The sequence below is a fragment of the Cyanistes caeruleus genome, chromosome 5, assembly GCF_971803275.1.
Source record: "Cyanistes caeruleus chromosome 5, bCyaCae1.hap1.1, whole genome shotgun sequence".
Classification (NCBI taxonomy): Eukaryota; Metazoa; Chordata; class Aves; order Passeriformes; family Paridae; genus Cyanistes; species Cyanistes caeruleus.
In genome coordinates, this window is record NC_141705.1 from 14,647,147 (window position 1) to 14,791,325 (window position 144,179).

The 144,179-nt window shown below is 38.2% G+C and overlaps 1 protein-coding gene across 1 annotated transcript; it reads right to left on the reverse strand.

Annotated features, from left to right (window-relative positions):
- Positions 1–16,174: 16,174 nt before the first annotated feature.
- On the reverse strand, positions 16,175–65,942 carry LOC147652938 (uncharacterized). Its single transcript, XM_086887847.1, has 3 exons — positions 65,840–65,942; positions 60,303–60,360; positions 16,175–16,478 (listed from the first exon to the last, which is right to left on the reverse strand). The coding sequence occupies exons 1-3, from the start codon at positions 65,886–65,888 to the stop codon at positions 16,280–16,282; spliced, it is 306 nt and encodes a 101-aa protein (XP_086743973.1). The 5' UTR covers positions 65,889–65,942; the 3' UTR covers positions 16,175–16,279.
- Between the last annotated feature and the right edge of the window lie 78,237 nt (positions 65,943–144,179).

The following is a 144,179-nucleotide window of genomic DNA, read 5'->3' on the forward strand; positions in this document are numbered from 1 at the left end:
GAAGCTGTTCTGACTTCTTACTGCTCCTCATTGAAACTATTTCCATGAGTTTCCAACTATGTCCATGGTTTATTAGATGGCATGAGACTGTATGATAGCTGTGAAAGAATAAATCAAGGCAAACTTTGTGTAAATTTAGCATTGCTAGCTTGCTCATTGGTGCTAAGTGTGAATCTTGGTGGCCTTGGGGCATTTGGCACATAAGGTGGCCTTTTTCATTGCCAGAAGGGAATTCAGGTGGGATTGGAAGAGTTCAGACCCTATGCAGTAATACTGATGAGTTGGAGGTGTGAAGATGTCATCTTAAAACTACCAGGAGCTTTCTTTGTACCCTTCATCTCTGCTGCTTCCTTACGGGCCTTGTACAAAAGAACCAGAAACCAACATGACCACTAGTCAGAAAAAAAAAACAAAAAATCACTAAAAGTTATGTGGAAAATAAATCTCAAAACATATTCTTTCTTCTCACATTCTGTAATTTTCAGCTTAGAAAATTAAGCATAGGGCAAAAATGTAAAAAATATAAGATGCAGACATTGCAAGGAGAGGAAGATTGCATACAATTTGAATGGAATGTGGAAAAGTTCACACAGAAGAAATTTAGGAAGAAAATTCCTTCACAATATCCTAAGAAAACCTGACAGAGAAGTATATTTAATGGTGCACATCACAACAGCCTTTTGCCTCAGGCTAGAGAAAAGTAAGACAAATAAATGAGAGAAATTTGTGTCCTAGAAGGGAAGGATACTTGTATCCTCTCTGCAATCTGGTGCTGGAAAGTTTCATTGAAGGGCTGTTGATAGAATAACAAGCAGAGAAAAGGGGCTGTTGAGGGACAGAAGCCTAAAACAAACATGCACAAACCAAGAAACTGAAATACCAAAGATGGAGCATCCCAACCCTGCTCCACTCCAGGAGCAGGAGCAAGCATGGGATTAAACTGGAGGTTTCATGAAAATGTCTCCACACAAGGAGACTTTCTATTACTCTTGATTTTGCCTGGCAGACACGTGGGCCCTACAGCAACAAGTAACAGCATACAGTTCGGCTTACTAAACTACCTGGTAAGAGCCTGTTTGCAGGTAGCTGCACTGGGAAATGCTGAGCCTGAACAGATTTACCCTGTCAAAGGGCAGGAATAGTGTTTAGCCAGCCTAGAGCAGGATCATCAAAGTGTGGACAGAGAGTCTCTCCATACTCCCTCAGATTTGATGATCCTAAGAAAAATTGACTGAATGCTTCCATGGAGAAAAACCTGGAAATGTGTGTGAAGCCAGAATAAATTGATTTTAAAAAAGGAAATTAATTCTACCTCCCTCAATCCTAAAAATTAATTCTTCTACACCAAAATAAATGCAATAGCTTAAAAACATGGCATACATTAATGGACTAATGCAAACTGTTCTATCTAATGAGTATGTACCAATTCAGCTGAAAAGTAAAGGATGCCAGATTCACCCCTGGGTTAGCTCCATTGCTTGCAGTTATGTTGAATTACGTTGGCAGTGAATTTAGCCCTTTTACAAACACTTCAGCTGCACCATAGTCAGCATTTTCTCATCACACTCACTTTCTTTCCTGCAGTAAGCCCTAAAACAAACAATAAAAAATAGTGGTAGACAAAAAAAAAAAATACCTTTTCTCATACACAGCTTGGCAGGCACAAATAGCGAGGCATCAGCTAGTAGTTCTCTTGGCTTCCATCTGCCAATTTCCTTCCTTGTAACATCAACCTTTTCTTTGTTCACTCCAAGATTTTTGATGTCTGAGCAAGTGTTTCATGGTCCAGACTCCAATCTAACCAGACTTTCTCTGACTAGCATGGGAATCAGTATGTTATTTTTTTTGTTTTCCTAAAAACAAGTCTGTAGGGTGTTGCAGCAGCTTATTTTATACCACCAGGTAAGAAGTGTCTGTACCATAACTTGCTTACACATTATTCTCAGGAAAAGAAAAAAAAAAAAAACCAAAAACAAAACCAGCAAATAAAACAACTATCCCAAAAGGACTGTCATTTCTGTTGCTTGCTGAGACTCCTGCAGCCTTGCTAGCAATGATTGAGTGACTGCTCCTGTCTTGGTGTAGATTAACCTTCATTTTGATGGGCTTCAGCTCTTGCTAAGCACATCAGCTTACCTAAGATACTGACTGGAATACTGTCAAGCATAAATACCATTTCATCTATAGGAGGCCACACAGCATGAGAGGGTGAATAAAATGTTGTTTTTTTTCAGCTGCTAAGCAAATATTTCAAGACAATAATAAGACAACTATTAAATGTCAGTATGACTGCACTGTATAATTCTGGATCACAAATTAAAAAAACCCACCACAGAGCAGATTCAGCACGTTGCCCATCGGAAACAGCAGCAGTACACAACAGCTGAAAATGGTCTATTTTTACATCCCTATCAATAGAAATCTCAGTAGCTGCTAACAGTGTTCCATCCACGGATTTACAGCTGCAGTTATTAAAACAAAATTGCACCTATCGCTATTATTTGTAACTCTAAAAGATCTGTCAGTGTAATATCTTGAAGATTAGATCCTTTCAGTTTACTCACATGATGAACATACATTTCCACCCAGTTTTTCCCAGGCGGGAAACACATCTAATTCATTTATTGTGGTGCATTTGGCAGAAACCTCTGTATTTAAGTTACTCAGCATTACTGACTATAATGGGGTTGTTGCAGCCTTTCCATTCCTCCACTATTTGCATCCAGCTTTCTGCTGAGAAGAATACCTCTGGGCTACAGCTGCATCTTTTCCACATTCTGCAACATTTCCTCAATTCCCTTTTTTTTGTTTGTTTTTGTTTAATATATTAAAGTTGTTAAAATAGTCATTTCCACTCTGTGTGTTGCTGACTTGGGACAACTGAGTCAACAGCAGAAAAGAACAGACTAAATGTGTGAATATCCTGTAACTAGCTTTCAAGGCGACAGATACTGTAAAACTGTCTTGTGTTTTATGTCTAAGGCCACAGCACATGACACAGAACATTCATCCCTTGCAAGACAGGCTTCTCATCACCACTTTGTAAGGATACTTGTTGCATATTCAGTTCTCCTGCCAATGTGTGTCCTCTGACAAAAGAGCCTTTTCATACTAGATTGTAGAGATCCTTAGTCCAGAAGTCTAGATGTGATTTTCTTTCTGTTCAAAGTTTTTCTGTAATTTTTGGCTGCTGAAAAAAGAAAAATAAAAAGAAGAGAGAAGTTTCACTCTTTAAAAGTCTCAGTTTCACCCAAGGTGTGAGAAATTCTCTTTAACATATCCTCCTCTGGAAATGTGTCTTTTAGCCATAATCTCTGTTCAAATAAACATGATGGGGTCTCACTCACACACAGAAATAGAAGCAAAATAAATATTTATTAACCAGATGCTGAAGCATAGCATTTTCCAGCTCAGAAAGAGCTTAAAAATCCCTGCTGATTTTTATCCTTGTGGAGCTCTAAAAATCATTTGTATCCTTTCTCTGTCAGCGTGAGTGGAAGATCAAGATGATGTATGATAGAAAAGGAGAAAGTTTTCCCTAGGAAAAAAAAATAAAAATAATTTAAATTAAAAAGCTATTATTTCCAGCACAGCCAAGCATATTTTTTTTCAGTATCTAAGCCAACCTGTGCTTTGTTTACATGTTTCTCATAACAGGTCAATGTTTACAGATATTTGATCATGGCAACATTGTCATTATTATTCAGTAAAGCAGCAGGTGCAGCACCCATTGCAGGGACCTAATCCCACGCTGTAGAACTGCAGATCTATAAAAGGTAAAACCAATCCTGGTAAGGGATATAAAAAGGGTCTGGCAAATTACCCCAAGTTTCTGTTCTCAGACTGGATGTCAGTCTGAGAGATGGTCTCATCAACCAAAGTAACAACTGTGCTCTTTAAATAATCGATGCCCAATTACGATGATGACACCCTCACTGCAAGGCTTTACGCTGGTCTTTTCACAAAACCCACCAATCAATGAACATCGAGAGAAAGAAAGAGGGGTTTAAAATAGACAAGCTGGTGAGCGCAAAGAAGGAAGATGAAGGTTCCAGGGTCTCTGAAGAACAAAATATTTGTTGAAAAACTAATATTTTATTGTCTGTCATAGACATGCGAAGAGATACAGGTACTGGCACTGCTGTGCCACACTTTTAATTCTTTTTCTACATTGTTATCCAGAGGTTTGGTCAACCAGGAACAATGATTTAAAAGTGCAGTGGGGGAAAAGGGTTTTTTAGGACATGACCTATCATATTTATATTTTGTTTTCAGGCAAAAATGTACTTGAAAGTGCTAAGTGATTTCTATCAGATCATGAGGAAATCTTTATTGAATTCAGAAAAATACTTGATAACCATGAGTACAGTAATGTTCTGGACCACTGGGAGAAGAACCTAGTTGTTTCATGATTTTGGCTTAATAATTTTGTGAAAAAGGTGATGCAAATCAGTCCTCTGTGGGAGCAGTTACTGGAAAATTTGGTTTGTTTTGGATCACTCAATGGTCTTCAGGCTTCTGAATAGTTGTGCTTTATTTATTTAATTTAAATTTAATTTAATTTAATTTAATTTATTATTATACTAATTTTTGGACCTTTAGGGAAATGATGTTAGACTTCTAAAATAAGATGGGAAGCCTAAAGCCTCATATAAAGCCATTACATTCAAACCTGGGATAAGTAACCAGGATGTGTAAGCCAGAGCTCTTCCCAGACAGCTGATTGTTTTGAGGCCACATGAGGAAATCACAGGTAAATGTTAATTTTGCAAGCAGCTCTAGCAGCTGAAGATGGCCCCATCCTAGTGGGCTGCAATTGCTGCACTGCTCTCGTCCACACGGGTTTGCCAGCTGAAGGGATTTGTTAACCACATCTCATGTGGCAAAGTCAGCCAGCAACTTTGACCTGCCAGCACCGGTGAGGGAGGTGGCTTCACCTGTGGGAGGGTGTGAAACATCTGCAGTGTCCCCAGAGCTGTGGGGCAGTGCCTCCTGACAGGGGGTGCAGGGGCAGTACCACTCCCAGTCAGCAGAGCTAGACCTGGGAACCGATCATCTTCCTCTGGCCTTGGAAAAACATTTGAATGTTTTCATTTCAGACAAAGGGTGGCTCGCTGTGTGCCCCACAGAAAAGAACTGCAGAAAATGACTTGTATGAACATTCACAACCTATGCTTCCTTTCCTAGAAAGGCTATGAATTCAAAGCAAACATGCCTCTGGAACTACATTAGATACCCAAGTATTGCAAAGCCCCTGCTCAGTTGCCTCTACACAGCGTCACGTGTTTTTCCACATCACCATGACAAGGACTTGTCTTCCAAAGAGTTTTAAGGACTGAGTTCTGTTGATTTTAGCAGCACAACTGGCTGATAGTACAGTTTATAAAACTAAGACAGGACATGCCTAGACTTGCTCAAACACATTTCAGCAAACCTGGATCTATGCTCTTGTAGCAGATATCTTTTTTTGTCATGTTATTTAGTAAAACTTTTGTGGTAGGCTCAAAGACTTTTGCTGCTTACCTTTCACTGACATAGTGTTTCTTTATTCCAACAGTCTGGTTCAAAGATACTGTACAATGTAGTCAGAAAGAATAAATTTATCTTAACATAGTTTTATTTTCAATATTAAAAAAGAAACAAAAGTAAAAATTTTACATCTTATACCGAGTTAGAAAACTTTCTCTAGGTTTCAGATTTTAAAAGAGAAGACAGAACAAAACAAAAGTGATTCCAATCAGTCCAATATGTGTTTAAAGACTTTTCTGATGTTCCAAAAGTGCATTTATTTTTATATTTAGTTAAGATAGATCTTAGAGCATTTATACAAAACTTTCCTAGACTTTAGGTGTGAAAAGAGCTTAGATAATATTCTATCCCAAATATATCCCAAATAAAATCACAAACAACTCAGCTTTTATCTACAGAACCTCATCTAGCATTCTAATAAATGAATTTTAAATCAGCCCAATGTATTTAGCAGTAATTCAGCATTTGTGTCTCTTGTAATATTTATTCACACTTCCCAATACTTCCTGGACACAGAACTGCAGTTTCTTGACATTCCTAGAGTCTGACAGCTCTGTCTCTCCTGGTCTGCAAAGGCACATTGTTTTTTTTTTCTTTTGTGTGGATCATCCTGCCTCACATTCATCTGATATTTACAAAGCACAGGGGTAGGAATTTTGGCTTTTATGCATTCAGCTGAAGCTGTTCTTGTAGATTGTTTTGTTTCAGCATCCTGGAGGTGACAGTGTCTGTGCCTCTGGTATTTTCCTCTACAGGAGAGATGCCCTAATTACCCTGGCAGGTGGCTTGGTCCCAGCTAGGCTGAGTGTCCACTGTTCTCTATGCTCTCTTGCAGTCTGGTCAAAAACCCTCTAAGAAGGACAGAAAAAAATAAATGGTCCTGATAAATCCTGATATATGCCACAAAAGAGGTTTTATTTTTAAAAAGCCTTTTTTGTTGTTTTTTTGTTTATTTTTTTTTTTGTAGATTAATTTGGCTCTTTTATTTGGCTGCTTGCCTGGCATTGTGATCAAAGTAAGACACTGAGAGCTTTCTCCTAAGATACCAAGAGCTTTTTGTGGGTTGGTCACTACTTAAATCGCCAGGAGTCAAATGGCATGGGTACTTCAGGGCCTTGATACAGAGATGTTAAAGAGGCATATTCTCATCTCTCAGCCAAGCTGTGTTTTCAGGGACTCAGAAGCCTCCAACAAAGAAGTTCTTGCTTTTGATATTCCATTGTTGTTTTTTTCAAAGCCTCAACTCTTAGCTGGCCTGAAGGGAATAGCTCAGTTCTTAAGCCCTAAATGTCTCAGTTCTGCCACAGAAAAGCTATCTAGCTGGCTCATTGGTATCATCTTCAGAAGCTTCTGGAGAGAACTCAAGATTGACAGGTTCACTTGCTGATCAGGGTTGTGATCTCCACCTTGTTTCTAAGGATTTTTAAAAGCAAAATACCCACTGTGCTTAGCTTTTCTTTTTCCCCCTGGCCTGGCTATATACTTTCTGATCTAAGGATATGATACTCACACACAAATGACTAAGTCCCTTCTGAATTTCATCACTTTCACAAGCAGCATCCATCAAAGTCATCTACAATTAATCTCATTTCACACACTGAATGCAAACAATTGCCTTCCATAAAAAGCTACCAAAAAATGAAAAAAACCCCAAACATTCAAAAATGGCTCCTAAAGCCAAAATTACTGGTGTTTGAAATGCCTGATACCACATTTGCAGGCAGAAAGAATGCCAGGTTGATATTTTCTAACTTTATTTTCTCTGCAGAAAAAAGTTTCACATAGTTACTTAACATTCAGAAATGCCTGTGAAAATAATACATTTTGGAGAAGTTTTTTAACTTCTATTAGCAATCTTCTGTTCCTGATGTGGGCTGGCTGTTGGGTGATTTTGTCTCCACACTGATCCTGTGGAGGGTCTAAGTAACAGACTGGAGCTTTCACATTTTCAAAGGTAACAATTTCACTAGATCCTTTAGACAAAGGAGTGGGTTCAGTTTTCATGCAGGCCATTCAGCTTTCCTCCTTTTGCTCACCCTGGTGACATGGTGGTTCTGTTTGGACAGAATATAGCTACTCAAGCCCATTCCAAAAGGAGAGGCTCACAGACATCATGACTGCCATGTAAGGGTTCAGACTCTACTCCTGTAACAGCTGTAACAGATTACACGTCTGGACACATATGGATAATAAAAAAGCAGTTCTGAGAAAAATCCTTTCAAGAACTTTTTGCATTTACTTCCCAAATATCTTAAACCATTTTCAAGTAGTCTTGGAATGCAGCTAAAAAAAAAATAAATCCATATTTAAAAAAGTCATAGAAATAATGTTTAATGGCAGTATCAAGTATTTTTGCTCCTTATGTAAATTTTACCACTGAGGAATTCAGAAACAATTTGTCAGGAATTTTTTAAGACAATGCCATGATAACCTAATATGTTATATCTTACAGAAATAAATTATGCATCATGCTTGTTCACTAAACAAGAAGCCTTGACCTTTCCTGCTTTCATTGAGGATATACATTGATGCTCTTGCCCAGCAGCTGACTGGCTATATGAACAAAACTTCAGTCCTTGCAGACTGTTTCTCAGTTTTATAATCACATTTGGTTCCAAAGGTTATAATCACATTTGGTTTTCCAGAAGTTTGCACTAAACTTCTCCCAGCAGGTATATAACTTATGTTTGTGAGATGGAAGGCACAGTAAAAAGCTGCCCTCATGGCATCTAATAACTCTAGAAGTTGCACAGAGGGTCAGGAGAAAGTCAGGGGTCTCACAGCAGATTACAAGATGCCCACGATAGCTTAGTTTTATCTCCCGACATATTCAGACATGTAAAATCACAGCTAATTTTTTTTGCTGGCCTTGAGTTTGCTACACAGAGGTATCTTTCTCCCAACAGATCTTCATGATAACTGCCAGGTCAGGTCATACTCCAGCCTCCCAGTCATGCTCACAGAGATTTAATATTTTTAGTAAGGTTTCTCTTTCTTAGGTATCTCTTAAAAGTAATAAAACTAATAGCAGGAACTCTAACTGCTCTTTGATACAACTGATAATGCATCCAGGCTAGAATAAAACTGGTGATTAAATTCTACGAGTCTGACTACTGATGATGACCATTTGAAAGTAGGGGACCCTCTGATATTGCAGCAGCAAACACTAGCAAATGTACAGAAACTGTTTACAGCGTGTAAATAGCTGCCTCCAAATAGCCTGGGTAGAATCTCACTTTTACTGCTTGAGGTCATTATCTGGTAAGAGAAGTTTCCTGAGGCCAGCATGGAAAGCTTCTATGTCCAAAGAAAACCTTCAGCTTGTTTTCTAACTCCCACTGTCACAGCCACTTCTTTCACTGTTTTTTGTAGAGGATGTAGGCTTCTTTCAACAATTTTGCATCCTGTTGGTTGTGATGAGCCAGCTCCTTTTGGAGGTCAAATATGCTATTTTGAATAACTTAGCACCTCCCTAGAAAACCTGTCTTCTCTCCTTACATCACAGAATTAATAGCAGGCATGCTATTATATATATAAATATATATATAAATAATAGTCTATTTCAGGCATGCTCCCAATATACTTTTGGCTTTTCAAAGTGTTAAAAATGTGGAAAGTAGCTTTTGGGCCTCTCAAAATGCAAAATTCATATTTTTTAATATGTTCCTGAAATTAATGGGATTTAATTGACCCCCCCCCCCCCCCCCCAAAAAAAAAAAAAATCTCAATTTTATTATTTTACCTTTGGAAGCTCTGAAGTTTTGCATCCATGCCTTCATGATAAATTACCCACCATAGCCATTGGCATGGTGAAGCCTCAAACCCAAGCAAGGTTTGTTTCTAACATCTTCACAAACTTTGAAACACATTCTTCACTCCTAATTTTTCATGAAGTCTTACCTGCACCTACATGCTGGATCTGTGAGAGTTCATTCTAGCTTCCTACTTATGCTTGATTTCTGGGTAAAGAATATAAGTTTTAGTGATTTTTGGATGCCTTCTGCTTCTGTACTTTGTCTTTCTGCAGTGGCATATAAATGAGTAAAGATTCACATTCTTCCTCTACTCTTATTTTATGCTGATTTGGTTTTATTAACCTAAGAACATTGCAAGCAATGATCAAATGGTTATGTCTCAGAATATTATATTTTCCTGTGGTTTTTTACAGAGTTTGTCTGCCCTGCTTGAAACTTCAGGTTCTTTCATAATGATCCTATTTATCATTTTTACCAATTTATATCTGGTTTTGCTTCAAAATGGGCAAGCATCATATTTATTTCTATGATTTACAATAATATTTATCGATTTTAATAATTATCATTTGTGTGTCTTACAATTTTTTTAGTCACAGCTGAGCACTATAGGGTGATCACAAATGTAATAGTACAATAATTTTGCAATGGAAAAAAGTGAGGCATAAAGTAGTATCAGTGTACTATATTTTGAAATTATAATGTCATCTTAGGTGAAATTACAACTTCTTTATTCTGTGGAATGCATTTCCAGTTCACCTCAGAGAAGGAAAAGTTATATTATATGGATTTGCATGCTGAAAAATTAAAGACTATCCATTAAGATTAACTTCAAAACTTCAAAACAACATATGTTATAAAAAAATATGGAGAAATTTCCTTTTCTCTCTAAGATAAAAGTTGTACACAATATTCTGTGTTTCAGAAAATATTCATTACGTCCACAGTTAGATTTTTAACTTGCTGTATTAAATTTCTTCTTAAGGTTGTTTGTTTGTTGATAAAGTGAGCACAATGCTCACTTACAATAAAATATGCTCACTTACAAATACAATAGACATGTTGCACCACCAGAGATGAAGACTGCTCAACAGGAAAAAAAAAAAGGTGTATATTCATACTGGGAGTGGAAAATCAAAGCTGGAAGTTTCATATTCCCATAGCAGCAGCCACTCTTTCAGAAGCATTTTTGATGTAAAAGTCTCAAGAAATAACTAAGAAAACCTGTAAGCAAAAGAATAAAAAAACAGACAAAGGTCCTATCTGTTTGCCTTTTATTCCCCATAATCCAGCCATTGTCTGCAGCTTTCTTCCAAATACCTGTACTCTTAATGAGTTCCTGCACAAATTCCACCTTCACTCCAATTTAGGAACCAATGCAAGCAATGTGAACTTTGTCCAGAATCTTGACAGGAGGTCAGATCTCTGTTAATATTACATCCTACTTCAAAGATGAGAAGATATTTTATTATGATAAAATTGTGATAACTGAATCCCAGCCCTTCTGTTTACATGTATGTATGCACGTACGTAATCAACCACGTTTTCATAATAATTTTTATTCTATACTTCTGCACTACATGCATTTTTGCTTAAATCTTTCATCCTTGTTAGAATAGGCTTTTAAATAAGTTACATCCTGCAGACTGGGAAGTACCACTACTCCCTTGGTTTCTACTTGTTATACTTTTACCTGGACATTTAACACTGGCTATGCTCAATGACCTCTGTTCTGATCTGGAATATCTCTTGTGCTTTTGTGTTCACTGCCTCCTTTTCTGACTTCAAAAGACAGGTACTACATTTGCTCTTTTGCTGTCTGCAGGTGCCTCACCCATTTTATGAAGTCTCAGAAACAGCCAGTACAGGCTTTAAGATTTCTTTAGTCACTCTCACATAACATTTATCAAATCTAGCCAATGTGAGAGCATCCTTTTTAGCTATGCAGTATGCATTTCCCTTTATATATTCCAGCCTGAGATAGAATCCTTTTAGCTACCAGTATTAATTGTGCTAGTCCTGTACTTGCAGTTGACCTTTTTAGTGAGAACTGAGTAATAGAGCCACTAAACACTTCAGGCTTCTCCGTGTCCTTCAGTGTACCTCCCTGCTGAGCAATAGAGAATGTACCTTCCTGGTCTTACCTATTCACTACTGATAGGATGTTCTCCTGTGATTTCTGTGTTTCTTTCTCTTCACATCTCCCTTTGTGCCATGGGCACTGCCACTTGTTCTCATGGGCTAATAACTATCACATCTCTGAGCTTCTTGAAGTCAGTCTTCCTCAATTGCCAAATGATTTTGTTTGCTGCTCTCTTCCCTATGAATCACAGGCTCTTCAATTTTATGGTTGCCTCTCTCTAAGTTACTTCTCTGTCATTCTCTTAATCAATTCTGCCTTATTACTAGAAAAGGCTGCTCTCCTGGTCTTTAATACATAAAAAAAAATAAATGTTCACAATGCACTCAAAGCACCTGCTGGTCACTTCTTGTCCTCCTTTCTCATTAAATGACAGGGTAATTGAGTTGCCCTTGTATCAGTACATGTCTCTGGTGCTTTAGTTTGTTGTTTACAGAAAGCCTGGGATGGCTGGTTTTTCTGGCTAGGATGTTTACTTCCACTATTAATTCACTTCTGAATTATTTTATCTTCTAAAATATTTCCTGAATGGCAAACTTCTGAGATGTCATTAACATCATTGTGTCACAGCTGAATGTTAACCACCCTTTTTGCACACCTAAGTGGGCCTTCATTCTACCATGCTGAGTGAGATTTTTTATTTAGAAGAGCTAAACTGGAGTTTGACTCCAGATACCTCAGGTCATTGTGTCTGATGCCCATGGCTGTATCTTTTCACAGTACAAAAACTGTTGGTAACATCCAGAGCACAGGGTGATTGAGCAGCTGTTTTTCTCACAGAAACCATCTCTTCTTTGGGTAGTTCATTGCAGTCTCATTTATTTCAGCTGGGAAGGTTTTCTTTAAGAGCTCTGGTGGTGTTAACTATGTTGGTTTGCCCAGAATAACATTTCAGGATGAATCACAATGAAGGTTGCCAAATGTTTGCTTAAAACCTATGAAGTTTCTGCGTGTTTTTTTGACAGCTAGAGGCTATCTTTGAGCATTATTCCCAAGATGGAAACCTGGTCAGCATTTCACAGCTTGAAATACAGACCCCTCTGCACCAGGGTTCAGCTTAACTGCTTTCCTGCTTTCTTTGTTCTAGTTATAATTGTTCTGTGGAAGACTTTGTTGCTGAAAGCAATTTCACAATGTACAGTGTAAACTGAAAAATTGTTCTTGCTTAATGAAGTTTTTGCTTCAGTTGCTATGGTTCCGATCACCGTTAATTCATTTCCAGAGAACAGAAAAACAGATAAATTAGAATATTGTTGTCCTGGCAAAGGTAACAAGAATCTAATGAGAATATGAGACTGACAGAGAAGAAGAATAAATAAAGAGCTATCATTCTTGGTCTCAGGTTACTTGAATATTTAAGAATAACAAGGTATCAAAATTCTTATAAAAGAATTATAAAGGAATAGTCTAAGTAATGGCTCAGGTGAACTGTAGGAAAATTATCTGTATTAATTTATTGATTAATATGCTTAATTTTACTGAATAAATAATTGTCTGAGAAAAACAATCCTTTCTTTTTCCTCCAGAATGACTTTCAGACTTTTCTGTGTTTCTCTAGGGCCCCACACCATGTATTAATAACAAACAGAAGAGAAAAAAGTATATTGTGTTTTCCTACAAAGCTTTGTATATACAAGACTGACTTTAAGGCATGAATATGATAAAAGATTATAAATCAAAATAGCAAGGAGTCTTGTTGGTGGAATATTAATTAATCATGAAGGTGATACTGCCTCTGTGCTTTCAATCTACTTATTCTCTGCAGAACCTAGAAGCTGTAACTGAGCCTGGTCAAGAGTGTATGATGTATTCACACAGCATAAACCATATGATCATTTCCCTATGAGATTTTATTTACAGTTTAAAAGCAAAACAGGAAAAAGTTAAAAAAAAAAAAAAAAGCAAAAAAAAAAAAAGCTGAGCAATGAGATTGACTCAATATAATGTGGCTGCTGAGTGGTGGCAGATCGTAAAGCATTCTCCTGTGTCTGTGCAGTGGAAAACATCTGAAATGTGAAAGTTGAAATGAAGCTCCTCTTAAAACTTCATCTTTGATGGGATCCTCATTCTCATTGGCTTTTGTTTTAGTGAAAATTTTCTATTAAAAGTGTTTTTTCTTCCTTCCCCTTGATTATTTTCAATAAGTCAGAAGTACAAATTAATAGCCCTTAGATGAGCAACTGGTCTTTGTTTTTGTTTTTGTCCCCAACAAATGAACTCATATTTGATTCTTCCTATAAGCCTTCCATCAGTTTTTATGAAAATACCATTTAAAACCTCTGTCCATAGATGTTTTTTCTCCTCAGTTGATCCTGAGATACAGACAGACTTCATTCCCCTGTAACCTCTACAGCTTTTCTTTGGCTGGTGAGATATGCATTTACTCTGAGATAGTCACTTCTGATTCAAACCAGGCACTGCCTGTAGCCTGCTCATACCTGCTACTTGTTAGTCTTCATCTGGGCTGTGTGGCTCTCATGGAACCCAAGCAAATCTCTTCAGTCAGAGATGGTACAGATCAGAAGACAGTTCTTTAGTGCCTGGTAAACATCATTGGCTCAGAAACTGTAATACTTTTGTATTAAAATAAGCAACAGTCTTGCTTAAGGAGTATATTTAATGTATTGGGATGAAGTGAAGCAATCTGAAGCATTTCATTAATCCTTTGTGATATATGAAATTGTATTTATCACCAATCTATAAAGAAAATTATTATCACAATGATGGTCCTGTGCAAGAAGGAGATGAGAAATAATAATCCCTGACATGGAGACATAAGAACCCAGCTGGGAGAGCTGTGGAAGCCAGCTGTGGCCTCAAAACCTCATCAGAAGACATCAGATTTGCCTTATCAGAGACAGTGAATGATCATTTAGTTCATATTTTCTTCCCAACTTCCAGGATTTTATAGACTATCTATTTTTTTCCAGGATGAAGAATCCATGTGTATTTGAATTTTGCAAGAAGAAACTGGTTGAGGAATAAAGAAGAAATCATAGAAGCCGTATATATTACAATGTCTTTTGATACAAATTCACATAAAATTTTCATAAGCAAGTCAAGAAAACTAAGTGAAACTGCTACAGGGTGGATAGAAAGCTGTTTTTAATTTAATGTCAGAATAGAAGGATGTCTAAGTAGATTTCAGCCAGTTTGTCCTGAGCCTAGCCAATATTTTCACTTATGTCTTGGATGAAGGAATAGAATAAGAGTTTATTAAATCTGCAGGTGATCCAGAATCATCCAGGCTGTAAAGAGATTGAAGAACAGGATTAAAGTGTAAAATGATCTTGATAAATTGAAGAAATGTTCTGAAAAAATGGGACTCAATTCAATAAGGACAAGTACAAAGTTATATATTTTATCAAAGATTATGAACTGCACAAATACATAATGAGGAACAACTCTCCAGGAAGTAGTTTGGGAGAGGAGGACTTGGCAAGAACAGTGAGTCACAAACCCAAACCACCACATTACTGTTGAAAAGCAGTTTCATTGGGGTGTATAAGGTACTCAGGGAAACATCATATAGAAATGAATCTTCCTGTGCTAGTCAGATGAAACTGTCTTTCTTACGGTCCAAGAAAGACAGAGAAAGAGAAAAGCAGTGAGTTGGAACTGAGGTACGACCAATGAGGGAGGATTTTAAGAAAAAGAATTTTTAAATCTTGAGGAAAGTAGAGAGAAGTGCAGTAGTGTTTAAATATGTAAAATAACTGCAGGGAGACAATAATCCTTTCCTTATGTTACTTGTGAATGGGCTACCACTTTTCAGAGAGAAATGAAATCTCGGATGGAATCTCTGAAGCAAAAGAGTTCAGGTTAAACGTTCACAGATTATTCTGAGTTGGAAGGGACTCACAAGGATCATTGAGCCCAGCTGTTAAGTGTTAAGTGTCCCACAGAGGGAGTGAGCCCACAACCTCGGTGTTAGCACCATGCTCTGACCAACTGACTCTCAGTCAACGCCAGGGAAGATTTTATGACATAGAGGGTAGGTAACAACTGCAGCAACTTGAGAAACTGAAATCAATATCACTTGAGCTTTTTTTACAAAGAAGTTTAACAAATATATTTGTTAGACAGAGGTCTATCAGGGTACTTTAGATATTCTAGATCTTTTTTTAGATGGATGGATTCTGATGGCTACCCGATATATTTCTCATCCCTGTTTCCTTGCTTATCTATATACATAGGTAAAAACCTGCAAGGTAATAAGAAATGCAGAGCAGTGAAACAAGCTGGGAAGATGTTGACTGCATTTTTCTGCCTAGATACGATATGATAGGATATGATAATTTGCAGCTCTGAAGACTCAGCTCAAACAATATTTATTCCATCTTGAGCTGAAAATGATACAAAAGATGTCAGTCTACCCAGTAAACAAACAGGCACATTTGTCAGTACTATCTTCAATATCTTACACATTAAATGGATTTGATTAATAACAAATACTACAATTTATGTCATCAATGAGCTACAGGTAACAATGCCTCTTGCTGAACATCTACTTAGTACCATAGAGAAGTCATCTAGTTCCAAGAAGAAAGACTTCTGGATCTCCAACTGAATTTGGATAAGAACCTGAATTGATGTCACCAAAATAACCACTTCAATTTGATCACCCCTAAACTAAGCAGGTCTCAGAATCACAATTACATTTCATACATTCAATGGAAGAATGTTAGGCACAAGATTACAAGGGTTTTGAGGAGTATGCATGCACACAGCTAAGAAACCATCAGCAGTCCTCTTTGCTTTCTCCAAGATACATGCTTGCTCTGACAGTGCACCCCTCAGTTAGGTCTGGGGGATACTGCAGTGTGAGACTCTTTATTTTCTTTGAGTCAAATCACCATCACATGACCTCAAAACTTGCACACTTTCTTTGTTCTGAATTTCCTTGGGGCAGTTGCTTGTGCTGACAGAACTGCTGCCTCCTAAGCAGATGAGATGGACCAGTGGGATCAGTAGCACTGGGAGCCTTCAGTGTGTGCCACGATACAGTCACAAAGCGGGGTCCTGCTGATCCCAAAACAGCAGCTTTCTCAGTTAAGCTGAAAGAAAAGTATACATATAACTTTATTAGAACATTTAAAGGCTCTGAGAAAGAATTTCAATCACAAGTACACTTTGTACAAAAGCTACAGTTATCTTCATCAATCAAATCAACATACATAGTATACAGTCAATACTCGTACAAGGTACTACCTGCCTACAAACAAACAAATCATGCCTCTACCCTGCCACACAAGAATGCACTTAAAATTAATGAGTGAAGAAACCAAGGAAAAGACAAGAATTAATAGCAGGAGTTCTGTAAAAGAGAAGTGAAAATTGTGTTAGCCAAGAATTCTGTCACATCAATACAAAACCATACATTTGAAAGGATTTGTACATTAGTTGTACAAAATTGGAGAAAAAACCATTAGAATTAAACCAAAACTTTGAGACTTTGGACAGTAGTTTCCTAAAGCATGCAAGAAGTCTAGTGCTCCAGAGACACTGATATAATGAGGACTGAGTTGTAGTGACCCTGTTGGGTCTGATGATTTGCTTCCTAAATTTTAGAAAAATATTAGGATTTCAATATTGTAAACATTTACCCCAGCTCCCTGCCCAATGTAGTCCATAGGATTTGCCTGAATTAACTTCTCTTTCAGACCCACTAGCTACAGATAAAGTGAGGGATGTCTCTTGGAAAAAATCATCCAGTTACTCTGACACCACCGCACCACACGCTCCCACTGAGCTACCAAATATTGTATCTGGTAAATTGTTCCAATCATCTGTTTGTGCTTATACTTTGAAACTTTATTCTAGTCTGAATATGTCTATCTGACAGCTAGGAAGATTTTTGATATTTTTTCTGATACATTGATTTGCATTCTATTTTCAGAGTTTTCTTCCTTTCAGAGGTTCTTGCACGCTACGATGAAATCAAGCTGAGCCAGCTCATATTTCCCATATAGCAAATTGGTCCATTAAGATAGCAAATACACAGGGTTTGTTCTGTTTACACAGGACAAAGGCAACAAAGTCAGTCACTTGGCACTCAGTATGGCTCAGCTTTCAAATTTATAATTATTGCATTTTTATCTTGCTTTTTGTATTACAGAATGTTCATCTTTAAAATTAAAAATTTCCAAGGACACACCAGCAATGTCAAAGTTGACAATTTATCACACCTAAGTGAAATTGACCCTCCCAACATAGTGTGCATTTTGTAATTTTTTCTTATATTTTTTGTGCATATTTTATAATTTCTTTCTTATAGAAAGAATCTTAAAGATCCTCCTGTGTAGTACCATAGTGTGATCTAGTGATCTGTGTCAGACACTAGTACTCCACTTAATGATTTTTGAAGTTTATTCTACAGGTATTCATGATCATTACTGTATCAGGAAGTTATGGAGAGGTTATGATAAATTTCCTTCCCCTTTTTCCACAACACCCTTCCCACATAAAACAGAAGATAAACCAGAACTTCCAAAGTTTTAAAATTCCAGTCAAATCGTGCTGTTTTAGTATCAGTGATTAAATCAGGTATATGGTTCTAAACAAGCAATTCAAATTCTTCCTGATTATTACACAGAATCTTGATATTGATGTAGAGATATATTGATGTATAAAGGATGTCTTTTGTTCTGTCCCTTGAGAGTTTGCTTAATTTTGGTGCCTTTGTCTTGATTTGGCATGAAATGAATACTATTTGTCTTCTTCTTGTCTTCTCTGAACTTTCAGACTTTTGGAAGTTTTCCATTTTCAAAATCCAGCCTCTTCCTCTGCAAAAAGCTTCTTCCATAATGCAGTGGACACTGAACATTTTTCATGCTTCTTCCCCTATGGGCATCATTTCTTTATATCAAACATCATCATGCAGCTATTTGACTTGGGAGTCTCCAGGGACAGAGGATCACAGTGAATTGCCTCACTACCAGGCCCCTTCAGCCTCTTCACATTATCACATACACAAATGTCATTTGTTTGCTAATGTGCAATTTCACCAATGAAATTTTTCCTGCCAACCTCAAAATGCCTTCCCAGAATGATGTCATGAGATTTGGCTCCAAGAAGACAGCACAGTTTGTTATTGTCTAGTCTCCTTTACAGGCTGTTCCTTCCATTCCTTTTAGCATAGTAATCTTGGACTGAAGGGTCCTTCTTGGACCCAGCTTTAGCATCTTGCCAGTGGCCCTGAAAGACAAGCTCGTGTTTCTGTTGTGCAGTTCCCAGCTTCATTTGACCAGCTGAATTTGCAAAGAAATCCTGTGCAGTTTCTACTTGAAACTTGTTGTACTTGGATATTTCTAAATGTATATAATTCTTGGCTATCTCCTTCTTAGAGTCTGCAAGTATTCTACTTCCCTGGGTTTCCACCATATTCAGTGTCACCCATTTTACCTCCAATACTTATGAAATCCTCCTTTTCTGTTTTGGCATCCTCTCTTCAAATTTTTTGTTCACCTTGATTCCGTCTGACCACATACAATCTGACCTCTTTTGGAGTTCCTGATGCTGTCTGGTATGTCTGAGGTTTCATGGCCAAGTCAGCAACTTCTATTGCATATAGGAGGAGCAGCTTCTAGTCATAGCAAGCAAAGAAACCACAGCACCAAGTCCACCTCTTTTCACCATGGTAATAAATATTAACTGTGTACAGGGCAAAAACTGCTCTTAATACTCGTGTCTGCTGCCCTTGTCCATCCAATCACAAAGCCAATCAAAGCAGTTCACAAAGGAGTTGTGAACTTCACAAAGCAGTTGAGAAATACACCAAAGTTCACAACTTAGCTCAACCTGCTATTTGCTTCCAGTGATTAAGAATTTAAAAGTTTAAACCCTAGGATTGATGTTAAGCCTGTAGGATGCAGCAACATAATCCTTAGAGAGAAACCCACACAAACGGGTACGCTTTTTTTTCCATCCTGTTCAGGATCTATGTAACCTTCAAAGATGCCAAATAACTCTTGTCATTTCACTTGAGGGCTGAGAGTATTTCACTAGTGTGTAGATTAATTATTACCTATAAAAAGAACACTTTAACCCACTATTTTTCCCCCAAGGTGTGTGTTCATATTCTCACATACATCATTATATGCCATAAACACTGTGCATATATACATAGGCATAGCTATGGGAACCATGAATATATAAAAGAAATGCACATAACTGCAGTAGGTACAAATACTTGGCTGCTTTTTGAAGGTCTGTCTCATAAGTCATAGTGTTTAACGGAGTTTCTTTCCCCCCAGGTTGAAAAATAGGTATAATTATCATAAAAGGCACCACTATTTCCAATGCACCTCTGTGAATAAATATCAATTAATTCATGCATCACAGAATGATAATGAAATATTATAACTTCATCTGTGATAACAGTGTAACTTTTCATGCCCATTCACTTGCAATCATCTTCTCTAGATTGCTAATTATATGCCTGAAGCTGTATTTAGCGGAAAAGATTGAACCATTTGTTCTTTTGTATATTTTGTCAGAATCAGAATAAGTCTGTGTGAAATATCTTTGGACTTTTTCACCCAGAAAAAACCCCAGCACTCAAATCTACTGCATTGTTTACTTGGTATAAGAGTAAAATACCTCAATTCTGTGTGTAAAAGCACTCCTTGGAGAACATGGGTCCTCTAACCATACACCACACTCTTCTTGTATCTCCTTGGGCTATTATGTTGTTATTATGCCATGGCACGTGTGCCAACACACTATGGCAACACTACTAAAGGTACAGCAGCATGCCCAGATCTTACAATTGTGTCCACACAATTTTTCCTGGATCAGCATCATTGGCTCTGTGGTGTCCTACGCTTCACAGCACAGATTTATAAGAATATTTTTTCCTTAAAAAAAAAAAAAAAATTACAGAATCGAAATCCTTCCACCCCTTTACTTGTGCACAGGATAGAGCTTACTTGTGCTATCTCTTTAACATTGAGTAAAACCTTGTACCTCAGTAATCTTATTTCTGCTTAGCTCCAGGCTACTTTTGTCAATCCCCTCATTGTAGAAGTTAAAGCTTCCAGATTCGGTGTTCAGGTTTGATGTATCAAGGTTTGACTGCAGGGATGAGACTCTGGATTTAGTGGTGGATCTGTCTCTATGGTGACTCTCATAGAAATTGTGTTATTTGTGTTACCTGCAGTGATGGAAGAAAATCGAGGCCAGACATCGAAGGTCAATCTGTCAGGGGAAATGGAAGGAGCACTGACAAAATGCTGGGGCCTGGTTACACAAAGGGCAGAAGAGACCAGATGACTATAATTCTCCCCACTGACTTTAAATGCTGAGAAATTATACCATCATTAGTGATGTATTTAGCTGAGACCAGTTCCAGAGATATGCACGTTATTCAATTTTGTATTCTGAGGGATGGGCTTAATTGTAGAGGGAAGCATTTAAAGAATACTTTATGAGGTGTCTACATTTATGAGATATAAACAAAAATGTGAAATCGTGAACAGAACAGATATCTTTCAGATATTTTCTTTTGATAAATTGATCTTGTGCACTTAGCTGCTCCTGAAATCTCCAAAAATATCTGCTATTTTAATCTCAGTGGATATGTGTAAGGACAGCAAGTTTGCTGCACAGGAAACAATATTTAAAGGACGTTGAGTTTTCAAATCAGTCTTCTTACATTGGAAATTCATACTTTTATGTCTCATAACATAATTTTCTCTACACCTGAGGTGCTCTCAGCATGTATAAATGCATATTCAATATCTCCTGTTGATCGATATAAAACGACTTTGCAATATGACAATGGTGCATGTATAATTCCATAACAAAGGGCAGGGGGCTGGATGACTTATGTGCACAGTTTACAGGATTTGGTCCTCACTTCTCAGAAATGCATTTTAAAGCCAATCATGTCAGGAACATCTGAAAAGAGTTGTCATCTGTCATGAATCTGGAAGCCTGTAGGGAAGAAATCTGTGATCTTTGCCCAGTTTCTAATGATTTCACATCACAGCTGGCACTAAACAGAGCATCTGGTGATGTTGCTGCCCCTCGCCCTATGAATGGTGAAGCTCAGTAGGGATCCACACTGTATGTTCCTGCCCCTTTCTGCTGGGCTCACAGCATCAGGGTGAGAGGGTGTAAGTCTCCTTTTCCTCCTGATGTCTTAGCATTGCAAACAGACAATATCACCCTCCAGACTACTCTTCTGTGTGAGCCCTACTGGCTTTGCAGAGAGGGGCAAGAATATTAAACATAATCACCAAGATATGTGCAAAGGGAAAATGTGCAACCATGTAGTTTGCAGTTCTAAAGGAAAAGGAAAGAAAACCCAATTTTTTCACAAGAGTAGACCTTTTTGTAAGACTTTTTTTACTTTTACCTGCTGATTTTTAGAAAATAATTTTATTCCAGGCAGCCAGTTCCTGGAAATGGCCCTCATAATTGCTAACTTTATCTTCTGTTGCCAGTGTCTATTTAATCACCTCCTTGTTGCATTCACAGCCCACACACTGACGCAAAATCTCCTCCTGTTCTGATTCTTCACCTATTAGAGCCTTGGCCCAAATACCTCTCTAATGCTGAATGAGCAAACACCAAGTCAATGTGAAAGTCAACCAGGCATAACTCGCTGCAGAGAGTTTTTCTATGCACATTTCCCTTTGCATTTCAAATATAATAAAGCCTAACAATATGGCCTGAAAGATGCTGGAATTCAATAGCTACATTTAAGTACCTTTTAAAAGTAAATACTTTCCCTGTATATTAAAGTACCCTTGTTTAACTTCCTGCACTGATTAATTGGCAATGTAAATGAGAATATAAATTTAGTTACTTAGAAAAAGGAATCAGACCACAGTGTCAGAGTTCATGTCCTTCTCCCTCTGGGTGCTGGCCATCAGCAGATTTGGTCCTGCAAGCCACCAGCACCATTGATAATGGAACTGTTTTATTCAAATGTAAAATTGCAAAGTTAGGGTTTCTAAAACTTGAGTTAGGTACCATCATATCCACTTATGCCAGCTGTGGAACAACTACATTGGCACTGGAAACCCAGCTTTAGATGCTTTAGACTTTGAGAAAGTAAAGCATCTCGGGGCCTTGAGCTCCTATAAGTTTGGAAAATAGATGAAGAGCAGTGCTCCACAACTCTGTGACAATTTTGTATTCAGGTGCCTGAATTCCTTCTAAGGTCCACTCTGTGTACCCAAATCCTTGTTTATATATGGCCTTGAGGCTTAATTTTAGGTATCCAGGAATTTGGCATAATGCCAGTATTTTGAAGCAGAGGAGGAATTTCTGTCCCTAATCCAGGAGATAAGGTGTGATATATGTCCCTGGAATTTACAGAGCCATGCCCAGAGCCAGTGCTGGGCAGCCAGGCAGCTCCCAGCGAGGACACAGATCTTCCATGCACTGCAGCTGTGAGCACGGGGCCAGGCACCTTTCACAGACTCAGAAACCGTGCAGGAGGTAGCAGAACAGGAGTTAGATTTTTGTGGCTGCCAAAAAACCAGATGAGTAGGAATCATTTTGGTTTGCATCTGTGTGAAACTGAAGCAATGCAGAGAGAAATCAGGCTGTTGTGCTTACCGCGTGTGTACTTTAGCTGTGCACGAACGAGCTGCCTTCCATTGTCTTGCTGCAGAATATGTTATTTCCCCAGGAAAAGGGTAAATACCATATTTCCAGGTGGGGAAGCAGTAGTTTGCTGGATTGGAAGGGACAGCTGGCATGAGTCTGTTGTGGCACTTTTCCTCTGCAGTTGTCAGGATGCAGCACAATGCTGGCTGCTGGAGAAAAACAGCATTTTAATGAACAAGCTGCAGGGAGAGAAATAAAACAAATTTGTCTCTATCCAAGTAATCAGCCACCAAACATGCACATAAAATTCATATATGGCAGAATAACGAGTAAGTGGATGTGATCCATTTGAATTTTTCTTTTCACTGACTTTCTCATATAAAGTCTAACCTGGTACATCTATGTGAATGCAAATTTACTTTGAAAGTGAAATCCTAGCCTGTTAGTAGAGATCTTGTTATTGCTGTTAGTACTCTCTGTTGCTGTTTCACACCTTACATTTTTTTCTGTTACTTAAAAAAACTCATTTTATGTAAACAATCAATTTATGTGTCATTTTTGCCTCAAATCCAGGCTGCATTTTCAGAGGGTTTTTCACTTTGTGGTTCCACTGCTTACATGAAAAAACAATTCTCAGTGTTTGCTTGGAGAATGTGACAGAGCCCAAGATTTTTGTTTTATGTTCTACATAGTCCAGCTGTGCCAAGGGGCAACCCTGTAAGTGGGATATGAACAGGATGGCACGTTGGTGGGAGGTGGGCTCTTCAAGTCTAGGACTGGGGCACAATCTTGCTGCAAAACAGATAATTTCCACTTTTAAATCTTATAATATTAAATCAAATAATGAAATTTTACAATAAATTGAGCATCAGATAAATTATTTTTTATTATTAACATTTCTTGCAATGCAAAAGGAAGGGTCAGAGTGGGAAGCACAGCAGCTGTCAGCTCAAACATTGTTATTTAACAAGTACAGATAGTAGCTGAGAAGCCAAAGTAAAGGGTGGTGAAAGGGAATACATACTGCATCCTTCAGAGTTGAGAGTGGGACTCAGTTACTTTTCCTGACTTCAAAAATTTTATAGCACTCAGTTATTCAGGGGCAAGCCAGGCCTCAAACTTCTGTTCCTGCCTTTCAAAACTGCAAACGTAGCCATACAAAAATAAGCAAATAACTCTTATTTACCCTTCTTCTCAGGTTCCTGCTTCTAGCTTGGGCCTTTTCCTAGGAGCACCTATCTCAGCATTTTGGATCTCATGACTTTCATTTCCTGCAACCTGTATGTACTTTCCTAGGAACACTCAAAGGCAATGAGAAAGTATTGACATTTTGATAAGGAAAGTGCAGAGATATAACATGCCCTACAGAGCAATATGCTGTCAGCCAACTGCCTGGCAAAGGGGCCAAGCAGCCTCCTACAAGAGTGAGTCACTTTTCTTTCCACCACTTCTTACTCATTGTAGTGAGCAAAGGGGAAATGAAGGGCCTGATCCAGAGCTTACTGATGAAACACAGAATCTCCCTGCTGGATTTGGCTTCATCATGGGTTTTGGCAGCAGTTCAGCCTTTAACATTTTCCACTCTTGAAGACAAGCTAGCTGCTATTAGCCCTGCTGATAGGTTCTTCCCTTTCCTTTTTAACCTGTATTTCTTTTTCAATTGGTGTTGTCTGTAGGGTAACTAAGTTAGCATTTTGCTCTGGGGTGACATTTTCATTTCCAGTGTAAAATCTCATAATGAAAGCAGCCTACAGCAACTTCTTTCCTCTTTCTTATGCCTCTGACTCTTGTGGAGGCTCCATAACTACGCCATGAGGTGCTGTGCACCTGGACTCTACCCCATGACCTTTTGTGCTCTTTTGTCGTATTCCAGTGTGTGGAATTTAGTCTGTGTAGGTTGGTAGGCAGGGGCACTTCAAAGCCTCAGTCAGGAGTGAACCCCCCTACCCCAGCAGATAGTGTCTGCTCTGACAGACCTGCCTCTCAGAACAACAGCAGCTGCATTTTGTGATGCAGCAGGACATGTTGCACCAGCTGCTGTTGGCATGGGGGAATGGAGGCCTCTTAAAATGCTTCTATTCCTGTCAATCCTATGTGGGAGCCAGAGTCCCACCTGGGGCAAGTTCTAACAGGAGACGATAACAAACTACAGAAGGAAAAAGAGGAAATGTTCTTTTCAGATTACATAAGCTGAGAAAGAGACCTGGTCAAATGCCTGATAGGAATTTCTCTTCTAATGTTAACAGTCTTTATACCAGGACCTAAATTTACTCATTCTTCTTTTTATTGAGCAATGATTTGCATATCATAAGATGCCAACTCTGCCTCGGGATAAGACATTGCTGGAAGCCAGTGGGTCATTCCTATTCTTTGTGCAGCTGTCCACAAAGAAGGAGGTGAGCAGTTGCAGGTTTGATGAATAAGAGATCAAGATTTGTTTTCAAGAGGTGGCATTTATTCAGGGATGTACAAGGAGAATGGGATTTCTTGCATCATTCATCTCCCTCAAGACTTCCTATATTTCGTGGCCTTAACTTAGCAGCTAAGCATGTTCTGCCCAGTGTTTGCAGAATACAAAAGTTGCCTACACATCAGGGCTCCAAGAAAACAAGAAGAAAGTAAATGAGGAGAAAAGAGGAGTGAAAAGAAAAGTCTATTTCTTTGTACCTCTGTGAAAGGCACTGAATTCTAATGCTTCCTCTCTGTTCATGTCTTGCTGTGCTATCTCTAATGTAGTTTATAAACTCCTCAGTGCAGACACCTGCTTGTTTTATTTGCAATCATAAGATGTTCTTTGAATAAATTGCTAACAACTACAACTATAATAATATTGAGCAACACTGGTATTTACCATAGCTAAAGCAGACAATAGGGAGTTCCCTAACCCAGAGCAAAGAGGCAAGAAGGAGCTTACAAGTGCAGCACAATTAAAAGGTGCTAATATTGTTAATTATTATTAACAGTTGTATTTCTGCAGCAGAAGGAGCTACAAGCAGGTTCAGATCCCAGTGCTGCAGTGTTTTTCAAAAGCATAATAAGATCATTCCTTCCCTGTATAAGAATACATTCAAAGGCTTTTCTCTTGCAGAGCATTCACAGATGAGGGACTATTACAAGTCTGAAGAGCAGCTTGCAGGACTCCTAGGCAATGCAGACAGAGGAATAATAATGTTCCCATTATACAGATGGGGAACATGGATATTTGCATCAGCTTACAAAAAAGACCTGAGGCAGCGCAATGAATCCAAATCTCGTGATGTCTAGTTCTGCACCTTAACTACAAGGTTGTCCTTAAATTACTGATTATCACTGTTGAGAATTTCTAAAAATTTCTTCAGTATTCAATCTTTTAGCCATTCAAAACCAAGCAATCTAAATTTAATTCTCTTGAACTGATACTGGATTCAATTTCCTAAAAGCTTGAGATATAAAGCATAATTCTATGTGTGTAGGGAAAATAAAAGAACAGCCTTAAAGATAAAGTTAATAAAGACTCAGATAGAAAATTATAGTAAAAATTTTAACAGCCATCTTAATAAAGGATAATGTTACAGTGCACTGAAATTTGTGTCAGAAAAGTTTTATTGCATCAAATATTAAATGACTACAAGGCATACCTGACTCTTCAGGTGACAACAGTTATTAGTTTTTAGGAACTCGTTTCCAGATCTATTTTGCTTAACCTTCACATTTTTATTATTATATGTTTACAACTCTTCAAATCTATATTTTTTCCAATATAATTTTTATTTTTCCAGATCCTAATATTTGCCCTTGATATTATTTGATAATATTATCTAGAAAAGAATGAAGTGCAGTCTTTCAACAGTGTAAGATACACATATGTGAGAGACTTCATGTTTTGTACAAGCCAGGAGGAAAAGAATTAGCTCCACAATAATCTGCTCAATTTTAAATTCCTGTCAGGGCAACAATAAAATGAAAATCTAAAGAAGCCATATCTTTTTCTATACTTTGATATTGCTAAACCCACCAAAATTGTAATATGGCCCTTGCAGTCCAGACCCCCTCTTCTGTCTGATCTCTGAGGATGCAAATTTATTTCTTGGATGATTTTTTATTGCTAACTCTGCCTGTACCAGCTCAGGCTTTAATTCCAGAAGATTCCTGATTTAATCTCTGGTGGGTTAGTCAAGATGACCACCAATATATTAAAATCTGTTGTTAATATCACAAATTTTATCAAAATATTGCTTTCTTTGTAATGTAAAGCAAGCACTGCGTGGTAGCAAAGGCTAGTACTAACACAGATCTTGGAACTAGTAGTACTGCCTTCCAGAATGGGTGTTTTTAATCACTTGATCACTACTTACTTTTACCATAGTGTATTGAACTATGTTTTCTGTATCACTTGCTAAGTAACAACATAAAGGCTGAAGTTTGTAAAGCTAAATCATCTCATTGTGGGTTGAATAATTTCTTCATGAAGGAATACAACTGGAGTTGTTGATGATAGCAAGTAAATTGATTTCTGGATGCATTCACCAGTTTTATTCTCCTACCATTTATTCTGCTCCCTCAAACTCTATTCATGAAGCTATTTCCTGAAGGTATCCATGTCGGCGTACATCTGTACCATAACATCTCTGCAACTAGGAGGCCTTTCTCACTTTCAGGATATTTAATCCAGTCTGGTTTTTTTTTTTCTCCTGTTTTGTTCCTGTACCTTTTTTTTTCCCACTGGTTCCTCCTTGCTGCTGACTTTGTGGCAGGACATGGAGTTCAGTTCATTCTCTGTATTGTTAATTTATGTTGTTTTTTTATTTTTTCTGTGTAAGTTTTTAATCTCATTTTGGGAAAGAAGATAGATGAGATCAGAAATCACATCATTACCTCTTTATGGTATTGGCATTTGACTGCTGCTCTTCTGCAGTTTAATTTACTTCCTCTGTTTTCTGGCCCTTCCGTGTAGCTGCGGCCCTTAGTGAAATGGTTTAGTGTTGGGCTTAGCTGTTCTCTATGGCTGGACTCAGTGCTCTTAGGCCTTTTCCAACCTAAATGATTCCACCATTCTATGTTCCTCAACATCTTCCATAGTTGTCTTTTTCCTGCTTTTTGTGGTTAGGCCAGTGGCCATGGAGAAACTGGTTATCTCTGTGGTCTCTAGATTTCCTTGTGTGTTCCTAGGACCAGCAAGTGACTATGTCTTTAAAGATGCAGTGTGTCTAAGACATGTGAAGATATGGGTCCTGCTTAATAGCAGGGTTCTTTGCAAAGAGGTTCAACCACACAATGGGGAGTGCCTTCTGGGATCTCTCAGCTGTGTCATCTGGGCCTTGATTCTCTTAATGTTGACCTAATTGTTGAATTCAGCAGCAGTTCCTTCAGGAGATATGTCCTGTGTTTGCCTCTGCATTCGGTGTTGCTGTGGATTAGTACTAGAACACAGTGGGGAAGGTACGCTCCTGCATAATGTATTTGTAGCTTCTTGGCAACAAATCTTCTTAAGTAGGACAAAACGTTAAGTATTCTCCTACAGACAATACATCCCCACAGAAATAATGCAATTCTGTACTGCCAATATGACAAACTATAAAAGATGTCCCAGGCTTTTTCCAAAGTTGGGCTACAATTTTGAAAAATTCTTCTTGCTGGGGAAGGGAATAGCCTTTTTCTACTTCCCACTTTCTCTCCTAATTCAGACACTAAACTAGTTTTATTTCACTAGCCCTTGTACATTTACCCATCTCATGGTAACTCTGCTCACATTACTCTTACTTGGCACTGCAGTCATCCTACACCTCGTAGTGAATTTCATTTTACAGCACTGGGTCTTTGCAATCTAGTGAATTCTGGAGTGCAAACTCTTTTTTTTTTTGCTGTATTCTCTTTGGCATTGACTCCCTTTCCAGAAAGGTCTATGTACAGCACAAAAACAGACCATGAGTTTCAGCCAACTAATGCAGATGTCTGGTGTTCAGAGAGCTACTCTATGTCACAGTCCCTTTAAGCTTGTCTTATTTGAAAAAAACAGGACTTCTTACATCAAAGTACAATTCCTCTTAGACAGGTGAAATAGGTCAGATGAATCACTACTGCCTATTTCTAACCACAGAATATAAGTTGGGTCCTGGGTGACTTGCCTAGCTTCTGGTATCTGCATTGTAGGTGCATTTAAATGAGATGAAACCCTCTCCTTGAGCTTACTGACTCTCCTGATCACTTGTTCAGCTCTTACTGCACATTAGACATGGTGATGCCCACTAGCATGGTTTGAATGCAGCATGCAGTGGTTTCCTCATAAGGATTTCCAGTGACTCATCATCATCCTGCATATTGTCCTGAATCCCAAGTTAAACTGATGAAAATATTTTTTATTTAAAAAAAACACATCAAATAACTCCTTTTGTAAAACAGAAAATCTTCCACGTCTAAGAAATCCACCAGTAAACTGTTTAGTGTTCTGGTTACTGGACCAGTCCTGCTTCTGAAGCTGGGGACCCTTTGTAAGAGAAATGTGACTCTGGCCAGAGTGATTATAAGTGGTAAGACATAAGTTCTGTCCCCAGCAGGGTTACACAAGAGCAAGCTGCTATTACAGATGCAAGAGCATGTCTCTGTTCTGCCCTAGATGAGCTTTGTGACCCCCCTTTGGGTGCTGCCTGCCAAGTCAAATTTCAGCTTGAACAGTTGAAGCTTGGCAGAGAGTAAGCAACAGAAAGTGGGATCTCTTCAGGGCAATGGCTAGATAACATTAATAATAGACATTGCTACCAGCTCTTTCCTAGTTGCTCACTGGCAATACTTTGTGGTCATTCTTATGCTTAGTTTAAAATGAGAGATTCCTCATAATCCTTGGTGATTTTCTTGGATCAGTTAGATTGATGTGGTTACACTGAAATACCTTATTTAGAGGGAATAATTTCCTTCCTTAACTTGCAGAGTCATGCTCTGCAATGGAGAGACATGGGCAGGCTTCATCCTTGCAATCATAAAGGTGAAATTCCAAAGTTCTGCCTCTCCTACTAAGGTCCTGAGGTAAATCATTCTGAAGCACTGCAACAAGACCTAAATGGTGCAGAAAGTTTGGGACATATCTTCAAAGTACCCGGGTCCTTTTCTCCTTACAGACCTCGGATTAATAGTTTTTTTTTCTTTGAGGATGGAAAAAACCCAATTTAGTTCCCAGTTCTTCTGACTTTTAGCAAAGCAATACTTACAGCCTGCAAAAGTCTTTGAAAAACCCTTCTCTAATCCTGACTTATTTTGCCAGTTTGTAGCTATCTGACTGATTTATAACAGTTTCAAAGGGAATTGAGCACCCCATCTATTATCAATCAAACCTCACCTCTTGCTAAACTGAAGAAAGACTATTCCAGCTGTATGGCTGTTACTCACCAGGCACCTTGTACCAGGAGAGATTTAGAGGTCTTGAACTTTGCAGAGAGCATTCTCATAGCACTCCCTGAGTTATGTACTGTTACCTCAAATTCCCCATGCATCATGACGAGGGTATAGTACACTCATGCAGGACAGCCTTATTTTAAATCAAATTTACGTCAGGGATATGATAATATATTTTTATCCATTCTGTTACTTGCAACATCAGGTGAATCAAGGAGATGGAAGAAGCTTCAGAAACCTAGGACTCCCAAACTAGTTGGTTTTCTAAGTGTCTGACCATGGAAATCAGTTCATCAGACTTTAGTCTAAAAACACTTAAATTAATTCCTAGCATTCAGATAGTTGAAATCAGGTGAGATGAATCCCTTTCTAATTCTATTTTGGGACTCCTAAGTTCCTAACTTATGGAAGTCAAGAACTGCAGTGTTAAAGCAAACGAGCAGTTTCGCAATCCCATGTTTCCATCTCTGATAGCAGCTAATATCATATCAATGTGAAATTTTGGAAAAAATAGACCATCACATCTTGGTTATTTACCTAGTCTGAGTTTTCTTCCTGCAGTTTACTTTTTTTCTTGTGCTCTGCAAGTCTATGAAGGAAAACTTTCTTTCTGGGAACAAGGCAAGTAATGAACATGGCTTAAAATCCAGAATGGTTCTATCTCCAATAGATCATACTAAGCTTCTTTGTCCTCCCAGCAGCTGGTGTGCTACAGGCACTACATTTCAGCTGCACTGATACCATGGCTGCAGAAGAGTCCTGCACCTCCTGTAACTGAGCCAAAGTCAGAAACCTTACTGCATAAAGGATTTTTACTACACTGGAGAAAAACTCAAACTATTAGGTTAGTCTGATACTTGCAAATTCAGCGTCTTTTTCCATATAGAGTATTGAGTCATCAGAAAAAAAAGAAAAGATAATTTAATTTTGAATTTCACTTTGGAATAAATAATTATTTATTAAAATGCTAAAGGTTTTTTGGTGGGATTTTCTTGTTTTATTTGTTTGTGTGTTTTTTGTTTTGTTTTGTTTTGTTTTGTATTAAAATTTCTAACTAAACTTTCTAACCCCAGATGCTGACATTTCTGTTGCAGGATGGAAACATTAATTGCTCATGATTAACTTTTCAGCATTTTATTCATATGTTTGACCCTATGCAGACTCAAATTCTTCATCACTGTGCAAGGAGGGAGTGTCACAGTCCAGTTTCTGAGAAATGGCTGCAGAGAAGCTGGGCTCTGACTGGGCTTTGTGCCCACTCTCTGCACGTACCACATGGAACGTGGGTAAAAAAGCTTATAGTGAACTCGTGCGTTACATCCAAATGCAACATGGAATCTCATATTTGCTATTGGACAAATCCTGTTCACTCACCCCTCTGGTGAAATCTGCTGCCTTCAACGGGATTTGTCACCTGGAAAAAACCGCTGCAGAAAGACAGCACTGCCCCAAGAGCAAACTGTTGCTCTTCTCACTTCAAAAAGATGCAATTTTGAGTGCAATCAAAGTAGGTTTCAATGACGTTTGACTCTATGTTTGTGTATGGCAAAACAAACCTATAAAACTCCACTTATCCCCTCTACTTCCCTCTTGATTTACAAAGATGGAAACTATCAGGATGTCTTAGCTGTAGACCATAAAACACTTTTCAAAAACACATTTAGAGTGTCAAAAACCACCTTTGAGATGAGTAACACCTTTTAAAGTAATGGGCTAAATCAAACCAAAACCTTTGCTGACATTTTGATTGCGTTTGTGTTAGTCGGTATAATGAAAAATTAACTTTACACATAAAAAATTTATTGTAGCTTCTTTTATTGCCTTGGAAGAAAAGTTTAGTGTAGCCAACTGAACGATGCTTCTTCATGGGTTGTCACTTTATACACTTTATTATTGTAACTTATGGGGATGTTTGTAAGCAAAGAAGTGTTATTTATTCTGCTGTACTCTCATTTGCTCACTCGTTATGCTCATCATGGCTCTAAGTAATAAACTTCATAATATCACATATTAATGGGGTTATTTAAACTATAACTACTATAAGTTAATGTGCAAATGCCTTGCAGTTTTCCCATGTTTACTCACAATTTTTCAATAATGCTCAGGATGTACTCTGAGTCTGGGAATAATCACACACTTTAGTGCAATAATGCATGAGGAAATGTATAGTTATTTAATAAATACAGAGGAATTGACATTAATGTCTGTATATCATTGTGTGCCCATTCATGAAAATGATTACTTGATCCGTATTTGTGGGAGATAAAAGATATTTAGTGCCATTTCATGCAAATTGCAGATACTTGCCTGCACCAGAACAAACTTTGAAAAGAGAATATTGTTGATGTCTCCCTTGTTTTTCTAAGGGTTAGCAAAAATGAGAAGCAGCTAAACTGCAGTTACCCAAAGGCAAGAACTCTGGTGATTACCTTTATTATTGCTTGTTATGCATTTTTGTTTGCATGTTGCCCAGATCTATAGATCCATAATTGTCCTGCACGCTTTTTGCTTGAAGGCTCTTTTGAAGGAAAAGCATAAGAATTTAGGAATTCCTAATAATTTTTGTAAGAAGCTATTATTTTCTGGGTGCCTTAAATGTACACTGAATAATTTTTCCTTTGTTCTCAAAACCAGAATGTACACATGTGATCAATAATGTAGCAAGTATCTGAATACGGAAAACACAGATTTTTCTATTGCCTAGTAAAAGCAATCAAACTTCCCGTGATGCCATACTTTTGTGCTGAAATTCATAAACTTCAACCTGACTTTTCAAACGATAATTATTTTATGAGTTTCAGACACCGTCACTGTCCTTTAAATAAATTTTTAGCCATCAAGCAGATGCATTCAAATAGAGTACAAAACAGCATGCATCAAAAAGTTGATCTGGTGAAATTACATCGCTTTCAAAAGCAGATTTTCCTGTTTTTCAGAAGAAGACATTGATTTTTCAGAGTACTTCCTGATCCTCCTGAGAGTGACAGCTAGTGATGAGGAAACCTCTTTGTAGAAGTCAGTGATGTAAATTGGAAACACCATTTTACATGACAGATGATAGCTATTAATTTGTGAATAGATGTGTGTGCTGTAGGGCATATGCCTATAAGTGAGGAGTCCAGCACCATTACAGCTCAAGCTTAAGTAAAGAAATTACTGGGTGGAGGGGATATCTAGTGCACCTTGAAGGTCAGCTCCTCTCGGTTTTATGTGAGCTCTCCCTAGCTTGCTTGCCATGGCCCAGTTTGAGATCTGGATTCCACCTCCCACTGCCCCACCAACTTTCCTTATAACAGATAAGACAGGATCTTCTGTTTTGAAATGACCCCGAAAAGTTCAGACCAAAGCTCTTTTAAATTCCATTATCTGAAATGCAGAGATCCTGTACGAAATGCTGCCAAGCATTGCCATGGCAACATGGTATCACCTGGTGACAGAACAAGCGTTGTAACATTTAGCTGAGACCATGTTGCTTCCTCCATGAGTATAAAGGTGATTTTGAAAGCAGGGACCCATCTGAGCAAAGGAGCATCTGCAATCTAAACATTTCCACTCGTCTTCAGGGAGAGAAACCACTTTTGTTTCTTGTCTCTGAACAAGGGGCAGGGTATAAATCACAGTCAGGAGACTTGATAACTTGAATTGTCAAGAAGGGGAGTGCATGGAAGATAAACTTTTATCAGTCAGTACATGTCTTAAAGGCAAGTGAGCAAGAGCTGTGGGAGCCTGACTCTGCAGACTGGCTGGTCCTCAGGAGTAACAGGTAGGGCACTCAGCTGCTGGCCAGGGACTCAGCTTGGGCTCCCTCACTTGTCCCATTGCACACATTGACAATATTTCACTACTTTAGCCATTTGCATGCAATTCTGACATGTATTAAATTATCTGCTTTTCCTCTGAGTGCCTGGCAGATTTTAGACCGAGCTTTAAACTTGTGAGGGTGGATCCTGATTACGTGGGTGCACTGCTTCACGATTATGGGCCTCAGCCAAGAAAAACCTCCCAGTCAATATGCTTTTCCTTGGAGCTTTTAATAGCCTCCAGAGCAAGACAAGTACAGGAATTACCCATGAAATCTGCTACAGCATGAGGAAAATAAGATATTTTGGCATCAATTTGAGGTGAAGAAAACAGGAAAGAGGCTGCTGGAAATCTTGGCCATTAGAAGTCTCACACACCAGCAATTGCAGCATTCTCTGGAGAAGAGTAATGCACATACATTTGCCTCTTTCTCTCAAGTGTGTTTTTGGCTTCTTTACTGCCTCCAAATTCTGGAATACATGAGGGTCCTCAGAGGTGCAAGGCAGAGTCAAAACTGCGTTCCAATGCACTGAGGATTTTTTGCAAATGTGCATGTCAAAGTTCTCACTAATTTTAATCCGAGTTCACAGTCCTTGTGGCATCAGTGAAACTAACACCTCATAATGACACCCGGGCAAAACTGCAAGGCAAATGTAATTTCAATATTTATGGCAAATTTCAAGCACATTTCAAAGCTGTGAGCTAGTTCATCTTTGTTGGGTTTTATTTGGATTTACACCAAGAACACTTAGGAAAGTTATAACTGGGATATTAATTTCTCCCATTTTCTTCCAAAGAGGTTATATCACTGAACAGTTGTAGTATAAATAAGAACATGTTTGAGTGGAGAAGAACTCTAAAAATCACATTTAGGAGCCCTCAAAATTATAATTAATATAATTAAATTGTAAAGCATTCTTTCTTTTGCTGATATTAAAGATTTATTTTCTATATTTCTGTTCTATATATGAAAGTAAAATATGTTTATTCTGACCTTTCAAAATACTTGCTATTGTGATGTGTGCAGAATAATCTCTTCAACTTTCCCATTTCTCTTCCCTTGTTGATTTAAACCCAACTAAATTTAGATGTATATTTTCCCCTCACACTGGGTGAAAACCAGTCTCTGAGGTATCTGAGCCCAGCACTTCACCATATCTTTCTACATCATATCCCTCATTTTTAGATGTACTTAACTTTATTTTAGACTCTGCTAAAGTGATTTGAAGACCTTTCCAGAATCTGATTTTTCTAATAATTAAAAATTTTTTCCTAGTTTCCACTATTTTTATATTCACAGTTTTCTGCTAAGACCCATTGAGTTTTCTCATCAAAGCAGATGGGAGTCAAAACCTGCTCTATCCCTACAATTCATAATCTGTCTTGCCTGGCTATGTTTATAACTATTTTTTGATACATAATTTTGCTACTGTCTTTTTAACAAGGCAATAAATACCCCTAGCAGTCTAAGAAGTGTGGATTATTCTCTGCTACACTTCAGGGACAATTTTTTGCAGCAAAACTGAGCTGTTTTACAGGGTTTACTATAATTTGCTACCACAGTCATCTGGGATGAAGTCAGCGAAGAATAACCTGGGTTATCGCAGTTTTACACTTTAGAGGGCACTAATTTTCTTTGAAATCAATGATGATTACACCTTACTTCTTAAGGATTTATCTGAGATCAATTGCTGTTCAACATCTCTCAAGTGCAGGTTTTGTATAAAGGTGCTGAACCTTGGATTCAGGCACCCACTGCTAAAGACCCTTATTGGAAAGACTTGAAATGGGGAATTAGCCCAGAAGGAGTATAGTATCTCAGATGGTGTATATACTTCTGTGTTCAGTGACAGTGACAAATGTGAAGGCACTGGGCAGCCAAGATCAAGGATTTTACTCTGTCCAGCTCATGCTAATGGTCTGTTGCAAGTCCTGTTTCACTGGGCAGGAGTTAACTGTTGAGCTGCAGTCATATTTCACAAGATTGTTGAGTTAACATTACATGAATTATACACGGTTTATAAAATGATTATTTAATCAGTGGAAAATTAAGTTCATAGATGTTTTCAAAATCTGAACTAGGACATTCATCAGCAGAACTGCTAAATTTTTAATCAAGTCTGCTGTGCCTGATGTAGCTATCATTTTAAATTGCCCTCTCTCTGCTGGTCCTCTTACTGCAGTATATATTTTAGCATTATCCTTCCTCATTGCTAATTGAATTTTTTCAGCTCAGATTTAAGGCAGAGTGACATGCCATTCAGCATTTTCATCAAAGGATAGTCTTACTTACTTTTAACAGATGAAATGCTTTAAGTATTAGGAAGAGTGAACTGCATAGTTCTTTAGTTCCTTCTTACTTAGAGGCATCTTTCAAAAGGAAGCATGGCAGAGGTATAAAGAGTAAGGAGTTTTGCATGCCTTGAAAATGAGGAAAAAATTGAAATTCCCTTGTCTGGATTTGTTTAGGGATTAGATTCCTTCAGTCATTTCTGGAAAAGGTCTACATGAGAAGCAGAGCATAATATGGTTAAATACCTGGAGTACAGTTTCTCCAGGTATTTAACCATATCCCATCCCATTTAAGAATTCAGTTGCAATCAAAATTTTTCCTGTCCTGTAAAAAACTTTGGGAACAGTCTTTCAGTAAAACCATGAGAAAAAATATGTTCAAAGAGGAGAAAAGCTCCAGAGAACTTACCCCATGTATAACCTGGAAGCCTAGATACTATTCCAGTTAAGGGAAAGACTGTAATGTCTTCTCAGCCCTTGCTTCTCACATCCCAGTGAGCAAACTTTTGAGGAAGGCCAATACCTGAAGATGGGAAGCCCTCCCTATTAGAGATACCTTCACTCCATCTTCTCCCTGTACCTGAAACCCAGTCTGTTTCTACGGGAATTTGGGATGCATGTAGGAAGCCAAGAAATCTCATCTTTACTCACCTGAACAAACATTTACCTAAATCTCCTTGTAAGCACTAGCTGTCCGCACAAGCATATTATAAAGCTCACTGTGCATTTTTAAGCATCCTGGAGTGCCTCACCTGGAGTGTTGTGTGCTGGGCTGGGCTAGACAATTCAAGAAGAGTTTTCAGGAGGGAAACAAAGCTGTTGAAATGTCTGGAAGGAATGTCCTGTGAGGAACATCTGAGGACTCTGGACTAGTCTGGTTTGGAGAACAGGAAGCTGAGTGGTGACCTCATTGCTTTCTTCAGCTTCCTGAAGAGTGCAAGTGGAGAGGGAGGTGATGATCTCCTCTCCCTTGTATCCAGTGACAGGACACACTGGAACGGTTCAAACTGAACCAGGAGAGGTTTAGGCAGAACCTTTAGAAACATTTATTTGCTGAGGGGGTGGTCAAACACTGGAACAGGCTTTCCGGAGAAGTTGTTGATAACCCAGATATGTCAGTGTTAAAGAGGCATTTGGACAATGTCCCTAATAAATATGATTTAACTTTTGTTCAGCTCTGAGTTGGTCAGGCAGTTGGACAAGATGGTTGTTGTAGGAACCTCCCAGCTGTAGTATTCTATTCTATTCTATTCTATTCTATTCTATTCTATTCTATTCTATTCTATTCTATTCTATTCTATTCTATTCTATTCTATTCTAGGTGCAACATAAAGTGCTGTATTAGTTAAGAGTTTCTGAGCCACACAATATATTTTTGAAAAAACAAGTGTTTCAGTAAGTTAGAGATGTGATGTATGTAAATTTTTCTCTCAGTTGCCTTCCAGATGCAGTATACTCCTCAGGTTCTTCTATTTGTCCCCATTCTCTTTAATTTTTGTATGTCTAAGGTAAAAAGACCGAGAGAAGATTCAACAGGACAATCCAATCTGTTTTGAAACAATTCTCCAGCAATATATTTTGAATACCATGTTTATTTTATGAACATATTTCTTCACAGTTTTGTTATTAATTTGGATAGTATAAAACCAGTGAAAATAAGGACCAGATGCTCAGCTGGAATAAAATTTACACCATCTGAAGATCTATCCAGAGTTACAAAAACCTCCTATGGTGAAACACAGCTCAAAGTGTCAAACCACAAACTTATTTCATATCGTTCTGAAACCATGCAGAAAAATAAAGATCTGCATGGGTTCAATGGAGATTTATAAATAAACCTTCACTTGCTCAAGATATTTCATGAACCATTTTTCATACCTTGACAAATCTGAGAGGATTTTTAAGTTGCTAAAAAAAACATAATGGCTTGAGGTTTATAACAAAAGTTTTGCCTTTTTTTTTACAGATAATGGATTAAGATAAATTTTACTAATTCTTACCCACTTCCCTCCACTTTCAGTTTATTCAGCATGCTGTCCAAGATTATATATATCTATAATATTATATATACACATATATATATATGACAAATGATGCTTATTCCTACTGCACATCTAAGATCTGACGCACCCAATGTATGAAGAAGCTTTCTAATGAAATAGCTCAATCACTTTGATAGTCTGCAGGTCTATTTTTGGAGTAGTACTAGCCTCTGCTTTGCACATGTATTTATTTAATGATGTCTCCGTTCTTCAAATTGCCAATTGTATTGCTGATTTTCTCTTCATGACAATAATACATTTCTTTCAGACTCCTTGTATTAGCTCGTTCTTGGGGTTGTTATTTTGTGTTTGGTGATGGGGTGTCTTCTGGTTTTCCAGGAGGCAGCATTCATTAAAATGGAGAGCAGCCAATTATTATAGAGATTTTAAGTTTTCACCATTAAGTCCCACTTCTGCAAAGACTTTGCCATGTTTCTTCCTTTAAATATGTGATCTGTCCCACTGATCCCAGAGGATTAGCATTAAGCACGTGTGTATAACTTAGCACTTTCAGAAACCAAATAACATTTGTTTTTTTTAATATATATTTCTGAACCTACAGGAATTGATCTGGTGATAATTAGACTCTAAGCAGTTACTTTCAAAGTGCATTTCTGATTACAAGAGGATTCATCCTGGGGCAATGTACTGAGTAGGGACTTAGAAAGTCTGAGTCAAGACCTGGTTCTTTCACAGCCTCATGAAATAGGTTTGAATAAATCACTGCATTTCAGATAGACTCGAATTTGTTCATCTTCCTAATTCCCTGGTTTGAAATGTCTCAGGTTTAGGTGCCTTGATGTTCTTGCACATGTACAGATGAAAAAATCTTGCAGCTGATTGCAATACAGCAGGGTGCTACTCCTGTAAACAATGAACTTGCAACACCTGTCCATGGTGTCAGTGTGCATGTACTCATGCCTCAGTATCTTGTGTTTCCCAGAACAGGGCTCCCTGGTTTTACCTGTAAGGGTCCTTGCAGACATGGTCTTTTTACTGATGGCATTGATTACAGTTTAGCCTGGCCACCACATGCTGTGGTCATTCAAATTTGTAATAAAAATATAAAATAATAATGGTAAGAGCAGTATTTAGCTATATTCTTGTAAGTATGTGGAAGCTATGCTCTTCAGCTGCCTACATTCATATATATTCAGCAGTATTGGGGTAATTATACCATTTGTAGTCCAGAGAATTATGGGAGTCTACAGCAAAGTTTCCTGTGTTCTCCTCACATATCTCTTCAGCTGAACATGAGTCAGACCTGCACTGCTTATTAAAATATTATTAGCATAAGTAGTTTTACTAAAGTAGTAAATAATTCATAAGGAAATCTGCAAAAGCAAACATGTTTACCATTTTCCCCATTTTCATTGGGCTTGAAGAGAATTGTTCACTTTCTTCAAATATTTGGCTTAAAAAGGTGGTAACTGTACATTGTTTTCCACTCCAGATGGCCTGTGCATTTTTTTTTCTTTTCCCAGTAAAACATCTGAAAGTTGGTGCCATGGTGAAAGCAAGGAAAACATATAAAATTAAGGTTCTTAATCTGTTTTTAAAAGACAGCAGGGCATATGAGATAGCATGGATCTCAGCTTGCCAGTACCAGAGGCCAGGTGCAAGGTGTTTAAACATCTAATTTCCACTGAAGGTTTGTTATATGCCTGCACGCTGGTTTAAATAGGAGCAGCACAGTGACATCTATGCTGCAGCCACACAACGCAATGAAAGTCAGGAGCAAATCCACACTGGCACCATAGGAAATAAAGGGAGACACTCTTCAGAGCATTTACAGTCTTATCCTGCTTCTTTTAGTTTAATTTCTGTTGGTATTTAATATTCTAGGCAGGCACACAGCTATGGAATAAACACTATATTGACAGTATAGAAGAGATTTGGACCCTCTAACGGTATCATAGCCCTTTCTGTAGAGTTTCAAAAGGTTATAGTATTTCCAAAGAGAAGGGATACCTCCAGACCACTGAGTTTGACAGCCTAGCATATGCCCAGACCACCTTCAAGCCCCACACAGCGTGTTGTCCTTCTGGGAAGAAAGAGGCAAGCGGCACAAGCAAATCTTAAGCAGGCACAATGTGAGCAGATGGTGTTAATTCCAAAGTCAATGCATGCACCTAAATTTGGTTCCTCTCATGAGGCACAAACACACAAGATGGTAGTGTGAGTTTGAACTGTCATTTCCCAGAGCTAGTTTGCACAAACAGGGATGAACCTTTCAGCTGTTGTTTGAAATGTCAAGTTCAACTGCACCAGGGTTAAAGCCTGCCATAACTGAATTCAGGTCAAAGCTAGATGATGAATTTGTTCTACCAATGAAGCACCCACTTTCAGATTGACTTTTATGTACCAAACCCTCACAGACAACAGAAACATCAAGAATTTGAGGGGAGAAAGAAAAATAATGTCGATATTTGGAAAGACTTATGTTCATATTGCACCTGAGAGTAAACATCTAAATGTTATCAAAGAAAAAATAGCTATTTGGAAAACATTTAATAACCAAAGAGAATATTTCCATAATTTGAGGAGTTTAAAAGTAACCAAGGACTTCAGTAGTCAAGGGATGACTCATCTCTGCTTTTAGCAAGTGAGAAGGTAAGTCTGTCTTAGGCTGGCTGTCCAAGCTCCCATGATAATGAACAGATGCAAGAAGAGTCTACAGAGGCAATCCACTTCACCTGAGATATGGCTTTGGACCCATTCCTCCTGATAAAGTTTATTTCTCCTTCTGTTGACTCTGGAAGGGAACTGAATTAATGTCTTATTTGAGAACTTAGCTTTTACATGGCTAAAACCAAGTCATTTAACCCTCTGTAAAAAACTTATATCCTAATCAATAAACCAGGTTTTTTAAAATACTATTTCTTTTCTAGTGTGTTCTCAACTGAAGCCTCATGTGTCTGAGCCAAACTTCATGACATGAAATCTTTACAGCTTCTCTTCCGCTGTAAGTTTGTACAGCACACTGCAAGACACCAAACACGCTGCCATCGGACAAATAAAAAGAATAATAAAACTCAATCATGCTTGTATATATAGAAGGCCAATCAATGTAAACACAGGGTCTCTCTAAACAGAAGAAAAGCGGAAGCCAGATGGCATGAAATCATTGATAGCTGTTTCATAAACTTTTCCTGCAATCAAATCTAATTGAAATAACACTAGATTGTAGGCTTGAGCAGGTGGGCAGCACACACAGCTGTTTCTGCTAGATGATTTCCAAAGAATACATACATAAAACATTTCACAGGGACTGACATACGGCAAAAAAGGGTTACCCCAGATGGAATGCTCTCTTTCAGGCTTTATTTCACTGACAGATTTCTGAAGCCTGCCTCTTTAAAAATATGGGCAGGAGTGTTTTTCTGGAATAGTTAAACCGATTACAGCCATATACAGTGCTGTGGGGAGCTAAGGCCTGCTGATGAGGTGTCAACAATGCCAGTTTGTATTTTAAGGCAAGAAGAGCAGAGGGGAACCTCATAGTGTTCAGCTTATTGCTTTGCAGTAAGGTAAAGGTAACTAAATCACCTTTGGCAGATATTTCTGTTTCATAGAAATTTGCCAAGAAAAGATTTTATCAGTTTTCTTGGTAGTTTATTCCAGTTTTCCCTGCACTTATAGCTAGATTTTTCCTAATGTATAATCTACTTTTTAACACAATTAAGCTAATGGCCATACATGGTCAAGGAAAGCAAACAGTTAGTATCTTTTTCTGTTTTAATCTTTTGTATATAGACGTATTTTCTATGCCCTCTCTCCTCCTTCTGTCCTTTTCTGCAGACAAATATCCCATAAGCAGAATTCCTGAAGACTTACAATGAGCCAGATAACCAGTTAAGTCTTCCCAGAGAGGTCCAGAATCTGAAGTAGGCCTGACATTTTGGACTGAGTTTTACTTTGAACTTTCGTTTGCATTGGGGACTAATACTCAAAAAAAACCCAACACAACAACAAAAAAACAAAACCAAAAAACTGAGAAAGGAAGGAAAATGAAAAAGAGCACCTTACATAGACCAAATGAGAGCCCAAAATAAATGAATTGTATAGCTCTACCACCTAGTGCATTCTGGCTAGATGAAATAGTGAAGTTTTTACTCTTCATTATCTTTATATAAATATAATACAAAAAATATTTACATGGTCTTTTCTATTACTGTTTGTACCAGGGTCTGTGTATTCAAACTTCAGTGTAAAGGATTCAAATCTGCCACACTATCACTAAGAGCAATCCAGAAGTGGTGAGCTAAGTGACCTCTTCTGGTCCTATAAGTCTCTTGCCTTTCACTTAAGATCTCCATGAACAGGAATGATTTATTTATTACAGCCTTCAAGTACCTAAAGGGAGACTCCAGAAAAGATAGGGTGGCATTCTATCAGGAAACATAGTGATAAGATGAGGGGTAATGGTTTAAAAATTAAGGATAGTATATTTAGATTAGATATTAGGAATAAATATTTGAGGGTGGTGAGATACTGGCACAGGTTTCCCAGAGAAGCTGTGGATGCCCCATTCCTGGAAGCATTCAAGGGCAGGATTAAGGGGGCTTTGAACACACTGGTCTAGTGAAAGTCATCCCTGCTCTTGGCAGGGGGTTTGGAGCTAAATGATCTTTAAGGTCCCCTGCAACCCAAAACATTCTATGATTCTAAGAATATAATTACATGCAAACTGTGCTATTAAATAATGACAATGTCTTGGACTGCAGCAGTCTTTCTGGAGACTTACTTGAAAACGTGAATTCTGCGTTTAATGGAAAGCAGCCTTACTCCCCTGTTCCCTGTCATTTTATGTTAGAAATACAATATACATTGATAGTATATTAGTGAGTCCAGGAGTAGAGGAGGGAGAGGAAACATCATTATAGCACTACATAAAAACCTAGTCAGAAAGTCCTGACCTGCAGAGGTGTCCTAGGGAAGTGCCACCCTGTGGTCATCTTCCTTAGGGGTTTGGCTGTGCCTGTCAGACTGGGCATGTTGCTACACACCCCTTGCTCCTTCTCATGCAGCTGCAGTTACAACCTGTAGTTTCTTCAGAAATCAGGAACAGTTCTCAAGGGAAAACCCACACTCCTCAGAGAGAGAGAGAGAGAGCAGGAAGAAATCACCAGTAGCCTCAAGTAGTGGGAGCTACTGTTTGCAAAAGGCAGTGAGAAACTGTTTGCAAAAGCCCTGGGGTGGTATGACTCTGCAAGAAATAAATGAGTGTGAAGCAAATGCTTTCAAAAGAACCCATCTCAGCTCTGCAGCAGAGAAAACTGCAACACACAGAAAGAATCAGCAACAAAAGATCCAAAAGAGGCAGTTGATTCACTGCAGGGGAGAAAACAAAGTGTTTACAAAGATGCAGAACAGTAAATCATCAGTGTTCAGAAAATGTTTCAAATATAATGTTCATTCCTACATTTGTATGTAAGGCACAGAAAAGAGAAAAAGACACATCCCTTGCCTTTCAGACCACTTGGACTCGAGCAGGTGTAGGATGTCGAGTAGGAAAAATAGCAGAACAACAAAGATGGAAAGAGGAAGGACTGCAGGAGAAATGGGAGCACGAGGATCATATGTAAGTTTATACAATTGCTTTGGATTACTGGGGAAAATCATCAGCTTGTTTGCTGACTTGTTTTCTATCTCTTTACTTGCCTCGAACTGAAGTAGTTATTTCAGGGGTCTATTTTGAGTGCAGTCTATGAAGGTTGATTATGGGAAGGGGTTTGTGGGAGGCAAAGGAGTGAAGACAAAAGAACGATGAAGATAAGATGCAGAAACAGGGGGGAACTGGTGCAGATCCTAGCTCTGCTTTCAATAACAGCTAATGCTTATATAGAGCCTTTCAAGCACAGATTTTGAAGTGTTTTAAATTGAAGTCTGAATCATCTTATTCATGTTATAACAGGACAAATTATGTGTTCAAGGTCACTCAGCGGGAAATAAAAATGCACTATAGCCAGGCAGAGGATTCACAGCCTATAATGCTAGTGCCATGCTGCCCACAAAGCTACGCTGCCCCTCTGTCAGCTTGGGCTTTATCCTGCAATGCAGGGCTGATGGATTAGAAATTGATTTATGAGCTGCTTTCTCTCTAAATTACGTGCTGAAATACCTCATCAACCCATTTGTAGGGAGGACTGACCTCAGTGGGAAGATGCACACAATGAAGGGGTTTATTGGGGGATTAAAGAGGGTTTCAGCTCTCTATTACTCCTTATGAATGCCCAATGTAAAATGGCACCCAGGTATGTAACACAGACACAGCTAGACTGCAGACATATCAAGACAAGCCTGTGTGTTCAGGACCACAGACAGGCCCCTCTCAAGGATACAGTCTGTTTAAATAATGGTTTGCAAGACACCCTAAGCAGACAGGTGATGTCTGAAGTCCAGACATTTACCAGCGTAAGAGAGGTCAGAAAATGCCATGCTTGTGGATCCTCTGAAAAGTGCTCACTCGGTGTTATGGATATGCCAGCATGTCGATACACGTATGACCTTTTCTTGGCATTTGAAATGCGTAAATTCTGCTGACTCCCAAACCGTGCAGAAAGTCTTTTGACCTAGAACTGTTCATAGAATCACAGAATGATAGAATGTCTCAAGCTGGAAGGAAGCTGTAACTGTTGTTTGAATTATTCCAAGTTTTAATGCTCTAATCACATGTTGGTTTATACAATGAGCAGATGTGGTGGTGCCTTCCCCCCGCCCCTGCTCCCTCGGGCTGCACTGTGATCTGAGAAATGCTCATTAGGCCTCAGCCTTGACGAACAGCACCTGGGCTAAGCTCCTCTTGAGCTTATCAGAAACACTGTCTGCTTCCACAACTTATGCTAACAAGCTCCTGTTTTTAATGAACAGCTTTGGAAACTCATATTCCTTGCCTGAATAACAACCCAAGTGGAGTAACATTTTGGTACTGAACTTTCAAAAGAAGTTAACAACCTGAACTGCAGCCAGGATGAAAAATTATCATGACTAAAGCCAAACTTCTCGTGACCCTACGAACAATGGTCCTGAGACCCGCTGAGCTTTCCTGGAGCATAGTGGGAGGTGACCAACAATCTCTCTCTTTGTGGGACTCCTCTCAGAGGCAGGGAACCCTCAGGTTTGGCATGCTCACAGAATCACTGCCAAACAGGAGCGGTGGATCCTGGGCTGATGTCCCTCACTCTTCGAGGCTACGGCCATTTAGAAGATGCAAAGGCACCTGAAATGAGCACTGAATTCAAGGGGAATTATTCACAGGTATACCTTACTCCTGCTCATTAGGTCTGTGTGCATGCAAGTGTGAATATGTCTTAGCAAATAGAATGTTGCTCTCCTGGATTCTTAAGTATTTTAGTTTTGTTAGTTAGGCCTGTGAGTTACTGTTGTGCTATAGTAAATTCTACATGAAGCTTTTATTAAATTGTTTAGCTTGAGCTAAATTAAGTGCTGTTAAGTTCAAGTGCTTGCAAACCTTTAGGCTTAAACTGTTGGTCAAATCCAGGGCTCAGTTTAGCCTTGTGACTCAACAGGAGGGTCCTCCTTATTTCTTTTTTTTCCTCCACTTTCCTCTCCCTTTTATTTTATTCTATTACCCTTTTCCCCCATACCCCTAGCTTCCCTGTAGGTACCTATTGGGTTGGTTTTTGTTTTAGATACATTGATTTTAGATATTAGCTGGCTTTTTCTCTGTGTGCTTTAACAATCTAGTGAGTAGTAGAATGAACCTTGCCAATGAACTTTGTCATGGTTTGGTTTTATTATTAAAAAATAATGCTTTTCCTGATGACTCTTTAAGTAACTTTAAAACACTCATTTGCAACATTAGAGAAGTAGTTTAATTTCACAGAGCACACGGTAGTGTTCTTTTTTAAAATACAATTATCACAGGTCCAGTTCAAGAAATCTTTTCAAATGACAAAAAATATTTGATGACAACATTTAATTGTCATCACAAGCAGATGTTATCTATTTAACCAACCATTTAAAATTGCTGATCTTTTATTTGCCCTTCCTTCCAATTAATGCATTCATATTATATTTTAAAATGTAACATTTTCAAAGATTAAATGACATTTTTATGTGACTGGACCATGCACATTTACTGTAACAGTATTACCATAACTCATTGCCATACTACAGTGGAATTTCTGCTTGCTTGGTTCATTGCAAACCCCACTCAACAGCTGTGCTGCAGATGTAGTCACACGTTCATGTGCAATTGCTTTGTCTCAGCACTGTCTGGATTTCTATACCTAAGAAGATGTTCCCATTTGTTTTTTGGAGTGAAACCTTGCCTATATCATATCTACCAACTAAAAATTGGCCCAGTATCATCCACATGAATGGATCTACAACTAGTAGCAAGGTACTACAATACACTGGTTAGTCAAGGTACACTGCTTATTTAAAATATATATAGTATAAAGGTCACCATTTTAATGTTTATATCTTTTTTACTGTTGAAGCTAGTCTTATTATGAAGAAGATTAGAGGGGATCTTTTCATAAATGTGAAATTTCAATGGCTTGAAAGATTTTTGATTACATTTGCTTTGACCTCCTGAAGCAGTGGTAGGAATTTTTTCTGCTGAGCTAATTACCACTTGAAATTGTTCTGATCAACTGTAGATCATCATCATCATCATCATTATCCTGTTTCACTGCTGATCAGAAAGCATCTGCAACACCATATAGCAGACATGAAATGCACAAACTGTAGTACATCTATTTAATGGAGCAACAATTATTTTACTTTTTGTACTTATCAAAAAGTAACTCTAATGTTGTCTAATGACTTCTACCCCAGCTGGCCATGATCTTATAATTACGTGGTTCAGGCTCCACATTACTTACATTACTTAATCAAGTAATAAACTGATGGTTTCTTCAGCTCAGTTTTACGGTGATTCAGACTCTGACTCACTGAAGTATTTGCCTAAAATCAGGTTCACTCAGTGGCCTGTGGAACCAACTTCACTGGCTTAAATGGGTGACTGAACACATACAGGTTCTTCACACACTTACTTTTAGGCAGGCTGTGGCAGTAGTTTGATGAATAAAGATCATACTGCGGAACCAGCTGCTGTATCTGGAATTCACATATTGATTGCTGCTAGAAATTATTATTTAACGTATAGTGTCAGTAGCATAAAACTATATTTCAACAGATCCATTATATAATCTAAAAGCAAAGAAATCCAATGAATAAGCTCCCTAGAGCTAGTAGTCAGTAAAATATCCCTTATATACATATTTCCAATCAATAACCATTTTTTCTCTAAAATCTGTGGATTAGCATACTCTTCTAGTATCTTGTTTTAATGTTTTGTTCCAGCGGAAGATCTCTCTCTGCAAGAAAACACAGGAATAATGTGTATCCATGCATCAGCCATTTAGCTGTTAGCAAACAGAGATAATGGCCATTGGGAATGTAAAAGCTAGACTACTTGGCTGCTCTGACAAATGAAATCCAGGAGTAATGAGTCACACTAGATGTGATCCTTTAAAAAGAAACATTGGCAAACTCTCAGATTTTAAAATAACTTTGCTGAGATCAAGTGGAGCTGTCTTCAGCCATGATGAAAAAGCTAAAAATGAGTATCTGACTGTGCAGATAATTCCAGCAGCCTGGCAGCATTCATTTGTGAAGCAGCCCAGCCTGATAAGATGCTCGCACTGATGCTAATGCGGACTGGACGGTGCAGATACGTATTGCATAATCACTGCATATATGGCACATTCATTCATACACTGCTGTCCATGGTTATCAGCCTGGAGAGATGATAATGTGCATGTCTGTGAGCCAGCCTCTGCTCTGGGGGGTTTTGTTTTACTCTGTATTGAGAAGCAGACTGCAGAATGCTCCCTTTCCCGAGCAAGGAAGGCTGAGCACATTGTCCCCAGCAATGTCAGCAAATTTACTCAAAGGAAGGAGTTCAGCTACGTCACCCACCAGTACTGGCTGAAGGTGGATCCTCTTCAGAATATATAAAATACATGAGTCTTGAATTGGATTTGCCAGATGGATATCAATTCACAAATTGCCTGTGTGCTTTGGCTTTTTGTGGTAACATGTTTTTGCATCCCTTAGTCAGAAATAAAAGGCAAGATTTTCATTGAACTTAGCCTGTTTGCTCCACCTGAATGTGAACTAAGCCCACCCACAGCTCTGCAGTTTTGAAAACAATTTTTATTCTGGTGCTTGCTGAAGGAAGAGCTGTTTATTACTTCTTTTCAGCTCATGATTGCCCACATCTAGTTTGCGACTCAGGTACACCTACAAAAAATATTAGAATAATATAATAGCTCTCATCTGTCTGCAAAAATACTGCATGCAGAAGTTCACTGCTTAACTTTTTAGTGCAGCAAAGTTTAGCTCAAAGAATATTCGGGTCTATAGGAAAAAAAGTTTGCCTGTCAGCATATATCTTTTAGGCTTTGAGGAACCACACATTAATCAGTAGAAGCAAGGCAATGTGCAGGAACAAACAAGGTGAGAAATCCCAGACACACTCCAGTTTTGTCAAAGTGGATTTCTTACAGACATCTCTTCAGGCAGAATCTTAATTAACAGATCTTTGCTAGATGAAATCAAACCTTGCACTTCACTGCTCTGTTTTGACAGTGTGCTATGCAAACTACTGACTGAAATAATTTTATTAGGCAGCAGAGAAATTTTGAAATAGTTAAATTAGAATCACAGCTATTCATACTTTTTCAGCATTGTATGATTTTGTGTCTGTGTGAGTATCAGCAAAGACATTCTAGGCACACAGTAGCGTTGGGCAGTGTTCTGTAGAATATTGGTATTTTACAGATATGTCAGACTGCAGAAATGGATTTGAGAAATACATAAATGAATGATGTATAAAATGTAAAGCAGAAATGTCACTGATCACTGATATAACTATTACATTCAGAAGCAGGCAAAAATTCAGTTTGACTCTCAAGCAAGTTTGCAATACTTCCATTTTATCTAGGCTACTTGTGCTTTCCCAGCAGAAAATTCACATTAAATAACATTACACAGAGAAGAAGAGACTTTGCAATAGTGGAGTCTCTGTAAAGGTTTTATCACTGGGAAATTGGGTTGCCTGAGTTATTCATTACTTGGTATATGGCAGATATTTCAAAGAGAAGTAAAAGAAGGCGTAAGCAGCATTCTTAAATTGCCCTTGCATTGTTTCTTTGTATATATTTCTGTAGATACTTTTGTTAATATGAGACCAAATTAACAGATTACAAGGGAGGAAAAACTTCATAACCACTCATTAACATCTGGATGTTTTCTGTAAGGGATCTGATTCAACCCTTCTGAAATCAATAGGAGACTTTCTTTTGATTGCCTAGATTTCTATATTTTTAGTCTTCATCCTAATTTATTGAAGATGTTTTTCAAATGTAGTAGTTTAGGACTTCCCAACTAGAAGGAGTTCCTCTGGATGTTTTTGCAAAGGCAGGAAAGACCCCTGGCACGAGCAGAGGGATAACAGCATGATCACCAGCTGTCAGAGTGAACATTTTAATGGCAGAGTGGGAATGAATGAGTGTTGTGTATCCCTCCACTCGAGATACTACCTGTTGTCCTCAGGAGAGAAGGGAGAGAGGATATGTTTCCATATGGGAGTTCTTTTCTCTGCAGGGTCTTTGCCAGATGCAGATACGTTTTGGTAACTGTTTGAACTTGTTGGCATGAGAGAAATGTCCCTGGGGGAACACAAAACTGATGGCAGAGGCCAAAAGGGGAAAATTTATCAAAAGTACATGTAATTTTTCATATGGCTTTATAATTTATCATGAAAAAAAGTGGATAACATGATGCTGTGATAAGTCAGGCATATGGTGGGTAAGATAGTTCTTTTGTTTTCTTGACAGTTTGTCAGAAATAATGATTAATCTTTGTGTCTTAAGCACAGAAAAACTAAAAGTCAAGTATAGGACTGTCTCAGCCAAAAGAATGCATACATTGTCAGAAATGAAGACAAATTTGGAATTATATGAAATAAAACCAGACAATAACTGAAGGAATCATCCAGTCATTTTTCCACTCTGAGACTGGATAAGTTATGCTTATGCTATTTCTGATAGACATTTGTCCAAACATCTTTTAGAGATTTCTCAGGTGGGATTTCTAGTGCTCTCCCAGACACTCTGATTCAAGAATTTAATTTTTCTTCTTCCTGGAAAAATTTTACTTATGTTCAACTTGTATTTGCCTTGCCACAGTTTAAGATAATTTGTTTTTCTTCAGTGGGCAGACAAAGGGAAGAGTTCATTCCCCTCCTCATCTAAGTTTTCTGTTATTTAAACTTCCAGTCTTTGGATCAAAAAATATCCCACACTTTAATTTTTCCCCAAATGTCCCCTCTTAATCTTCATCATTCTCACTGCTGTCCTTTTGTCTCTCTCTAGCTAATCTACATCTTTCTTGTTCAAGGAAACTGCCTACAGAACACATACTGAAGATGTAACCTCACTCAGGAATCTTATTGTTGTAACACAGGTGACAATGAGTAAACACACAAGTCTTTCTCTCTTTTGCAGCCAATGGTGTTTCTATTGGTGATTCATTTAAAACCTTTCTGCAGATTTGCTGCATTACCCTTCAGCTTGTGTGGTTTACTATTTGTGCAAAAAGGCAGAGCATTGCACTTTTTTAGCTTATTGAATTACATTCTATTTTTTCCAGGCTATTTGTCCAATTTATCAACACTGCTGTAGTTCTAATCCTGTTTTGTCATACATGTATTGCCCAGCTGGTGCTCTCTGTGAACTAAATAAATGTGTTCTCCATCCTGTCTTGGAAAAGCTCTGCATACTGTTCAGGATAATTCCTGTAAACTCAACTCTAACCATCCCTCTAATTTGATCAGGAATTAGTGACACCTACTCCTTTAATACACATCTCTCAAATGAGTAATGCACTCAGCTAACCATTTTCTTTAATCCAGTCCATATTTCCAAGACTTGCATATGAGAGTCTAGAGGTGTGCAGAAGTCAAGGTAGATGGCATCTACCAATTTTCTTCCTGTCCAGAAGGCCTGCTATCCTGTCTTCATAGAATTCTTCCTTTAATTATCAAAGTTCATGTAACATAGCAGAAAATCTATGTGACTAAAATTAAGTTAGACTATTTTTCAAAAAGGCAAAAACATATGTCTAAGCTGGCATATCATGACAAATCAGAAGGCAAAGAACATATTTGGAAGTGCATGTTATTTTCACTTTAGCCAGTTTCAAAGGCTTTGTATTTCTTTCTAAGAATAGCTATCAAACTTTACTCTTCTTGTTTCTTTCCAAAATGATTCCTATGTGCAGGAATAGAAGATACATTTTTCAGTTTTGTTTTGGGCTGCCTTTGAATTCTTTCTCTCTTGACAACAACAAATCTCACAAACACTTCTCCCACACTCACCATTTTGCTGACCAGCCCTTGAGGAACAGAGAAGAAGAATCAAGAATACAAAGTGGTTTGGCAGCACAGCAGCAGCTGTTTCCATTTGATTCTGAGCACATTTAACAATGTGTTCCCTGTAGGGGTTACAACAGGCCCTTCAGTACCAGGGCAGTCTCTGTGGACCTCATATTCAATTTACACAGAGTGTCCAGTCTGAATGGACCTTGGAAAACAGATATCACAGAAAAGGAGACTTTGGGCTTCCTCTCCCTGAGGAAGAACAAAAGAAACGCGAATTCCAACTATGATCTGGAGAATCCTACTAAGAGGAAAAAGTGGAAAATAATTAAGTCCTCTTTTGCCTGGAGTTTCTTTTCATTCATATTTAAAGTGTTATTTATGGCTCCATCCTCTCAAATTCTGTATATGCTTGCACTGGATCTTTCAGCTGGCACTGTTTGCTAGCTTGCTTAAGGTTGTAGCAAGAGAAATGCAATGGTAAATGTCAATGCCCCTTCTTAGCAACATATTCAGGATTCCTTAGGATTAAGTTATCTCAGAAACTTTAGTTGGCATTACTTCAGGCAGAGTTTAAAGATATCTGCTAGTGCATTAGAAAAATTCTCTAACACAGAGCTAAATGACATTGCCAGAAATGTTGTTGAAAGCAGAAATAAAAGATTATTTAATTATTTACTTATTATTTAATTTATAATTTAATATATATAATATATATTTAATTATATATATAATATAATTTAATTATTATATAAACAAATATATCTGGGATATATATAAACAAGATATATCTGGGATATATCTTGTTAAAGATGGAGAATATCTGACGTGACAATTTTTATTTTGAAGAAAAAGGACCATGGGCCTTTTGGTTAAACATTTAGCAGGATTTACCATCTCAGCCTGCAGCCTGCTAAGAGTTCAGGGTAGTGTCCAAAGGGCCAATGCCGGGACTTTAGATCTTCTCACAGACACATTTGGAAACACAATTTACAGACAAAAAACTCCCATGAAGAGTGTGAAAAAAGAAGGTGCATCCTGCCAGCAGCTGTTGGGTATTACAGAAAACTCTGATAACTTGTACAAGTGAAAGTAGTACAAGACCCCATGTAGAATTCAACAGTTATAAAAATCCATTTAAGTTCCTTTTTTTTTGGTAACCAAGGACACGAACAAGGCTTCACATTGGGTATCTCTGAAAAAAATCACCAATACAGATAAATATTAATAAGTGAAACTTCAAAGACTAAAAGAGTTAAGAGAAACATACTTTCCTGACACCTGTTGATTCCCACATTAAAGAGATTTTTAAAGATCTGAATGGTTTTCATAGTGTCTTTTACAAGAAACAAGACAAACATTATTATGTAATCTCAGTTTAAATCATCTTCTTCCCAGGAAAATTCAGATTGCTCATGCACGTAAACCACAAAGCTCTGCAACAAAGATACTGTTACTCACTTTTGCAATGTTTGGTTCATGATGGGTCAGTGGCCTCAGAACTTTTAAGGTGTAAAAGAAATAGTTTAAAGAACGGTGGCTCTTGTCATTTTATATTAAATATCTGCAACAGGTTTAGCAGCTGAAAGTCATGGGATTATCCAGCTTTACGAACCCTGCTGAGTAAGATGAATTACAAGAAAGCTTTGTTTCTGATGGAAAAGGTGTCACCATGGCCCAGCAAATCAAACATATCAGGATTTACGTTCCTTCCTGTGAGTTATAATGGTCACTTGCAGAACTACATAAACAGCAATGAAAATACTCTTTTGGCAGATGCCCTAACCTGCATGAGTGAAAGCCTACATAAAAGCTTCAGAGAAAGGCCTGATTAAAACTGATCACATAGAAATTTTCCCCTGGAGACTGCTGGTGTCAGCAGTTTTGGATAATCTCTGTCATATTGGTGGCATTTGTATTGTATTTGTGATTTACATAGCTCAGTACAACATTAAAAATGCTAGCACAATGTGAGTGGTTAATGCCTTACATCTGGAATCTCTACCCTATAACAGATTTTAAAAATCTACTAATAAAAAAGGCTAATATTAAAAATTTTATTCAGAAAAGTATAAAAGGGTTAAAAATATTGAAAGTTTTGAAAAAGCACCAAAACCATGGAAGTCTCAGATATATTTAGAAAAAACAAAATAAACTTTTTGTATAGTTCAGTGGTACACAGGAGCACAGTCAGCTGCCAAATTGTCTGCTGATTTCTTTTAGTCTCCCTAAAGCTTATAAAAGTGTATGCAATATGACCTAAGTTATGGAATGGAATATACACTTATTAAATTTGCAGTTGATATGAAACTGGGAAAGACTGTGAATAAATTGGGGGCATAAGTCAAATTCAAAAATCTTCTTGACATGTTGGAAGAACGGGCTGAAAAAAACAAGACAAAATTCAATACAAACAAAGGTAAAAAATGCAACAAATGCATCAGGAGCATCCAGCTCTGGGGAACCCAGCCTAAGAAGGACATGGCCTAGAGCATGTGGATGTGGTCCAGAGGAGGGCCAGGGAGCTGATCAGAGGGATGGAACACCTCTCCTCTGAAGACAGGATGAGACATTTGGGGCTGTCCAGCCTGGAGAACAGAAGGTCCTGGGGAAACCTAACAGCAGCCTTCCAGTAGTGAAGAGAGCTTACAAAAAAACCAGAGAGGAACTTTTGGAGTCAGGTAGTGATAGGACAAGAGAGAATTACTTTAAATTGAAAGAGATTTGGATTAGATTTTGGGAAGAGGTTCTTTGCTCAGAAGGTGGTGAGGCCCTGAAACAAGCTACCTGAAGAATCTGTGGATGCTCCATGCCTGGAAGTGTTCGAGGCCAGGTTTGATAGGGCCCTGAGCAAGCTGGCCCAAGGGAAAACCTTCCTGCCTATGGGGGGAAGATTGGAACTAGATGATCTGTAAGATCCCTCCCAAACCTACCCACTCTATAACTACGATTCTGTGAAGTCTCAGGCAGACTCTCAGATAGAAATTGCTGGCTTCAGAGCAGCAATCAGAGATAAGGAACAACTAATGAGGCAGAAGTCCTGCAGCCAAACAGATGTTTTATTGTGAACTGCACATGGTGATCAGGTCTCCCTCAGGCATGCCTCAGGTTTGGTTACAGGCAATAACTTTCTAGAAATTTGGGGCAGCTAGAGAAGCATTGCAGAGACTCAATAACAGTCAGAAGTCAAGGAAATGTGACCCTGAGATCAAAAAGATGTAAAGAGTAGGCACAGGAGAAGGAAAACAGTTTTCAAGTGTGTGAAAAGTTGTTATGAAAGGATGAGGAGGAATGTCTGGTGCTTATTGACACAAAGCATAGAATAAGAAGAAACAGCTTTAAATTACAAAAAACTTTCAGACTTTATGAAAAGTACTGAAAAATTTAGGAGCAGAAAATCATGGAAAAGGTTTTACAGGTGGAGGCTCAGCAATCTCTTATATTAGAGGTCTTTAAGGACATCATACTGCTGAAAAACAGCCTGTCCTAACAGATATCTCTCAGGAATGACTAATCTGGAGGAATGGATCAAATGTCCTCCTGATGTCCTTCACAGTCATATCCTTTCATGGGCCTTAGAATCACAAGAGACAATACAACTATTGAGTGGGGAAGGCGGCATTACTTTAAGAAAAGGGCAGTGTGTCTCGGCATTCAGGAGGGCAAATATTTATCAGTGTCCTCTGAATGATGCACAGTGGTTTAGACGTACACAATGACAGAATTTCTGCCATCTTTTCATTGCTGGCTATGCAGTCATTCCCTCTGTGGAAATAACCCAGTTGCTTAACCTCTTGATATCAACTGATCTGTTAAACAGCTGTAACTCTGTGCTATCATGAGGCTGTGAGTTAGTGAGTGCTTGCCCTGCATCCAGAAAATTCAGGATGAAAGGGATATAAAGCTGCAAGTAGTGATCCCTTATTTATAATTGCCATGGTTCAATAAATGCTAGTTGGTTCCAGTTTACTAAGGAAGCACTGGCTCCTTCACAGTAAGAATCTGAGTTTTGAAGGAAGATTCAAACCAAATTAAACTCTTTTTGAAATTTAGATGACAAAATGTCGTCACCATTACAATTTCCAGGCTACTACATGAGACACTATGTTTGCAAGGATTAGCAGCATGTAGAGGAGAGAGCTGGAGATCCCTGACCTCTGCAGCAATAGAGCCATAACTCTTTGCTTGTCTGCTGCCTCCTCTCCCATAACAACCTTCCACCTACAGCAAACACAAGCCACAGTGCACATTTGATCAGCTGTGACCTGTGCACAAGGTCAGCTGCATTCCCAGGAGCTTCCAACCCATGGGAATTAAAAGGCAGTGTGTTCCACCCCAAAGAGTCGTCTTGTGAGCCCCAACAGCATCCCATCATTCTGCTATCCAGCAGATATCTGCATTGTACACCCATTATTGACACTAATATCTCGGCACTTGCAAGGGCTGCATTCACTCCATAGATACCAGGAGTCATGACCATGATGAAGATAAAACAGTTTCTTTTCCTCTGCTGTCACTCTAAGGCTATAAAGAACATGCAATATGTAATCTATATGGGGCACAGCTTTTAGTTACTTTCTTAGATACTTTTTAACTAAAAGCCTTGATCTTTAAAATAAAACCAGACAGGATCCACATTGACACCCATGTGCTTTGGCAGAGAAAAAGATGTTTTTGCCTTCCTGAGGCTGAAATCCAGAGCACTGAGGCAAGTTCCTCTGCTTTTTACACAGCTTTTAAGAGAAATAAGGTACATCATAGAGTCTTCAAAATAATCTGCACTTTCTCCAAGGGAAATTTCAAAGGCTGGACAGGGAATTGCCTGGAAAACTCCATGAATAGGGTAATCTCCTAAATAAAACCCATTTCATGTACCTATACCTATACAGAATTAATAAAAGCAAAGAGTCCATGACCTTTTCTAAAATATGCTGAATTGAAATGGCTTCTTTTTTTTCTTTTTTTTTTTTTTTTTGGTCTTCTTTTTGAATTCAGTTGAATAGTGACAATATTCCTCTTTTCATTTTCCTTAGGGCAGCCCAGTTCTGATGCACTGATATCAAGGTAATACAGAGTAACCTCCTCTCCCACCTTGCAACAAAGAATCAATCCCTCTTTCACCTGAACTTATTCCTGTGTTACCCTAACATCCTAAACTAATCCCCTGGCTGGGGACCCTGTGTAATGCAGTCCTGGCTCAACCTTCTAGGTTTCTAATGCAAACAATATGCAATATGGTCAGCAGGTTAGAAACATGATGGTTGTTTCTCAAGGGAGGGTGGAGGGCCTGGCACCACTCCTGTCCTAGCCAAAATGTAGCTCTTGAACCTACTGAGAGCAGGCAGAGGGTACATAGCCTAAATTTTGTCTCCGTGTCCTCTGCCTCCCCAAGTATCAGGTTAAAACATTGTCTAAGAAGGAAATGTCTATGCAATTTTTTGCACAAGCAGGAAGATAAATATTCAAAATTTGGTCAAAATATTTGGCCAAGTATTTTCAGTAATCCAATTTGAAATGCCTGTATCCAGGCCTCAGTAGAGAACTTGATAAATCTGATTTCTGAACCATGATGAATTTGAATATGATCAATATGCCCTGCCTTAAACCTGAGGTGCATCTGGGCATCAGCTCAAGAGAGTTATGGATGCCCAGCAGAAGGCAAGTGGGTGTCCATGATTTTCAATCTCCTTCAGGAATTTGTTGACACTGAAGGCAAGACTCAAGGTCACAGTTCTATAATGCAGACCCTTGTGTTAAACTTACACCTAATTTTATGCTGCCCAGCCTTTACTGAGTTTGCTCTTAGTTCCTTATTTTTAATTATTTGGCAGACTGAAGAATTAAGGCAAATGTGGGTAAGCAGCTTTCCCAAGCCAAACTATTCAGACCACCAACTCCACAAGCCAGCTGAAGGCAAGCAAGAGTCACAGGATGTAAGTTTTTTATTTAAGGATTTAATTCTAAGGAACTTGATGAACTAATTTCAGAATCATCAAGAAGCTCCCAATCCCTGTCCCAGCATCCTGCTATCCTTCCAGTGTCACTGTTCACATTGGTATGAGGGAGAAAGATAATAATTCCAGTGAACCATTTGTGGGAATTTGAGCTATTAGAACATTTTTGTTACTTAATTTTTTAATACTTAATTTTCAGCCACTGAAATTAAAGTAAAACCAAAAAACCCTCTATCCTGTCTCATGTGATTCCCATGAGAAAGCAATTGGTCCCCCATGGTCATCCTTACATGGATTGCATATGACAATACCAACACACACAAATTAAGTAGATGCTTGGTATTTCCTCTTTCAGGAAATGAATTTTTCATAAGTTATTATAAAGTATTTTATAGAATGAAATCTTAAATGTCTTCCTTGTCGTGCCCCAGACCTTGCCAATTTCTTTCGACTGAGCACTTTGTTCTTAGCCCATGAATAATGAAACTGAGCAATTACATACAAGCAATGCCTCCTGCTGCAAAGCCTAGAAACTAATCTGATGGGGCTTTTCTCTTCTACTTTTGAAAGTCTGGGCACCCCTGAGGGGAAGAAGGTGATATTTGCCCTCAGTAATCTGGTTAAAAGGCACAGTGGACATTTCACACTGTTCTAGTTGCTCACTTTGCTTAACCTTGTAAAAATTTTATAGTAGTCTAACCCCCTGAATTTCAAATTTTTTTACCCACTGCTACTGTAGTTACAAGTCAGGAAATGTCAGCATTTATTTATGGTACCACAACACTATATGGTTCCTTCATGAGCTGTATAATTCTGGTACTTTTCACCTCATTTGAGAACCTGTTTCAAAGAGACCTTGGATAAATTTTACAGCGCTGCAGTTGTGAACACAGAGGTGAATCTACTGACACAGCTTCAGCAGATGCTTTTACTACTGTTCATTAACTTTAGCTCTGCTGCCATCAGAATTATATAAGGAACATAAAGGAAATTAAAAAAAAATGACTCATGCAATTTGATTTCTGCTGTGTCATTTCCCACTGTTTTGCTCTTGGTACCTCAACAGGCTGGCAATCAAATAGACTATTGAGGTCACGGCACAGAAATGAATGGCAAGGGTTCAAAGTTGAAAATGCAATTATCTCTTCCATTTCCAAGCAGAATTGCAGAAGTAGCGTGACTGAGGCTGTAACAAAAAGCTCATTTCAGCTTTTATTTGGCTTTAACTAGGCAAAGATGTTCTGCCCCCCCTTTTCCTTGTTTCTTCCCCCTTCCCACCCCTGTTCCTCTTCCTTTTCCCTACTCTTTTTAGCTTTGTGGTGACAATTGCAAGCATTTATTTTAGAAAAGGAATATATTTCATGTGTTCAGTTTGAAAACAATTAATCCCTCATTCTATGTTCATGTCACATAGGGTACTTGATTTTTCAAATATTTGTTTCCTTTGTTTTTCTGCATACTTCCTTAACCTAAAGTCATAGTTAAACTTTCTGATTTTCTACAGATATGAGATCAAGCATAGGAAAGTCAGCAACTAAGAAAAGACTTTTTTTCCTCCCTTACTGATGCAGCCTTTGAGCTTGGGATTTCCCACACACATTTCCCATACATCTATTGGGTTGCAAACTGAAGTTTGCCATTGCTTCTCTAAATGAGCTTTTAGTGGAGGAAGCCTAAAATTGCTCAGGATGATCCAAATAACCAAATAGTACAAGACATAAGAAGAAAGTGGTTTTTTGGATATTCAGAAAAAAATAATGTTTTTGAATTTTAAATACACTTCTTCATTACTGTCTTTACATTGATTTTTAAAAATTATTATCATTTTTTCCTCCCTTGACTTATGTTTTCCCATTTGTTTTTGAGTGACTCTAGTGTATTTACATTCCTACATCATATCATATGAATATCCAATATTCATTAGTTATTAAATTTCTTTTCCCAGACCAATTGGGTACAGATTGCACTTGTTATGAAAGACCTGATCCAACACTAGCAAAAACAATATCATGCCACCGTAACTCCATTGAACTTAGTGAGATACTCCTTATTTACTCCAGAGAAATTGCAAGAACAAAAAGCCATAGAGCCTCTTTTGGACCAGGTTTGTTGAGGAGTGTGAGTGCTACAGGTCAGATGTTACAAAACAAAAATCTTAGGCAAAACATTCAGTTTGGAATTCTCATTTTAGGACATAAATGCTTTATGTGACTGTGTTGCTTAAGAGCAGCAATTGAAAAGAGAAAAAGTTCCTGGATTGGAAGCTGTTTTAACAGGAAACACTAAGCACAAAAGTATCTGAAACTTCAGCTTTTCTTTGAAGCTCAAACTCCTCAATTAAATTAGGATGCAGAACCTCATGTCGTCTCTTGGAAAAAAATCACTTTGAAATTATCTCAAAAGTCTTTAAAAAGTGGGTATTGGAGGAGAATTCTTTACATAACAGACCTTTTTGTAACAGCGAGGGTATGAGTCCCAGGAACACCTTCTTCAGTTCCCTTTTCCACTAGAAAATTAAAATCAAAATTCATATACAGAGAAATATGGGAACCAAAGACCAAAAGTTTATTTTTCAATAAGGGATATTCAGTACATTACAGATATTGTAAGCACATATTTCAACATATAGTGGAAAATGTTCACATTTAGTGCAATTATATTTAGCAACTTTATTGGCAGAGAGAAAATTCCTTGTGAATTTTGAACATCAAACGATGTGCCTCACCTCTGAGGATATAATTAACACAGTTCTATATTATTTACAGAATTACAGAATCTTCTGAGTTGGAAAGGACCCACAAGGAACATTGAGTCATTGTACTCATGTAAAAATTTGTATTTGTAACAAGTGTTATCTCCTTCACATTCGGTGCCACTGAATTTCAAAATTTTATGTTTATTTAAACCATCAGCCATCACCTTGCTTTTAACTGTATTGCTGTCTGTGTGGCAGAATAGAGACATAGCAAATAAATCACCTATCTTTCCTTTCAATCAATGCTCTCAGGTTCTTGGGGGACACACAGATGGAAAATGAACAAGTAAAAGGAAAGAAGGAGAAATAAAAAATTCAGGTCTGTTAACACTCATAAATCCCCAGGCTTTTCTACAGATTAAAGGCTCAAGCTAAGGGGATAAAGTTAATCTTAAATTTAAGACAAGTCACTTTTCTTTTTCACATCACAGTATTTTTGTAGCAAGAAATAAACATTCATTTGTTCTTCTAAAAATTTTCTATGTTGAATGATTTTTGTAGAGCATTTATCTAAAAACTTTTAAAGCCATATTTGTCCAACTCCTAGTGGAAATTTTTCAATAGGTAGAAGACAGATACAATTGATAAATAAATTATTAAAAAGAAACAAGCATTTACCAGTGTTGCTCAAATTTCAGCAAAGCCACACATGAAGTCACTACAAAGTAGGTTGAATGGTATATCAAGATTTTGGTAGCTAAGGAAGACTTAATAAAGAAAGCTAGTTATAACCTTGAAAGCATTTAGTATAAAAATCTTAAATTAATAAAATTAGGAATAACTGAGTTAATTTGTGGACAGGAAAGGTGCTTAGGAGAACATTTAATTTCTTGATACAGGTTTCCTTTTTTTCATTTCTGTGAATTTTAAAGTTATATTACCCATAATGCAATGCATTTTTACTCATTATATTTAAATTTACCTGATCTAAATCGGTTTTAAATTGGATATTAGTTTAGATTGAAAAACGCGTATCTAAGTTTTGAGCCACCGTACAGATCTAATTTTACATTTAAATAGCATTTCCCAAAAGCCTGAGAGTTAAATTCTGAGATATTAGTGTTAGCATGTCTGCAGCCTTTTCACAGGAGGGAATTTCAGGAAAAAATTCCCAGCTGTGTTAACATTGGTTCAGCTGTGTCAGCAGGAGTTGATGATTTGATCATCTTTCCACTTACAGAAGTAAACTGTGTGAATCCACCTTCATTATTTTTTCCAGTTCAAAAACTAAATGCCTTGATTAACAAACATTCATATGCCCTCTCAGAAATTACCTGAAACTCCCAAATATGTTCTCAGATAACTCAGACATTTTCATAAGGAAATACTGTCATTTTCTTCACAATACTTGAGTGAAGTTATTTTTATGACTTCACATTTTGTCACTAAGTTCCATCTTCCCCTATGATGCCTCATGATTTCTTCTTCAAAAAAGTCTTCCATCTAGGAGCTCTTGGGAAAACGGAATTATCATAGATAGTGAAATTGCAGAAATATGTACAATTTCCCAAGAACCCTAGATTATATCCAGGGGTTGGAACCAGATGATCTTTGTGGTCCTTTTCAACCCAAACAATTTTGTGATTCTATGCTGTTTGAAGTGAAAGTATTCAGAAGAGGATATTTATGACTTTCTGAAATCCTTTCCTCCATAAGTATATAAAAACGTGAAAATAACCTTCTTGAAAACAGTTTTGATAGCTAATTTTTTAGTCTCTCTTAAAGTTCCTACTCTGTATCCTAGCACAAGTTAAATGATGATGCATGGAGTGGATTTTTTTTATAATTTCCTCATATGTCCAAGGCCAGTGATATAAACTGTATCTGAAAACACTTTACAGTATTAAATAATAGAGGTTCACTGCTTTTTTAACTTTTGGGGTTTTTAGCCTGGCCTTACTGGATAGCTTTACAGAAATCAAACAAGTAAGAACAGTTACGCTCGGAAGCAATATTTCCCAAACTATATTGAATGGACTAAGTGGAGGAGTACAGAAAGGCAATCGAAGAGTTCAGGCACTGGAAGTGGAAAGGCCTTGTTCTGCTGCTGCTTTGCAGTCACTTGAAGACAAGAGGTCTCAACATGGGTCAATTTTATCCACTGATGGAAATGTCTTCATTCTGCATTGCATGTTGAGAATCTCAGCAAAACAAGTGCTGCTGGTGGGAGCCCAGTCAGGAGCCAGGGAGACTTCTGCTGGACAGCCAGAAGCCACTGCCTCTGTGTCCCATTTCACTCTCCACCTGGTGCCCATCCCCTGTGTGTGAATACACACAGAGACCTTGACTGAAAAATCTAAATTAAAGATCAAGTGAGAAAAATGTGCCACAGTTCAAGGGAATTTTCAGAAGAGGTCCCACGTGCTCATTGTCACTGACTGCGATAGAACACTGCAGGAAGGACAGACAATCCTAAACAGCATGGGTGCAGTTTCATCAAATTACAACTTCAAGCTGAGAGTCCCTGTTTATTTTCTTGCACTGAGAGTCTCTGTAAAAGATGTCTGAGGATTAACCCTTTTCTCTCTTCTCCTCCATTTTTTTTTAACATAGGGTGTCATGTATCAGACCAAAACCCATCAGTCAGGGGAGACAGCTGGATGAAAGGACAGCAGGTTAACAGGATATGCAAGGCAAAGTTGGTGCCTGTTGCTTTTGCTGGTACCATTCTCTGCAGCTTTGAGTAAGTTTCTCCTTATGTAATTCATTCCTTTTCCAAACATTTGCCCAAAGAAATGTTTTCTCTAAGTGTGAGTAGTTCCCTGAAAGGCAACTTAACCACCTGAAGTTAAACCTGTGTTTGCTGAAATGGGATGAGTCTTGGACTTCTACGTGATTGTGAAATGCATACATTACTGTTTATTTCTAAATGCTGTCAGTAGATTTTGATGTATTCTGAACAAAGAAAAAATAATAAACCAATAAAGAAAACCATGTCTAAGATTCAACAAAGTTGCAAATTTTTATGATCACCTCATTCCATGCCAGCAGAGTGACATTGGTAGAGGTTTCTTTATCTCTAATGGGCATATCCAGGCTCCTGCCAAGGATATTACATGCCAGATGAGTTGCTGCCAGGTTATAAACTTCGAAGGACTTGTTATTCAGAGGACTAAAAGAGTTTGTGCCCATGTTACATTTTGTGATTTTATTAACAGATTCATTGCTACCTTACACAGTAGCTTCATCAGTCAAAGAGCACCTTCAGTGCTGTCCAAGCATCAGAGATGGATCCAAATGCCCCTGATTATGTAAAGTTTCCATTTTCACCTCAGCTGGCTCGGGGCAACCTCAGCATTCTTTTTTGGATCCAATAAAACACCAGGGTTTCACTTGGAATATGCCACAGTTGTGAGCACAAGGAACAAGCCACAAGATCGAGAAAACAAGAGGGGAGAAATGCAATTTTCTGTAACTATGTGAATTAGAATTTAATCAGAGATACAAAATATAAAGCAAAAAGACAGTATGTTGCTTGGACTCAAATCAGTTCAGGAAAGCTTTCCAAAACATGCACTCTACTTGATACACATGCTTATATTCTCTCCTTACTAGAGATATCTTTATGAACCCAGACAGTAAAGTACTCAGACAACCATAAATATTCATTGAATGTGAGACACAGACAGTCTGCTTCAAAATGTGAGGAGTAATTCTGAAAATAATATCCTATGAAGTACAAGGAGGTCAAAGTGCAGTACAATTTGGGTAAGCAACAAATTATTTGCAGGAAAATAAAAATTTGAAAAAAAAGTCATTTTTTTTTAGCTCTGCATTTCAGTTAACGTAGAGAAAGAAAAGATGACCATTTTAAGTTTATAGAAATCATTCTTAAGAACAATTTTGAAAGGAAAATTGAGAAGTCTAATTTACAAATCGACCTGGTCAGATAATGCTGATTGTTTTCTAATGCATTTTCTGGCATGTGCCTTTTGGCAAAACACACATGAATTTATAAAACTGTTTGCTTTCATGGTATCTTCAATTCTCATGAAAAAGGTTTTATTTCATTCAGAAATACAGTGTATATAACCAATAAAAAAACTGCTTCATTGGTTTCATCTCAAATCAGCTTTCATGAAGTAGTCTTTAGGACATATTTAGAGGGTATTCATTGAAGTCTCATTGGTGTATCTGCTTTAAGTAATGTTTTTACCTATATATCCTTTGGAAAATTTTTCTCTAAGCCTTCTTCTCCGCGTTATCATAAATATTCTTTCATAAAGTAAACACTATTCTTTGGTATATTCTATTATTTATATATATAAAGGTTCCATCAACAGTGTTATTTTAGCAGTCAAAAAAATAGATGGGAGATACTTCTTTGATATTACTCCCCTGTGGCATCTGGAGAAAATCACTCTGCAATGCTGCTTTTCTGCTTACAATGTTAAGTCTTTGAAAAGAAATTGTGTTTCACGTTGTATTTGTATACTGCCTCTCAGCTGAGACCTCCAGATGCTACTATAATACAAAGATTAAATAGCAGCACTCTCTGTTAAATAATGATGCTGCGAGCATGCTGATGAGACAGTCATTTGGGATGGGACATTAAGTAACTTTCCCTGGGACGTGTGATTCATTATTGCCAGAGAAAGCATGGAGAGTGCAAGAGCCTGGTGTCCAGCCAAGGGGGGAATGAGGGCTCTGCTGGGGTAGGCAGCCCCAAAGATCATGGCACTGCTCAGCCAAGGGGAAACTGCTAGAATGTCTGAGAGGGAGACAAGAGGACTTGGAGCTCCACCACTCTTCAGATGAAAATCTGGGTGAGAAATACAGGGAAGGAACAGTACCATGGGCTGCTCCTGTGTTAACAAATTAGTCTCAGCAAGCATTCCTGGGCACTGGAGAGCAGTGACGTGTACAAACTGGACAGCCCTGCCTGTGCACCTGTCCAGGGCCAGCCAGGATTCATTAGACCAAGAGCCATTTGTGGCCCAGGAGCCATTCCCAGTTAACCATTTGCCTCCTGGCAAGCACACAGTTCTAGAGGATAGTGGAGGAACATATACAGACATATGGCATCTCCTGCCAGCCATGCCCAAAGGCAGCGATTTGCCCTAGGCATGCTTAATCTCCTCATACCTCCACTAGCATTCACAGAACCTCTGAGCTCAGTCCTACATTTAGGACACTTTGAAAGTCAGACCATGTTTGACTGCAAGGAGATTTCTTTTTCATGTTCATTGTGCTGGTCAGAGGATCACTACTCTGTTTCTCTCCAGTTTACCTTCACTGGTGGCCAAAGACATCTCATGACCAGAAGGAGCTCTGTGCATCCTCGGGACAGAACCAGCCACCTTGTTAATCACAATGGTGAATGGAGCCGACCTTTGCTGTGCAGTGCTCCTCTAACAGAGTCCTTGTGTGTGCTCTGACCGCTGTCATCCTCAGGCAGTTGCTTGGCAACACCAGCATCTTTGAAATTCACTTTCCAGGCGTTAGGTAATAAACTCACCAATGAGAATACAGCTGCCTAATTTCCTCTGCTGTTTGCAGCAGAGGGTAAAGTGAATCTGTGGATTCTTAGTGATATGTCTAAACAACTGCCTGAAGACATTCTTTTGTTACAAATTTAATTCATCTGTTTCAACTGACAGGTCCTTTACCCCTTGTTGTCTGCCTCATGTTTGGGAATAAAGAGAGAGACTGAGCACCTGAGGAGCTGCTGTTTCTCTCTGCATCAGCATACCAAACAGTGCACTATCTGGGAATCAGCACCTGCACGCCTGGCTCTCCTGCAGGATGAAAACTACAGCCATCACTGGCTGGACACAGACAAGCAGTACAAACTGAACTGGGAGAGACAATAAATAACCATCACATTTCCTGGCTGGGATGATGATACTGGTGGAAAAGGTGAAGTGCTGAGTTTTGACAGATGTCTCCATCTAATGAGCAAAATAAGGATCCAGGGTCCAGGCTAGCATACCCTCCCTTCCTCCTTTCTCATGGAAAACAGTGTGCTTTTGTAAAGAAAAAAAACCAAAAAAATCAAGAGGGAAAGAGAGTGGAGGAAATTAATGTAACCTATTATTAGCTCATCAGAAATAAGTCATCTAGCCTGAGTTACACTCTGGACTCCTTAATGAGTCAGTGGAGAAGATGGATGGTGTCCCTTAGAGAGGAGGAGAATGTCTATTCTTCCTGACCACAAAGAGGGTCTAAATGAGGACTTGAGACTGGATGCCTAACTTTAAATAATTAATGTTAGTTGAGCTGAATTCCACTCAAATTTCTATAGATAACATACCACTCTTTGGCTGGGCCAAGCAAACATCTCCTGAGAAAATTCAGAGGAGAAAAAGACTAGTTAGATAGCTGTAACATATCACAGCTTTCACAACGTCAGATGAGAAATCTGTTACTTGTTTCTGATTTTATAACTCCACTATAGACAGACATTTGCAAATTTGGGGGGGGGAACACATTTAAATGGGGTAAAATGTATCAATGCTAACTCCAGAGAAGAACTGTTCTACTGGATCAAATGAAATATTTATCACTGTTTTCCCCTTCAGCAGGGGCCAAGAGCTGATGCCTAGGAAAAAGATGTAGGAGGAGGACACAGTTTTAATACTTGGCAGCCAGAAATTCAAAGACTTGTTTGGTCAGAGGCTAGATCAATATGTTTTTGCTTAGGGATCCCATAGGGCATTTTCTTCCAGAGCAGATTTTCTTCATAAGAAAACCAAGTAGGTTTTGTCAAAAAAGCAGTTTGGGATTTCCCCATTTTCGACACTAAACAGAGGAATGAGAGAATGAGTGGCCATGGATTCTGATAGAAAAGGTGGTGAATTCCTGCTGGGAATTGTGTCCATACTACAGGGTGGAGCCAAGGTGAGTTCCACTCTGCTGGGTGTCTGTCTTAGTGTAGCAAGGTTTTGTTTCATAGTCTGAGTTTGTGAGAGAAGCCCGTTCCTCCCTGTAATATAATTCTAAGAAAATATTTAAGGTTGCAGGTTGCTGTGTAAATGTCAGATATTACATTTGCTAACATCAACATATCACTGAGACAGCTGTTTGATATTCAGACTAATCACAAGGAAAACATACTGCCTGGGATTCCACTAAGTGTGCTTAGCAGGGATTCCCCATTGCATGAATGAGAGTATGAAGGGAGGCATGAAAAGCTGAGGTGATGAAAAGAAAGATATCACCTTCAAATACTGATGCTGGGGCACGTGTTGCTAGCACAGCATTTCTCCCTGACATTCAAGGAGCACATTTCAAGTCCCGAGAGGTGCTGAGCATGAAAGTTGCAGGTACTTCTGACTGAAGAGTGCTTCAGAGCTCTAAGATTGTTGATGCTCTCTCTTTGCAAGCCAGAGCAGAAAGAAAATCTGCCCCTCCCAACACAGTGTATATCCAGAGAGACTTGTAAAAGAAACAAGCTTCACAGATAACCCCAGCAGTGAATGACTGAGCATCTTACCTTGTATCAAATGAAGGGAAATGTCAAGCCTGTGCAGCCCAGCAGAAATGAAGTGCCATTTAAATCTCTTATATAAAGGAATGAGCAATTCTGCCAGAAGCTACGTCTTACCTTTCAAGTAGTCTACCACTTTTGGAAACCAAGAACCAGATTTGACAATGGATTTAATACCATAGTTTATAATTGCTTGCCAAGCACCCACAGTTTCGCTCAAATTTGTCTCCCATAAAACCTACCCTGGTGAGACTATGGGCTCGTATGGGTGCAATGAGATTTATTGAGATGACAAAATACAACTTTTAATTTATTAAACTCAAATTCTGACAGAAAAAAAAAAATCTTGCTTGACAAGATTTGAATCTAGAAGAGCAGAAATTAAAATTATTTTTTACAGATCAAAAAGAAGGCAGAAGGATGAGGAGAAGGAGACATTTAGGATTTTCTTTTTTGGTGGAACAACATGACCACAAGGGACACAAGATTTGAGACCAGGCTGGAAATGAAGACAAAAACAGTCTTTCAAGATCTCAGAGGCAGGGACAGAAATACGAAACTAGATGAAAGGCAGTGACAATAGTGAAATTTTATGCCCTAATTGATGAGGAAGGGACATCATTTTACTATTTGCAGTTTGAATGGAAGGGAGTGGCTAAATTTACTCATGGAAGAGTTTTTTCTATCACTGTTTCTACAATTGCCATGCTTTCCTCTCACTTCAAATTGACTCTGTGCTTTTTTTGTAATAACACCACGAATGACATTTTTTATGCAGTGAGATAAATAATAGGCAATACTAAGTGACACAAGCCAAAACCCTTTCTTAGAAAGCCACAAACAAGTGAAAATCTAGTTTAATTTATGTTTTACTCTTTGATAACATATCTATCTTGTCCTTTTATCAATAATAGGAAGACACATAGCATGTGACAGAGGAATGAGAAGCCCATATTGTAAAGTCAGTTTTTGAAGGCAGCATAGTCTCCATTCTAGAGGCAATACTGTGACTCTTAATCTTGGGTTTGAGATGTGACCAGGGCAGCAAAGACAATCCTATGGTCCCCCTTTTATTGTTGCTCAAACAAGGCATAGATATGAGTTGCTCTCCACTTTAAGCTATAGTAAGAAAAATGGACAAAATTTTCCATCTCTGCCACCTTCTCTCATGGGAAGGTGAATCACTTTAATGGCTGTAAAAGGTGCTTGACTTTTAGAAGTTGCTGGGCATGTCTACTTGAAGTCACAGTCTCCTGACATTCTCTCAGCCAACTAAAGCTGCACTGGCAAAGACCACCTACCTTGTCACAGTCCTTTCAACTTTAGATCTTATACAAGGAGCCAAGTGTCACAGTTTGGCCAGCAATTCTGTAGTCCCTCTGTAGTAATTCTGTAGCCCTCCATCACCCTCAGACCTTCCTGAGTTAACAAACAGGGGGTAGAGTGCATTGCTAACACTGCAGTAGGACTGTTGGGTCAGAGCATGGGAATTTGCTGTGCTGCTCTTCCAGGGTTTTTCATTTTGAGTCCCATTTTGTTTTCATACTCTAGGAAGTGCCATCTTCCACAGACTGTGCCTCACTGTTTGATATCATGAGCTGAAATTATGATTTGAGGCTGGATATCACCAAGGATTTTATTATCATGCTGTCCTGGGATTTCTGTAGCCACCAGAATTGCCACAGACCTTAAATGCTATCTCAAATATATCTAAAAAATGCACTTATCATGCGGAAAATCATTAATACATGAGTTCAAGCAGAGTGTGAAACATGGAACGATGATGATTAGATAATGACTCCATTATCTGTACAAATGCAATGCTACTGCAGTAGTTCATCATAAAATAACAAATCTGATATCTGCAGCTGAGATTTTCAAAAACTGTCTGGGGGACTGAGGTGTACAGTCACCATTAATGTTAATGTGTCTATGTCCCCTCCATAATTTAAAAAAAAATTCAACCTATTTTTTGAGAGAAAATAATATGCTAAGTACAAGATAATTTCAAGTCTGAAGGTCACAGAAGTCACAAGGGATTCATGGTGGCCTTTACCTCAGTAAAATATCAAGCACAGAAGCTTGCGTGGGAAACTTATTCCACCTCAAATGAAAAATTAAATCAGTATTTTCAAAATTCCTTATGTTAGGAACTGTGGGAAAAAATAACCTATTAACAGTTTCACTGCAGAATTTTCATTTATTTTTCTAAGACTTTTTCTTTTTTTTAAAGAGAAGCCTCTTTTTACAATATTTCTTAGCACAACAATCTCAGAATGGGATAGCATTATTATTGATGTGGGATAAGAAGATGCAAAGCTGAAGTATTTTCTTCTGGAAAATTTTTACATTAATCAGCTAACATTGATAGAAAAGTATTTTCTGAATTTAGATCTCCCCTACTTCCAGTGCAATTAAATGATAGAGACTTTTGAGATAAAAAATAATCTAAACATGCAACAAAAATGAATAAATGTAACTTTTAAAAAACAAAATAAAAAAAATAAGATAGAAATTATTTTTTTTTCTCAAGGGATTTTCTTTCCCCCAAACGAAATGATTTAATTAAAAAAAAGAGTCCTGGAATGAATATTTTGTTGCAGACAAAACATTCCTGAGGTGGACTTGTAACTGGGGATATGATTTAATATTAAAATAAAACATCAGATTAAAACATGGCATAAATGTGTATTCAAATATGATTTAAAATTAAAATATTGCATAAATGAAAGTGAATCATTAACTTATTTTTACAAATTTACATATATACATTCACACATGCTATGTTTAAAAGAAAGTTAAATCCAGTCTACCACTGAAATCAAGGGGGACCTGATTTAGATATAGCATGGTATCCTATCAGAATGGCTGCTGTGTATTCAGCTGTCCTGTCCTCTACCAAAGACTTGCACATAGAGGAGCACTTTTGTGTCAGTCACTACCAAAGAAATCTCCTTATATTCTTATGATGGGAAATTCTTTTACTGCAGACATATTACAGGTGAACATATCCATTGAGTAATGGGAAACAGAAAAACTACAAGAAAAAAAACAACAAGATGTGTTTTCCAGGTGTGCTGAGATAGTATTTTTGAATGTCAAATTTTGTAAAGTCACTGCAAGTCTAGAAAGCTACATATAACTTCATGGCTTCTGCTTCTATTCTTTAGCTTGTTAATTGAATGCCATGGTAAATTCAAGTTAATTTAATATCTGATGAAGGATGGGTCATTGACTATATTCCTGTGCCAGAAAAATGATATTGATGAGCTGCAGATGAAGTTCACAGGTGCCAAAGTAAAAAAAAAACTAAAATAAAAATAGTTTGTCAGCCTTGTAAGTTACTTTGGAGACCTAGAGCACACTTGTATGCACAAACAGTAAAATGTTCCTTGATGATACTCTGCCTCAGAGTTCATTTGCCTGAAAATCTCTTGGCAGCCATCTGGATCAGGTTTAAATAAAATGTAATACTAAGCCCCTAATCTGACAGTGATAAGCTGGTGACAATGATTATTCATGAGTTTACAGGGAGAGTAGACCTTGAGAGGCAGATGCGAGTCCTTTCTTTCAGACCCAATTTCAGTGCTTTGAATACATTGGAACCACTTCAGAACATAAGGTTTGTTTTATATATATATATATAAAAGCTGCCCTAATTAGCTTGACATCTAATTGTTTCCTATTGTCAGAAGTTGCCCCAAAGAAAAAGAAACAAATTTATTCCACAAGGCTTGCTGCATATGCACTCTCACACAAAAAAAAAAATAAAAAAAATTGGTTTTAACTTCATGATCCAAAGTTAATGAAATGGTTTGACCTTGTTTCAGAGAGCAACTGTTCTCACGTAGGGGGATACCATTTTACTGTTTTATTGAAATAGAAAACTTTGGGGGGAATGTTTCAAAACCACTTAACTTTGACTGAACTTTGTTCTCATGAATTAATCTTAAAGGATCATCCAATGTAGAAGGCCCTTTAATCATCCTGGGCCTAATTCAATGTCTTTTTAAGTCAATGGACAGTTTTCCATTGGATCTTCCATTGTACTTTGGATCAACCTTTAAATTTACTCAAGTTAAGTTGGGAATTTAAGAAAAGAGTTTTGTAGGAATTTCTCTGCTTCAATTTCAGGAAAGCTAAGGAAGCTTCCAAAGTACAGTCTTATGTTGTTAGTCTTTGCCTTTCTTTCTGTGTGCAAATCTTAATAAGGAAATGAGGTATAAGAAGGACTATATCCAGAAGAAATGTTTGATTGCACCCTCAGATAACACCAAGTTGCGTGGGAGTGTTGATCTGCTGAAGGGTAGGAAGGTTCTATGGGGCTGTGCCACAGGCTGGGGGCAGTGCTGGAAAGCTGCCCCATGGAAAAGGACCTGGGGGTGCTGGAGGCAGTGACTGAACATGAGCCAGCAGTGCCCAGGTGGCCAAGAAGGCCAAAGGCACCTGGCCTGTACCAGCAATAGTGTGGCCAGCAGGAGCAGGGCAGGGATTGTCCCCTGTACTGGGCACTGGTGAGGCCACACCTCAAACCCTGTGTTCAGCTCTGGAACCCCACTTCAAGAAAGACACTGATGAGCTGGAGAGAGTCCAGAGAAGGGCAACAGAGCTGGAGAAGGGTCTGGAGCACAGGTTCTGTGAGGAGCAGCTGAGGGAGCTGGGGGTGTTTAGTCTGGAGAAAAGGAGTCTCATGGGGGACCTTTACACTCTTTACAAATTCCTGGAAGGTTGTAGGAAGGTGGTTGTGTTGGTCTCTTTGCCCAAGGAACAAAATACAGAACAAGAGGAAAGGGCCTCAGGTTGTTCCAGAGAAAGTTTCAATTGGATGTTAGGAAAAATGTCATTGCTGAAAGGCTGGTCAAGCACTGGAACAGGCTGCCCAGGCAAGTGGTGGATTTGCCACTGCTGGAGGTATTTAAATGATGCATAAATGATGTATGTGGCACACAGGGACAAGGTTTAGTGGTGGACATAGCAGTGGTGGGTTAACAGTTGGATTTCCCAATCTTAAAGGTCCTTTCCAACATAAATGCTTCTATGATTCTTTTAGAAGCTCGTGCTTGATGTAGTAACACATTTTTCTGCCTGCTCCCAATGGACAACTTAACTTGCTTCTGAAAATTGAGAGGTTTGGAAATGCTCCAGCCCAAGAGTAGCTGCTGCATTTTGCAGACACCCCTGCTTAACCCCATTGCATTCTAATGCACAGATTATATTCCCTACAGCACAACCTACACAACAGTTAGGCCCTTCCTGAGTGGTTCAAGTGCCAGCAGTCCATGGGAGCAATTTGGAATAAACTAGAAGAAAGGACATTTGTATTGGTTAGAGAAATCATCAGAGGCAAAACTGTTTTCTCAGAATAGAGGCCACACACACCATTATCTAAGTGCTGGCCCCAGTAATAACTGTTTGTTTGTTTGTTTGTTTGTTTGTTGTACAGTGACATCTAGGTATTCCAGCTAAGAGTCAGATCTTGTAGAAAGAAAGTCATTGTCCCAAGATCTGGACCAAGAGACTCCAAGCCTAAACTGATGTAAGCTGTAAAGGTGAGGTGATCAATTTGCTGTCATCTAGTTGGGCTGGGAAAGCCTCTGAGAGAAACAAAATGACTCATTTCCATCTGCTGCTCCACCCACAGTCCTACACTGCTTTTCATTTTCACTGACCTTTTCTTCACTCTCTTAAGCTTCCTTTCTCCCTTCCTTCTCCTTTTCTTTGCACACAGGGGTAACAGGCAAGAACTAAGCTAAAAGTTCAGTCATTGAACATACATCCAAAATTATTCTCTCAGCTGTTTGCAGATGTGAGGATCAGGAGTTACAGAGCCGCAGAAAATAAATGTTCTCCTGGGCTCCAGGAAAATATAGGAACATAGCTGGATTCAGGCTGGATATTTTCCTTGGTCAGAGGAAATAATTGTCACACCATGAGGCTAGAATTACCCACTGGAACTAACAAGAGACAACAACCCTCTTGGCTTCCCTACCAAGCACACATATAATGGAGAACTGCTCCTTCCTCTCTGTCACCACAGGATGTGGCTGGAGATATTCAGTTTTAATCTCACTCTGATGCATGAGGTTGGTACAAATTCTGCCCTCAGCCCTCTCAAGTATTAACAATACTAATGAAATTACTCAGGGGCTGTCATTTTTCATCTTGATATTCTTATGCTGCTGATCTGCATTGCAGCACTTTTCTTTGCTCCCAAGGACTCAAACTATGCTTTGTAGTTCTAAGAGTATTCAGGAATGACTTCAAGGCTCAGTCAAACCAGAATCAGCAGGGGACTGACCTTTAATACCCTGGGAAAAGGAGAAGCTGAAATTAATCTTCAAACAAAGTTTTTTTTCTTTAACATGGAAAACCGGTGGGGAAAATATTTGTGGTTGTTAGGGGAGCTTAGTTAAGTCTAACCAGAGTTCTCATCCGAACACATCCTTGGCATAGCTGGCCATAAACTTGGAAGTCAGTTTGAGAGAACTTCAGCTGGGATCAGTGCTCACAGAAAGCTGGTTTCAAGACTACTGACAGACACATAAGACCACAGTAATCAATTAAAATAGTATAAAACAAGACCGATAAAAATCACTCAGGGGTGGGAAATGGTTATTCTGGATGGGTCATGGAGACATTCCTACTCCTAAATGATATCTTCCAGTTTCATAAGCCTCCCATTTCCAAGACTGCAAGAGTGATGATTGAGTTGTGCTGTTCCTATTTTCTGGACAAAGAAGCAGTGGTTGCTGCAGCTGGCAAAAGAATGTAATTTTTGACTTCACAACCACTTCAGTCATGTATCTTCATTCTCATATCTACTCCTAATAATTTTGCAAGCATCTATGATACAGGCAGCCCTAGAAAAGCTAGTAGCTGAGGCAGAATTTTCCCATTAGACCTCAGAATTTTTGTAGCACACTTTTTGTATGCAGCACATCAATTGCAGAATAGAAAATAAATTAAGAACATGCTCCAGAATGGGATGACAGTGAGGATAGACTACAGGGGGATAGAAAAAGGAAAAAGAATAAAATTATCAGAGACTAAGAGAAAAATTACAAGTAAATCCATGACAAGAGGTCACGTACCTGAACATTGGAGCTTTCTCAGAATTTTTATGCAAATAATTAGAAAAACTCTCCAAAGCAGAGAGAGAGAAACTTCTCAGTAAAGAAGTGACTGTTTCTGCAGTACATGCCACAGTGCACACAGCCCTGCCATTGTTTAGCACATTGTGTGCCCTTCTGTGCATTATGCCTCATCTACCTGCCAAAATGCTGGGAAGAAAATATTTCTCTCTCTTCCAGAAACACTCATCCACTGTTTGGCACTAACTTATTCTGCCTTGATTTTATCACAAGTCCTCTATACAGGAGATTTTGGCTCTGCTCAGACACCTGCTATCACATCTCTGAAGGCTGAAATCACTCTGCAGACATCCTGGAGTACTCATGGTCAAAAGACAGCAGAAATCATACTGCAGGTAAGAAAACAACTATAAGATACTCTTTTTAGATAGATCCACAGATGGATCCAAATGCTTTGGAACTGGTTTTATAGGATTTTATAGGACAGAAGTTTGTAAACCAACTTTGGCCCTGTTTTCAACAAAGTACAAGGAGCATGGTGGCAGCAGGCATCTGTCTTTGCAGGAACAGCCAGCTCAGGTAGTTACTGGGAATGGGATAACAGAACTCACAAAGTTGGTGCAGACAGAAACAATTGTTTCATTGGGCTTTCCTTAAAACAACAGATAACTACTAATCCTTTCTCTATAAAAATATATACATAGAATGGATTTGGTTGCAGGCTTTTGATTCTTTTGAACCAACCCCTAATGGCTGTGGTGATGGGCTTGCACCATCCAAGAAGGGTCCTGATTTGTAAAAAAAAATTCTTGGGGGAAAAAAAGAAAGTCTGATTTTCCTGTCCTCTCTCTACTTCTACACTGGCACACTTCCAAGCATCACTTGGAACCAACGGAGCTGGCTATAATTCAAGAGCCCATACACACACACAAACAAAAAACGGATTACACAGCAGAGCAACAAGACCAAAGACCATTTGAATTGGATTGCTCACTCAAAAGGAGCTGCTTTTTGGAAGGGACACGGCTGTGCTAGTTAATCAGTACTGTCAAAATAGATGTCTTCATCACACACTGTTATTTATTTTGTACCAAGAAAGCAACAGTACCTGGTGAAGTCTGGGACGAAAGCACAACATTGCAAATTGCTTTTCTAGAACTGAAGAGAGCAGATTTATGGAGGAGATTGCTCCAAAAATGTACTGCAATATAACATTGGGAGTGAAGGAAAAACAAAATGTATGTATAATATTGCTGACTACACTGCTGACAGGGAAGCTGTTCTGGAGGAAATAATGTTTACAGTGCAACTGAAAAAAACCCACAACCATCTCCTGTTACCAGATAGGTTAGAATACAATATTTTTAACTTATAAATACAAGAAACTTTCCTCTGGTGACAAAGAAATAAACAGAGAAAAAAACTCTGATTCAAAATTAAATAATACACTTCCAGTACTGAGCCTCAGGTCACGTATGTGACACTGCATCATTTATTAAAAGCACTAGGCTCCTTGCAGCTATGGGTCTTCCAAAAGAGTTGTCTATGGACCAGAGGTTCATTTCTGTGGCAGAAATAGGTGTTTAAACTTGCTCTTCCTTACTGGGATGTGAAACACAAAGGAGTAGGTCAGACCTGACCTGGGAGTGGTAACTGGCTGTGCTCAAACTCCATCACACATGCTGCAAACATGACTAGGGAGTAATTCTTGGGTTTGGATACTGAGGTTAATATGGTTCTGGAAAAGCTACATAAAATACTTGTCTATAAAAATGCATATAAACAGAAGTCTAACCTTGATACATATCTATAGTTTACACATTTATGGCATGAATGTCCTGGATATTTCACATCCTTTTCTAGTTGCTCCTTGTGCAGCTCCAGATTCAGTAACTCAGCAGCCAGATCTTTAACTAATGAAATATCTAGGCTTGAACATATGTGTTTTTTTCCCAACAAAATTTGCTCATTGGTGAAAAATTGCTGTCTCAGAATGAAAGAAGTACTGCTAAATGTAATGTTAACAGATATGACAAACAGATTAATTTTCTGATTTATTTCCACTCTCTAATTTTAATATTTATATTTAAAAAAATCCCAAAAAACAAAACCCAAACCAATCATACAAGATGTTGCTTTCTCATTTAGATGTGATTTTTTCTTGAAAACATCTGAGGTTTAACCCCAGCTGACAACTCAGCCCCACACAGTGGCTCGCTTGGAGTGAGAGAATCAAAGGAGTGAAAAGGAGAAAAACTGTGGTTTGAGATGAAGACAGTTTAACAGGTAAAGCAAAAGCCATTCACACACGCAGATAAAAAGTCGTCTCTTGCCATTGACAGGTGCTGAGCTGTTCTCAGGAAGGATGGGCTCCATCACACCCCATGGTGAAAAGCACCATCACTCCAAACATACCTCACTTCCTTCTTCTTCCTCAGCTTTATATGCTCAGCACAAAGCCATATGGTCTGGAACATCCCTGTGGTCAGCTGGGGTCAGCTGTCCTGCATCTGCCCCTCCCAACCTCCTCACTGGTGGGGTGGGGTGAGGAGCAGAAAAGGCCTTGGCTCTGTGTAAACACCGTTCAGCAAGCAGTAGCTAAAATATCCCTGAGTTCTCAGCACTGTCTTCAGTGCAAATCCAAAACATATTCCCAATACTATAAAAAAAACTAAATCTATCCCTGCCCAAACCATCACAAGTATAAATATTAATTTATATTTATAAATTAAAGGCACTCCTGTGCCCCTCCTCCCCCCATTTTCAGTTCTGCAAGCACAGTAAGACAGTAAATTACTGTATGTGTGTTTCAATGAGGACATCAACTAGCCATCTTTCCTGTAATTCACAACTTCCATATTTCTCTTTGCTGTACTTAGAAAACTGAGAATTAGTCCTGGTAATACCAAAACAAATACTCTGTGTTCATATTTTAGTGAAAAGAAGCAGAAATTCCTTATTCAGTATAAGTTTCAGTTTCAATAAAAGAAAAAGAAGCAGAAAATTACTCAGATAATTTTTTGTGTTTCACTTTTCTTCTGCCTTTCAACAAGGACCATGACCTTGAACATGTACTACCTGCATGTAAGAGAATAGCTCAAGGAATATTGTTACCTAGAGATCTAGCATTGTGGAGTGAGAATAAAAACCAAGGTTAAACACTCAAATATTAACCGAATAAGCAGTGAAAAAAAGGAGAAGCAACAAAGAAGAAAAACATTTGTCAAACAAAAACTGGAAAGCACCCTTTAATTTCTCATTTAGAGGACACAACCAAATTCTCAATTAAATTCCTGGCACGACTGAAATTTGGTTGGAAAGCTGTATTTCACAAGTTTCCTAAATTCCTTATAGGAATTTAAGAATTCCTGATAGGTAGAAATAAAGACCACAGTTTAAACGTTCTCAAACTCAGTTTAACACTTTCATTGTTTTGAACATTTTGTCATTTCTTAACTCTTTCCTTTGTTTTCTAAACTCACAAAGCTGTGGTTTGCCTGGAATTCACACGCTGGATCACCAGTACAAACTTCAGCCAGCCATGGCAGAGGGAGAAGGCAGTGGCAGCACAGGATGGAAAACAACCATGACACTCCTGATTCCAGGTCTTCCAAATATTTTGCTGCACTCCAGCACCTGTGTGTATTCATGATGGCTCCATCAAAGCATGGCCTTGCTGAGGAGTTTGGGTGCTTTGGGCAAAAAGGTCTGGCCTGAGTGGTTTTTTTTTGGGAAAGAGGATGAGAAAACATAGAAGGTGATATATAAGAAAACCTTATATATCTTGAAAAGGGCATCCTACAGTTCTTCTGAAAAAATGGTTTTGAGAAAGAAATTGAGAAGGTGTTATTTGAAAGAGATTTACTGCTTTTAGCTGGAAAACTGCCCTGGGTTGTTTGAATCTTCATGTTTTTAGGCATGGAGCTTTTTTTTTAAATTTCTGACCGTGGGAAATACTATGAACTTTACTTTTTATAGTCTATTCTTTCTCCAATAGAGAGACTATTCCATCTCTCCTTGCCATCACTAGATCCCAGAACTGACAAGTATCTTGTCTGTATCCCACTTGTTCCCCCAGATTTCTCCTCCTCCAGGGATTCTTCTCACCCTTCCTGGGGGGAACCTGGGGAACCCCCACCTGTCCATCCCCCAGCCTCTCATGGCAGGGCTCCCAGCTGATATTTTGGCCCCTTTCAAATGGGGTTAAAAACCCCATCAAAGTCCAATGAAAAGCCAGAGAGTGAAGGAGCACAGTTTTCTAGACCCAGTGATTTTCTTTTGTTGGATACCTGTAAATGATATTTTAGGGGTTTTTTTTGTTTGTTTTTGTTTGTTTGTTTTGTCTGGTTATGTTTTCCTTTGTTTTTGTTTTGCTTTCTTTTGTTTTGGTCTTTTTTTTTTTTTTAGTTTTACAATCTGGTTCTATAAGAACATCTATGTCTTCTGCTACTGTGAAAAACAGATTCATGGATTAACTTAGACTAAATTTCTGTGAAAGTTTTTGGCTAAAGTTTCTTTGGAAGAAATTATTCAATGAACAGCAAAATATAACTACTTACATTGAATTTACTGAGTAGTTAGATACACAAGAGGCTTCAAATAGCCCTCCTTCCCCCCGCAAATAAGTTTGATATTTAAAGAAAATTGTGTGTTTGTATTTTTTTCTTTCAAAATTGTTTTATTTTAAAAAAAATAACCCAGATAAACAAAAAGAAAAAAAACCCAAAACCTTGCAATGCATTTTCCAAGCAATCTGGCCAAAGAAATTTAATTTACCTTAAAAATATTTCCTTTGTACATTAAACCCCAAATTATTTTTTCTTTACTTTCAGAAATATCAGAAAACAAAAGATTCACTATTGACACAGCTGTTTTGCTGACACATATGTCCCAGTCTCAGGGCTACATTTCTTATTCCTGGCTGGGTTTCCCAAGAACATTCCACTAGTTAATAGCAGTAACATGGGTCACTTCAGGCTTGAGGTAGGTAGGTGGTGCTTAGTGGATTTTTGCCCACTGTTATTCAGAGAGAATAGATTCCATTTTATTATTTTATCAGTTTCTCAGAATTGGGATAACATTTTATGCTGCAATCTATTCTTTGATTTGGCTGGAAGGTTCAAGATTATAATAAAGGTACTAATGCATAATATAAGTTCTCTCCTTCAGAAGGTTTTTTTTCCACTTCCTTATCATTCTCATTATTTATTCTTTTTTTTAGGAACATTCTTGCGGAAGCCTTTTTTGTGGACTAGTCCATCTTAGTCTAGTCTGGCATTGCATTCTTATTTTTGGTTATCTGCTGAACACATCAAGCTTTTGGGTTGCTCTAAACTTTGCCCATTAACTAAGGCTACTATGCTCTGGGGTAAGATACTTCAAATAAGTTTTCCCTGTTTTGGAATTTACTTTTGCTGAGGCTGTGGGGTTGACATGTTTTGGTAGGGTTTAATCTTAAATGAAAAATAGAGACCAAACATTTTATTTAGCATTTAATCAATTTCACACCAAAAAGTTCTTCCTCTTTACACCTTCATGGCTTATCTGAAATTTATTTCTTTTTTTCTTTTGCACCTTCACATTTTAAGTTCTCTGAACACTAAGCTTATACTCCAGTCATTCTCACCTTCTCTCACTTCATTTCACTATTTTCTTTTTAATCATCACAAAATTCTCTGACACCATTTGCCTTTCCTGTTTCACTGAATACTTTTCCTAGTTTGAACTTCTGTACTGGTTTCCAATGTGTTCCCCATCCCTCACCATCTCTGGAGCCCCTGTGGAGTTTTCTTGGCTCTATTTTTTCTACATTTCTGCTCATCCTCATGTGGAGGTACTCTTCAACATCTTTCAATATTTTTTTTTCTCCAAATCCTTTATGTAGACATTGTATAGAATGTTTCCCTCCTAATACCTCCAGATGGATATCTACTAGCATCATCCTCACTTCCTCCAAAGCCCAGAACTACCCTTTGCATAAGCAACAAGATCCTTGCCTGCCTTTCTTCACTCTAGTGTGATACTCATCATCTTAGTTTTTTCTTTCCCAAAACTATTTTGTTGAGTTTGTAGATAAGATAGGGACATTGGGTTCCAAAGTACTGAAAAGGCATTTTTGATAATATCTACAGCTTAGCTTTAAGTCATCCTTCCTGTGTCTCATCAAAAATCTTGCTCTCTTTTGCTTCCTGAAGGGGACCATGCTTAGCAAACAGATCATTGCTCTCAGTCAGAGTGTGCACTCCCCATGCTTAGCCAGGCTGAGTTTCTGACCAGAGGATTTTTACATACTGGGTGGAACATGGGATAATAAGGCTAATAAGTAGTTTGAGAGCTCACAACAAATTAGCAAAGTAATAAAGTAATAGCTTAACTATTACTTAGTCATTGCTAACAATAAATTTTTATTTACAAGGTAACCTGAAAGTAGAGGAGCTTGCTATATCACTTAAAAAAGTAGAAAGGAAAAGAAATCACCACACTATATCTTCTACGTGTTCAGACAGGAAAGGAGATCTTCACATGACATTTAGAACAAATATGATACTTGTTTGTCCAAAATGGGTGATGGAATTCTGCAGCCCATTCCTCAGGAGCATCTTACTGAGAGTGCCTGAGCTGCAGGATATCGCTCCAAAGGTGACCTCACTGTGAAATCTGAATCCAAATGAATACAAAAGTATTTGTTTATTAAAATATGTTGTAGCAATTTTCAATAAATGACCTAGGGAAAATTACAGCGGTAGAAAAAAGATCTATTTTACTTACTGCTCTGTTTGGTATACCATGCATTAACCTAGGGCTTCTTTTGCCAAGGCTTTTAAACTGTTTTAGAGAAAAAAACAAACGATTAATATATATTATTTTATATTATAAAATAATATATATTACCCCTACAGAACCATTTCTTTCCTCTCAGTTATATCAGCATAAATACAGAGTAAATCCAATTAAATCAATGGTTTTATAATGGTGTAAAAGCGAACAAATTGAGCTGTGAAGCTTTTCATGTTTTATTTGCCAAGTGTTTTCATGTTATGCTGGCAACTGGACAGTGACAGGATGTGCAGGTTTCATGAGCCCTCTGGCAGGCACCAAAGAAGCCCTATTATACCCCATGACAATGCAGCCATTTGCAAGTGCTACCAGAACTGCACTTCCTAGCCAGAAGCACAGCAGTTCTTCTCACTGGTTTGTTCTCCTCACATACATACTTGCTAAATTGTAAGAAAAAATGCATGATGAATGCTTCCTTGAGATGGTAGTTGAGGTTTGTATTTTTTTTTTTTTAACTAAACCCCAAATATGAAGGAAGAACATTAAATAGTAACTACAAACAACCCTCACCTGTTCTTAGTCCTTCCTCCAAACTTGGGCCTTTCAGAGTACCCAGGATCACAGTTCCTTTACTCAGTCAGAACAAATCATCTCCTTTTGGAGATAATCTTTCAACTTTGCATTAAATTACTTACATTATTTATTAACAACCTATGTTTGCTGAAAAAATATGGAGTCATTTATCATAACTAATTTAATTTATTCTAGGGGCATCTTAATCAAGGGGCAGATCAAAAAATGACCTTGAGCTCTGTAAATGCAACTTGAAATGCTGGGCTCCAAAATCTCAGCTTTCAATATTGAAAGCACTCTCCAAGTTGCCACCCTGCATGAGGGTGCTGCCACTACTGGACCATCTCCCTCCAGGGGTCAAAAAGCCCTGGCTGCCAGAATGCCCCTCCAGCCACAGTGGGAAGCCAGCACACTGGTAGAGCTGCCTGGAGGCTTCTCTGAAAGAGTGCAGTTGTACTGGGTTTGCATAGGAAGGTTTTGGTAGCAGGGTGAGCCTACAGGAGGGGCTTCTCTGAGAAGTTGCCAGAAGCTTCTTCCATTGTTGCTGCCAAAGGAACCCTGCCAGCTGATTACTCAAAAAAATGAAATGGAAATTGTGGTCCAACAAGGCAGACTAGGAGGAAGAGTCCTAAAAGAGTTCTCATAGCAGGGAAATAGACTTCTGTGGAGTCTCAGCTGCCTTGAAGAGCTGTCTTCAAGGCTCATCTCCTCTGCCAGTGTTGACTGAAGTTGGTCAACAAGCCTCAGAAGTTACAGAAGGGAATATCAGCAATTTGCTTACCTACAGCTGTATAAAACCCAAGACCACCTAAATGCTGAACCACTCGTAGTCAGCAAGAACTTTTCTGTTATTGAGACAGTAAAGCTTAATGATCTCCATCACATGAAAGAAAGCTGCAAGTTCCATTGTTCATTCCTGTTTTGTACACCTTGGACATTCTCCTTCCCCATTTAGCACACCCTCTCTTTCCCCAGGTGGAGGTAGAATGTGAAGACAGAGAAAGTCTAAAAGGAAGGAGATTTTTACCATTAACCCTTGTTAGCATGTCTGGGCATCAGCCTATCACCTGCTGTTAGTGTACTGAAACACAGAATAAAGCTGCATTTCTGTAAAAGACATTGGGAGCAAAATTGGAGAGAAGAGTGTCAGACTGCAGTTTTTCCATTCTTTCACACAAAATGTGAAATAACATGTTAACTGCCTTCTGGCCATACAGTAAGCTTCCATTAAAATAATTACCATATGGCTCTTTTGGGGACACGGTAACTTTCCTGTTATTTCACAATCCTTTCACATGAACAGTTTCACAATGGACCCTACAGGACCTTGAAAGGATTTTATCAGGTTACTGGATTAGGGCTTTGATAGAGATTCTGAGGAAAAAGCAGGTGGAAATAACAGCTCACAGAGTGGCTCTGCAGAGTGATTACTGGGCTATATTCTCTGTTCAAATGGGAAAAGGAAATCCCTTGAAATAAAAAGTCTGGCTGCTGCTGATTAGCTGACAAGAATGAAATTGAACACTATGCACATAAAACTCTATATGTGCAACCAACAGATCCATCATGTCAGCAATTCATTTTCTTATGGTAGCATGGGCTTGGAGAGAAATCCATTAAGGCCCAAATAAATTAATAACACAGAAGTATCTAGTACCTTGCCTGGTTTTCTATGCACTTGGCTTACAATTCTAGTTTGATGTTATTTTTTTACATTTATTCCTTCCTCATTCATTTTACTGCACTGTATAGTCAGGGACCCAGATATTTTATTTTTTTTTTTTTTGTTATCAGCAAATAACTTCCATCAGTTTCTCCAGCTGCAGGAATAACGTAGTAAGAATACTCTGTATATCTATAGATACCTTTAAATCTTTGGGTGGTCCCAGTTGTACCTGCAGCTTATAACAAGGACTAAGGGCAGGAAAGATTGAGGGTGAAGTCTAATTAACAGTCATCTAAAACATCATTACATCAGTAATTTTTTTTTTTTGAACAGCCTATATCATCTCCATCTTTCTCTCCAGTTTTTCTCCTTGCAGATTTGTTGAAATGCATTGTCTGTTGGAGGACTCCAGTTGTGGTGGTGACGGTACGTTAGGTGGCAAGTCCCATGAAGCATGCTAATATGCGCTAATCTTTTAATGATGATGAATATTTGACTCTTTGTAATGGGGGTATTTTTTTAAAGAGGCTTTCCACAAGAAAAAAAAAAAAAAATCATCACAATGGTTGTCACAAGTAAGCTTCCCTCTTCTTTGAAAGAACTGACTGTAGTGGAAAAGATAATTACTTAGTTCCTTTATCTCCGAATTATTTGTAATAAAACCTGAAATCGCACCACAAGGTCTTTCATGAGAATGTCATAAATTAAGATGCATCGATGTATTTGGTGCATCTGTTCAGCTCTGCGCTCCTTTGTCTTCTGCAAATAGCGCAGCAGCCTCAATACCCAGCAGACAGCATTTACGCAAATGATGTCGTGGTCTGTATCATTAATATTCAGCGATTGTCTGTCATAGACACCTTACTGTACATCTGTTATGCAAATTTATGTTAATTTTTTCTCACTGACAGCTGCCTTGGTTCCCTCCCTAAAATGATCTTTTCCATTTTGAAGTTTGCAATCTGTTCCCAAAAATGTTAATCTAACAATTAACTGAAATTGCTAAACAGAAATTGTACATGTTATGTCCAAAATAGAAACCAGTGTTTTTAAATAGATGGTGAATCTTCTCTTCACATCATTTGTTTTATATGTGATTCAGAGAAGGGTAAACATTGATCTTTGCACAGTCTGTGTTGGGATAAGTGACAATCTCCCTATACAGTAATAGGTTTTGCAGGAAATGATGCCATCTTCTTTTCACATAGGCTATCGGCATAAAACTGACTTTCCCATTAAAAGCTGCTCTTTGTACAATTGTTTTCTACTTAGACTTTTGGAAATGTAAAGACCACTCTTTATTAACACATTATTCATTTAAGTCTTTTTTTAAAAAATAATATGACCATATTTGAAATAGAGGCAGCAAGCATTTAAAAAATGTTTCAGAGAAGTTACATCATCTCAATGTACTATATCAGGAAAAGTGAGATTTGGTCTTGTAAGTTAGATTCAGGCTGCTGGGGAAAATGCTTTGACCAATGTGCCCACAGCAGGAATCAGATGAGTTACACCAGATGAGTTACACCAGGTATTCCATATGGAATCAGTGAAAATCTGGACAGGGAGGGTGACATGAGGGAAGGTGCACAAGAAAAGCCTCTGCATAGAAATAGTCTCCACCTTAAACCAAAGTGCAAGCAGATTGCTGGCACAGTCTCTCCAAGTTCTCAGACTTCCCTTTAATATGGAACAAGAGAAATATTGACAAGAACCTAGGGAGCTTTGGTCAGGCAGATATCTGCAAGGGATGTCAGAAATGCAAGGGCAGCTGGGGTGAAATGGAAAGGGACAGGTTATAGCCACTGTTTGGAAAGGGGATTAAATAGGAGCAGGCACATTGCCTGTATTGGGAAAGAAGCCCTTACGTGTCCATATACTGAGGACAACAGCATGGAAGCAGAAGCAGCTTAACTGTATTGCCTGACATTGCAATAAGGCCATGATATAATAGATTTTTCAGAAACCTATGGCCAAAACAGAATTTTTCGTAACAACACAGAACCTGACTGTAAAGCATAGAGAAAGGCTGAAAGAAGTTGAGTTTAGATATTAGGAACAGAATTACAGTGCACCAAAAATTCAATATCAGCATTCACCATAGCAAATACGGCCAAGATATCTATCCAAGCTCTATCCTCATCAAGAAATAAAGAGCACACTATGTCAGGCTGATCTGTCAAAATATGAAGAGTAGGAAAATTAGACTGATAAATTAAAGAGCAGCATGTCACCTGACTGATGGCAACCCTCCAGGAGATCTCTTAGAAGCATAGCTGCTGTTTCTAACAAAGAATACAGAATAGCTCATTAAAAAAACACAGAATGGCAGGATAGCAAACATTGCTCTTTCCTTCCAAAATGGGAAACCAGGGAATTTTCAGAGTTGCATGCTATGAATCCTAAGAAAAGTTTTTGGAATGATAATTAAGACAAAAGTAGAAAATCACCAAAATAAGAATGCTATGAGGCCAAGCTGACAGAGCTTCTACTAAGGAAAATCGTATTTCTCTAGTCTATTGTAATGCATCAAGAGTGTCAAACAATGGATGATGAAGACGATTCCATAAGTAAGTTAACTTGAAAGACAATGTATTTAATTGGAAAATTATTTCCCCAGGAACCAATTAGGAAAACAAAGTAATCATGAAAGAAAACTGAATACTCTGCTGTAGGTTCAGAAAGTGATTGACAAAACTACAGCCAATAGAAGTATGTAACTTACCCCCAAATTAGAAACTTATAGTGAAAAAATGCTGAGCTATTTTGGAAACTGCAGTTAATAAGGTTGTTTGGAAAAGAGCTATTTGCAGGTGACAACACTTTGTCCAAATGTCCAGACAAAGAAAGTGCTTGACAGACTCATGGCCTTTAAAATTAATCACAAGGTAGCACTTAAAAAACAAATTCAATGTCAAGTACAAGATAAATTTAGGGACATGGGAGACCTGACTGCATTTCAAGAAATTACCTGGGGCATCAGGTTCTACCATTTAATATTACAGGCAAGCATGTCACATAACTCTCCATTAAGGTTTAACAAGTTGCAGAATTTTTTTCTTATCAAAATTTTCACATTTTTTTGATAAACAGTCCTCTCAGTGAAAAATTTAAATTATTTCAACACTCGAGTGCATGACAGAGGTTACAGCTAAACAGAATGACTCATAAACACTAAAACTGATTGTCTCTTCACCTGCCTCTTCAAGAAGCACTTTTATAGTTAAAGTAGAACTTGCAATATAGTTCCAATACCATTATACTATCCTAACACAAGAGGAAAAAAACACAATAGTGAATTTTCTTTCTTGTTAACTGACATTACCGAGGATGAGCCATTTTGCTGAAAGTTCTTTTTTTCAGGCACCAGCAGAGAATGGAAGGACCTCTTTTGTGTCTCCTGTGCTTGTATTTCAGCGCTTCAGCCTTCATAAATAGTTTTCCTGATTAACTATAAAATCCTGAAACATCTTTCTATGGAAGTTTTGGGGGTTTTAATTACAGGAGATTGGCAGGGGACACAGGAGAGCATACCAAAAGTTGTCTGCCCAGCATCACCTGCAATGTAGGACTAGTGGGATGTTGGCAGGAGAATGCAGAAGGCACAAGGCTATTGAGAGCAGAGAACCAGTCCAAGGTTACTGCATCTTCCTGGCACTCCAGTGAGCACATCTCTGCCTGCTGGACACTAATCATCAGTCCCAAAGCTCAGGGCTCTGCTGCTGCACTCTTAGCTTAGTTTTGAAGTTATTTCAAACATCTAGAGTCCAGAAAGTTTGTTCTTAAATGGAGGTCCACAGAAAGATAGAGTTCTCATTGTCTGAAATAGTTCAGTCACAGCAGTTGGAAAAACAAGATGCCAAAAAGCAGCTACAGCATAACTAATCTCAGAGTTTAAATCAGATGTCTCTGGTGACTGAGGTCTTCCAGAACTGCTTTTTTCCCCTTGATGATATTAAGATTACATGATGCCTTTTTTTTTATCATTATTTTTTAAACACACTGGCATTTTGTTGTCAAATATCTGAATTATTTGTAAGGAAAAGGAATTTTATGAACTGCTTTATTTAAATTCCTTAAAACTTTGACAGTATTCTTGGACTATGTAAACCTCAGTTGCTGACTATAGCCTCAGCAGGAGCTGAGGCACTATGGCAGGAATTTCCACATATAGAAATGAGCTAACACAAAGACAATTGCCATTTTGATTTTCTTTCTTCCCATTTTTGGAATAGAAATACACATTTAAATGTTTTCTGATTAAAAAAATAAATATATATCAGAAAGTTATGATAGAAGAGGATATTTTGTTTCCAAAACACAAACACTGTATCCCTTAGATAAAACAAAAACCAAATCAAAACATTGTTCCAAAATCGGTGAAGTTTCACTGTTGGACACAAAAAGATTCACATGGACACAGCTCAAGGTGTGGTGAAAGGTGTGGTGAAAGAAGAAATGTCGTTTATTTATTCTTTCAGTATTTATAGGTTTCTGACCACGACCAGGGATTGGATAGTCAGGTTAGAACCTTCCCAATCACACTGGCTGTGAGACACATCCATCAAAAGGCATATCTTTAATGGAATGTATAAACACCTACATTTATAGTTACTTTCCTGGGAAAGTGGCTATAACTTATGAAAAACAATATCAAAGGCCTGATTCTCAGGGTGACAGTGAAGCACTTTAATTTTATCTTAAATGTTTTAAATTAAATTTTTTACGCCATTTTTCATGTTTCTTTTCAAATTGTGTTTCATAGAATCTGATTAAAAAGTCTTAATAAACCATATTTCATTTGAAGTGATGGAAGAGAATTTTAGAGGAACCTTGGACAGAAGTTTCCTGAATAGCTTTTTCTTCTGACCCAAGATGATGTGCAAGAAATTGAGGTTTGAGCTGCCTGAAACCAAAATTCTGAGTCTGACCAAAGAGCAAGAAGTCACAGCCTATACCCGGCCCTTGCACATGCTTTGTATAGAAACATCAATCAAAGAGAGGCAAAACTGAGCACTAGCTTTCCAGGCCCCACACCTTAGAGAAACGTGACAAAAAGCCTCTCCCCAGAAGTGCAGAGGTGAGCTGCAGTTCTCGGGCAAAGCCTGCGGCTGGTGGCTGTTTCCAGCTTGCCCGTTCTGTGTCCGGTGGCTGCGGCTCTGGCTGTCCCTGGCTCCCCGCACTGCCCGCTGTGACCCTGCGGCCAGGCTGCCCTCGCACAGCAGCCACTGCAGGTGCTGGCTGCAGCCACAACGACAAAAGGGCTTTGTTGGTTTTAGGAATGCTGCTGAACCGGACAAAAACACTGCTATTTTCACTTTAACTGTTCTTTGTCTTGACATCTACCTCCCCAAGACAGAATATACACCTAGAAGACAGACTTAATTACTTTTCTATTTCAGACAGCCACTAGTGCAATAATGATATTGTTGTCTCCCTACTCACATAGGTCATAGAAAAAAATATTAGGGGGACGTGGAAAGATTAGAAGTTTTCTAAAATATTCACAAAAGCAGAGTTGAGGCTCACCTCTGAAGAGTTGCATTCCTTTAAGGAACTGACTTTCATTAGTCATTTATTGATCAGTGCAGAAAAATGTTAGTTAATGCACGTGGAGAAAACCCTGACCAAACACACATGAAATCTGATCCAACACCACTTCTCTGACTGATGCTAATTAGTAGTAGGATCATGGGATTATAATAGGTAATTTCATGGGTCTATCACCTCACTGATTAATAACAATCAAGTCATCTAAATAGTAGGACTCATTAGGAGAGGAGCACAGAACAAGGAGAGTATACACACAATCTTCCTAAATAAATCTGTGGTTTGCCCACAGATCAGATATTATGCTTTATACTTGCTCCCAGTTCTTAAAAAATAGAAAAAAATAGCCAACCTAAGAAATAGTCCAAGAAGAATGTAGTGGAAAACCACTTCTTTATAAGTAAGTCTAAATAGACTTATTTAGAGGTTTTCAGCCTGTAGCATAAAAATATGCATGCAGTCATTTCTGGTATGGGTGTTTGGGAAGTGACTGTTTACTCTTTATTCCACTGCAAATGCTAAGGAGCAAAGAGAAGCTGAACTTAATACAAAGGAGGTAGATCTTCATTCACTGGGTCCCTAATTGTGGTGTCCTCAAAGAAGCCATATCTGCTTCAAAAAGCCTCCAAGCTAGCAGCTCCTGGAAACTGTGGATAGGGAGGGCAGGACCATGTAGGTCTATCTGCTGCTCTTTAGGTCAGACATTCATCTCAGGTGCAGACACAAGAAATTAGGCAAGTGAAAATTTAAAGGCTCAGGGATTTTCATCAGATAAATAAAAGATCTCCATCTTATCCACAGGAGAAATGAATAAGTGTACAAATTAGCAAAAACCCCAATACTAATTATTTTGGTTTTTCAGCCCTCAAGAAGCCACAAAACATTCCTGAAAACAGCCAGGCAAACTTCCCTTCAGATACAGGACAATTTGTTTCCAATATGATAACACATCTCTTCATTTCATGCTGCTCAGCAAGACCCAGCACTCAATGAGCCCCCAGTGTGCCTTCACTCTCACTTAAATAGGCTGCAGCTATGTTCTGTGACCAGCCAAAGGCTGACAAGCATCATGCCAAAGCAAGCCCTTGACCCCCCTTCCCAACTCTCCAAAATCCCACTCACAGATGAAAAACCTTTCGTCTACAGTATCAAAACATAAGTCATTCCACCTGAGATAAACTCCTACCCACTATGGTGCTGTTGGGAACTCCTCCCAGCTCTTGCAGTGCTTCTGCTTCCCCTGCCATTCCTGTCATTTTCAAAAACAAGTGTTTATCAAAATGTGAGCAGCTCAGGAAAATCAAACTCACATGTTTCAAAACAAATTTAACAAACAGTAAAACAGTAAAACAGTAGCTAGAGTTTATACAGAAAAATATGTATGGAGATTTGTCATGAATGGTGATACAAGAGATTTTTGATCACTATATTGCACCAACCTTTGCCTTTCGGTCCCACTGATTCCAAATCCAATTAAATTATTGCCTCTTCCTTGTATTCAGATAATACTTTTTCCAGTCTAACAAGTGTCAATTACTTGTGAACCACTGCTATTTGTATTTCATTGTTTTGCTCCTTAAAAATGACATAGTGATAAAGTGGAACAAAAATAAAATACAATTTGAATATTTAGTTAATTAATATGCATGTACAGCTTAAATTCATAAGTGTGCATATGCTGGCACTTCCTGAGGTCTAAGTGAAAATGACACTGTACCAGAGGTAATATCAAGGGGAAAATGATGCAAAATGACTTCATATTTGGGATCAAGTTATAAATATCTGCTGAGGATATATAACAAATGCTGAACTTTCTTTGGCTGTGACTGCAAATAATTGTGATGATTCATGGAAAAGGATACCTTTACTATCAGAGTAATGCTGCTTTGGAATGTCTTTTTGAATGTTTATTTGGGCTTTCTTAATACATGTATATATCTATGGGCTTAAAACAACATCTCCCTAGCCTCTTTGAAAAACTTTCATTATTCTGAACAGAAGAAAAAGTCAAGATCATAGCTGAATGGGAATAAATGACATTTAGATCTACGTAATATGGGGATGTACAAAGCATAAACTGAGATAATTCAGCTGTGTGCCAGTGTGTGCAAATTTAGAATTTTTCCCAGAAATTTCATTAAATTGAAGTCCTTCTCAAATGCCAAATATTATTTGGCAATAAAGAGAATTGCCAATGAAAAGAAAAAATAAACCCAGAAAAACTTTTAAGATTAATTGTTTAAGCAGGTGTGCAGGTTAGAGAAAATCACAAAGAAATCCCCCCTGAAAAAAGACTTGTATTCACCTTGTTACCTGCCTGGGTTTCTACAGTCACACCTCTTTGGTGTTTTCCATTAACTCTAGTAAATGTTCTTATTTGTAGCCAGGAAAAGAAATAAATATGAATTTAAGCAAAAAGAATGCCTCTGAAAAGCCAGTTTGTGATATTCCTAGCTTATTTTGGGATTTATACCAATGTGGATCCTAGAAGCTGTGCTCAGAGCTTAGGAAAGGGAACACTTTGGCAATCTACCCTCATGAGGAGCACAGCACTGTCAAGCCATGTGCATATTCCTCAAGCACTGCAATTTTCATAAAATTCATCAAAACTCCAGCTGAAGCTTCCAAGGTTTAATGTGGATGTCTTGCACATATCTTGCCATCACACCATATTTACACTGGAAAGGTCACAAGCTGAACTTTGTAAAACAGGGCAGATCCAGTGTGGTGACTCATCATCCTGTTGGTTAATCATTTTTACATATGAATACACTGAGCTTCCCTCCACTGTGTTTTAATACAAGCCTTGGGATAACATCAGGTGGCACCGTCTGCTGAGACAAAATCAACTGCACAAAAGAGGAGACAATAGATACTTGTTCCCAGGATCTTTTGGCTAAGCCATCATTCCATAAGGAACAAATAAGCACTTTCTCAAGTTTATCTGCAATCTATCATTCTGAAAATTTTAATCTATTAATATTTATTTTATTTTATCATTCCACAAATTTTAAGCCTTAGTTGTCCATGGTCATGGCACTTGCAATCTCCCATGTAGACTGGTCCAGGAAGGCCCACAGCACCTCATAAGGAATGGAATTAGTGAAAAGATGTTCTTGAGAGCTTTTTCCAGTTATCTATTTGAACAGCTAATTATTATGAATTTTCTGTGTTTCCAAGCACTCATAAATGTGATGCCCAAACACCTGGATACCAACAATACATTATAATGTGGCTAGTTATTGCAAAGTTATTCTGTAAAATCAGTTCAGTTGGGCAGCCTCTACCATATGATTAGTGTTTTTAAAACATTTTTTTTCTTTTTTTTCTGGCTTAAGGCTCAATATCAGAATCTCTATTCTCTGCATCTGATTTCTTTCTTTGGTTTGCAGTTGACTCAAATGAAACACCTGCAACCATTATGGAGATCTATTTCAAAGTAAATTTGAAGTCAGAAGTCCCACAAAGTCAGAATGCAATGAAAATTCTTCACAGGACTGCAATAAAAATCACTTTTGCACAAGCCTTGAGATTCTGTGCTAGCTAAACCTGCAAAGTAAAATCACAGTCCACATGACCCTCTGGTTATAGCATGAAACTGGTTACAACCTGGAGTCAATTCTGCAGAGATATCCAACAGATGAGCCATTAAAAAAAAAAAAATGTTGCCTTCCGTGAGGAGTCTTTCTACTGTCAACTCTATTTACTGTCACTGTAACATTATCCATCATGCTGTGGAAAGTGTCAGACATAAAAATAAAGTGGAAATCTATAAAACTGGTTTTGAGTCTGTAAAAAATGTCAATTTTGTGGCAGTCTTTATTAATCCTATTAACTGCAGTACTTTGGAATCCACAAGATTTTGTAAGACTCATAATGCAAGTAGTGTTCAGATAAAAAAAGACACGGGAATTCCATGTGTGCATATTCAGAGAAACTTAAAGAATCAACCCAGTGATTCTTATGACTGGCTGACATCCAGTTATGTCAGTAATGTCAAAGGTGATATGATTTAGAAGGTTATGCAGTCCTATTAAGCTGGTTATCTTCTCTGTGGTACCACCATGGGAAATTTTAGTGATGCAGTTTAGAGATGTAGCTTCATAGTGAACATTGACTTGAAAAATGTCCTTTCCCTCACCTATGGGCTGAGCTGTCACACTAAATGAACTGTGTCCCCCTCTATGTATCATGTCACATCTCTCTTCTTGGAGAAAGAGGTAATCCAGCTAATCAAACATACTTAACAGGGCATTGTATGAGGCATGGGAAATACCTTTTGAAATACTTTTCCTGCTGTCAGAATCACTGTTATCATTTTGCTTTATGGGTCACATTCAGATTTACAAACTTTTTCTAAATAATTTTGCTACTTGCATAAATGACCTACAGGGTATAAAGTTAAACTTCTTACAATTAGAAATTTTATAGGAAAAGAGGAAAAGATGCTTTCTCTTCAGTAAATGTACTTAGGCATGTTGTTAGAGACTTAAAGATGACAATTACCTGGAACACTGTTAAGATCACTGAAGGACTTTGCTTGCAGTAGCAAACTGTGGAAAGGAGCAGCTGCTCAGCTGCTCAGCTGAGGTGATGACTTTCTACATAATCTGTGTCTCTCTCACTCTCTTTCTTCCCCTCTCTCCCCTCTTCTTTTTATCTCAATCTCACATTACTGTTAAATAAAATCCATACTATTGACTTCAGCATATGGTCTCATTTGCACCTTAATTTGGGAAGAAGTGTCTCTAACAATCATATCTTAACATGTACAATAAACCAGAAGTCTGACTTTGAACCTTTTCTTCCCTTTGGGGAACATTTTTTATCACATAAGGAACCTCATTAGTTTACACTGGGACACTACAGATTCCGAAGGCAAGTGTCAGAAGAGAGCACTCCAACTGGAGCTGCACATGAGTTGACAGGCTGTGAACTGTGGTTTATTAATTAATTTTGGCAATGTGACCCAATAAGTGCAAAATAACAGTAATCTGAAATATGATAAATAAAATGTGAGTAGCAGCAATTATTCTAACTGTGAATATAATCTCACAGAAGGCAACAATAAGGGATGCTCAGCATCCCAGGATGTGTGTGGTTAACCTCAGCTTACCAGATCAATCTTCCTGTACTATCTGTTATGTTGATAGGAAAGGATAATAATAATGGCCTCATCCAGGCCATTATTCTAGAGCAAAATCACATTTTTTCTTATTTTTACTTATTCCTAAGGACTCTTTGCGTCCGTCTCCCTCTCACTGCATACATTAAATGAGGACACTTAAAAAAGTGCCTCTTGTAAGTACATATCATAGAGCTGCACCTGAGAATGAATTCCAGAACATAAATTAACCCTCATTACATAAGAATCTACATGTAGAATGTCAAGATAAAATATATACATTGACAACAATGATGCAAAGAAGGATGCAAATGAGGCACATATTCAGTGGTCTTTTTTTTTTTAATAGCAAACAAATGCAAAAATCAATATCCACTACTTTGGAAAGTTTGAAAATAATTATATCAGCACAGGGAAGAGGGCCAGGGGTCCAGGCAGGAGGTCATCACAAGCTGCCCATGGCTCTCTGGGGCTGGTGCTACACTGACCCAGTCAGTTCTGGGGGAAAGGGGGGGCACTGAGGAACCTGAGGCCCAGGAGAAGTACACAGTGGCCACTGCATTTTATGATGACCAAAGTGCCAACCATGCAGACAAATTACTTAGTCTCTTTGCCCTAAGGAGCAGAGGATAAGGTGTGGCTGACTTTATTTAATACTATAAAAGCAGCCTGTCTTGAAAAGGCTGCTCCATGGTGTGATATCAGTTCTCATCCATGTGCCTGTGTCCATGTCTGTCTTCACAGGTAATACAGACTCCTGTTTCAGCATTGCTATATACATGTTCACAAACAGCATGAAATAAAAAAAGATCCTTCACCTCAGTCCTGCCCTTGACACAGGCACATTTAGTTAGTACAGTGTCTGAATTATCCCCTTATCCATAATATATTCATATTAATAACATTCTGAATAAAAAACAGGTTTATTTTATTGCCATGATTTCTGACTTTCTCATAGTCTTTAAAAATATGAACTAAAGTATTTCACTCCAATAGTGGTCAAAAATATTACTACTTCAATGTAATATTGCAGGTAGTAAATCGTTTCACATATGAAAATTAATCACTCTTCTTGTTTAGAGAGACACATATTGCAAAATAAAATCACAAATATCAGAAGAAAATCTCCACTACTGATACCCCTGCCTGCTTTCAGCTCATAACAGAGGTACCTGCTGCAATAAAATCTGCTGGTTTCAAGCAGATATCAGCCACATTAAAAATGACATTGCTGGGATGCAGCACACCAGCAGAGAGGAGAGAGAATCTCTGTTACCAGCCTCTCAAAAGGTAGCCCCATGTGAACCACAAGAAACTCAACAAGACCAAGTGCAAGACAATGCACCTGGGTCAGGATAATCCCAAGCACAAAATCAGGCTGGGAAGAGAATGGATTGAGGGAAGCTCTGATATTTGGGTAGGCATGGGATGAGGGGCTGGACACGACCCAGCAATACCCACTCACGTCCCAGAAAGCCACACATGAGGGTGACCAGCAGGTGGAGGGAGATGATTCTTCCCCTCTACTCTGCTCTGCTGAGACCAGCCTGGAGTGTTGCATCCAGGTCTGAAGTTTTCAGTACAGGAAGTACACTGTTGGAGTGAGTCCACAGGAGGGCCACGAAGACGACCACTGGAACACCTCTCCAGTGAGGACAGGCTGAGAGACCTGGGGTGTTCAGTCTGGAGAAGAGGAGGCTTCAGGGAGACATTATAGTACCTTCCAACACCTAAAGGAAGACTATGAGAGAACTGGAGAGGGACTTCATACAAGGGCATGAAGTAATAGGACAAGGAGGAATGGCTTTAAATTTATATAGGGTAGGTTTAAATTAGATATTAAGAAAAAGTTCTTCAATGTGAGGGTGATGAGACACTGGAATAGAGAAATATTGATGCTCTATCCCTAAAAGCGTTCACAGCCAGGCTAGATGGAGTTTTGAACAACCTTTTTCTAGTGAAAGGTTCCCATGGAAGAGTGTAGGAACCAGATGATCTTTAAGGTTTCTTCCAATGCAAAACAATCTATGTTTGTATGATTCTGTTAAATGGGGTTGATCCTGGGCACACAGACTTCATTTGTAGTGTTTGCTCAGTACAAACTTCAGAGAAAAAGACAGCTCCAATCTGGCATCAACTCTGTTCTCCTAATGGAGCAGAACTTCCTCTGAGGATGCTGATTCTCTGGGCAAGCACTTCCTTGAAGCTTAGTCTGAGACAGTCGAGACATATAAAGTCTCTAAGGTCTACAGTAAATGTCAACACATTCATCTTCAAGTGCAAGGTGTAAATCTTTCCATCTGCCTTCTCTAACAGGAACACAAAATAACATGCACACTTAAGGAAAGAGGGGGAAATAAAGACTCACATACTTTTCAACCCACACAGATCTAACTGAAGTACTTGGATGGTCTAGACAGTAATGGTGATAGAAACTTCGTGAAGACAGAGGAGTTGCAGTTTAGGGTGGGGCAGTGTTCCATGGGTCCATGGTCACACAACTGGCACCCTTGGACAATTTCCCAGGTGCATGGAGATAACTTCTGCCCTGAGGAGCTCTTATGCATTGGGCAGACTTCCCTCCCTGAGCCAGGACAGAGCCATAAGTCAAGCCCAAAATATGATGCTTTTGGAGGAACCAGTCATATCAGCTTGATCACATTCTAAAAACCCTAGAAATTATTTTCCTAGTTCCCTTCACATCATCATTGACTTGGATGGTAGGACTAACTTAGGCAAATGAAGGTAACAAATTCTAGGAGTAACAGACCTTCTCTACTCTATTCCTGGCAACCACCTCTCAGAATAGGATTTGCTGAGTGAGCTCATGCAGCTCCAAACAGAAGATAAATCTATGCAAGCAAAAGACAAATGCTAAACCACAACCCCACAAATACACACCCCTTAGCCCAGTTTGCAGTACTTTAATCAAGATGCCAAGGAATGTAGCGTCCTCTATGGAAAATAAACCAACCACGCTATAGTTTTCAGGACAGGCAATAGAGAGAGGGACACTGGCAGCCTCAAAGTCCCTCCTCCTGAGTCACCAGCTGTCTGTCCTGCACCACATTCTCAGCTTTGCTGTTCTGGTGCACAAGAATGACACCAGTTTCAATATCTTACAGCAGCAGGCCAGTAAAGTTGGACCTTATCAATTCTCCTACTCTTGAGAAGGGGGATTGATAAAATTGCATATTGTGCAATCTAAATAAAGGTAATAATTTTTTGTTAAGTTGAAACTTACCGTCAGGAAAGGAAATAAAAATAAAGGAAGCAAGCTATCGCAGAAAGTATTTCACTGCTATGGACAGTTGAGCTTAAGGCTATGCATGCTTTCACTGGTTTGGTATGTTCTGAAGAAGGAAGAAGTTTACAGATTTGCTCTGCTCACCGTGTGACCCGATGCAGGATGCTCCACCCTGCCTCGCAGCAATGCAGAGCATCCTTGCCAAGTCTGATCCCTCACTAGGTCCTCCAGGACTGGGGAGTACAACACAGCTACCCAATTTGTCTCCTCTCTAGGCTGTCAGTACCATGATAAAGTGTTTTGGAGCTTTTTTTATTTTTTCCTCCTTTTCCTCTATATTCCGAGTTACTTATTCTTTTTTAGGGGAGATATAAATCCAGTCTTAATGGCTTATTCCTCAAGCACAAGGGTGTTTGATAAAATAACACAAATTAAGGAACATAGGCCAAATATCTGTCCCAATACTCAAAGTGAGTTTCACCATAGACTGCTAAGGGACTCAGACTTGGCCCTATTTCTGTAGATATGGAAAACATTAGTGAACCTTTAGAACATGCCTGGGGCTCTGTTTTAACCTCTGCTGAGCAACTATAGGAAAAATGTAGGAAACATAAATTTCTCCTCTGCTTGTGAGCCAGGGCAGGAGACTTGTCCAATGAACCATCTGTGACAGCACATTTTAAAGGTGCTGCACATTTTTCAAGCTATCACAATATGTGAGCGCAGCCCCCAGCAGCAAGTTGGGAAAGGTGGGCTCCTCGTGGAAGAGGACAGCACATCCCACAAGTGCTTGCTGCCAAAACATGCAGTCCTGGTGGAAGATGACAGTGTCTCTAAGGCACAGGAAACCTTAGGCTGTACTCTTGTTCTGTTTTGCTGTACAAGCTAAGCAGTTGAGCTCGTACTTCATAATTAACAGAGGTGATTTATTCTCTCATTATCATCACAGAAGCTTAATCAAGAGAAAGGTCATAAAGAAAGTCTAAACTTCTGCACATTGTAAAAGTCTGGCTTGGGTATTCTGCTACACAGAGTAGAGCTTCTTTTCTCCACAATCTGAGCAGAAATGGACTGTTCAAAGGACACAGTCTAATGAACTTCATTTCTACTTTGCCTTTTCTCACAAAAACTGGGAACATATGTCAAATCAAGAAACAACAGTATCCAGGATCATTGTTTGCATTTTTCTGGAAAAATAGAACAGATGGAAGGCCAAATAACCACATTTATTTATTTTTTTATGATTTTCTGTCATGGATGTGTAAGAGGTTAACCATTATCTTCCTTCAGCTGTTTGCTGGTTCAAGTTCAAGGAGTTTGAGGTGATATTATTTACATAGAATTGTGCATGAGACTGAAAACCAGCTAAGCAACAGGGAGAAGAAACACTTCAGAATGTTTGTGCACATAACTGCAGTAACTGCAAGAGTTAAAAGAGGATGAGAATTACAATGGTGTAATGCAATTCTGCTATGGGAAGGAGGTTAAAATCTTTCCATATGGTTTGGTCTTATTTTAGAGAGTGATGCATATAGACATTGCAATTTCATACACAAGTGAAAAGGGTGATTTCTGCATAACAATATGTCACTTCCTTCTATCCCAGGCTGTTCTGTACTCTGACCATTCTGGCATGACCTTTCTGGTGCTGAAAGCAAGCAGCTCCCTGATAGCACATGTGAAGGGTTTAGCTGTGTTTGGAGCTCACTTTAAAGATCCAGGCATGTTGTTTTGCCATGGCAAATTTAGAGTGAAAGAATGGATTAGTCATGGCAAAAAATGCTAAGTATAGATGGAACTCAGCAAAAGCAACGGGCTTGTTTTCCAGTGGCTCTGTGAGGCTCATGTCATTCTGTTTCTCACAGAGGGTTTTGCTGATGATTAGTTTTCTGTGGGTTTTGCTCTTAAATATGAGGGTAGATAAGAGTTTGATGGATGAGGCAATGCTGGATCTGAAGGTGAGCAAAGACCACCATAAAATTAGTGACTTTCTGTAAAGAAAAAGACATTTATTATTCACATCCATGGTGTCTCAAAATTCTGTTCAGGAAGCAGAATATTTTGTGATGGATATGGCAAAGACCCTCAAAAGCTTAGAAATGAGGTTTAAGATGAGTAAGTACACACAGCTTTAGTGTGAAAAAGCAGTATCATGGACCCTGTCCCTCACAAGCTTTTCCAGCAGACAAGCAGTCTACTCTTCAAAAATGTTGCACGGTACAGAAAGGGAAAATTAGAAGGAATATTTTAAAGGAGAATAACAAAGTAAAAAAATGTGAATGCTTCTAGTTCAAAGCAATAATTAGTAAGAAATAACTCCAGGTATATGTGGACCACAGTTAGTAATTTACAGCATGATACCTATGACCTGGCATGGTCCAAGACCTGAGCAGCCACAATTACCTTCAGCTGATATGAGGAAGGAGTTCTTTTCAACTTGTTGTGTGAAGGTCAAGACTCTCCAAGGCAAGCAAATTCACCAGAATCAGTGAAACAATCAAATGTAGAATTGTGAATAGGGGCAAGGCCCCCATTTGCCTGTTATGAATTTTGCTTTCTATTTGGGAATTCCATGCACAAAAAAAAATTCATGAAAATCATGGAGTTACACTGCTTAATTTTGCTTCAGGAAACTAGAGCAAAATGCTAAAATCTTGTGAAATTTCTATACTCAACACTTTTACTTGTATTCTTTTTGCTTTGGATGTTTTTCTAAAGAGAACAATGATTTTTAGGTTGAGATTTTAAACACATAGAAATGTGGAAATTCTAAGTTGCTGTTACCAAGCAACTGAAATTGCATACACCAGTTAAAGACTGTAACAGCCACAGGGGGTAACACCAATTCTTATGTGAGGAGTCCCCATCCTGGTTATTAAGAATATTTTCTTGACTTTTTGTACGTTTATGTGAACATAAAAAAATATGCAAATTTTGATACTTTTCCAAACCAAAATTCTTTCAATTAGATTACTGTGTCAACTTTTTATTGTAGAATTTTTACTTTGTTTGCTGCATTATCCTTGATTTTGGACCTTGCAGATAATAGTAATTTTCTCCCTAAACTGGGAATCTAAGCATAAGAAAATATTTAACCTTGAGTATTAAACAATAAGATAATTTAGATTCTAATTACCTGTGTTTTATTTCTACATATCTTATGAAGACTTGTGTAGCACTGAAACTTTGGCAACTTTGGCTCCTACTTAAAACAAACTCATATATAAGAAATAACACTGGGCTGATTAATTTGTTTCATAGTGGTTATCATCAGTTTATCATCCTGCATATAGAACTGGTAGACAGCTATGATTAAAAAAAATTACTCCTATCTCAAAAAAGTTTTTGACAAGAAAATAAGAACAGGACTTGTCTTACTAAATCAGCCTCTGGAAGAACATGTCCTTCTCCATTGACCATAAAGGTTGACAGGCTGGGACCAGAAACCTAATTTTTACCAACTAAATTTAGGTGAGATTAATTCCTTTTTATAAGAATGACACTCTAGTTATTTTTCTGCCATTAAAAGACAGATCTGCTTAAAGGAGACCTCCGAGGCTGGCCTCTCCTTGTAGCTCAAGGAGAGCTGATGGGCTTTAAAGAAAGACAAATCCATGCAGACCTTATGAAAGCCCACAACAAGCAGGCATTTGAAGTTCCATTTTCTCTACAAAGTGAGAAGGGGAAAAAATGTTTAATTTTCAGGACATTTAAGCTACTAACATGATCATGAGAGGCATCACAGAAGGTGAATGCTGGTGAGAAGGTGACACCTAAGGATCACCTAGTTCACTTGGTGGGGTGTGACATCCCCACCCATGGCCTGGCAGGTGCATCAGCAGCTGGTACTGCTTCCTTTTGTCTGTACAGAGACTCAAGGGGGGCACGGGCCACAGCCAAGCAATTAAAGCTGCTGAGGACTACAGGCTTCACTGTAATAGATTTGAGCTTTCCACTATCATAACTGAAGGAGAAAAATGGGGTTTTAAATAGGGATCAGTGATAAATAATAAATGTTAACATTTCAAAGAAAATTATTAATCAGACAGAGGAAGCAATGTCTTTAGGTTTCAAGTACAAAATATTAATTGATTTCAAAGCCGGGAATCTACTTCTGAAAATGATGGGGTTTGGCATCCACCAGAATTTCATTCAGTTTGTCCTTTCCTTTGTGTTGTATCTTTCTCTAACATGAACTGACACAAGAAATCAAAACCCTATAAAATAGCTGCAGTTATGTAAAATTTGTTAACATTCAGCCACTGTTTCCCAGATTTATGGTTTATCACATCTACTCAGTTTCTAGTAACATGTTTATTTCTACTCCTTGGGGAAACACTTGTACCTCCTGATCTAATAAATCCAATAAAATCAATTTCACATGCAAATCACATAAAGCATGGAAGCTATTTCATTTCCAAACCATTTGAACCCTTAAGGCGCCATGCAACGTGATGCCAGTCTGTGCTTTGAAGTATTGCTCATGAGATTTCCAAGATGCTGGTGATCCTCTGGGTGGATATTCAGCAGGATCCAATGGCTGGCAGTGTTACCTGTTGCTGATCAGAAACATCATTTGCTTTGCAACCCCTTTTTGTGGTTACCCTGGAGCAAGAGAAAATCACACAAACAAAACCACACACAGGCAGTAGATAAGCAAACACATAAAGGAAGACTGTAAGATAACTCTCACACTGTGTTTAAATGGTGCCCATCTTTTATCTCTCCCACCACCTAGCTTTTTCTCTCAAACAGACACACATCTGAGGATAGGAGTCCTCACACTTCATTTATTTAAAAATTGTCTAGTCTAAACTGATTATTTTTACCTCTAGAGCTTGTGCAGGGAGAAAAAGCAAGTGGCAGGCACATCCAGACAGCAATTTACTCACCTGCATTAAACAGTCAGGATGGGATGAATCAGCTTCTAGAAACCCTCCCCTCTCTCCTTTGCCTGCAGATGGATCATAGACAGCATGAAGAAGATAACTGATAAGGTTAGGTAAGGTGATTCCCACTCCACAGGGAGGTACACTGCTTTTGGAGACTGTGTTTTCCTCTGTTGGGATTTATCATACTAGAAGAAACAAATCTTTCACCAAGACAAATAAGCAGAGCAGTTGGAATCTAATCTGAACTCAGACTGCACCTTTTTGCTAGTGAGAAAGTGTTTGGAAATAATCTTCAAATTTTCATGCACCAACATGTTTTCCACCTCAGGTTAGAACTGGAAGTGGTGAAATAGCACACGAAAATCAGCCTTGGCTCTGCTGCAAAGCAGCTCCCATGGGATTTTTTCCCAGGCTGAAAAAGTAAAGGATGTTGAGTAGTTCAGTCAAATTTCAGGCAACAGTCCACACTTTGGGGTTCATCAAACAGAGCAGAGCACTTGTGAGAGTCTTCATGGTCAAAGATTGCCTAAACATTGTTTGAAACTACAGAGTATACAGTAAATAGCAGGCCAGCTACAATGCAAGACAAGGCATATGGAGAACACAAGCCTCAGTGCATTAACTCTGTGTAATTCATGGACTTAGTCATTATTTACTACAGCTCTAAAGAGGCTACCAACAGCCCCCTCAGGAATTAGCACTCGCTCTGCACTCGTAGCAGTAACATTCATCCAGTTAAAGCCCAATATACCTCTCAGAGAAGATGAAGCAGAGTGTTATGGAGATGGAGAGTTGTTTAATATGTGGCCCCACGCTCCACACTATTCAAACACTTTCTGGAGAGAAGACTGTTCCTTTCTGCCTGCAGTTCCAGCCAGTGCTCAGCACTGGGGAGCTGCACACACTGCAGCAGCAGCACAGAGGTATAAAGGTCAAAATCTCCACAGTTTTGAGTGCCCATTCTAAGATAGCTATCACCTGATGTTTTCAAAAGACACAGCACTATATAGAATTTGCCATGTAAAAGAAACAAATTTTTTCAATTTAACTTATGACAGTGAATCAACTAAACTTTCAAAAAGCAGACCTCAAATGCTTTATGCTAGCTGAATGTTTCAAAAATGGGTTATTTTTTTTTTTTAATTTCATTACCTGCTGTAAAAGGTTTGAATGTGTTGCTTAGTATGAAAAGAGAATGTAACGGACGAGAGAGACAGAGATTTCTTTGTATCATTAGATAAATGACTTAATTGCAAATCTTTCCTCTTACTGTAGTTAATGCATTGTTTCCTCCCATTTCTGTAAAGGTTCTATGGAAAACATTTCATTAAAAAAACCTTTTAGATTTCACTCCTTAGACTATTCTCTACATTTTAAATGTGTAGCTGGAGAAGGGTTCAAGACCTTACCTATAATGCTTTGAAATTCTGTTCCACAAAACTTCATGAAAATAGAGTCTTGCGGTTGTTTGGGTATTTTTTCTTTTTATATGTCTACTTTACCAGATGGTGAAGAAACTCTAAATGTGACTATGTAGCTTTTCAAAATTTTTCATTGTCCTTTTCTTCTTTCACTCTTCAAAATCTTTAAACAATTCATGTTGTGTCTCTGATTCAATACCATCTAGACTCTGCCTCATTAGGTTAGGAAGAATCCCAAAAGTAAAGTTTCTCAAGACAATTGGTTAGGGAGTCACAGCCATCAGTGCTGCAATTTAATATCCAGTCTCCCTCTAAATAAATTGCCATTACAGCTTTTGGGTTAAGAGGCTGAGCCATACAGTTCACATTGTCCAATCACCTTAACTTGGTATTAAAAAAAATCCCCAAATTTTCTAAAGCTGAGCGAATTTTCAGATTTCAACTTAGACATGTAAAGCCCGCCTTGTCTGATGAGAAATCTTTTGGACTGATGGTCACCTATATTTTGTAGGAGAAGAGGGCTATAGGCTGCTTAATGAGAAACAAGTTGGCCATGGCATACTCTGGTCACCCTTTTATTAACAGAAATAGCCTATGCCCATAGTGGGTATCACCACTACCAGTGACCCAAGTCAGAAGAAAAGGTGGAAATTGATTTCTAGCTTCAGTTCTGTTTTCTAAAGAAAGGATATTTCTAGCTTCCTTCTTTGTGATTAAGCCTTCGACGTGCAAGCTGCTAGAAAAACTGATATAACCAGATTGTCAGGATGGAAAGAAACAAGCAGCTGGGATCCCCATCTGCTGCAATAAGAAGCTAAACTAAAAATCCTCGCAACATACTCATCTGAGGCAAAATGAGTCAATAAAAATGTATTTTTATCCATAGAAGAACCCCAAAAATTCTCTACTTTTCCTCTGCTTCCCTTTTCCCTAACCCTTTACAACACTTTCAGAGTACAATCATCCAATGTGGAAAAGGTTTTTAGCCAAATCCATATGAACAAAATTCAGAACACATAATGTTTAATGTCAAGGGCATAATTGGTCTCATTGTCTTCAATAATACTGAAGAAATGTGTCAGTTGTGGTGCTTCTTCTGGTCTGTCAATAGTTCCCTCAATTGCCACTTGAGGATGGTGGAGTCCTTGGTGTCACTGAAGCAGCATTAGGGCATTCAGTGCAGCCTCTTTCTCTCAAACACTAGTCAGAAGGAGAAATAAATGGCAACACACAATTCCACTGACTGTGACTGCATAAACTGAGAAATAGGAATATTATTTTAAAACATAGTTTGAAATGTATTAAAAGAAAATATTGACTGGGGAGATGTAATTTCCTTTTAGGATGGAAAAACCAAAGAAAACCAGGGGGAAATGGAGAGTTTTAAATATGTATAATTTAAAAAAAAGCTTCTTGACATATAATACCAATAAATTTAAAACTGAAGTCATGTGACTTCCCTGGCTTTTTTATTTTAATTGCTTTCCTTTCTAACATAAATAATAAATTTAGTTTATGTTCCTTTTCATGTATCTTTTTTATTCTATTCCTTATATATTAGTTTTTATCTTATTTTTACCAATTAAAATATTTTTTTCTTTAAGTATAAACTATAAACTTCTGATTTTCTACATCTTGGTCTTGTTTCACTGTTCTTTCTCTCTTCTTAATTAAGTGCATATTTTTGATACTTGAAACTTCAGCAAAAAAGGGAACGATGTCTGAGATTAATTTTTTCCTAATGGAAGCTTAGAATGGAAGACACTTCATTTAAAAATAATTAAGAATTTTAAGATATTAACCATAGTGATAATTTTACTACTTCATATGCTTATATAAGCTTACATCAAAATGCTTATGACAGAGAAAAAATGCCAACTTTTCTCCAGGTAAGACACTTTCTATTGCAAAGCGTTATTATTTTAACACAGAAAGCAATTTAATTGAAGTAATTGCAATCTACAAAGACCTTCACCCTGCTCCTTACACCTCAAAACAGATTTTCTATTTGCTTTGTAAATAGAGAAAAGCTGAGAAAGAATACAAGATAGCGACAAGCAATGAAAGTAGAGATTTTATCTTCAGAGTACATGCAGCTTTATAAAACAAACAAAAGAAAACCAAGATGCCTGAGCCACCTGGGTTTGAGGAACCTTGGATTCAAAGACATTCAGCTTTGTTTGGGGGGAAAAAAAAAAAACCCAGAAAAAAAAAAAAAGATTGTTATTGACATGTCTTACCCTATGAGTGTACTAGATGTTATCAATACCTCACACATCAGACACAGATGATACCTGTAAGATTATGGCATTATTTTTAACTTCATAAACATCAGACTAACGTGGTTCCACGGAGGATGCATAGATATTGATACCATGATTTCAGAATAGTTCAAAGTACAGATATATTTCTGCTCTTTCCTCATGACAATCTTCCCATGGGGGTGCCGTTTCCCCCATTTTATCCCCATATCCAACAGCTTCACAACAGCTCAACACCTTGCTCAAGTACTTTATCCTTGAAGGAGAGTTTTAGGGTCAGCACTCTGTATGTATTCATCAGTCCTGAGCATCAGGAAGAGTCCCCTGAGTATGGCCTCAGTAGGGCACAGCTGGTCTTTTGCCAGGCACTGGCAGCAGCGAGCTCTGCCCTGGGGGCAGTGTGAGACAGCAGCAGGCAGCCTGTGTCTCCACTGCAGCACCATTTGTGGTGTCACACAGCCCACCAGCCCCCAGCCCCTTGACAAAACCACAGCCAATGAGCACAGCTTGAAGGACAAAATAAAATAAAATAAAATAAAAAAGAGACAGCACTACACTATGGCTTATTTGCTATGGCAAAAGCAAGTTTAAGGGGTATAAATAGCATACAGAACTCCTCTCCTTAGCATTGAAGGAGTACTGAGGGTTTTGTTTTTAGTTTGTTTTTTTTTTAAAGCTCCCTTCAGATTTGGTGCATGAATTATCACCTCTAATAGCTGATAATTAAAGCACTTCAGCAAAGCTGTGAAATAGAGAGGACCAGCAATAAAATCTCAATCTCACCTGGCAATTATTTTGAAACTGTGCTCCAAATAACCAGATAAATAAATCTGTGTATGTCACAGGCAATTCTCTGCAGGCTGACAATTCCATAAATACTCACACAGATGTGCATATCCATAACCACATCTATGTGTATAACCTTCAGTGAAATATGGAGTAGGTCTTTAAGTGAATTACACAACCAAGGAGAATATGATAAAACTAGAGGCTTACTGAATAACCTCCCTCAAACACTCTGTAACAGGCTCAAGAACAAGATTCAAAAAGATAGATAAAAAAAGAACTAATAAGCAGATATTTTTCATTTATGGAATCTGAAGAGCTATCTGGTGAGCCTGCTTATTGTTTCATTTTAGAAGTAAAACAAACTTGTAGGGACAAGTATTGATTTCATCATTAAAAGAAAACTTTACATTCATAAATATAAGGATATTATCTCTTTCCATGACTGCCTTCTGATAGGCAACAAAATATAATCCACATTCAGGAAAACAATAAATAGCTTTAGCAGCTACAAATTCTACTCATCCCACACATTTCTTAGATGGAAAACTGGAAGGACATTTTGGGAAGCTATCACACTACAGAATAAAATAAAAGCACCCTATAAAAGACTCCAAAGTGCCACAAACTTCAACAGACAAAGAAGTGACTATTAAATATTTCAACCCTTTTGATCTGATGAAAAATGCCCTCTGTATTTCTTATCTTCAAGCTTTTCTGCTCTAGAGTGGATGGATAAATAAAAAAATAAAAATGTACCTCATACAGTAGTGTGAGAGCTCCATTAGGAAGCTTAACATCTAGGATCTTGTAATAAAATTATGGATTAAAAGAATCCATTCAGAATTCTCCTGTGCTCATCCTTGCTTAGAAACCAGTAGGTTTGGCATTAGAGTGCCTTCTGGGAAGGAAGTAAAACACTGGAATGTTCTTGATGTTTGACAGTACAGTTGTACATTTGTGATCAGGTCCAAGGACCTATTTCAGTATCTTCATGCTCTTCTTGAAATTATGAAATTTACTTTATAATTATGTTTCCAAAACCTGCTGACTTTCAAAAACAATAGTAAGTTTTAATATTTTAATATGCACCTGAATTATGTTTCCATCTCTTCTTTGTAGGTATGACAGATAAAAAATTTTGTTCATTTTTCATTTGCACAAAGATATCTTCCTAAAGGCACACAGCAAAGGAAGTGGAGCTGCAAGAAAAGCACTAAGTGTGGAAACATGTGAAAAGAGATGGTGAAAGAGATGAACACATTAGGACCACATGCAGTCACAAATTAAGAGGTGAGAGAAAGCTCTCCATTTTGAAAACATAATATTCCCAGTGCAGAAATATTTGAAAACACTTTCTGAGAACTTCATCATCAATGTTGAAAAAAATAGTCACTCCAGTCTCTACAGAACAGGGAAGATGAGATACAATCTATGCTGGGTAAAGCCTCAGTCCCAATGGGATGATGCCACTTGCCTTCCATAGAGGAAGGCCATTTGAAGCAGAATGAAACACAAATCTGTTTTACTCCCATATAAGACTGCTCTTTCTTCTTGATGTAGTGTTACATATTTTTTCCCTTGAAATTCTTGAGATAATGTTGTTTTATTAGTTATAGGTGTACAAAATTGCCCCAACTCAAACTGTAGTGAAGAGTAAAAGAGAAAAAAAAAGTAAAAAAAAAAAAATGGGAAGGGGAATGTTCATGAAGAGACATTGAGATAAATTAGGATTATATTGGTTTCATAGATTTCTCTGGAGTTATTAATAATTTGTCCAGCCAGAAGAGTAACAGGCCCAATATTTCACAGCTATTTGACCCAGAAAAGTCAGTGAAGAAAGGAACAGTGGCAGTGAATAAAGACTTTTTCCCCAGTGAATGAATACATATCATTAGAACTGAACTCTTTATTTTATAATCAGCACAGTCACTAAAATAAAATATAAACCCAAATGCTTTAGATAATGCCATCATCACTTATGACAGTCATGCAGTAGCTTTCATTATAGTGTAGGCAAGCAATGACTTTGTTTTTGTAGTACCAAAACCTCCCACTCTATAATCTACATCAGAATCAAGGAGATAGAAGTTTTCAAAATTTCTCTAGAGCTGACAAGGAGAGAACAGCAGCAAGAACATCAAACAAAGAACATTTCAGTTTTGAAAAGCTCCTGCAAATTTGGATTTGTTATGAAAAGCAGGTTTCAAATAAGTCTTAGTGCATCAGGAAAGTTTTTGAATTGAAATATCATATTGCTAGATAATTTGGATATATTTCCTATTTTAAATCCAAACTCATAATTCAAGCAGCTGCTTGTTCTTGTGAAGAATGAAGGAAATGCAAGTTTTATAGTTGCACAGCTTTTGAGGAATTTTTTGCCTGTGAGTGGAGATTGTGCCTAGGAGATAGGCTGCAGCCTATTTTCATGTCTAAAACTTTGATACAAGAATTAGTATATGGAATACATTCTGGTGTCACCTTTCTGACAGGCAGTCTATCATTATTTAATTCACTTTTCTCTTTATTAAATGCTGAATCGATTTCACAAATTAATGGATTTTAGACCCGTATTATTATTTTATATTTCATTGTACTATCTCATAAAATAGAAGCTCAAGATTCAAAATAAAAGAGAGGGAAACAAAAAAATTAAATGGAAAGAAAAATTACAGAACAAAAAAATGTTCAAACAGGTCTTATTGTCTCAGAAGACTGAGCATACACAATTATGAAAAAGTTACAATATAAAACAAGGTACATTAGAGGAATCCCTGAAGCAATTTATGCCAGGACTTCAGATAAGCTGTGCTAATAAAAAAATTAACTGCACTGGAAAATTAGACAGAGATTGATAGGTTTTACAGATGGCAGTAAAAAGTGAGGTGGATACTGAGATGGCAAAGTCAGTCCTAAGTGGATTGTGAGAAGTTACAGCTACATCTCACAATATCAACCATCCAAGTGGTTAAACATTAGATTAGATTCAGTGCTGCTAAGTTCAGTGCATGTGAGAAAAACAATTTTAACTGGATGTATACTTCAAGAGCTTCTAAATTACCCAATAAGCCTTAGGAAAGAGATTTTAGACTCCTTGTGAATGCTCTTGGAAAATGTCAGCTCAGTGCCTACTGATAGTTACAAGTGAAAAAAGCATCATCGGAATTGTCAGAATAAGAATAAAGAGTGAAGCAGAACAGAAATTACTATGTCACTGTAGGAATCAATGGCACACTCATTTCTTGGATTCTATGTGCATTTTTGGTCCCACTATTATAAAAATTATAGAGTAGAAATGGAAAAGTACAGAAAGGGCAATAAAAATCAGATTATTGAATAGCTTTTTAGAGGAAGAGAGACTAAATAAAGTATGACTCTTCAAGCAATGAGTAAGGGAAAATATAATAGAGGTCTATAAAATCAGGTTTTGCCAGGCAGAAGTTGCAGAGGCAACACATTGACAACAGGTCATACAAAATGTTATTAGGCAGTAGACTTAAACCTAACAAAAGGAATTACTTTTCAAATAACACATAAATTGTAAAACTCATGGCCACAGGAAGTTCTGAAATCTGAAAATATAAATTGGTGAGGGACTCGACTGGCTGCTAAATGTAGCAGTGTGAGTGTGAGCTCCAAGGCCTCAGCTGACTGCTGGGAAGCAGGAAGGCAAAGCTAGAGATCATAGTTTCTAGTATGCCTTTTCAGATTGGAATATTCAGTGGGTGATATTTTCCTTTCTGGTGTGTGCACAATAAAAAAGCGTAATTATGCATTTTCTTTCTCTTGCTGAAAATAATGTATATTAAAATATTGTTCCCTTTAAGTCAGAAAAAGTAAATATCTGGTTCTTTAGCACTGTTTCAGGCTGAAACTGTCTTACATCTTATGTCTTATATCTGCCTCTCGCAGAGCAGGGACAGAGCAGAGAAACGTCCTTTTGGCTCTTAAGTTCTTGCAAAATATCTAGTTAAACAAGGCTCAAAGTATCACAGCTTCCTTTATTTTTTTTAAACAAACACTGAAGGGAAAGCAACAGTCACAGTGCAACCTTCTGAAAGTACTGTGTAAGAGTTTTCTTTCTTGTCATGTCAGCTTCACCAGTATTTTTATGACTCACAGAAGCTTTGCATCAGTCACAGAAGATGCATGAACTGTATAACTCAAAATGTTCTGATAATATACAGAAGCTAAATCTAAACTCCAGTGCTAGAGAAAAGGTCAGCAAAGAAATGTAGCATCTTCCTTAATGGTATCATCAGGTAGTTTTACTTCAAGGACCTTGTATTGCCTTGGTTTTGTCTGACATATAGTTGCATAGCCAGAAATACCTTCAGAAATAGTGTGAGAAAAACATTTTCTTAGCTTCCTGCACCAAAAGAACAATAACTTTCTTATGATTTATGTTTCTGTTTCTGGAAGTTTATGGTACTGTCTATGCTGTTCATAACATCAAGTAAGTAACAGTTCCTCTGCCATTTCTTTAGTCTTTTCAATATACTGGTCTTAATGGAGACTCTAATGGATCCTAAGAGTATTTGTGCAATAAATATGTCCTGCTAGCTATCTGATGTAGGTTGAATTTCCCTGCTTTAAGATCTTATTGCACTTTTTCAAGTCCAGCAGCTATACAGTCTGGACATCAACACATCTGAGTGTGGTGCCTGCAGTAAGTCTGGAAATCTCATTAGGCAAAGCTTGCAGTGGAAGCATTGGAACTGAGCACAAAAGCACTTATCTCTGCATTGTGGCCTGGATCCCGCCTCTTTTATAGCATCCAAGGCGGTTGCATATGTGGTCTAGGTGTAAATAAAAGGTGTTAATTTTGGAAAATGTGTACTCAAATGCTGTTATACTTAGAAGCTGTATGTTTATTTTAATTTTTTAAAAATTACATAACAATCAAGAAAGAATTGATTAAAACATAAAAACATATGTTTTTATGTTTTTTTCTTTTCCTCCATATACAGCTAACAGAGGTAAAGTTACTGAGCAAATGATAGCAAAGATGAAAATTAAAGTTTCTGGAGAAATGCTGGGCTAGTTGCAGATTTCCTCCACATCTGCCTTTGGAGAGCTGAATGGGGGAGCACTTCCCTTCTGCATGCAGTGTCCTGTCAGTCTCTTGTTCTGCTGTCCCTCTGGAACCTCATGGGATGATCCATGTCTCCAACTACGGGGTGCACAGTCTCATCTGAACAACTGCATGGTTAAAGCAGAGAAACAGACACCTCTGGGCACAATCACAGATATTTTAGCTCTCTACTTGAGGTTAAGATGGATTACACTCTAAAAGCAACTATTTATTTCTCCTGACTTTAAAGGGAGTCCTGGGTGACTTGCTCTAATATAACCATCTGCAGAGTAGTGCCTACAGTTATGTGAGATGAATCCCCCAAATTTCTCATGCTTGTTTTCCTGCCAAGACTGTGCCCACCAAGCATCTACTTCATTTCTTTTATCCATATGATCTTCCCTTAGTGAAAATTAAGTATATCAAATGTTTTTTTACAGTGGGTCTTGTGCTGAGACACAAAACCTCAGTAACTATTCCCCTGCTTTCACTCTCAGCTCTGCAAACAATAGCCCATAATCTTCACCTGCTAGTCTGGACTCAGTTACATTACATTTGATGCCAGTTGCATGGGTTTCCTCACATGTTTTCCAGTTGGCTGCCTATGCCCATAAAATAAGAGAAATCAGCATGCCCTGTAATCACTCCCCTTCCCCCTAGGGGACTGGTTAGACAGGGTCTGCTTTTTACTTTCTTTAGAGCATAATTCTGTCCTCAGTCATGGACACAGTCCCAGTAGTGTCCAGGAGAATTACTTTCTTCAGTTAATACTGCTGAACCCCTGTTTCACTTCTCTTTAATCATGCTAATCTTCATCTTTTATTCACTAACTGATAACAATAGAACTGTAAACTCTTTCTTACCTTCATATAAATTTAAGGCAATAATATGTAATCAATTTAGAAATTCTAGAGAAAATGGAAGGTTTAATTCTTTGTTTCTGATGTCATAGGTGAATTAGTCAGCAGGTCATTCACAAATCAGTAAAGCAAATAACTGATAGGCAAAGCAATTTCCTTCCTCCCCCCTCCCTCATCCCCCACCCCGTTAGCATATTATTTTCTGTCGTGGAAGTAACTTCTTGTCCTGATTTGTGCAGTACTGTAAGTTAAACTGATCTCCAAATGTCACACTGTTTCACTGGGTGGCAGAAACAAAAAAGCTGGTTTTAAACTGCTTCTATGGCCGTTCTGATGGTCTGTCAGGAAGCCAATACTATTCAACACCTATATGACTGATTATACCTCAATCCCTCAGCAGACAACCAAACAGATGTCACCACCAAGGATGCCCAGTGGCTGCTGAATAACATTTCTGCTGCAGTGACATGGCCTCAATCAGGACGAAAGGGGCTTTTTTTCGGGGAGGTAATTGCATCTTACTGATATGAAATCTGAATGCTGAAAACAGTAAGACTCCAGAAGAGTGTCTTAGATGGAGCAAATTTAAAAATAATAGAGGCATCCAATCTTACCCACAAATAGTGAATATGAGCCTAGCAACAAATATTTTGCAGAACTAGGCTGAACTCTATTTGAGCAAATATCTTCTCAAAGTGTCAGGGATGACAAATACTGTATTCTTGACTGCACTAACACATTATTCAGTCAACATAACACATTCCAGTGAAGAAATACTCTTTGCTCTGAGCTGATCTGTAGAAATGCTACCCAGACTCAGGCATGGCATTACAATATATTTCTGTTATGTTTTGCATAAACTATTTCTAAGGAGAAAAAAACCTTGTGAAATATGAAATTTACACTAAAAACAATGAGTAGGTTGATGGTTCCATGACTTATTGCAGTATTAGAACAGTAACCTGTGTGTTTCCTTGCCTCCTTGAAATGCACGGTGATAAACATGCTGAGTTACTGTTAATGATAGTGATATGTAGTCCGTTCACACAAGAAGAAATATATTCCAGATATACATCTATCACAGCCTTAGTAAGCTCTGGAAATAAAAAGACATTCTTACCGCTGTGTAGTCAGGTTTCTCGCTAGAGACAAGAGTAGCATTTTAACTATCTTCCGAGTCTCTACTTTATTTCACCCTGTTGCAACTTTGCAGCCTCTTTTTTTCTGTCTAGCCTAGCATATTTGTTTTTGGTTTTTTTTGCTGAGGAAGTTTTCCTTTGTTTTTAAACTCTCAGTAAGCTCAACAGTTAAATGTGGTCAACAGTTAAATGTGTAAGATTTGTTTATTTAGTGCTTTGGCTACATCCCAAGTAGCTCTTAAAATGTAAGTTTTACTACTTCATTTATACTCTAAACAACTATTATTATTTACAAGGATTTGGGCTAGAGCTGTTTCATGTGAATGCCTAAAGCATCATGCATAAATCCATCCTGAAGCAGTGTAAAGGCCTGGTTTGCTTTAGCTTTGACTTAAACTGGCTTTTCACCAGGCCCAAATTGTACAAAGTTTTTCGATGAATCAGATACTTAAACAAAGCCAGCTGAGAGGACCTAAAGAGGCTACATGCAGGAGATATCGCCAAATTCCATGCATACAGCAACGTGCAAATGTAAGAGGCCAAATGTTTCCTCAGAAAATAATCTGTAGAAAATATGTAGCTTAAATCTGGCCTGTTTTACATGCTAGGCATGAACATTTTATTGGACTACAGCAGAGGAAACCTACAGCTGTCTAATCTCTGAGTTCATCTGCACTGCTGAGGAATGAGACAGTGTTAAGGCAGGGCCAAAGACTGGTCTTTCAGCTAACACGTGAGAGATTGTGTGCCTTCCAGTTATCCTTGCATGATCCCTGATGTTGCGATGGAGAGGAGCAAGGAGCATCTGCCAGCTCAGACTGCCTGTCCAGGCACAGACAGCACGAGCATTGAACTGTGACTGTGACGACAGGGAGGGCCAAGTACAGTTTTACCTTCCCATTGCAGGCCCAAAGGAATGTGGCAGTACTTTTTCTGGTTTTTCTGAAGGGTTTCACTGCTTCTCCTCAAATCCCTTGGGAGCATGTCCTGCCACCTTCTTTTGAAGGTCCCCGGGGGGTTCATGCATGTCACCCTCAGATGTGTCATTGTGGGGCTTCAGATGCTGAGGTGTTGGAAAAGGAAGGTCTAGACAGCTTTGGGAACATGCCCATAGCTGTTCAGCTTGGAGGTGTGCAGCAGTCATTGCAGGCTTGGACATTTTAGATATATCAGGTCAGCAGAGTTTATTTGGCACGAAGTGTGGGTGTACTCTCACATGCATATTTCAGAATGTTTGTATACACATCTAGTAAATACATGCTCCCATAGACATCCACAGCAGACTTCTGTAGGAAATAAATGGCATTATGAGAGCTGTGAAACAGTGAACCAGAGTTTTTACTGCCTCTGCCACAAACTTGCTAATGAAACACGCTATCTTTACAGATACCAGCATAGCAAGGGTGTGGAAAAGTTAACAATGAACATTTAGTCTTTATTTGCTAATAAAGAAATTATAACTTGACTGGGAGGCTCAGTAACAACTACTTAAAATTAGAAACTTGATCTCCAGAAGACCTTTTCACTCTGTGAGCAGAACTATTTTAGGTTTTGTGCAACACTGTTTAAGACCTGCTTAAGGAAGATGCTTAGGCCAACACAGCCCTTTTTAAAACCTGGGTGGATAAAAAAGTTTCAAGTTGTGAATTGCCTTTGAGGACATTGCAGCCTGGCCAAGAATCCCATACAGCCTTCAAGATCTGTTGGTAAAGCTCCCTTTGGAGCTTAACCTCAAATCCCTGGTGTAAAAAGCCTGAAAAGGACACAACGACTTTCTGACAGTCCTGAGTTTACAGACACACCACTAATACATTGTCTAAATTCCACATGGGGCCTCTGCAGCCCAGCTTAGCACTCAAGGAGAGTAATTCAGTAAAAAATCTTGCTATGCTGCAGTAAAACTGCATCTTAATACATCATCTGAAGAAGAAGTAAACTTGTGGTCTTTCAGAAAAAGTAATTTTTTGTTGTAGAATAAGGGAAGCAATTATCAGCATTACAGAAAACACACAATCTTTATGAGAGTTCATGGTTGTTCTGCAAAGAAGACCTAAAATCTTGAGCAGTATGAGCACTGTTGCCACTGACACAGCAATACAATAATGCATACACTGAAAATTGCAGTTGCCCAGCTGACAGAGCTAAACCCTCACATGATGCTATCTGCTTTGACTTAAATCCCAGTTTGGACAGATTCCAGTGAAGAACATAAAAATTATAGCTGAATGATTTCCATTCTTTGTGTTCTTCTGAAAATAAGATAACTTCTTCTGGTGTTTTCCAAAAATAAAATCAATCATTCAATGCAGGTATTTCCAGAGAGAGAATAAGGACGGTAACATAAAAGGTGCTGGTAAAATGTCACTCGACTAAGCATAAGTCTCTGCTAAAAAATCTTTTGAATTGAAACAGGTGCTGGGAAAGACATTAGGATGAAGACAAAGGAAGTTTAAAATGTCCTGATCTTTTTGAAAAGAACAAGACATTTAAGGGATTTCAAGGAGTTAAAGAACATTTTCAGTACAGATCAAGATGACAACATCTTGAAAACTTTACAATTGCTTGAGGTTTAAACCATGCAGTTAAAATGTGAGTTAAACTGAGGAGGCTTTCTGACTGTTATTAATATTTTTCATTATTTGCTCAGTGCTGACAGAGCATTCCTGACTGTGCATGGCACAAAGATCACCCCTTTCTACCAAGGAGAGGGGGCTTGTAAAATTTACATCCATAATATGTAATTGATACTCATACACTGTTATTAACTCTATTCTTACAGACTTTGCATACAATGGTGCATTATTAGGAGGGCTTTGAAAGAGAAGCTGTGGGTAATTTGGCAAACTCTGAATGGGAATTTGGCTTCTTGCATGTTTTCTGTGCATATATTGTCTGTCTATGTCTAGTCTTCTTTCCCCATTAATCTAATTTTTTTCTGATTGTTCTTTTCTTCAGAGGCTTAAAAAAAAAATAAAGGGGGAAAAAAAGCACAAAGGGAATATTTAAAATTATTTCCATGTCATCACATGGAAACCAAAGAAATGTTCCATAATTCCCATAAAATAAGTTATCTTTTTAAAAAGGTAGTCTTAAAGATCTGCTGAAACTTCCCAGCTTCATTTTTTTTATTTTCATAGAGCCAATGTTTAATTTACAGTAAGTCAAGAGGCAGGAGGGATGATAGAGTTAAGCTCATGCTGTTGAGAACAATTATCCTGGTGCAGAGACATATGTAGCCCCAGAAGGTTGAACAGACCACCATAGCTTAAAGGCACTAAGATAAAAGGGCACGTGCTGTGTGGGCCCAGTGGGAGCACGGCCACAGCCTGCAAACAGAGCCCACTCAGCTCCATTTGATTTGTGCCTTGCTCACCCTCCCTCCCTTCTCTCTCTTTTTATTTTATTTTTTTTTTTTTTATTTTGATTTATTTAATAAAACCCTGGCACATTCATTGGAAAGAAAAAGAGACTGGTGGCTGAGACAGTGTGACAACATCGATGTAATGTTTGCTACAGTCAAAAATAGCTGGGCCAAGACTCATGGCAGCCTCTCTTTCTAAAAGATTGAAGACACCTCAGTAAGATGTACAGTAAAATAGATGAAGTCAGGGGACATTTAGATTCTGCACCAACTGAATAGCAGCAGCAACTATTCTTTTTTTTCCCCTGTCTCATTAATCATGCTGGTTAATTGTTGGGATAATGATTTCACAAGTTCATGTAGTACACAAAAGGATTATCCTTGGATTGTGCATAGCGCCTGGCATTTAATTCTGTATATGCCAATATCTCTGCATTAAAATGTGAGGATGTTTTTCATTCTACTTTTTCCTATTGTCCAATTTTGCTAGAAAATGAATTGCACGTTGTTGTTAAGGATGGAGAATAAATGAAGAGAGGAGAATAAATGAAGAGAGAAAACTTAAGATAGCAAGTAATAAAAGAGATCTCATCTTTTTTCAAAAGTAAAATAGTAAAGGACATAAAGATATAAAAATAGGAAAATATTTTTTTCATTTAAGTAGTATTTTCATACCTACAAAAAAGGATCCAATCTTTTTTTAATGTCTAGGTATTTCCTCTCCTTTTTTAAAAACATTGCAATTTTTTTGTCATCTGAGTTCAGATTTCTAAAACTAAAAAATTATCAAGACCCCTTTCTGCAGTGTCAATCCTCACTGTCCAGAAAATTGTGATACTTATCTGTCACTGTGGCTAAAGGGAAATTGCTTATGGATGTTTGTAAGAAACCTATCTGAATTCTTAAACACTTTGTGCTTACTTATAAAAAAAAAATTTACATGTTTTTTACAAGTTGAGAGATCAATCAGAATCTGTGTTATTACTCTCTTTCTTTTGCAGATTGAAACCAATTTATTACCATTTTACTCTAGTGCTTTTTCCCATTTGCATATAGAATTTTTTTTTCTCTAATGAACTCTGCCAAACCCATTCCAAACATTGTCAATTCCCATCTCCAGTGGAAAAGATGATACATGATGCTTCTCTGCACTACTGAGATCTTTCAAAACCTTGTAATCTTCCAGCAAGGTGACTCGTGAGGCTCTATTTTTTCCAATGTAATCACCCAGAGAAAGACTGACACTTGGGCAGTGCCAAAGCTTCCTCTTTTAATTCTGAAAACTTACATATTTATTTGAGACATAAAATTACCAACCAAAAGAACAGCAGATAAAATATAATTTGGTTTCTCATATTTGTGCTCTTTTTTTCCTTACAAATGGATGTTAAGCAGACAAACAGTGAGTTGTTGCCAAAGTAGTATTTTATGATGTCAGATATGTACAACTTGCTCTTCCCTCTCTCTCGTTGGAAAAGCAGCTCAGCAGTAATCCTCCCAGCTTATTCTGCATGCCTTGAGCCTGCAGCATGAGAAACACTTTTGTGGCATTTCCTTAGCTGAATTTTTGTGACTCTTTATAGCAAAAAATGGCCCTTTCTGAGGCAAAGCCTAGAATCTCTTAGGCTGAAATCATAGCCATATGTTTTACCAGAGCTAGGAATGGATAACTGATAAAAAACACAGCCTAAAGTGACCTGGTTTTGGCCTCTGTTTTGTAATAGAAGCATCAGGGAATCTTTTACTTTCCTCATTGACATAAAAGTCCATTTCACAATGCAATGCAAAAAGTGAAATTTATTCTGGAAGACATCTTAGGCTGCCCTGTTTTTGAGTGTCCTCTTTAGATGCAACCCTAGACCAAGGATTTAGAATTACTGACTCAGTCAGAAATAGTCTTGTCTGTTTCTTGTAGTAACTCCATGTCAACCTTCCTACTCAAAAAGTATCAAGATGTTAATCTTTTCAAAAGGAGAAATTCGTGTTTCATTTCAAAATGACAGCTTTCACTTTCCCTCCTCACCGTCCCACTGCAACCATCAGATCAGGGAAGATAAGCAGTGCCTTGTGATCATCTGGGAGTGTCATATCACTCTGGCACATCACAATAAAAAGTATCTCCAACTTCCCTTCACCCCTAAAAGTTGCATGATCTTGAGCTGCAACTAAGTTTGAAACCACTGCAACCAGCACATTGTGACTCCATGAGCAGGAATGAAGGTTAAATTCGAAGGCTAAATTATTTATTGAAAACTATTTGCTTAGTTCTGGCACTGAAGAACAGTGGAACAAATGGAATTGTTAGATGCAACACATATTAAGAACAAAGACTGAAATCCCATTTCTGGTACTCCATGCTTAAATTTCCCCTGTGCTTTAAGAACTGCAGTGTTAGCTTTTCTCTCTCATTAAACTGCCTCTCTTCTATATTGAACCCAACTTGTATTTTTTTCCATTTTCAGTTTACCTAAAAATCACACATTCTGAAACATTCAATAGGTATTATGATTGAAAACAGAAATGCTCTATGAAGCAGTGAGCAGAGACTGAATTGTCCAGGGAGGTTATCTCATCGCTACTGTGACAATATACCATAGAAGCTATAACTCATTCAAAATGTAGAAGATTCATCTACTTGTCACATTGCAGGAAAACTGGAGTGAGCATGGACACAGCACTGGAAAGGTGGTGAGCAGAGGCTGGGACCACCCACCCCCAGCAGCCCTGCACCCACGCTCAGGGTCCATCCCACCCTTTTCCAGGGTCAGCCCAGCCCTTTGGTCAGCCAGGGAGCTGCTGGTGGTTTCTGAGCCCGGCACCTCCCCAGCCACACACCCACACCTTGGAGCTGGTCTGTGTTCTCTCAGCTCAGCTGAAGGCACAGAAACCTTTCTGTGGGCCCCTGGGAAGCAGGAGGCACACCAGGTCACTCAGACCCTTCTTTCTGCTACTTATGAAGCTTTCATGCTGGGTGTTATTTTTATATACTGCCTCAGCAGCCCACAGCCAGGGGAGCAAAGCATTTTAGTCATTTAGAGCCAAGCTCTGCCCTCGCTTACACCCATGCAACTCATGGCCCTGGGAGACAAATATATCTGCCAACAAAGTTCCATTTCTTAAAAAAAAAACCAACAAAAACAACATCAACACAAATGGAAGGATTTTGGACCAAATCAAATGTGGTCAGTAAAGTAATACTGAGCTGAGATTTGAGGGACTTATGAGCTAATTTGCTATGATACAATGCATTATAAACCTGGTAGACTACAGAGGCTCCAGCAAGCTGGGTGATTTCTCTAGTTATTTCAAATTAATGAAAATAAACCACATTTTTCCACTTTTGCATAAAAAAGTGAATTCTTTCTTCCTCCAGTTCTCTATAACAGTAAGCAGTCATAGTGACAAAGCTAAATTTCTTGTGGAATAGCACATGAATATCACTACACATCTTGTCAGCTAAGGCATCTGAAATCCTGTCCTGAGGACCCCCAGTTGCATCAATGCTTTTAGAGATAAAGCTCTCAGGTGTGCTGCATCACCCATTCTGACTTTTTACTTAGGGAAACATCCCATAACCTCAATGTACTTTTTTATACTTTTTTAATACGTTTACCAAACAATAAAGTTTCTAACTCTTAAAGGACAGAATAAAGCAGTTTGAAATCCCACTTACAAATTTATTTTCCCCACCTCTTTTAGAACAGGCTTTGCTAAAAAACCCTCAAACATTAACGTTGCTGCTCTAGGCTGTGCATGATTTTGTAACAAAGTCATGGTTTGAATCATATAAAAGCAATCTTTGGAAATGTCCCCAGCTCTGTTTCCAGGACATTCTTACTGAGAAGTAGTGTTGCGTATCCAAAGACTTGAATAAAGCCTTGGATTGATGCTCTTTTAGCTCTTCCCAAGACTAAGATATTCACATCCATTTTCTAAACAATTGCTGCAGGTTAATGCTGCAGAACAAAGGTGATGAGAAGGGGGGCGGTTCTCCACTGAAAGCTACCAGGAGCTCACCAAACTCCATAGTTATGGAGCCAAATACCTTCTGCCTCAGAACAGCAGATGTGTGCATGGAAAACTATTTTTTCAGCTCACTGGTTATGGCTGATCTCGTCAGTGCTGGTTGCATACTGATGTGGCCAAAAAGCAGAGCTGTCTGTTTCCTGCTAGAGCTACTGATGCAAAACCCTGAAAATGCTAAACTGAGTTAATTATATTGTTGTTCTGTTGCTGTCGTCCCCTGTTTATTCACTTATGGTGCAATCTGGCATAGTACTGGCATTGATTCCAAATTATGACAGACTTTGCTTTCATTTTGGTTTAAAATTCCTAGTTTCAAAGAAATCACTCATAAATTTGGTAGTTTTTCATAGAAAATATCTCCTGTGAGTCAGACATTTATTTTCAGGGTTTTCAAACATTTCAGAGCTCAGGAATAAATTAACAAGAAATTGAAAACATCCAGAATTCCCCAGCTGAAATTATTATAATATTTTAACAAGTTTGGAGTGTTTTTTTCCCAGTACTTCAAGTGTTTGTAGCACAAGTCAAACATATTTATAGAATCATAGAAACTGTGTTTGTAAGAGACCCCTCTGGGTGTCTCAAGACCATTTTTCTGCTCAGAGCAGGTCCTTTACCAGCCTAAAAGCAGAATGTCTGTGCCCTTTTTTTGCTGAGCAAAGTTGCAAACATCCACAGATAGAGATTCCAGAGGTTTTCTCAAACGACAGAGTTTGTAGTAGAAATCAGACATATTTATACTGTGATAGAGGAGTGATAATAAATTCCTAAATTTAGATGGAGATACTTAGATGGTGTTTTTTAGGAGACTGCAACTAGAAAGAATAAATAACCAACCAGCCCCCTCTCCCCAGGTAAACCAGCTGGATAGTGGGGGTCATTTCTGAGTGCTAAACAAAGATAATCTCCACCCTCCAAGCAGTTCTGCTTGTTTTATTTTGGTTTAACACTCAGCCTAGACCAACCAGCAAATTCTGCGCTACAGAGATAAATTTTACTCTCACAGAATTGTAATCTCTAATGAAAGTAAGAAACTGGACTGTGGCAGGCTATTTGTAACTACATTGACATTTCTGCAGTACTTTGACCATAGCAGTCTGTCTTATTTTGGTATATAACATTCTGCCTTCTCCTTGACTCAATAGTCAATTCCTCTTCTTCTGGATACTTTTTGTGCAGCTACAATAGAAAATTAATTCCAGCATAGAACTGGCTGTATGAAAAAATTAAATTCTTATGTATTTGCACAATCTGAGAATGCACACATTTATATCCATGTGTTTGTGTATATAGTATACATCAACATGGATCTGTAGATAAAACTGGTGATATAGAGATAGATATAAATAGACATAATTATAATTGCTATGTAGTTTCATACTTGTGACAGAAAATACTCATTCATTTATAAAAGACTATCTAAATATTTAATTATGGAAGGATACATTGCCATTTTAAAATACTCATTTCCAGCAGCCACGGAGTTATTCTTCCTAATTGTTTCCCTTTTTTTTAGCTTCTCTTTTTCTCCCTTTCTTCCTAGTTTCTTCAGATATAAGAGAGCTGTTCATGCCTCCCAAGTGCATTGAACCACATTTTGAAATCACCCACAAACTTGTATTATGTATCCATAGTCATTAGGTGCCTCTGATGGAACTATAATGAGATGGCACTAACTGATGGATTAGACCTACTACTCAAGATGAAGTGAATGCAGTAGTCTTTGAGGTGAAATGCGCCACAAAATAACACAGCCCTAATGATATTTCGAGATTAAATGTGTCTTTGTGCCCCACTGAGCAAAATACACTGATTCATTAATAACAAAGTAGATTGCTACCAAATGCATGCTACCAGCACAGGGTTTGTATTGCTTATTCAGTATTCATATGTATGAGTAGATATGCTTTTGAAGAGATTTTAGGTAGTTAATATCATTTAGCTACTTAATGTTATTTAAGATGGAATTGCGCTTTATACCTCAATAAACTGAAGGAGTCTCCCAAGTGAACAATGTTATCAGCTTTCATACAGTTACCTTAAGACTTCTAGAGGCAATTCTGCACTGGTGCTAACCTGGACACTTTGGGATTCCCATCTTCATAACAAATCCAACTGCTGTCTCAAGAGAGAGCAAGCATGACGTGTCTTTCCTATAGGGTTTTATTTGTCCTTTCTATGTCACATTATACCCAGAAGGCCATAAGTTTGCACAGTGAATGATGGGAGAATTACAGCCATGAGGACACCTGTATTCATTTTCTCATGTTATATTTTCTTTCAAGACCTTTCAGTGAGAAATCTGAAAGCAATGTCACAGATAACGTAAATGCAACTGCATTCTCTCTTCAGCACATTGTAGCACAGAAGTTCTGCTTATTCCTATGGTTATTGCTCATTAAGTCTGTCCTTTTAAGAGATAAACGTTGTTCTGCTATATCTTACCTGATACCTGAATGCATATTTTGACCTAAGTGCTACAGGCTTCACACTGACAAAGTTCTCTCCTTGAAGAGTTTTTTCAAAGAGCTTTTGGGTCAGGTTTTATTCTTGTGACTCATGAATAAAAGCTCTCAGTGCTTCCTGTAACATTTCACTCAAGGTTAATCATTATATAGTATGGAGACACCTGAGAAAAAAGACTCCCCTGCCTATACACTCTCCAGAATACTTTAAATTCTAAAATCCTTGTATTCTTCATCAAACTCCCTAATTACTTAATTTAAACTGTAGTATGTGTCTAATAAGCTACTGCAGAGATTTAGTTTGCAGTAATTAAAACACCGAAGCCTGATACGCCTTAAATTATCCTCTTTTCCACCCCCTTTTTTACCCCAAAAATCTTCTTGTCTTTTATTTTGCTCATCCTATCTTGGTTTCTTTGATGGTACCTGCTGCCTCAGCATGTATTGAATTTACATAACATTTGCTCCTGTCCCCTAAATCTCAGTGCAATCCAGCACTGGTTTCATCCAGATGGCATCACCTGGTCAGCAGGACACTGACACAGATAAGATTTTAAGTTTGAAGCTTGCTCTCTGCTTGTCTCTTCCCAACTATGCAGTAGAGGTCTTCCTCAAGATCTGATAATCTCCTGTTCTTGACAACCAATTCAGGAGAGCCCTGCCTGGGTTTCATACCTCTGGCAGACATTGACCACCAGGCAAATGAAACCATTTCCAATTCCTCTGCTCCCCAACATATACTGAGGTAATTACCAGCCTACAGGAGCAAAGAGTTAATTGAAAATCATAGGCTCTTTCAGATGGTATCAAGCCTGCAATTCTCCAGAGGATCCTGAAATAGTAATTACTCAGTGAGCACTTTTCCCTGTGCTCTCACCCCCTGAGGGTGACCTTACTCTACAAAAAATCCATCCGTCTCTTGCGTGCTTTATACATCTTCCCCATGGAGTATGCATTTTTTGTAACAGGATGATTAATTCTTCATCTCCACATCAGGGAAAAAATGTTCCTTGAAGAGGCAAAGTAAAAGGATTGGGGTGATGCAGTCCTGCCTGAAAGAGACTTTCATGAGGCTTTACTTTTCTTTTGTACTTTGAGATGTTGCTGTTTACATGGACTTGTTGCTGGTAAATGAGAACAGAGCAGTTTTGTGCATGCTATTTAAATATAATTGTTTTTTAACTTGTCCCCCTCAGTATTTAATGCCTGCTGGGCATTACCTGGTAGACTCTATATCTGCTCTTTGTACCACTTTTACCATTAAAAAGCTACAGTGTATCTGGCTCTGGTATTAAGGCAGCATTACTGATAGAGACGAAATTCAGGACCATGTAAACTATAGTTGTTGCATTGGATTTAGTGCTGCTGAAGAGATCCTATTCCTGTGTGCCCACAGCTCACCTTCCACTTTTCCTGAACATTTAGCCAAGAGTTTCATTCACTTTCATATTCCTGCTTACAGTCATCTGTCTCAGTATGTGAACATTGTCTGTAACCTTATCCCATACAGTTAAAGGAGTGTTTAGAATTAAGCATCTACATTTGCATATTCATAAGTAGCCTCAATGTCAAGACCAATGTCCTTTCTGTCTCTGAAAAGCAGAAAATTTGTAGGTTCCATATTGGTGCAAGTAATGCTGATTCTGTACACAAGCCAATAGGTGAAGCAACCCAACAACTTGTTCTTTCCCTCCATGGTCCCAGAAACCCATCCTTTCTTTCATAGTGCTTGAAATAAAATCAGTTGTTTATCCTGAGTCACTCCCTGCCATAATCAACAAACCATTCTTTTTTTTTACCCTTCTCCAGCAAACTATACATCTTTAGTGAATCAGTATACTCTCAAACCCTAGAACTGTCTTGGTTTAAGACTACAAAAATCCTGATGAATGCTGCTGATAGGAGATCCTGCAGATAGCCATTAATTTCAAAGATACAAAAGATACTTGCTCTAAACAAGTTCTTCTTCAGGTGCTATCATTGCTAGACTGTCTCCAATTCTTACACTTACTGGAATTTCCAAATGGTAGCTCTCAATGCAAGAATGTCTAAAAAATAAAAAGACTTTAAAAAGTAATGGGGAAATCCATGGCTAAGCAAGAGCTTTAGTTTAGATCTCATCCTCATTGCAGCCCATTAACCATCACTCCTATTAAAACAAAACAAAACCCCCCAAAAAAGCAAACAATGAACAAGCAGAGGACTAAATACACAATAAGTAAATTAACAGTGTATGGTAAATTCATTGGAAATTTGCTGTTCTAACGCAAGTAACTTAGCTCATTAAACCCTGGGGCCTGTTCACTTGTTCTTAGACTAAATTACCTTTTTTCCTTCTGCTTTATTATGATGCAGTTTATTTTTTTTTTACTGTAACTCTAGTACAGAATTGCCAGCAGGTAGCTAGTGCATTTATAGATGCTTTACAGGCTACAAAAGTGACACATCTGTTCTGTATCCTTGTCCCCACATCTGGGAAATCTCTGCATTCTTCACCTGGCATGACTTACCTCATGACACAGCTCAGTGCAGATAAACACACAGAAATGGGAGAAAAGTTCTTGGTTTGTCACATCAGCTCAGTGTCAGCATTTCACGCAGACAGGACCTGCCCTGAACAGGCTCTCCCTGTTACACTTGGATCAGGCACCTTTGAGCTGTGCTCACTCCAATTATTGAAAGAGACTGCTCACTAAAACTCAGGAGCACTAAAGCCTACTGGGAAATGTGTCCATCTCACGTGTCCATCATGCAGAGTTCACTGCAGGTCACATTCCACCATGAAAACTCCAACGTATTTATACACTGCATTCCAGACTTTCTATTAAAAAATATCATTGGAATAAATAAATAAATATAGAATTTTGAGTTCAAATATAAACATTTTGGATGGAAATGTAAAGATCCTTTTGGATTTTACTCAAGAACTTTTGAAATGGATTATTTCCACCTCATGACTTCCACTTTCATCAGGGAAAACAACACAGATAAAACAGTGGCTTCTAAGCAAACCATACTGGTGACACTGAAATAATTTTTGAGGATATAATTATGAAAAACCTCTGTGAGATTACAGATTTCATTAAAATCCGCAAACTCATGAGCTGTTTTAAAACATTGGTGCCCTTGTGTGATAGGCATTCTGGGGTGGGGTTTTTTTTTCAATTCTTGTATGGATACTAGGCTGGAAGCTTACAGCAAATAAAATACTAGGCCAAAAAAATGAAGGCGACTTTTTGTGAAAACAATGTTTTGTAAAAAAGCATTGTTAGGAGTTTATTATGGGAAGAATATTTGGTGTGAGGGCCAATTTGAGGAAGCTCACGGTCATCATTTCTGTAGCCTGGCAAAAGCTGCCTTAAAACCTGTGTGCTCAGCACACCAAATTGTGCTCATGAGGCAGGCATTTCTGCAGGCACAGAAGAGCCTCCTGAGGAAAACCATGAGCTGAGTAGTTTGAGGCACTTTCATGGGGACCTGTGAGCAGGGCAGAAGTGAATCAAACTGATGGTCCTGTTTTCAAGGAGAATTCAGCAAATGGCCAAAGAGCTCTTGGCAAACTTTATATGGTTAGGGACCCAAAACTTCAGACACAGGCTGCTAGGCACAGGCTTAGCTTTGACAGATCAAGCAATTCAAAGGTAAGATTCCACTGACAAGCCTGTAGACAAGTATGTACACAATCTTTTGCAGACATGCATTTAAGAGCTCCGTGCTATGGTATTGTGGACCAGACACAGACCTTCTAAGAACAAATTCTGTTTTATGGAAGGAATGCTCATAAAGAGCAAATTTATAGGAATATTATTAGCCGAAAGGATGAGGCATAATTTACCTTATTGTTGTGAAACATACCTTATGGTTGTGAAGTTCTCTAAGGCTGTAATGACCTGAAAGAGTTTAGCAGGTGGTTCTTGAGGCTTGGTTCTAGTGCCAGGGTAATCTTTGTCCTCCAAGCGGGATTCTGCATTACACAGTGAAAGGTAAAGTAAATTTTCTCATCCAGAAGATTTTTTTTATGTGTTCAGTGAAATAATTCTTCATTTTGATTTTGTTGGGTGCAAAGCTAGCTTGAAAACTGTCTTTTTTCCAAAAAAACCCCAGTGAAAGATGTGGTCCTATGAGTTTGTGGGACATCACTAATTTATCTGAAGAGGAGTCATGAAAGTTCAATCTGAGGTCCTATACACAATAATCTCATGGCTGTTAAATAATTCCCAGTAGACAGTCATGAGCAATATTAATGAGTCCCTGTTATTAGTTTAGAAAACCCTTAGCTGAACTCTGATTGCAGTTCCAGTCATTAATTGCAGTAATTAACATTGAGGAGTGTAAAAGCTTAATAAACAGCTTTTCCATTCATACATATGATGCTTATAGTGGAATCAGGTACTTACAGAGCCATACCTGTGGATTACATTTGAAGGAAGTTTTCAAATAGTGCTCAACTTATATGTTACTCTTTGATATTTGCAGAAAAAGAAGTCATAACTATGAGACTAAGGAGGCTTCTTATCACACTGGTAGCATGGGAGAATTCATATTTCTATTTCCATGGTGCTATACCATAGGTTTTTTGGGGTAGTGCAGTGTGTAATCTTCTGGGACAACTTGTTGTTCTTCATTTCTGCACTCACAATTGTGACAATGATTGTAATGAGAATTGAATTCATCATAATTTGAACCAAATGTGAAGCCAGGGAAGAAAACAGCTCAGTTAAGAAAATACCAAAAGGACCCCAAGCTTGTTGCATAAGTTAGGCAAAATTGTTCAAACAGATGTGGAAAGCATAAAAGGATGGAGATAACCTTATCAGTTACCATTACCTTTTAAAAAGCATAACCAAACACCAAAGAAACCACAAACCACATTAAATGAATAGACATAATCAGCTTGGTCTATTTACTTTCAGAAGCATCCAAAATTTAGAAATAGTCCATTGTGGAGAATAAAGGCATCAGCCTGTATTACCACCAGAGGGAACAGGTAGTGTGTCATGTTGGCTTGCTCTTACTTGAAAGAAATGCATAAATATCCATGAGAATATGATTGCAGAACCCATAGGATGATATTAGTAAGACAAATTTAGAAATGAAGGTATTAGGAGGGAATTTTTGCATTGGTGATTAACCAAACTTCCTTCCCAGTGAGAAAAGTTGGTTTATTGCAGTGCTAGCAAAACCAAAGCCCACATGTAGCAAGTCTCTTTAAGGAATTTTTAGATTCCTCTGTAACATGTAAATCCTCCCATCCATTTCTTTAGAGAAAAAATTATGTTAATTCTAATATCCCTCTCAAATTCCAACTGGATAATTGCATTTTTTCTATACATATCATGACACAGGTGTGACAGGAAAAAGTTTGATGAATATCTGTCATCTCAAATTATCATGTATTTTTTCTATTCATTGCTTGTTGCATCTCACTGCAGAAATGGTTGCACTTCAAAAGTGGATTTAAAAGACTCCTGGACATTTTTTTTGCATATATGTCTAGAAATGCTTTGATCTTTAAATTTTATTGCTGTTAGATTGTTTTAATTAGCTCATAATTCTGAAAAAAATAAATCTGGCCCTTTGGAAGCTGGGATGACTTAGGAAGTAGACTCTTTTCCTCCTTGAAAAATCTGAGTAAAATACCATGTGCAATAGGAATTTATAGCCAGATCCCAGCTACTGATAGAAAGACGAAGTATACAGACTTGCTTTTATTCCTATTTTGTGGGAAAAATATGGGAGCAAAAGCATTTTTGTCTAGTTTTAGTTCTCAAATTCATGTTCAGGACAAAGATATAGCACCTTTTTACTCCATTAAAAAAACACCTTTTTTTCCTTCAGGCCTGGAGCAGTAAATATTTTCATATTCATCGGTGCAAGTATATCCTTGATTAAAATTGATTCGCACAGTGTCAGAATATAACGTCATAAAATCATCTTTTCACCTACTCTCTTGAGAATGTGTTCTGGTACTTCCAGGAGGTTTTGTCTCTTTGGCTTGATATCCAACAGCTTCCTAGAAATCGTGTCACTTAAGTGGAACACTTTTGTGCCATTCAGAAATCTTATTGACTGTAAACTAGAGATGAAATGGACATAGGAGCTACCAGTCCAGATTGAAACAGCCACCATTATATACTTCAGATAAGTATTAGTTATCTATATTATTCCCACATAGGGATTGCTATCAATACAGTGAACTTAATTCCTTCTTAGCTTCCTGTGTTTGTAATAGAATTGTAAAAACTGAAGCTAATAGCATGAAAACTCTATTTTCCTGCAAGGTGTTGGGAAAATCTCAGTCACGGTCTTGTTACAGGGTCACATCTATTTTCAGTGCATTCTTATAGAAGCCGAGATTCAAATGAAAGCACATAAAAAGAAAGTTCTTTTCATTACTGCCTCAGGTCATACCATGATATAATATCAGCTGAATATTTTTTTTCTGATAATCCATGACAGTTTTGCCTTGGGCCAGCCTACAGACATGATGAACCTCGTGTGCTCTGCATAGTGTGGGCATAACCAGGCACTAAGGAACTAGCAGTTCCCTATGTACCTACCACCCACCCTGGATTAAGGCACTGCTCTCACTTTTTTGTCTTGGCCTGGAGAAAAAAAAAAAACCAACAAACAAGACCTTGCAATATTTCTGCTCTGACAATGTAAATAATTCCACTGATTCTGTGATCACATGATTTAAAGAACTATGGGAGCCCTAACTTAGAGAGCATCTGGATTTTCAGATATCCAGAAGATCTATGGAATCATTGTATCCAGATCTATGGAATCATTGTGGGTTTCAACATGAATTAAATTCTTATACCTATACAGATATAGCTCAAACACTGTTTCAGGTACAAGACTTGTAATGGTGGGCAGTAGTTTAAGTATTTTAGGTCACATACAGGAAGAAGGTGTGTAAAGGCCAGTTTCAATATAGTGCTAACCTGAATATTTAACTGATGAAAATATATTTGCGTTTATATTAGTAAGAAATGTGATACAACCGGACCAAATCTGCAGAGCTAAAGTTTTGATGATGCAGTACACCACCTGCAAACACTCTGACCATGGCCTATTTTGGAGTAATTCTCTTCTAGCCCCGTGGACTGAGCATCTATTAATACTTAGAGCACGTTCAGGGCTCTCTCCAGGCCCATATTTTGGTTTTATTTCTCCCATAAGGCATTTAGTTCATGTGCTCAAAAATCATTCTACAATTGATTACAAATGCAGGAAGGGAGGGGCAATCAGAAGATTTGCTTAAAAGTTTGTTTCTTATATCTGAGAAAGAAAATAAAATGGTAATAATGCAGATGTGCCTACCATTGATGTCTATACAGATGAAGACTATTTTGTCCATGTATTTTGGTCAAACTTTAAAAGTTAGTGCCTTGGATGGCCCAGGAAAAGACTTCTTTCCTACAGATGGCATTGAAAAGCCACACTTTCAAAGCTATCTTTGCCTTGTTTCTGATCCATGAGCCTGAGAGGCAAAACCCTGCTCCCATCAAAGTCAACAGAACATTTCCCACTGATATTCATGCAGCTAGGATTTTGCCCAAGATTTGTGTGAACCCAAGAAAACACCTCCTTCAGCAATAAAAACTGTAAAAGACAAGATCATGAAAGGGTGTTTTTTCTGTGTGGTAGGTGGCTGGCTGGCTGAGGCAGGTGCCTCAGCAGGAAGATGCTGCAGGGTAGCAGAGGCTGTGCTCTTGGGATTTGCCTTAGCCTTTAGTGATAATTCACATCCCAGCTCCCACAGTCAGGGACAGCAAACAACACTGCTCAGAATCCCAGAGTCTCAGGATTGAATCCAATTTTACTTGGGTATTCAAGCAAGTCATCTCAGCCTCTGCTCCCTTCACTGCCCACCTTGTATCTTGGTGATTTCAGCTGTAAGACCAACTGGGTAAGGTCACTTTCCATGATTCTGTGGGAGAGCTTTGCACAGCAGGGAGCTCTGAGCAGGGCTGGTGCTGACCTGAAACAAATACCAGCATCAAAATAGATTGAGAGAATTGCTGTTCCTGCCTCTCCTCTGAGCTTCCTCTGAAGTTTCTCATCTTGCAAGAAATAAAGGATTAGTGTCATGAAGGAAAATAACCTGTCACCCAGGAGAATTATATTTTGTGAGACTTATCTATTCCTTATCAGTGTTGGCACTTAACTTACGTTAACTGAGCACTGCTGAATGGGAGTGGAACTTCATGGGAGCTGCCAGCTGCATTGCACTATTTTACTTAAAAAGTTTTCTGGAACTGTATTTACCTGATGTACTATTTTTCTTTCCTCTGCTTTTTCTTTAACAGTTTTTATTCACATGTGAGTTTCTGGCAGTTTCAATATGTTAAAACCCATTTAGACAACATTAAACTAGAGAATTCTCCACTGTATAAATTTAATTCCAATTACCCTTATTCCCTTGTTATCTGCTGGTTATAATATGAAATTCGGCATATTAAAGAAGATTTAATTTTCTCAACAGCTGTAGAAACTGTGATAATTAAAGGAAAAATTAATCTGTTTTATTTTGATGTTTCTTTTATTATATTGCAAGTATGAGAATTTTCTTTTCAAGGTAAGAAGTCATCAATTCTCATCTGTCCATCTGTCTATATATAAACAGCAGCATCACACTTCTCTGAGAACCTTCCCAAAATGAAAAATATGGAAATAATCTTTATCTCTTTCTTCTCCCTTCAGCCTGTAGAAGAAATAGATTGCCTGATTTTAAAGTCAACAAGGACCACTAGGTTATTTAGTAGGAGATCCTTGATCAAGCCTTACATCCAAGCGTGCCTTTATTGAACACAAGGATGTGATTTCAACTCAGGCAATTTGAGACAGGCAGTCAGTTTTGATATGAAAGCTCCAAGAAATGAAAAATTCAGCACTTTTTTCAGCAGTCTCTTCCAGGGCATGCTGAGCACCTGTGTGCCTTCCTTCTGGTTGAATCTGCAGATTTAACTTCTAGGTGCTAATTCCTACAGTGCCTTTTTCTAGCACATTATAATTCTCACAAGCAGTGACTATTTTCTCTTTAGAATGGCATGCATGGCATCAAATCGAGGTTTATTTTGATCTCCTCTGGACAAATTAATGAGATTTAAATTTCTGTGTTTTCCATTGTCAGAGAATTTTAGGACCACAGGTGAGATGCACAGAATTTCTTAAATCCTTTTTAAAATTATGAGGTCAAAAAACAGACCCATAATCTTGTTTTGGCACAACTGGTACAAGCTGAAGTGACAAAACCATTTTCTACCTCCAAATGCCTGTTCCCTTTTGCATATTCAAGAGCACTAGGCCTTTGTCATGGCTTTAGGCTGTGGGTCATGGGGAAGTATTTTGTTGGCATGATTCCAAAAGCATTCCATTCTCTTTGCACAGTCATTTGCTCAGCTTTAGCTGTGAAGGACAGATTTCTACTATTCCAGTCACTAATTTCTAGTAAATATTCTAGCAAGCCCAGTTCCCATGAAAGATGCCATATATTGATTCTTGCTATGCAGGGCACTTTAATCTCTGGAGGAAAAGCTCAGTTCAGGCAAACCTAACTTAAGATACTTACAGAGATGAGCATTCAGTAAGCCAGTGTGACTAGATTCATGAATGGAACAGAGCATCTCACTTTTTAAAAACAGGCAGTGTAAATCCCTCCAAAATTATCATTAAAGAAACATTGACTGGTCTTGCAGATATTGGCCTGAGCTTTTCTCCTCAAACTTTCAATCAATATATTGAATATACATATATTTATCTATATAAGCACTATTCATTAAAAGCTACTTATAGTATACTTCTGCAATTAATTAATAGCTGGTTTAATTAGATATTATATTATATTAAATAAAGATAATTCATCATTCTTAGGAGAGTGAAAGTTAGGGAATGTCCTTAAAGATAAGTTTAATTCCAGTTTAAAAATATGTATTGTAAATATTCCCTTGTTCATTTGACATCCAAGTCTCTAGAGAACTTTTTGTTCTTTTCCTACTTTGCTCTGCATCCATTTTACTTCCCCTCTGGTCATCCATTACAAAGAGGAATTGGTTTGCTGTGCTCAGACACCACTGCTGCAGCACTACCCTGAGTTATCTGTTTCTTCAGAGTGTGGGTTCAATTCCAGTTGTTTATTGACTTGCTCTGGGTTTCTCAGAACACCTGCTTATGGCCAATTGCAGGCTGACTGTGCTGTCAGCTGGAGGTCTGGTCTGGAAAGGGCAGGAGAAAGACTGTCCCTGAGAGTAAGCAGCCCAGCAACACCACAATTACATTAGATTCCACTGTGAAGTCAATGAATAGTTAATAACAGGCTGGATTTTTATTCCCTAGCTGGATGACGAACATAAGCAGAACCGTGCATAGAAAAAAAAAGCCACATGCAAGGATTAAATATTTTTGGAGTCTTAGTTATCACAGTAGAAAAAAAAAAAATCTGAAAACTGCATTTACCCTTCTCTGGGTTGCAAACTTATATATTGGAAGATTTTCACTCCTTAGAAAATCTCAGTACAAGAGACTATTTCTCACCTAGTAGAAATACCAGCACTGAACAAAACTTAATGCAAATGAGGTTAGTATTTCCTTACCACTTGATAATTTATCCTTCAAGGGCTAGAAAATGTAGTGGTTGCAATGCTTAGACATGCCTAAATTAGAGTAAAGGAGATAGAAGTTCCATTTTCTTTTGCCACTGCTGATAAGATCCAAGAGAATTAATCTGTGGGGAGACACATGAATATCACACTTTCCAAAGGCAATCACTTTTACTGAGAAAAGTTGTTATAACAAAAGTTTTCTACTTTCAAAGTGTGAAATCTGCCTTCATCTGCACATATCTGCAAAAGAAAAAAAAATATAAACACTGAATTACCAGTGTGGTATTACTGATTTAGTATAGCAACATTTGACTTTGGACACTTTGGCACTTCAGAAAAATTTCCATAATTAGTCACGCAGGTCCTACTTCAGTTGCTAAATCAATGTACAATTCATTGTACAGCTTGGTCGAAGCAAGGCACGCAGCACTTGTTAGGTCTCACATGCAATTCATTGATATTGAAGGGCCCTCCCAGGTATTTCACTGAGATGTCAGATATAACCTCATAGATGCACTTTGAAATCAAATTTTGATCCCAAAGCAAAAAGAGAAGTCATAAAGAAACCGAGACATTTTCTTGATGACCGTTCAGCCTTTCCTGGAGACTTGGAAACAAGTCCTGGAAGCTTTTTTCTCAGCAGTTTGACTCTCTGCTGCAAGGTAATGGTATTAAGTTATTAGGGGTAAAGGAACAAATGGGAATAAAAACCCTAATAAAAATGATCCATTTTCAGGAAGACACCATACATTCTTTCCATTTTGTTCCTATTTTTTTTTTTTTTACAGTAGCAATCTGTTTTACTATTTGAGCATCTGAAGATGCAGTAATGTAGGCTGCACAGAGAGCTAAGGGGACCTCATCTACCAGGTGAGCTGTGGCCACTGGCTTGTGCAAAACAAGCAGCAAAGCAGTTGTAAAGCTGTTACACTGCTGATGCTAGTATTGCCCCCTGATTCTGTGTTGCCTTTATGGTTTGACTATGCAAAGAGTGGGAAATGTCATCAATCAAGTCCTAGTCTTTCTTTCACCACTTTGCACATCTTTACTGTAGTAGAGGAAATGAGACAAACTAAAAGAAAAAAAGAGAAAAAAATAAGCAGTTGTGGAATTCTGGGGGTTCTTTTTCATGAACTACTCTATTCAAAAGTGGTATCTTACTGGTATCACCTAAAAGAATTAAAAATAATTGAAACACTGATTTGAAGAATCTAAACCACACATAAGTCCAGAAGCAGCAGTATAAGAAACTGAGATTTCTTCAATGATTATATGGACTTGAAAGAAAAACATTGAACTGTTCTTAACTTTTAATTTAAAGAAAAGAATGACCTCTTTTATGTTAAAATAATGCAACAAAGTTAAGAATTTCTATTATTTTAAAAAATATCACTGTATGAAAAAATAATTATTTTAAAAATAATTAAAAAAAATAAAAATAAAAAAAATAAATAAAATAAATAAAAAATATCACACTGTTAAGGGGTCATTGGCTTTTCTGTCAATGAGTTTGTTTACCAGTAATCTATATGTTAAGCTGCCTGAAGTCAGATGAAAACTATTAGTGGCCAGAAAGAACATTTATACATTTATATCCATGAAACAAATCAAACTTACATAATAGACTCTGCAAAACAGGACTGAGAAGTAGAGGGATTTTTTGCTCATTAACAGAAAAGAAACCACTTCTGACATATAAAAGTGCCATTTCTAGGTCGCTTGCTTAAGATGTGTAAACAACAAAGTGATCTTGAATTGCACACTGTTTCTGGTAGAAATGAAAGCCAAGTGGCCAATTTGAGTCATTTTATGTCTTTCAGATGAATAGCTGTGAGGTACATCCTTTGAGCCAGACAAATGATCTGAGATGGTTTCCAAAATGTATGATTATATATAAGCGCCTGCTTGCTGCTATGATGATTCAGTCAAGAACAATTGTGAATGCTTTTATGAGTTCTGCAAAGCTATTAACCTCAGCAGAGTACAAACCAGTCTTTTTCTTAAGTGTCATAGTTCTGAAACGCCTCCAACAACACTTGTGTATAATATGATGAGCAAGGCTCTGTATATTGCTACATAGTCTAGAAGGACAAAGTTTCAGACTGATGGGCTACAAGGAAAGGGATGAGCAGGGAACCTCTACATGGATTAAACTGTTAGGAAACTGAAATGAGTCTAAATTCAATGACAATCAGATCTGTGAAAGGTCTTTTCTGGTCCTCAGGGTGGGACAGTGCAGTCATGTTCTGGAAAAAATTCCTTTTAATTGCCTCAAGATGTAGATTCCAATGCTCAGATTTCTGCAGCCAAGTGGACAAGGACTACTGCAGTAGGAAGCTTAACTTTAATTTCAGACTTAGTCACAGGGGCACAAAAAGCAGCAAAGGACAAAGAAACTATCATTACTCCAAGAGAAATGTCAAGGAAAGTCTCTCACCTTGCATTTTTGTGTAAGGCAATGAGAATTAAAAAAATAGGGAATGTAAAAGAGGTGATCCAAGAGCATTTGCCAATGCTCTTACTGTCTATATGCAAGATGGACCACTAGGAATGATAAAGGTCTCCTTTCGTTTGTGTCTCTTGTAGAAATCAAAAACAAGTAAAAGAGGAAGTACACCATTGTGTGTGGGAGCATGAATAATGGACACAGTGAAGACAGAAATCACGAATTTATCACAAGCTTATAGATTTTCAACAGAAGCCACTTATGGAAATGAAGGTGGCTTACAATGGTCCTCATTGAAATGTCATGTGACAAATATTATACAGAATGGATAAAATAATATGTGTGTATATATATAATGGACATAAAAGCATAATTATGCACACTGTTTGATGACACATTTGCTTCAAGGCCAGTGAGCAGGCAGAAGATGAGATATCATCATGAGTATCACAAATCGATGTGAATGAGAAGAGTGCCTCCCTGACCAGAACTCCTTAGAATGTGGCAGTGTTGCTATAACCCCTTTCTTATTGAAGAGAAATAGAATCTTTAGGGCCATGAACTTCTGCTCTGTGATCAGTGTTCTCCAGATTCATTATGCAAATTAGAAGAATTTAAAAAGTCAAACACATGAAGGATTTATACATATATATATATTTAGCTATATTTTTCTCCTTTGCAAAACGTTACGGCTATTAAGGGTACAGACAGCTCTTAATATTCACCTATGTTACAAAAATTTCCTTGTGTTAGGCCTGTGTCATCAATAGCTCTGCATTCAATGAAACCTGAAAAGTTATCTTCCCATAAGCCTAATCAAAAAATGCCCTTGTCTATAGAACAGCATGGCCTAAGGGGAGAGAGACTTAGAATGGGAGAACATTTCTATCCAACTTTCTATAATGTGGGTGTGTTGATAAAGCTGGTTAGGGAAGAGCACACTGTCCCCCAGCCTCAGTGAAGAGAGAGGAGTGACTAGCAGAGAGGACACAGTGCCTTCTGCTATCATTCCTTTGCCTCTCTGCCTTCATGGAAGTGACTGGAGCTGCAGCCTGTACAGCCACAGCCTCTTTTTTCTCCTCCCCTTTTCTTACTGCTCCTTCCTAACTTGGTAGAACAAAGACTGGCACTAGAATCACCCAGATCAATGACACTTTTCAAAGAGATTGAGTCAAACATGTAATATTATTGCTGTCAGTCTGCACTTTATAGCTTACATAACCTTGATTGACATATGTGAAGTGGTTTGGTAGGCTGTGATCAACTAGGGATTAGCCTGATTTTGAGTTTCAAGCACAGATGAAAGGGTTGGATAACAAAAGTAATTTTTTCTGCTTATTTGTTCTTTTCATGAGGGGAAGTACCTGTCTTTGTAAAGACTGTTTGTAGAAAGCTGCATATTTACCATTTCTTCCCTGTTACACAAGAGGCATGGAAGAAAAGTCATCAATTGCCTATATTTTGCCACTTTTCGAGTCTGGGGCTTTTCTTAACTACTATATTAACCCAGACATTCAACAAATGAGATCCCTCCAGTCAGTAACAGCTCACACACCAAACCCATGTGTGTCAAGCAATGTCTGCTCCAACTGCAACTTGAATAAATATACAAAATTTAGTTTTAATCTTGGTAATTTGTGTTCTGGTGCAGCAAAAATGTGTTTACACAAAGGTGCATTCAGCTCCTCAAGAGCTGGAAGGCCTGATCAGTGTTTCAGTGTTGAAATTCACCCCACTATCCCCTCATTTATTGGTCTGTGTAGTTAAATTCCTGCTTGTCATTGTGCCAGAAAACAGTGCATTCACTACACCTTTTGCCTTGAAAGTTTACTCCTGCAGGGTAGGAACACTTTCAACCTGAGCTGCTAGCTCATCTGAGGGATGATCATGGGATTATAGAATGTTAAGGCTTGAAAGGCACCTTAAAGATCATCTAGTCCCAGTCTCCCCAGCCAAGTGCAGGAACACTGCCCACTAGATCAGGCTGTTCAAAGCCCCATCCAACCTGACCTTAAACAGTGAGGGCTGGGCATCCACAACCTACCTGGGAAACCTGATTCAGTATGTCACCACCCACAGAGTAAAGAATTTCTTCCTGATATTCAACCTAAATTTCCCCTTTTTAACTTGTGCCTTGTCCTGTCATTACAGTTCCTGATGCAGAGCCCCTCTCCAGCTTCCTTGCAGGTCCCTTTAGACACTGAAAAGTTCTTATGAGGTTTCCACACAAACTTTTCTTCAGGCTGACCAGCCCAAACTTTCTCAGCCTGTCTTCACAGGGGATGTGTTTCCCATTGTCTTATCAACTTCACAGTGCTCCTCTGGACTTTAACACTCCCTTATGCTGGCAGAGCCAGAACTGTACACTGTGCTTCAGCTGGGAGTCCTATAAACTATTTCAGCTCAAAAAGAAAAAATAAACCCCTCAGATTCACAGAATAACATAATAAATGATTCTGGAGATCATCTAGTCTGATCACCCTGCTAAAGAAAGTTGAACAGGATTTTACATCCAGGTAGGGTTTGAATACTCCCAGGGAGGGAGATATTCAAACAGTTGTCCACAATCTCTTTGTGCAGCCTCTTTGTTCCAGTCTTTGGTCACCTTCACAGTAAAGAAGTTTTTCCTCATATTTAGATGGAACCTCTTGTAGCATCAGTTTCTGCTCTTTGCCTCTTCTCTTATTGCTTGTCAGCACTGAGCAGAGCCTGGCTCCATCCTCCTGCCACCCTCCCTTCAGATTCTGACACACGTTGATGAGGCTTCCCCTCAGTTTTCCCTTCTCCAGGTTAAACAGACCCAGCTCCTTCAGCCTTTCCTTGTAAGTGAGGTGCTCTGGTCCCATAATCACCTTTTTAGCCCTCTGCTGGACCACTACAGAAGTTCCTCATCTTTCTGGAGCTGGGAGCCCCAGAACTGGGCACAACATTCCAGTTGTGGTCTCTCCAGGGCAGACTGGAGGGGAAAGATATCCTCCCTTTACCTGCTGACCACACTCTTCCCAATGCAATTCTAACTTGGCACATCCTAAACCTTCATGCATTCATGCTTTCCTGGTGTCACAAATTCTACCAGGGAGTCAAAAGAGCAGTCGTATTTTTCTGTAAAGAATGGTGAAAATATACCAGAATGGCTCTATTTAACAAGTGCTAAGAATGATTGGATGTTGTTAGCACCATGCAGAGACTATTTCTTAAATACCATTTGCCAGATGCAAAATGTCTGAAATAATAATTCTCATAGGCTAAGAGTGCTGTGTCCCACTGAGTAGGAAACACATGTAGGTGCAAAAGGTTGGAGAGGTTCACGACAGCAGATTTTAGTCCTTTATATATATATTTGAGTACACAAGCTCATAGTAATCCCAGATTTTATTACCAAGATGTCTTTGAAAGAGAAACATAATTGCAGTTTTTCAGTCAAATTTATTTTATATGTGCAAGCTCTAGCCTTCACTTAATTTGCTGAATGGGTGGGTCATGACTCATTGACATAATCTCTTCAAAGTCTACCAGCCTGGGTGTCTTCCCTAATGATATTGCTTGTTTCATGCATTCATACAGTGACAGTTGAGAAAAATGCTTATTCTTTGAAAGGTCAGTGTACAGCTTAATCTACATCAGAGCAATCGGTTTCTGCAGAGCCTATTGCTGAAACATAGTTTTTAACCTTTTTACATCTCAGCTTTTCAGTCTTCTTTTCACTTACTGCTCCCTGGACTGACACAACAGCTATTTGACATTAAAGTTTGAATCTTCTCCCCAAAATTCTAAATTTGGTAAGGTCAGGAGTATATCTGCTCTTCCTTATCCTCAAGAGTATTTTAATGAAAGACCAGCATTACACAGCTCAGTGCTAAAAGGATTACAGAAATTGCAGAGCACGGCACTGCAATGCCAACCCTCTTTTATGCAGAGAATCAAAGCCAAAAGTGGTTTGTTTTGTTGGGTTTTCTTCATTAAAAATAACGTTTGCATCCCATCATTACTGGACAGAAGCCCAAGAGGCCCATCTATCTACCCACCTGCAGAATTGTTTTCCTGCCATGTGCCATCAGGCTCTAGTCAATAAGCGACTCAGGGCAGAAAAGAACTTGCTCAGTGCACGGTACACAATCAGCACTGAAAGCAATCACATTAACATTCCTCTGCCTTAAGGCCTTTGAAACAGTACTGTGCTTTTGAGAATGTTTCATGCTGAATATGCACACACATACCAGAGGAGTACACACTTTTGTAAAAGCATACTATTTTGCTGTTGTAAGTTTACTCAAGACAGCTAGAGAAATCATTTATGTGGGCCAGACACAGACGTGCAAACATCTAATATGACAATCAGTAGAAAGGCAGTGAACCACACAGAACTCTACCACATGACTCAACTTGAAATTTATTATGTGAATTAAATATTACAGTTCAAAACCTTTTTATATCACTTTTCTATTCTCCCTTGGCACAAGAGAATGAATTAGACAGCTGTCACCTTGTCTGTAAATAATGTTCAAAGCTAATTTCTTTGAAGATGTTCCTTTATGTGCATTTCAGTAAGATGAATGTAGATAATTAAATATTAAGATATTTAAATCAGGTTGAACACAGTCAGTAACAGAAGTAAATTACTACCTTGTACTGAATCTTTATCACATTAATCTTCTTGTTTTGTTTTGTTTTGTTTTGTCTTACTCTAGCCAGAAAGAAATACCAATGAATTGCAACTAGTACTGGATAAGATATTCAGATGACAACCTTTTTTATCAAATTTGAATAATTTTTCCCTGATTTGTGTCTTGCTGGACATGGCATAAAGTGAAGACTGTGAGGATCATATTCTCAGGTGAGATTGTATTCTGTGCTCTGTACCTGGAATAAGTTACTGAGCAAAACTGTGGAGTAAAAGCCTGTCTGAGGTCAGGGAAAAAAACCAAAAGCAACACTTTCTGTACAAAGGGTAATGCCAAGGAAAAGGATGACCACAAGACCAGAGAGAAACATCAGAGAATGTTCAGTGAGATTTTTAATGCTCATGGAGAGGCAGTCAGGGCATTGGTGTTTAATATTCCAATTCCTCGCCATCGCTGTCAAAGGGAGCCTTGTCATTAGGCTTTGCCTGATTCATTAAAACTTGACACACCATGGCTTTGCCTTGGCAGGAGGAGATGCTGAGGTAGCTGCACCAGACCTGAGCTTGTGCTCCCAGTTCTGACAGACCATTAAGCTATATTTGCTGGATTTATCGCTTAGACTGCCAAATTTGTTTGTCCCAATATAAGCAAGATGAAACATTAACAGGTTAGGAAATGGTTCAGTGTGAACTCAGGAAAGTAAATATGGTTACATTTTACTCCATGAATTTCATTCTATGCACTTGAGCATTCACTGCTTAAGTATTTCAGAGACATAAATCACTTGCTATGGACATAGCCCATCAGTTTGACCTGAGTCTAGAGCAAACCAGACATCTCACTAACTAAAATAAAATTTAATTCATACTTATTGATGTTGACACTGAAATAGAGGGAGGAAGATGGGCATGTGTATAAGCTCTCAAATGAAGAAGAGCTATACAGAGGTAAGAATGGCAGAGCTGTCCAAAAGTGGCACTGCTTTTTCCTGATTTCCAAGCTGTTCTGTGTACCATACATTGTTATATCAAATTATCCCATATGCAGTCTGGTTTGTTTTGATTTTTTAGGTCTTGGACTCCATGGGTTGGGAGTTAGGACATGCTTAAAGGACATACTTAAAAAATCACAGGACAGAGTCTCTCCTGTATTTGCATACCATTTCTGCTACCCGTAGCGTGCATGTCAATGGAGGAAAATGAAAGAGGGCAAAGTAAGGGTATAGTGAAAACTAAAATATTGTATGAAAACAATAATTCTTCTGCATTCCTTAGCAGCTCATTTGCATGCAACCTAAAAATGCATTATTTCTTCAAGCATATATTTTTCTTGTAAGGAAGATGTAGCCTCATTTCAGAACAACACTGCTACACTGCAACACATTTGCAGCCTTTACATTTCAGTAATTAAGTTATTTATTGGAGAACTACTCTATAAATTCCCCCCAAACAGACAGTAAAAAAACAGATTTACATGCATGGCACATAGCTGATTTACAGGGACTGGTTTCCTCTAAGTTTTGTAGCAAAATAATGATTCCTTCAAGTTAGATGGCTGGGTTTAGTGATGTGTACTAAACAGGAATACCTCTTGTAAACAGATACATTGCTAGTTGCCATTGCTCTTTGCAGTATAAAAACTGCCACAAACATACTGAAAGAGTGATCTGTTTTCTCTTTTAGCTATCTGCTCTTCTGCTCTTGCAAAGTTGTGAGGGGAATAGCAAGCATGCTTGCAATTAAAGATAACACACAAGTAACACATAATTCTTCTGTGTTATCATTTCACCTACAAAACCCCAGAGTAAAACAGCAAAAGAAACACATATAGGGCTGTTGATGGGATTTTCTCTGCCTGAATTATATCTTAGAGAAAGCAAAAATTTTGTTCATGGATCCTAACAAAAAATGAATAAGATTCCATTTACTGCTGCTGCCTGCTCAGTACTCTTCTATAATAGGTGTAAGAAAAAATGCAGAAACAAACTTCTCCTGGACAACCATTACCTACAATTATTTTCTAGGAAGATGGAGCTACCTGAGATCTCTAATCACTGTCCACAGTGGTCTTCAAAACCTCTGAGAGCATGGAAACTTTCAGGCATTCCCATTCCAAAAAGGCCAGGCCAAGGGAGTGAAAAGGTCTCCTGCTG

Excerpts from the sequence above, each read along its gene's own strand:
- LOC147652938 (XM_086887847.1), bottom strand. The coding sequence starts at position 65,888 with ATGCACAGAGCTCCTTCTGGTCATGAGATGTCTTTGGCCACCAGTGAA. Across the intron at positions 60,361-65,839 it reads GTCTTTGGCCACCAGTGAAG|TGGAAAAGGGAACTGAAGAA; the intron begins GTAAACTGGAGA and ends TTAATTTTCTAG. Across the intron at positions 16,479-60,302 it reads ACCCTCGCTGTTACAAAAAG|CTTAACTGAGAAAGCTGCTG; the intron begins GTCTGTTATGTA and ends CTTTTCTTTCAG.